Source organism: Salvelinus namaycush, chromosome 4, assembly GCF_016432855.1.
Source record: "Salvelinus namaycush isolate Seneca chromosome 4, SaNama_1.0, whole genome shotgun sequence".
Taxonomy (NCBI): domain Eukaryota; kingdom Metazoa; phylum Chordata; class Actinopteri; order Salmoniformes; family Salmonidae; genus Salvelinus; species Salvelinus namaycush.
In genome coordinates, this window is record NC_052310.1 from 49,791,259 (window position 1) to 49,935,437 (window position 144,179).

Sequence of the window (144,179 nt, forward strand, 5' to 3'; positions counted from 1 at the left end):
AACCTGCCTAAATGACTACCGACCCGTGGCACTCACGTCTGTAGCCATTAAATGCTTTGAAAGGCTGGTCATGGCTCACATCAACACCATTATCCCAGAAACCCTAGACCCACTCCAATTTGCATACCGCACCAACAGATCCACACTGCCCTTTCCCACATGGACAAAAGGAACACTTATGTGAGAATGCTATTCAGTGACTACAGCTCAGCGTTCAACACCAAAGTGCCATCAAAGCTCATCACTAAGCTAAGGACCCTGGGACTAAACACCTCCCTCTGCAACTGGATACTGGACTTCCTGAAGGGCCACCCCCAGGTGGTAAAGGTAGGTAACAACACATCCGCCACGCTGATCCTCAACACGGGGGCTCCTCAGGGGTGCGTGCTCAGTCCCCTCCTGTACTCCCTGTTCACTCATGACTGCACAGCCAGGCACGACTCCAACACCATCATTAAGTTTGCTGATGACACAACAGTGGTAGGCCTGATCACCGACAATGATGAGACAGCCTAGAGGGAGGAGGTCAGAGACCTGACCATGTGGTGCAAGGACAACTACCTCTCCCTCATTGTGATCAAGACAAAGGAGATGATTGTGGACTACAGGAGAAGGAGGACCGAGCACGCCCCCATTCTCATCGATGGGGCTGTAGTGGAGCAGGTTGAGGCTTCAAGTTCCTTGGCGTCCACATCACCAACAAACTAACATGGTCCAAGCACACCAAGACAGTCGTGAAGAGAGCACGACAAAACCTATTCCCCCTCAGGAGAGTGAAAAGATTTGGCATGGGTCCTCAGATCCTCAAAGGGTTCTACAGCTGCACCATCGACAGCATCCTGACGGGTTGCATCACTGCCTGGTATGGCAACTGCTCGGCCTCTGACCACAAGGTACTACAGAGGGTAGTGTGTACGGCCCAATATATCACCGGGGCCAAGCTTCCAGAACCTCTATACCAGGCAGAGTCAGAGGAAGGACCTAAAAATTGTCAAAGACTCCAGACACCCTAGTCATAGACTGTTCTCTCTGCTACCGCACAGCAAGCGGTACCGGAGCACAAAGTCTAGGTCCAAGAGGCTTCTAAACAGCTTCTACCCCCAAGCCATAAGACTCCTGAACAGCTAATCAAATGGCTACCCAGACTATTTGCATTGACCCCCCCCCCCCAACACTGCTGCTGCTGCTCTGTTATTTATGCATAGCCACTTTAATAACTCTAACTACATGTACATAATTACCTCAATTACCTCGAAACCAGTGGCCCCCCGCACATTGAAACTGTACCGGTACCCCCTGTATATAGCCCCGCTATTGTTATTTACTGCTGCTCTTTAATTATTTGTTGTTCTTATCTCTCAATTTTGGTATGTATTTTCTTAAGACTGCATTGTTGGTTAAGGGCTTGTAAGTAAGCATTTCACTGTAAGGTCTAAACGTTGTGTTCGGCGCATGTGACAAATAAAATTTGATTTGGTAATATTAGGTACATTTCCTATTCACAAATGCAAATGGTCTAAATCAAAACCTAAACTTGTTGTATTATTAATATGATTTGTTTGTTTAGTATTCCTTGCAATGTAAATAGTTTGTATATATTCTTGTTTGCATGTGATTATTTCTCTTTTGTTTGTTATTAATTAAAAAAAATATCTAAAATGCTACGCTATCAGCCTCATGCCAAGAATATGCATAGCCATCTCGAGACAACTCCAATATAAAGGCTGCATTTCAAACTCATAAAAGACACACCCTATATTAATAATGATATAGTTATGTAAGTATACATGCAATCATAATTGACTGTAGCGCATATAAAGCACCCACAAGCTACCCGTGGCTGAAAACACAATGATGTCTGATAAGTACTGTATACACTTGTAGGGCAACGGAGGAAGGAAGGAATGATTTTTAAATGGACCATCTTGCCCGGCATTTCGTCACTGTTCATCCCGGGATGATTGTGTTTTCAGCCACCATTAGCTTGTGGGTGCTTTATATATACTCTACAGTCAATTATGATTGCATGTCTACTTATATTAACTATATAATTATTCATATACTCCTACTGTATGATAGCTATTCATTAGCTATCTAACGTTAACCTGCCTAGCTGGAACTTCTGAAGGAAAATGTTTTATTTCTACAATTTCCAAAAGTTAACCAAACAAAAACTTCATTACTTTTACGAGGCGTGTTTGTGCGTCATGGTTATTAGTAGCACAATTTCTAACTAATTTACATTCGTTTTTACTTACACTTGTATGTTGAGGTTTTACATTTTGGCGGTCTTTTCTTAGCGGGTGTACAATAATCTAGAATTTAATTATGGGGTGTTTCTGGCCCGAAGTGAATATAATTGCAAACTCAATCAAAACCAAGGGCTGAAGGACTTACATTGCGAACTTCCCTTGTTTGGTTTATCGTTAGGACCAACGTCCAAGTTGGTGACGGGGATTGCCCCAAGGGCATAAATCGAGGGTGTGTCTTTTATGAGTTTGAAACGCAGCCAGTGTGTGTGTTTGGAATGCAGCCAAAGTGTTTGTTCTCAAAGTTGCCGGGAAGTCACGTGTCCTACTCATATCAGTACACTTGTAACAACCTAAAGCGTTACGAAACTTCTATCCTTCCTTGGGGGGTAAAAAAAACGCCACCTGCTGGAGGGAGCCAGATTTTCTGTCGAGTTGGGCCACTTCCTTTGCCTCTTCCGCACTGTCTGAATCCAGAAAATTAAGGGTCGCTTCCGGACACGGTAGACTCCTCCTCACCACTCTCTGAGATGCACATTGTGGAGTTCAATTAAAAAAATACGATTTTAACGGCCTGACAGTTAATAACATATAATTTCTTATTAATTTAGTTGGAAATGATGACTATTTTAAATTCCATTCAAAAATGTATTTGACGGCGAAGAATATTTATGCCATCATGTGCAACGCTTATTACAATGACCAATGAAGGCACTGTTCTGGTTCTAATTGGTAGTCAGTAAACGCGATATTGTAGCTATTTTACTGAATTAGCAACATTCCATTGATATTTGGTTGCTCATCGTCACTAGCTTATACATAACCAGTCCCAGGTAGGCCTACAGTAGGGGAGGCTGTGTTCATTGCTCTCAGCTGACTAACATTTTCACAACCCTACGCAGGAAATCTGTGTGGGGAATTCTTGCTCTTTTGCATGACATCATCATGCAAATACAGGTAAACTATATATTTATGCGAGATTACCTGCATCAGTAAATCGAAATAGATCATGGTGTAATATAAAACACCATGGAGCTGTGTATTGGCAGCAGCAGCCTGGCTAACTAGCTAGCTAACGTTAGTAGTGATGAGCCATGCATGGGGTAGGAAGAAATTCTACCAGCGTTAGCTAATAGTTAAGCCTTTTAAAAATGACCTGTTACATTTACGACAAGCTGTTAATATCGAGAGCCCTTATGTGCCATCGCTTAGCTAAATACTTTAATTGTATTTACATGATTCTGCCGTCAACCATATTGCCATATTCATCTATTGTTGGCTGGTTGTTGATAAGGATCTGCAGGCCACTTCGTTTTACGAAGGTAGGCTTTTGCAACCTTAGTTGTCAGTTAGGTGACAGATTGAATAAATTAAACAGCCAATTGGATTTGATTTAAACAAATGTAGGCTTGATTTAATAGCCTATTGTTGAATATTACTCAATTGCAGTAATATAGCTGAGTGATGTATGCATGAGATATCAGTCTTGTCATTTTATTATTTTTATTTTACCTTTATTTAACTAGGCAAGTCAGTTAAGAACAAATTCTTATTTTCAATGACAGCCTAGGAACAGTGGGTTAACTGCCTTGTTCAGATTTTTACCTTGTCAGCTTGGGGATTTGATCTTGCAACCTTTCGGTTACTAGTCCAATGCTCTAACAACTAGGCTACCTGCTGTCGTAAGTTTACTGTATTTGGATTACGTACATCAGTCATATATCAGCTGACTGTAACCATTGTGTGTTTAGCTTCCAGGTTGTAGGTGAAATGCAGGCGAAGGTATGCGCCAGGAGGACCTCTCTCATCACTGAGAATGGGCAGGCTTGTGGGGCATCTGCGGACTCCCAGCTCCCATTTAGGTGCCCTCGGTGTGGGGAGCGTGAGAGGTTCCATAGCCTGGCCTCCTTGAGAGACCACCTGGAATACAGCCACAGCTACTACCACACCATGCACGAGCTGAGCCTCCCGACCCGCAGGGGGCACTCTCACCCAGAGAGAGTCCTGCATGTGCGCTCCCTGAGTGACACACGAGAGGTCACTAGCTGCATAGAGAGGTGTCGTACGCATAGTGTGGGGACGCAGGCAGCGGAGGAGATACAGACTGAGGAAGAGGAAGAAGAGGCCCGTAAAGATGATTTAAAATTTCACAAGTCCAGCCCTGGGAGAGATCATATCCCATTTCCATTTGACAACCCTCCAGACCCAGGCAGCGAGCCTGAGGCGGTGTCCCCAGAGTGGAGTGTCTGTGCTGGGGAGGTGTCGGTCCGGCGCAGGCTTGCCAAGGTCCTGCTGGCAGCGGACAGCACCATGCAGAGGAGGCTGCACAGAGTCAGCACGGAGCTGGCCCAGACGGACACAGAGCTGCTGTGTGAGCGTGCCCACTCCCAGCACCTGGCCCAGGAGAGGCAGGAGGTACAGGAGAGGGAGAGAGCGCTGAGCCACCAGGTGGACATGGCCGTGATGGTGATCGCCACACTAAAGGAGCAGCTGAACGAGTCAGAGTACGAGCTGGAGAGGAGAGAACAGTGAGTAGTGTCTGAGTCAGTAACTCAGTCTTAACATTTCCTTACGGTATTGTTAGTTAAAATCATAATCATGAGCTCAAGTGGCAGACAGTACACTAATCTGGTAACTCCTTAGATTGTTGCTGTTGCTAATGGAGTTTCTGTAATTTTTGCAGTAGCAATATTCTTTAGCATGTTACTAGATACTCCCCCCATTGTTCCCCCCTCAAGTCTTGAATTTGTATCTCTGTTTTGTTTCTTTTTTTTTCTTCTTTTTTTTCAGAGAAGTCATCACCATTCAGAATTTTCTGGAGGCTGCAGCCCAGCATGAGATATGTGGTAAAGTTCGGATCCAACGTTTCATTGAGAACCTGCTCAAACGCATCGCCCTGGCTGAGAGGCTACTGGAGTACTACCAGAGCTCACCCAGTCCACCAACCTACACCGATTACATGGTACTGTACAATATCAAGCCTGTTTCCTACTACTGACAGCAATGTGTTTACAATGACAGATTCCTTTTCAAAGTATTTTGTGGCAGCTGCTCTTACTTTTTTTTTTAGATGTCAACGGAAAGACGGTTAGGGAGAGAGTAGAGAATATCATAATTGTTACACATTTGAACCCTCGTGAGAACTGTTGATCTTAACTGGCCTCCCAGATTCAGTTGTGGAGTTGAGAAGAAGCCTATTCAGATATGTTTTCTTCCTCCGTATTTATCTAGAAAAGGGAAACATGATAACATTCCAGAACTGGATAATATCAGCGTTTGAGCTTTGGTGTAAACAGTATAAATACCTGACATCTTTTCATCTCCCCTGCAGCACCAGACAGCTGAAAATGGACCTCATAGAATAACCAAAAGCAGGCGAGTTTGTGAACTTCATTTTTTACTGTTGATATACATGATCTACGTTTTCCATAGTTGGGCCCATGAGCTTTGGGCTGTGCCTTAGTGTCTCACTTTGATTACAATGCTGAGTTTCCAGTTTCAAAGGTTAGGACATGGTTACATATAAATTATACATAGGGATCCCTTGTCGCAAATGAGATTCTGTGTCCTCATTCATTAGTAATGATTCTGAGTTTTATCTTCTCTACTAATCCTGAGTCTGTCATCGTTACGTGCTGCCTGTTGAAGCATTGGTTTTGTGCCTGAGGTTTGTTGCACTGTCCCCTGATTCTAGGTCAGCAGGTTATCAGCTGTCACAGTCCTGTCCCCAGGAGGGTAGAATGCACCCCTCCCAGTTAGGACGGGCGTTCCCCAAAGGCCCTAGTGAGAGAGTGGGTAACTCTGGCTACTTCAGACCTGATCGCAGGGATGAAGCCTGGACCCAGCGCCGCAGATCAGCTGGATTTGAGGACTAGGTAACCTGACCAGGGCCCGACAAATGAATGTATATATGATATGTATTTACTGAATGTATAGATAATACTGAGCAGGGGATGCTTTATGGCCATGTGTACGCTAGTTTTTGCTCCATTCTGTCCTAGAAGTTGCTACTGTCCTAGTTTCAATTTTGGAAGTACTGTAGTAACTTGATGGAAATGTATTTCTGATCGTCATTGATGTTTTAATTAGTATTAAATCATACTATTTATGGGTGTAGATCAAATTTTTTTTAAACTAGATAATGGAATTGTTAACTTCCCACACCAGTAGAAATCCACTTTTGAGGTGAAAGATGGCCAGAGCTTACCCAAGATGTTGCACAACAATTTAAGTCAATAAGTCATCATATTAGTCAAAGTACTATATATTTGGGCTTTAAGTGACAAATCCAAACTTCCCACTTCTTGCAAATCTGTGTGAATGTGGTATTTCTTCCTGTGATATGACATACAAATTATTTTCAGCCTATGTTTCAGGGCTGGGTTTTATTTGAATGTTACCACCCACCAGCATGGCATTGTTTAGAGCGTTGGCCAGAACCAAAATGTCGCTGGTTAGAATACCCGAGCCGGCCAGGTGAAAAACCTGTCTGTGCCCTTGAACAAGGCACTTTACCCTAATTTGCTCCAGGGGCACCGCACTACTTTGACTGACCCTGTAAAACAACACATTTCACTGCACCTATCTGGTGTATGTGACAATAAAAGCATATATTTTATTTTTATTAATCAGAAACAGCTGGAAAGTTATTCCTCTTTGTGACTGAGATGAGCCGAACAGTATTGTGTCCAATTGGCTGGCTGAGCCATTGAGCAAATTTAAATAGGGGGTTCAAACGTTTTTACACCTCCACTTTTTTTTATACCAGAAAACTATCATAATCCGTTGGATAATTCGTACATTTTCACTTTATTTAAATATTTTTTTTAGCTAGTCTGTATTTAAAATGGGACCATTTTATAAATGGTATAATTGCGTGAGATAATAGCATAGAAAACCACAATTGTCTATCCAGATAATGAAAAGGCACCCGCAAAATAAAATTAAAGGAATTTATAGTTTCATGTCATTTGCGGTGTGCATGATCATGGGCAAAGTCATTGTAGCCAATCACTTCACTTTATGAGCATGGGCTGACATGGCTTTGCTGTACTGAAGCCTGCTAGCAGCCTAAAGTACCTACTAAAGGTTACACCGTGTCTATTACAATGAAGAAAAACGCATATCAGCTATCTTTCCATATTTATATATATTAGCAGAGCTTCGTCTTTGTCTTTCTAACTATTTCTATCGTGGATTCGCGGACGCAATTTATGGAAGATGACAAAACTTTGGAGATAACAATAGATGATGAAGTCAAAAATAGGCCAGTGGTTTCCGTCTGTGGCGAAGTTTTCCATAAATCATTGCTTATGACAAATCCAGGTCCAGAACCAGCCATAGAGCCAGCTGGCTAATCTTTTGAATAGTTAAAAAATAGTTCATAGTAAAAAAATATATATATTTTGTCATTCTTCGGAGGAACCTAACGTGTATTTCCTTTCTAGGACAGGAGATTACATCGATATAGTGGCGGCAACTACCTTTGGGGGGGGGGGTCCTTTAAACTCAAGGTCAAATGCAGCTGTTTTTTTATCTCTATCAAATCATCTATCAGTAACAATTAAGTACGTCAATGTGATTGTTTTCAATTTAAAATGGTAAAAAACAAACAAATTGCTTCTGAGCAAAAAGCCATTTTATAAGTAAGACTTTTGCTTAAACTGTCTGGTCTGAGTGAAGGACCTAATGAGAGAAGCCGAATGGAGGGGATATGTAACCTGAAAACTAGATGTTATTGGCAGAGAGGTTTGAAACTCTTTGTTATTGGTCTATTAACTTATACCGCCTGGTAGGCCAAACTCCACCCATGCAAAACGAGCTGAAAGTTCATGCGACCTTTTCAAACAGCTCTTTCATAATTTTCACAGTATTATTCCAACCTTGTAGTGTGTGTGAGAGAGATATACTACCTTCCTCTGGGGGGGGGGGGAAACTGGCTCAAACCAGAATAGAAAGAGGAGTGGAAGGCCCCGGTGCACAACTGAGCAAGAGGACAAGTACATTAGAGTGTCTACTTTGAGAAACAGACGCCTCACAAGTCCTCAACTGGCAGCTTCATTAGATAGTACCCGCAAAACACCAGTCTCAACGTCGGAGAGGCAACTCCGGGATGCTGGCCTTCTAGGCAGAGTTGCAAAGAAAAAGCCATATCTCAGACTGGCCAATAAAAATAAAAGATTAAGATGGGCAAAAGAACACAGACACTGGACAGAGGAACTCTGCCTAGAAGGCCAGCATCCCGGAGTCGCCTTTTCACTGTTGACGTTGAGACTGGTGTTTAGCGGGTACTATTTAATGAAGCTGCCAGTTGAGGACTTGTGAGGCGTCTGTTTCTCAAGCTAGACACTCTAATGTACTTGTCCTCTTGCTCAGTTGTGCACCGGGGCCTCCCACTTCTTTCTATTCTGGTTATAGCCAGTTTGCGCTGTCCTGTGCAGGGAGTAGTACACAGCGTTGTACCAGATCTTCAGTTTCTTGGCAATTTCTCGCATGGAATAGAACAAGAATAGACTGACGAGTTTCCCAAAAAAAAGTTTTTTGTTTCTGGCCATTTTGAGCATGTAATCGAACCCATAAATGCTGATGCTCCAGATACTCAACTAGTCTAAAGAAGGCCAGTCTTATTGCTTCTTTAATATGGACAACAGTTTTCAGCTGTGTTAACATAATTGCAAATGGGTTTTCTAATGATCAATTAGCCTTTTTAAAATTATAAACTTGGATTAGCTAACACAATGTGCCATTGGAAATGTGCCATTGGAACACAGGAGTGATGGTTGCTGATAATGGGCCTCTGTACGCCTATGTAAATATTCCATTAAAAATCTGCCGTTTCCAGCTACAATAGTCATTTACAACATTAACAATGTCTACACTGTATTTCTGATCAATTTGATGTTATTTTAATGGACAAAAAATTTGCTTTTCTTTAAAAAGTAAGGACATTTCTAAGTGACCCCAAACTTATGTGTATATATATATATATTTGACTGCACTGCCTCTAGGAGCGCAAAACAGCTAATACAAAGTTAAGTGTTTTATTCCAGCCCTAGTATACAGGTCTATATTGCGCTTCTGCACATAATCATAATACTAGTGTAATCTAATTATTAACAATTCATATACAGTAGGCCTAGCTTTGCAAAAACTGAGGAACAGTAGTGATTTGCAATAGAAATCTATGAAATAAAAACATTCTGGTATCCTGAGCATGCAGCTGTATCTGTCAAGCACATAGCCTGAAGCTGTGGTCATCAAGAACAGGCTGATCATGCTTGCTATGTCATATTTCATAACGGGCTTTAAGGTTCCATGTCACATTCCTCTTTTTTAATGTACAGAGATGCATACTTTGAATCAAAGGCCCGTGATTTTTAACCAAAACACGTAATTTTTTTCTAGGCCTACAAGCACAGATAACAGATATGTCCTTTCATTTAAATGTATGTGTGACGGGTCATCCTTTCTCTGGTAAAAAGAAATGGAAACTAGGTGAATGTAGCGAAACGTGGGGGTAAATTTGAATGAAATCGTGCATCCTTATTTGCTGTGATGTTGTATCTATGTTTACAAGTCAATGCACTCCATCAAACCATGAGAATGTATTCGAATGGAAATCAATATAAAACAAATGTCTCTTTTGGTATTTGTTGTAATTGTATGTTTTGTTATTGGTGTTGATTGATATTTTGTATAGAGCTACTGTATGTCTCAAAGTGAAATGTAGTTTTATGAAATTAAGGCAATGTAGCAAACACATGAATATACCCAATCTTTTTATAGTTATTTATTTACATGGTGCTGCTGTATAGACCAGGGTTGAAGTCAATTACAAGTTAAAATTCAGGAAAATAATTGGATTTCTAAAGCAGAACTCCTGAATTGACTGAAGTTTAAATAGAATTGTCACCAACCCTTATGTAGACCAAGTCCTCTTCTGGCATTGATATTGAATGTTGAACAATACTGTGCTTTGTGGCGAAGTATAACTTTTTATTTGGTTATTTTTCTGACATTTCATGATTTCATAAACTGTGACACGACAGCCTTTCTCACGGGAAGTTTTCATGGATCATGGGGATGTCGATGGGACAAGATCAAAGCCTAATATGTTAATTGTCTACAGTTGTGGCCAAAAGTTTTGAGAATGACACAAATATTAATTTTCAAAGCCTGCTGCCTCAGTTTGTATGATGGCAATTTGCATATACTCCAGAATTTTATGAAGTGATCAGATGAATTGCAATGAATTGCAATTTGCCATGCAAATGAACTGAATCCCCCAAAAATATTTCCACTGCATTTCAGCCCTGCCACAAAAGGACCAGCTGACATCATGTCAGTGATTCTCTCGTTAACACAGGTGTGAGTGTTGACGAGGACAAGGCTGGAGATCACTCTGTCATGCTGATTGAGTTCGAATAATAGACTGGAAACTTCAAAAGGAGGGTGGTGCTTGGAATCATTGTTCTTCCTCTGTCAACCATGCTTACCTGCAAGGAAACACGTGCCGTCATCATTGCTTTGCACAAAAAGGGTTTCACAGGCAAGAATATTGCTGCCAGTAAGATTGCACCTAAATCAACCATTTATCGGATCATCAAGAACTTCAAGGAGAGCGGTTCAATTGTTGTGAAGAAGGCTTCAGGGCGCCCAAGATAGTCCAGCAAGCGCCAGGACCATCTCCTAAAGTTGATTCAGCTGCGGCATCGGGGCACCACCAGTACAGAGCTTGCTCAGGAATGGCAGCAGGCAGGTGTGAGTGCATCTGCACGCACAGTGAGGCGAAGACTTTTGGAGGATGGCCTGGTGTCAAGAAGGGCAGCAAAAGAAGTCACTTCTCTCCAGGAAAAACATCAGGGACAGACTGATATTCTGCAAAAGGTACAGGGATTGGACTGCTGAGAACTGGGGTAAAGTCATTTTCTCTGATGAATCCCCTTTCCGATTGTTTGGTGCACCCGGAAAAAAAGCTTGTCCGGAGAAGACAAGGTGAGTGCTACCATCAGTCCTGTGTCATGCCAACAGTAAAGCATCCTGAAACCATGTGTGGGGTTGCTTCTCAGCCAAGGGAGTGGGCTCACTCACAATTTTGCCTAAGAACACAGCCATGAATAAAGAATGGTACCAACACATCCTCCGAGATCAACTTCTCCCAACCATCCAGGAACAGTTTGGTGACGAATTATGCATTTTCCAGCATGATGGAGCACCTTGCCATAAGGCAAAAGTGATAACAAAGTGGCTCGGGGAACAAAACATCGATATTTTGGGTCCATGGCCAGGAAATTCCCCAGACCTTAATCCCATTGAGAACTTTGGTGAATCCTCAAGAGGCGGGTGGACAAACAAAAACCCACAAACTCCAAGCATTGATTATGCAAGAATGGGCTGCCATCAGTCAGGATGTGGCCCAGAAGTTAATTGACAGCATGCCAGGGCGGATTGCAGAGGTCTTAAAAAAGAAGGGTCAACACTGCAAATATTCACTCTTTGCATCAACTTTGTGTAATTGTCAATAAAAGCCTTTGACACTTATGAAATGCTTGTAGTTATACTTCAGTATTCCATAGTAACATCTGACAAAAATATCTAAAGACACTGAAGCAGCAAACTTGGTGGAAATTAATATTTGGGTCATTCTCAACTTTTGGCCACGACTGTACAATGCATAGAGGGCCCTGTTACCAAAAGTGGTTAACGGAATGCTTATACAGTACTTTGAATCAGATTTTAATGATTTTATGTGTGTGCTTCAAGTACGTTTTTGTCGCAGGTATTCAGTTCACTACCTTTGTCTGTCTTTGCATTGTGAAAGTAATTGGACTTAGATGCATGAGGTGCATAGCTTTTGTGAGAGCATGCTCCTTTTATATAGCAAATACGTGTTAAAATGATGTAACTTGTAGTTTTGTAGCGGAGCGAGGTATATTTTAATGGTATCAGAGTTGCATAATTGAGCAAAAGAGCACTTTGGGGCTTATGGGTTTCATCAGGACGTTGTTAACACTGGACAATCAGAAAGAGAGAGGAGGATTAAGGTGTTGATGTGACCAGAGATAAAGTTAGTTTAATTATGTGTTACTCTTATATCTACAAGTTTAGTCTCCCTGGTTTATGTTTGTAGGTGGGGTTTATTTGCAAGAATAACCTCTTGTTTTGTGCCTTCACTTGAAACACTGTAGTCTGTATAACACTGTGCAAAATGCAATACTGTGAACAATTATACTACTTTTGTTTAAACTTGCTGGCCTGTGTGACATGAAGAGTAAAGAACAAAATACAAAAAATCTAATTTTTTGTTTTATTATTGATATTCCTGATGTGAAAATAATAACCTATGTGCATGGAGAGAACAACAGTATTTTGTTGTTTTTGTAGTGTGTATTTATTGCTGTCTTTTCAGTCATCTTTTGTGACATTTAGAGACTCGAGCATTATTGATGGTTGTATATTAAGCTACTTCCTACTGTACTTCAAACACCATATTACTCTACATCAGTGAAGTACTTAACTTAAAGTTTGATTATTCACAGATGTGTATAGTGGACATTAAAATCCTTAATCTGTCATGCATATTTGTGAGTAGGGTTGACAATGGAGAGGACAGGCTTGTCTTTTTGAGAATGAATGGGTTGCTCTCATCTCACTAACAGTGCGTCACAGTTCTGTTCATTTGACGTCAGCCCTTTATCTAGTGCCCTTTCATATCCTGTGAGTAGTTGGAGCTTTGGTCAACCACTACTTGACCAAAGGTAGTGAGTGGTCACTAACTTATTTAATAATTAATTAAAAACATGAAATTAATGTGTTAGACCTTGATGTCAATTTATCAGAACTTATTTGGGAATATATAATACTGTAGCCTATAACACACACGTGCCACAGAAAAGTGCAATACTCACTGATGGCCACTCAGTGTCTCCCCTGCTACAGTTATAATAATGTGTCACTATTTGGATAGACCGGATTTTCCATCTGTAGATGCTCTATATAGTTTGTTGATAGTATGACCATCTGTTGATAAGCAACTGCTTGCTAGGAGTAGGTTTATAATAATAGTTAGGGTAAGGGTTAGGTTTAGGGTTAGAGATAGTTACACTGAACAAAAAATATAAACAACATGCAACAATTTCAAAGATTTTACTGAGTTACAGTTCATGTAAGGAAATCAGTCTGAAATTATTTCATTAGGCCTTAATATATGGATTTTACATGACTGGGAGTACAGATATGCATCTTTCTTTGTGAAGGTATGGGTGTGGATCAGAAAATCTGTCTATCTGGTGTGACCACCAGCGCGCCTCATGCAGCGCGCCACATCTCTTTCGCTATAGAGTTAATCAGGCTGTTGATTGTGGCCTATGGAATGTTATCCCACTCCTTTTCGATGGCTGTGCGAAGTTGCTGGATATTGTCGGGAAGTGGAACACGCTGTTGTACACGTCAATCCAGAGCATCCCAAACGTGCTCAATGGGTAGCATGTCTGAGTATGCAGGCCATGGAAGAACTGGGATTTTTTCAGCTTCCAGGAATTGTGTACAGATCTTTAAGACATGGGGCTGTGCATTATCATGTTGAAACATGAGGTGATAGCGGTGAATAAAAGGCATGACAATGGGCCTCAAGATCTCGTTACCGTATCTATGTGCATTCAAATTGCTATCGATAAAATGCAATTGTGTTCATTGTCCGTAGCTTATGCCTGTCCATACCTTAACCCCACCTCCACCATGGGGCACTCTGTTCACAACGTTGACATCAGCAAACCGCTCGCCACACGACGCCATACACCTACTTGTTGTGTGTATGTACTGACATGTATGTGTAACTGATAGAAGCACACACACACACTACATGTTAATGTTTTTAAATGTATGTAAATTGCCTTTTGACTAATGTCTTTTTTGTTATGCGTCAGACACCAGAAAGACTAGCTGTCGCCATTGGCGTCAGCTAATGGGGATCCTAATGAATCAAATCATACCATCATCTGCCAGGTATAATTGAAACCGGGATTCATCTTTGAAGAGCACACTTCTCCAGTGCCCATTGAAGGTGAGCATTTGCCCACTGAAGTCAGTTACGACGCCGAACTGCAATCAGGTCAAGACCCTGATGAGGATGACTAGCATGCAGATAAGCTTCCCTGAGATAGTTACTGGCAGTTTGTGTAGAAATTCTTAGGTTGTGTAAACCCACAGTTTCATCAGCTGTACGGGTGGCTGGTCTCAGACGATCACGCAGGTGAAGAAGCTGGATGTGGAGGTCCTGGGATGGTGGAGGTTCTGGGATGGTGTGGTTACACGCGGTCTGCAGTCGTGAGGCCGGTTGGATGTACTGCCAAATTAACATTAAATTCTCTGGCAATATCTCTGGTGGACATTCCTGCAGTCAGCATGCCAATTGCACGCTCCCTCAAAACTTTAGACATCTGTGGCATTGTGTTGTGTGACAAAACTGCACATTTTAGATGGGCCTTTAATTGTCCCCAGCACAAGATGCACCTGTGTAATGATCATGCTGTTTAATCAGTTTCTTGATATGCCACAACTGTCAGGTGGATTCATTATCTTGGCAAAGAAGAAATGCTCACGAACAGGGATGTAAACAGAAATAAGTTTTTTGTGTGTATAGGAACATTTCTGGGATCTTTTATTTCAGCTCATGAAACATGGGACCAACACTTTACATGTTGCATTTATATTTTTGTTAAGTGTAGTTGAAATGTTACCGATAGTCCATCTAGATGCTCTACAGACTATCCAAATAAAGTGTTGCTGACTGTAAAAATATATATATATATATATGAAAAATATACATCCATCCCCCATAAAATAATACAACATGCACTGTAGTTGTTGCACTGTTATTGCAATACTGCCAACATTGCCAGAACATAGTCAGACAGGATGCATGGTAGACAAGTCCTTTGTAAACTTTTGCTATTTGATTCATCTCTGTCGACACTGTCTCCAAATGTACCCTTGAATTCTGTATAATTGTTGATCCATTCACAAAACTGCATTTTGAATGAGACTCTTATGAGGGGCTGCCTTGTACCTCTGGGGAGCAAAGGTTGCCAAGTTCAAACATCTCATAATTAACAAAAGTGTTGTGGATGGATTAGGGCTGTCCCGACTAAAAAAAAATCTTGGTCGACCAAGAGTCCGACCAATTCGATTTTAAAAAGTTTATTTTTCCATATATAGAAACACCCTATGTGTTTTAATAAAATCAACTATATGTAGGCTACTGAGCTTGTCTGATGCTTTAAGCACACCGTGATTCAATAATTAAAACACACAATTGACTCAAGAGGGAGCTAGAAATCAAGATAGCCTAACTGGAAGACAATAACCTGTTCCTGATCCTCCTCTCGCTGCCACCTGCTGCTGGCCTTCACAGATTCTGCCATTATGCTCCCGAAGTTGCCGGTAATGGGCTACATCAGGGGTTGGCAAACATTTTCCATTTGGAGTGCCAATTTATCTTACAATTTCTACCGATCTGTGTGCCAGTTATGATTTTCATATGCACATTTTTATTTTATAATCAAGTCTTCATATCTCAAAATCATTGTCATGCGATTAATAAAAATGATATCTAAATGAAAATTATACAAATCTAAAAGTAACTTCTATTGCCATCGCCAACTAGTCAATATAGCCTACATAAAGCCAACAAATAAAAACATTGCAGCCTGCAGGTAGAAAATATCCAGATAAAAATTAATCACATTGGTTACTCATGGCCTATCTGCAAGAAACTTGAAACATTGTATCAACTATCAACTTGGTGCAGCCCAAAGCTTGTGCTAACAAACTTACAACATTGTATAAAATATTCTGGACCAGCAGGAAACAGCAGTTTTCTGCTGCAGGTGAGCTCTGGACAGACACAGCTGTATTTGCGCAAGGGATAAGAAGTAATCAGGTAGGCCTATTTTATGATGTTTCCACCGGATCAGAGCATTACATTTTATTTCCTTTCATGCCAAGTGGTTATTTTCAAATAGGCTACATTGAGGAACGATTGTCGTTCTCAATGGATGTAAAAACAGACTTTGTTTACTTGCTGTTTGATTTGATTTGTTTGAGGTGAAGGAAAAAATGACTTTGAGAAGCTCCACAGCTCATTAGTGGTGTTGAGTTAAGACAATCAGAAATACTATCAGATCCCCAAATGGGCACATTTATAAGCCTACAATTGCGCGCAGGCCAGGAAGCCTAGACCTACTTCTATGCATAATCAGGTGTGCCTCCTTACTCAACATTGACATGACCGCTCCAAATAAAACACAATTAATAAATTGACAACTCGTAAATGGAATGACATAAACCCAAACTTGTTTCGCACAAGTGTAGCCTAGGTTGTGAGCTCTGCAAACAACGTGTCCACTCCGACAATAAGAACTGTAAAACATTGTAATAATAACATATTGAATTCATTAATAACAGAAATTATGGCAGCCAAACAAACATTGTAGATGAGAAATTATGTGAATTAACAGTAAATATACTACTGGTGATAATGGTGTGCCATCCCCGTGGCCTCCGCAATGGATTAGTCCACTGAGACAGACGTCAATCAAGATGTGCCATAAAACTTTTATTTTTTTGCAACTGCTCAATTAAAAAATGATCGGTCGACCAACAGCCTATTGACCAAACAATCGACCAGTCGACTAAATGGGGTCAGCCCTAGGATGGATCATGTTAAAGATAAAGAAAGTTTGCAATTGTCCAGGCAGGAAGTTTAGAGTGAGATCTTTCAAATCTGTGTGGATTGCTGTAGGCTTGCTGTAGAATAAATTAATGATATTATCATCCTAGACTTCCACACTGCATTTCTCATTAAAATCTACTGTTTGGAAAATGACATCTCAAAACAGGTTGATTCTCAACAAAATACACAACACTGATCTTGTAGAGACGAGCAATAATGGCACTGTGTTATCATTAAAAGGATGTGGACATTTGTTAATTGTTGCATCATGGATGCAGTTGCTTCTTGGCTGATGTCAATATTTCCCTATGCATCGGGTGGCTGATTATTTACCAAACACCAGTGATGCCACAATGCAAATTTTTGTATAATGCCCCCCCCCCCCCCCCCTCTCCCACACACACATACACACACACACCACACACACAAATGATGTACCAACACATTGGCTAACTGTAACTAACATTCCCAATGATAAATAATGTTGATTGACAGGAATAAGATATAAATAGGTTATGTTTCTGCAGATTGCTTGACAAAAGTAAGTTGATTGTGTGGTGCCATATTATATGACCATTTATCACTGGACCTTTACAGTCTTGTATACCATATGCCTGCTGTTGACATCAACTCTACTCTGCTTTATACATTCTACAGGGACTTGAATTGTGTACATGTCCCGTCTCCCCTGCGACTCTTGTAGTCCATTTGGAAGTGATAATCCAAACATCCTCCACTCTGCTTTAGAATCCTCATCTTTGATATAGACAACACCTCATCATACATTATGATTCACAAAGCTTCATTACAATGTAATAATACGGCATGTAGCATGTTTTATCTTTCCTTGAGAAGATAAACAATTCTCAACAGGTTGACCTGAATTTGGGTGCCCAGCCACATAACTATTTAAATCAGTATCTCTTTGGCTCTGTATTGATCATTTTATCTATACTGTATGGCTCCTTGAATATAGCATTCATAAAGCCACCTTGGTTAAGATATTAAATATCTGTTAAATCATAACTTTTCACCCAGCACCACAAACTCAAACTGACAATATGAAATCTAGCATATGAAGTCTGTGGGCCCAGGCCTGGCCAGAGAGAATGTTTGAAGATTCCTCTGCCAGAGATAATAAACTACTCAAAGGAGAAACAGGGCCCATTATCAACAGATCCCAAGTCCTCTGAGTCCCCTGTTCACAGTGCAGGGACCCTATGTCGATAGGAAACAAGCAGAGAGGATGGGCTGTTAGTGGATGGGGGCCATGAGGCCCTGCACTTGCAAGCCAATGCCTAAGCTCACTCTTCTCCCCGCCACCCTCTCTCTATCCCTCTTCCTCTTTTTATCCCTGAAAGGCCAGCTTGACTCAAAGGCTCCAGCCAGAACCTTTGTTTTCCTTGGAAGCTGTGTAAATACATTAAGTGGCTTTATGAAACCAGTGGGCTAGATTCTTAGACTTGAAACGACATCAGTGATGCCAAATATGACTTTTTTTTTATGTTTCTCTGTTGACAGAATGATATGCATGCAACATTTTGGCACCCTTTACCCTAGAATATTTTGTTATCAATTAGTTGTTTTTAATTTGGTATATCTACAATTGATACACTCCGTATAAAGTGTGGTGACAGGAGACAGAAAACCGATGTTACTCTAGTTGGGAGGACCAATTGTTTAGTAATAAAGATTGTGGCTATAAGCAGAAGTTTATAAAAAAAGAGACTGTGTTAGCTAGCCGTTAGCCACTCCTTATGGATCCCTAGGGATAAGATAGCATGTGGGGGGACTGTACAACAGCCTTGCTTCCTGCAAATACCCAGCGGAGTGTCGGGAGAGCACACAATGACTCTGGGTTGAGAGACCCGACAACTCTAAGCACATTATATCCATCATGACCTTGAGAGTGATTCTGGAAAACATAAATCCTGTTTACTGGCCATGCGTAGCATTTGATGTGAAGAATTTGGGGGGAGAAATAGGCTTGTCTTGCCTAACTCCAAAGCACAGTGGATATCCGTTTAAGATCAAACCCAAAATATTTCTATGTAATTTAACTGCAACAATGCCCTATTACCATACTGCTGTTTCACAAGAAATCAAGCTGACTCCCTGAGTAATGGAGGAGTGCTCTACAGCTCATTGCAGGCCCAGCAGCATACAAACTCAATGATGTTTTGAAAGATACTTGTCACGACTTCTGCCGAAGTCGTTGCCTCTCCTTGTCCGGGCGGTGTTCGGCGGTCGACGTCACCGGCCTTCTAGCCATCATCGATCCATTTTTCATTTTCCATTGGTTTTGTCTTGTCTTCCCACACACCTGTTGTCAATCCCATTCATTACCTGTTGTGTATTTAACCCTCTGTTTCCCCTCATGTGTTTGTCAGAGATTGTTTTATGTCAAGTGTTGATTCTTGGTGTATAGGTGCGCGACGGGTCCTCGTACCCATGTTTATTTTATGTATGTATATTTTCGTGTTTGGAGCATGTTATGTGGACATTTATTAAAAGTCTCCATTTACACTTCGTTTAACTCTCCTGTGCCTGACTTCCCTGCCACCTATACACACGACGTTGACAATACTACTGCTGCTCTCGAGGAATTTCTAAGACACAGTGATAAATATACAAGTGGTTTGTGGGGTTTGCTGGTGAAACAAGGCCACAAATAAACAGCTTCTTGCAGATAAAAATCTTGTTTGTTTTGTTTCGACAGAAGCACCACAATAGAATTAAGGAGGCAGGACAGAGTCCTCTTGCTTTAGCTATGCTTCTTGCTAAGCTTTACTTTCAATTCAGCTCCAGAGTTTCCACCTGCTTCCATCCAGTTGTATCTCACATGAACCCACCTAATTAATCAAGTTTGCAAAACACATTTATAAATGTGGTTAGGCTATGCCTCAAATGATCTGTAGCAGAAATACACTTTACCGGGAGCCAAGAATAAGAGGAACAAAGGAATGGACGGGGGAGTTAGTGTCATTTCCTGCACGAGTGTATCCTTTGTGTGTGTGTGTGTGTGTGTTTTTGTGTGTGTGTGTGATGATGGAGAATTGTGGGGAAAAAATAACAGAAAAACAACCTGATGAGGAATGATTACCAAATGTGGAACCATCCGTCACTCTTTTTAGATAACATGCTAAATAGCTTCCATATGACAGGTCACACATGATTCATTAATTATTTTTTGGTGGCCAAATTGTTAAAGGAAATTAGGCTGCCGTAACACATTGAGATGGCAGGTAGCCTAGTGGTTAAGTGCGTTTAGAGCGTAACCAAAAGGTTGCTGGTTCCAATCATTGAGCTGACTCAGTGAAAAATCTGTAGTTGTGCCCATGAGCAAGGCACTTAACTCTTGTTGCTCTGGATAACAGTGTCTGCTAAATTACTCAAATTAAAATGTGCATTGGGCTTGCTGCTCGGTGAGATTGATAGACCCTCTTATGTTTCAGAGAAAATTCTACCATTCTTTCAAAGTCCTGCCATTATTTCAAACCTAATGCTGCTCTGCTTTTTCAATTGATAGAATAATAAACGAGTTTAGTCTTATATTGGTAGGCCTACTCATACTACACTGCAGCGCTCTGTATTGTCCAGAATCAGTAGACTCAAGTATGAAAAGGTCAACAACCTCACTGCTGTTCCCCTTTAAGGAGGTGAGGAATGGTATTTTGGTTATTGTAGTACATAAGTAAATACGTTTATCATCTCTCACAATGATATGAAATGTAAGACTTGTATTTGAACATAGTATCATAACAAATATCATACACATTTCATATGCATTATATTTTTATCTAATAACGATGTGTTTGGGTGAAGATAAATACCAATAGTACATTATTAAACCACATTTCCCACAATGCCCCGCGTCACGAACTGAAGCGTTATCCTTTGCGGACGTGTGTGAAAGATATCCGTAAATGGGGAGTTGGAGAGAAATTTGCTGTTCTGTCATACAGAGTATCCCTCATTTAAAATTGTATTCGACTTTCTATTTTTATGTGAAGTTGGAATATATATTTCACCGGGTGTAATCAATCATTCTCACCGAGAGAGGGACAGGCAGGATCAACGGCAGCTGTGCTTGGAGCCCAGCCTGCTAAACGCCAGCTAGCAAGCGCGAGACTAGTGTGGAATTACAGGACAGTACTTCACGGGCTTTATGATGCCTCGCGACAACATGACCTCCCTCGTTCAGAAAATTGGTAGACAGGCGCTTGTAACTTTTAGAAACCCATCTTTAGTAGGTGATAAAGCGTTTTTGGATAATCAAGGTAAACTCCAAACCCTCATGACCGAAATCAGAGCTGCGGATCTGAAGATTGCTCCAAGGAAAGTTGACTGCGCGTCTACACCACTGCCACACAACCCCCCGGTCACATACATGCACATATGCGAGACAGACCAATTCAGCATGGGGGTGTTTCTGCTGAAGAGCGGTGCTTCCATCCCCTTGCACGACCACCCGGGAATGTACGGCATGTTAAAAGTTATGTATGGCAAGGTCAGGATCACCTGTTTTGACAGGTTGGACAAATCAACTAACGTGGCCAGTGACACGCAATTCAAGCCTCCCCTGCTACCTTTCCAGAGAGATGCGCTGAGGATGTCAATACTCCGGTCGGTCGGGGAGTTTACAGAAGAGAGTGGCCCGTGTATTTTGACCCCTGACCGAGACAACCTTCATCAAATCGACGCAGTCGATGGACCCACTGCTTTCCTCGATATTCTGGCACCACCATATGATCCAAATGACGGTAGAGACTGTCATTATTACAAAGTTCTGGAGTCTGACTCGGAGGACAAAAAGGCTGAGGCTCAGGGGCAAAAAGAAGTTTGGCTCATGGAAGTACCGCAACCTTCTGATTTTTGGTGTGGTGGTGAACCTTACCCCGGCCCTGAAGTCAACATCTGAAGCGCACTATGAACGCTGAATTGATGTGAACCATTGATTCTCAGGGCTGTGTCACAACATGGTATAAATGTATGATGGTCATAATTCCTACAATGATGGATTATTATGGAATGGATATCACTGTCACTGTGGTGTGTAATGGGAGAACATGTTGTGTGAACTAAAAGCACTTATACTAAAGTTGGACAAATGCTCACAATCGTCTCTTCAGTTTGGGGGTTGGCCAGTCACTATGCATTTAGCCTGTAATGAAAGTAGTTACTCAGTTGATAAATTGTGATCTTTGTACATCATCTCTAATGTATTTGAAATGACACCAAGCTTATCATGTCTTGAAATTAACTGAAACTATACATAAAACATAACATTTCTAAGAAGAAAATCGTGAGGGATTCAAGAATTCACTAAATGGGGTTGGCTGTAATACACAATTAATTGGTATATACAGCCTGAAACTAATGCCTGAAGAATCGTGTAAGTGTTCCTTACAAGCCAGAATGTTGAATCAAATAACATTTAAAATTACTCTACCAGTTGTCTGTGCGGTTTATTATTCGGCTGCTCTAAATTTGAGACAAAATATCCAATGTTTACCCAACTTGTTAAAGAGCTGGAAGGTATATTGTTCAGTTCCAGGCACTGATATAAAAATAGTTTATATTGGATTTTCCATTTTATTTAGTCAATAGCTGTTGAACCAAGCATGCCATGATAATGAAAATTATATTCTGAATCGGGAGGATGGAGAATTTCCACACCTTTGTGAGATTTGTATTTATTTATATTCAGATTTCAAGCCTTCAACAACAACAAAAATATAGTGTGCAATGTCCTCCATCCTCCCCTGATTCATAATATACAATTTTCATTGCCTAACTTTACCTCTATGCCAAACCGAACCATATACCAACTGGCTCTCTAAAAAGATTGGTTAAGCAACTGAAAGACAAACCTAACAGACAAGCGGTAGAGTAAGTTTAAATGTAATTTTATTAAACATTCTGGCTTGTATGAAACATTTACATGATTTTGAAGGCATTACTTTCAGGTTGTATATACCAATTGTGTATTACAGCCTGATTAATCAGACTTTACAAATGACAAAAGTCATCATTTACTATAGGTATGTTTTGATTGGATCAAACTACATTCTTTGAGATAGTCCCATGGGTCATGGGTTACTGAATAATTATCTTAAACATTGCTTAGTTAATCGAGCTTCACAAATTAAACTTAATCTCCATAATAACTTTGCTTGCTTCATCAATTTGGGAATTTAGCTCATATTTGGCAGAGCGCTATTGAGTTCATTGCTTGCGGCTTAGGGGCCTCTTGTGGACATACTGAGTATTACCTGAGAAGGACAATGTGACTAGTAGAATACTGTATACAGCATAGGCCTCCCTTGACCTAAACTCCCTTGACCTAAACAAAAAAAGAAACGTCCCTATTTCAGGACCCTGTCTTTCAAAGATAATTCTTAAAATCGAAATAACTTCACAGATCTTCATTGTAAAGGGTTTAAACCCTGTTTCCCATGCTTGTTCAATGAACCATAAACAATTAATGAACATGCACCTGTGGAATGGTCATTAAGACACTAACAGCTTACATACGGTAGGCCATTAAGGTCACATTTATGAAAACATAGGACACTAAAAAGGCCTTTCTACTGACTGAAAAACACCAAAAGAAAGATGCCCAGGATCCCTGCTCATCTGTGTGAACGTGCCTTAGGCATGCTGCACGAAGGCATGAGGACTGCAGATGTGGCCAGGGCAATAAATTGCAATGTCCGTACTGTGAGACGCCTAAGATAGCGCTACAGGGAGACAGGACGGACAGCTGATCGTCCTCGCAGTGGCAGACCACGTGTAACAACACCTGCACAGGATCGGTACATCCGAACATCACACCTGCGGGACAGGTACAGGATGGCAACAACAACTGCCCGAGTTACACCAGTAACGCACAATCCCTCCATCAGTGCTCAGACTGTCCGCAATAGGCTGAGAGAGGCTGGACTGAGGGCTTGTAGGCCTGTTGTAAGGCAGGTCCTCACCAGACATCACCGGCAACAACGTCACCTATGGGAACAAACCCACCGTCGCTGGACCAGACAGGACTGGCAAAAAGTGCTATTTGACGAGTCGCGGTTTTGTCTCACCAGGGGTGATGGTCAGATTCGCGTTTATCGTTGAAGGAATGAGCGTAGTCTGGAGCGGGATCGATTTGGAGGTGGAGGGTCCGTCATGGTCTGGGGCAGTGTGTCACAGCATCATCGGACTGCCTGCAATGACAACGAGCTATCTCAACGCTGCAATGACATCCTCCTCCCTCATGTGGTACCCTTCCTGCAGGCTCATCCTGACATGACCCTCCAGCATGACAATGCCACCAGCCATACTACTCATTCTGTGCGTGATTTCCTGCAAGACAGGAATGTCAGTGTTCTGCCATGGCCAGCGAAGAGCCCGGATCTCAATCTCATTGAGCACGTCTTGGACCTGTTGGATCGAAGGGTGAGGGCTAGGGCCATTCCCCCCAGAAATGTCCGGGAACTTGCAGGCGCCTTGGTGGAGGAGCGGGGTAACATCTCACAGCAACAACTGGCAAATCTGGTGCAGTCCATGAGGAGATGCCCTGCAGTACTTAATGCAGCTTTGGGCCACACCAGATACTGACTGTTATCCCCCCTTTGTGACCCCCCCTTTGTTCAGGGACACATTTTTCCATTTCTGTTAGTCACATGTCTGTGGAACTTGTTCAGTTTATGTCTCAGTTTTTGAATCTTGTTTATATTCATACAAATATTTACACATGTTAAGTTTGCTGAAAATAAACGCATTTGACAGTGAAAGGATGTTGTTGTTTTTTGCTGAGTTTATATTCAATAGCCTATAGCCTACTTTCAAAGGACCAAAATAAGACAAAAATACATATTCTACAACACATTATTGTAAGAAGCATCAAGTCAGTTAAATATCAATACTCAGTGTGTAAAAAACACATACAATAAAAGTATCAACATTTTTCTACTTTGTTACCTTCTGTAATGATCTTACAGCTGAGAGGCTAAGTGGCATCAATTGTTTGTTACTCTGTCATCTTTATCCAACAAGTAACAGGAGATTTAAAAAAGTTATCAAACAGCAGGTTAATCAATTCAGTTAATTGTCTCTCTTGACAGACACTGTACAAAGCTTCCAGTTTTTGCACACATGGGAGTCAAGCCCCCACTCTCAGAACGGGGATGATATTCAGCAGAACAGAACAGACCTCTAGGCTCTATGATATTGGTCATTGCACTCCTTTCCAGCTAAAATGCAGGGATGCCCATGTAACGGATGTGAAATGGCTAGCTAGTTAGCGGGTACGCGCTACTAGCATTTCAATCAGTTACGTCACTTGCTCTGAAACCTAGAAGTAGTGTTGCCCCTTGCTCTGCAGGGGCCGCGGCTTTTGTGGAGCGATGGGTAACGACGCTTCGTGGGTGTCAGTTGTTGTGTGCAGAGGGTCCCTGGTTCGCGCCCGAGGTCGGGGCGAGGGGACGTACTAAAGTTATACTGTTACACCCATCACAGTCTCATCTATTGTGGTATCATCTTTTTTTCAGTTGTTCTTTAAACACTGGCAAAAGAGAAGCTACTTGCCGGCTGATACCCTTTAGTATTGGCGTTGAATTTTACTCCTTGCCTGCTATTCAGCATGTCTGTGACTGTTTCCTAACCTGCTCTATTGAAACACTTTATATCTAGAGCACTAGTGTTTGTGCACATTTACAGTTATGACTAACTGGCTCTATGCCTAACTTCAATAATATACATGTGATAGCCCTGTCCATTTATGATGTTATTCATTCAGCACCTTATATCCACATTCAGTAGTCGCCCTAGTTAACTATGTCTGCTAAATTCAGTGTGAATGTGATTTGGATGTTATACAATTATTTTTGGACTGCATGGAAACATTGTGGCTGAATGTTCAAACCAATTCTGCCAGGGTGATTATGATTACTTTTTCTCTTTCTGTCTTAAGTGGATTTTCGTGTGTCTCCTTCTTTCATCACTCCTGGCGAACTTTCTTCCACAGTGGTCACAAGAAAATGGTTTTTCTCCAGTGTGTGTGCGGACGTGCGTAGTGAGGTGGTCGCTGCGACTGAAACTGCGCATGCAGACCCGACATGGGAAGGGTTTGTGCCCTGTGTGGATTCTGATGTGTCTGCTCAGCTCGTCCGAACGAGAGAACCTCCTGTCGCAGCTCTCTGCCGGGCAAGGGTATGGTCGCTCATGGACAGGCGTTTTGCTCGAGCGGTTTGGATACTTTCTCGGCCTCGGTATTGGCCTCAGGGGTACATTTGGAGTGTTGTAGGGATTTGGTTGACAAGGGCCCTCTGTCGCAGGTCCCACAAGTGTAAAATTCCTTATTGTGTTCAGAGGTGTCAGAGGTGGTGGAAGCCTCAGCGAGTCCAGTGAATATGGTAACCCTTTCCTGTCAGGAAAAGCCTGGATGTCTCGTTGGCAATTTGGCTGGTAGAACCCGCTGTAGTCAGGCATGATGGTTAAGAGCGCACTGTCCACTGTCGACTTTGGTGACGTGTAGGAGTGGGACGGCTGTGGGTAGGACATGGGGCAGGTCGAGGTTGACAGGTAGGTTGATTGGTCCTGGTACATCTCCCTGCTACAAGAGTAAGATGATGGAGCATACATGTGGTTTATATCGTGTTGACTCTGCGCCATGGTGCAGCTCACGGTTCATGCGTAAAGGTTCTGTGGTTCAGGCGAGGCAGACACCGGGGAGGAAGCTGCTGTCGTTAAATCACTAACTACTTAATGAAGCCCCTGGGATTCCGGTGTCCTTGTATGGAACAAGCTGAGTGCGCGGGGGCTGCGTAAAGTTGCTCTGGAAAGACAACTCGAAATTGTCCCTTTCTTCACTCGAACGATCACCTGCGGAGCAAAGAAAAAGTACTGTTAGATATGTGGCCAAAAAAACGTTTATTATGACTTTTACGCACAGGTTTTTCATTTTATGCATGGGTTTTGCGTGCGGTTGAGCACCAATTTGTGGTTTTGTAATGGGTACGAATTAGGTTTCATGTCACATAGTGCTTTCTAAAGAATACATTGGCTTACTATAGCAGACAATGAATCTATTGAATTAATATTGACCAATAATTTGGATTATTCTCCTCAATTTACGATCATCTCAAATGACTAATAATGCATTTGAATACTGACATTTCAGTAAGGTTGATGAGAACACCTGGCTTCCCTTCTATTGGCTATAGCAGCGAAATAGAAATTAATATTTTCTAAATAAGCTTTATCTAATTGGCTGTGCTGTTTCTACAATGACTCAACTTTTAACCCAGTTCCGTTTCTGGCAGTGATACGGATATATCCTCTTCCTTTGAGTAGATTCCCTCGTGAATGTCGTGTAAAAAAAACACAGATTGGTACCCAACCTTTATCCATAGTTTTAGCTGTAATTTATTTGACCAAGAGTATGCGCTTCAAGCCTTTACGTGCCTTTACGCACTCAATATATAACCTTCAAATCCAGTGATGTATTCTCTGCCATAGCCTATAGTGTCGCCTACGCATGACAAATATAATATCGTTGTATTATGGGGATTCAATATTGTAGTGTGAATTTGAAGGGAGTCTCTTAATGTCCCTTAACGTCACTGGCCATACAAGGACTTGGTGATTAAAACGGGGGAAAAGCCGGGCTAGGATTAGGCCTCAAGCTTGATTACGACATCAAAGAACACTTGTCAATTAATTTAAAAAATACATGACAAATTACTTTTCTTTTTGCATGGTGTTTGTTATCCTGGTTCAGTTGAGTAAACATTACCATGTAAAGTTTATTTCCCATTTTATTGTCTATATAATAATCGGCATGCTGACAAAAGCTTACAGGAACTCTGGTAACACTTCACCAAAAATGGATTCAACTGGTGTAATAGATGACACCCACTTTCTATTGATATCAAATACATCCGGTAAATTGCATACATGAAATATCGAGTCGTGGGAAGGAAGAAGCACACACAGAGGCATATGAGAAGAGCGATTTCATGTGCAACAATTGAAACTTGAATTGGTCAAAGTTCTATAGCTACCTAAAACATTTTTGGCGGAAAAATCAGTGTAGGATAAACAAAAAATGTATGAAGGTATATGCTTTAGAATGCTTTATAAGGCATATGCTTCATATCACCCCATAAAGTTAGAACATTTGTACCCAGTGAACAGGATGGTCATTAGATAGACTATTAATCGTTCTTGAGTTAAGGGTTGCCAACCTGTATGGACTGAAAGTATGAATGACATAGCTGCACCTACTCTACATCCCACACTATTGAAGGGATCATCTTGGGACCCCTTCCTCTCTTCTCATCAAGCTGCCCTCATTCAGTGTAAATGACATATGGCTGATGCCTGTAGGCATACTGTGCATGTGACAAGGTTGTTGATCCAAGGGCTGTGGCAGTTAGTAATAAAGCAAGGGAGGCCCTTTAAACACTGTCTCAATGCCTGCACGTCCATTATGACACACAGATAATGAGACTTCTCCTTACACAAGTAGAGATAAACCTGAGGCCGCATTTATTGTAACTGGGGATTTTAACAAAGAAAATTTGAGGAAAACGCTACCAAAGATCTACCAACATATTGACTGTAGTACTTGTGCTGGAAAAACATTGGACCACGGCTACTCAACTTTTCGAAATGCCTACAAGGCCCTCCCCCGCCCTCCCTTCGGCAAATCTGATCATGACTCCATTTTTCTTCTCCTTCCTATAGGCAGAAACCTAAACAGGAAGGACCCGTGCTAAAGTCTATTCAACGCTGGTCTGACCAATCAGAATCCATACTTCAAGATTGTTTTGATCACGCGGACTGGGATATGTTCCGGGTAGCCTCTGAGAATAACATTGACGAATACACGGATACGGTGACTGAGTTCATCAGGAAGTGTATAGGAGATGTTGTATCCACTGTGACTATCAAAACCTACCCAAACCAGAAACCGTGGATAAATGGCAGCATCCTCGCAAAACTGAAAGCACGAACCACCGATTTTAACCATGGCAAGGTGACTGGGAATATGGCCGAATACAAACAGTGTAGTTATTCCCTCCGTAAGGCAATCAAACAGGAAAAACATCAGTACAGAGAAAGTGGAGTCGCAACTCAACGGCTCAGACACAAGACATATGTGGCAGGGTCTATAGACAATCACAGACTACAAAGGGAAAACCAACCATGTCGCAGACACCGATGTCTTGCTCCCTGACAAGCTAAACACCTTCTTCGCCCGCTTTGAGGATAACACAGTGCCACCGACGCAGCCCGCTACCTAGGACTGTGGGCTCTCGTTCGTGGCCGGCGTGAGTAAGACATTGAAACGTGTTAACCCTCGCAAGGCTGCTGGCCCAGACGACATCCATAGCCACGTCCTCAGAGCATGTGCAGACCAGCTGGCTGGAGTGTTTACAGACATATTCAATCTCTCCCTATCCCAGTCTGCTGTCCCCTCTTGCTTCAAGATGTCCACCGTTCCTGTACCCAAGAAAGCAAAGGTAACTGAACTAAATGACTATCGCCCCATAGCACTCACTTCTGTCATCATGAAGTGCTTTGAGAGTCTAGTTAAGGATCATATCACCACTACTTTACCTGACATCCTAGACCCACTTCAATTTGCTTAATTGCCCCAAATAGATCCACAGACGATGCAATCTCCATCACACTGCACACTGCCCTATCCCATCTGGACAAGAGGAATACCTATGTAAGAATGCTGTTCATTCACTATAGCTCAGCATTCAACAACATAGTACCCTCCAAGCTCATCATTAAACTCGGGGCCCTGGGTCTCAACCCCACCCTGTGCAACTGGGTCCTGGACTTCCTGACGGGCTGCCCCCAGGTGGTGAAGGTAGGAAACAACACCTCCACTTCGCTGATCCTCAACACAGGGGCCCCACAAGAGTGCGTGCTCAGCCCCCTCCTGTACTCCCTGTTCACCCATGACTACGTGGCCACGCACGCCTCCAACTCAATCATCTAGTTTGCAGACGACACAACAGTAGTAGGCCTGATTACCAACAATGACGAGACAGCCTACAAGGAGGAGTTGAGGACCCTGGGAGAGTGGTGCCAGGAAAATATCCTCTCACTCAATGTCAACAAAACAAAGGACCATGCCCCTATCGACATTGACGGGACTGAAGTGGAGAAGGTGGAAAGCTTCAAGTTCCTCAGTACACATCACTGACAATCTGAAATGGTCCACCTACACAGACAGTGTGGTGAAGAAGGCGCAACAGCGTCTTTTCAACCTCAGGAGGCTGAAGAAATTTGCCTTGGCCCCTAAAACCCTCAAACTTTTACAGATGCACAATTGAGAGCATCCTGTCAGGCTGTATCACCACCTGTTACTGCAACTGCACCGCCCACAACCGCAGAGCTCTCCAGAGGGTGGTGAGGTCTACCCAACGCATTACCGGGGGCAAAATACCTGCCCTCCAGGACACCTACAGTACCAGATGTCACAGGAAGGCCAAAAATACCATCAAGGACATCAACCACCCGAGCCACGGCCTGTTCACCCCGATATCATCCAGAAGGCAAGGTCAGTACAGGTGCATCAAGCTGGGACCGAGAGACTGAAAAACAGATTCTATCTCAAGACAATCAGATAGCCATCACTAGCCGGTTTCCACCTGGTTACGCAACCCTGCACCTTAGAGGCTGCTGCCCTATATACATAGACTTGGAATCACTGGCCACTTTAATGTTTAAATAATGTTTACATACTGCTTTACTCATCTCATATGTATATACTGTATTCTATTCTACGGTATTTTAGTCAATGCCACTCCGACATTGCTCGATCTAATATTTATTTCTTAATTCCATTCTTTTACTTTTAGATTTGTGTGTATTGTTTTGAATTGTTAGAAACTACTGCACTGTTGGAGCTAGGAACACAAGAATTTCGCTACACCCGCAATAGCATCTGCTAAATGTGAATGTGACCAATAAAATTTGATTTGATTTGCTATTCTGTCACAGGGGACACCGTCTCCTTATAATGGTGATGATCTTTAGTCTTTCTTATACAAAATGTGTCTGACATGTTCCTAATGACATCATACTCTCTAGGTGTATTCCTATTTGTGAAACCTTCAACATATGCCACAATAGGCTAGTGTATGTAATTTGTTATACCACATATGACTATGTAGGAAACACAAAAACAATTGTCCATAGACTTTTTCATATTGCCTATAACACTTGAACACTTGTCCACCTAAAAATGATAGACCTACTTAAATAAGACATCCCAATGACTAGTGAATAGTTTAGGAACTGTCTTCCCTACCTAACTCCCCTTTCCCCTTGCAGTGGGGGAAATGAATCCAAAAGTTCCCTTTTTAACGCCCACAGTTACAAAAATGTTAGTGTATTGGGTGAATGCCTCTTCCCTCAGGCAGATGGGAGTTTTTCCAGGTCCAGTGTCCGGCCGTTAGGCTGCACAGCGTGCCTCCGTGGGGAATGGTGCCCTCCCTGCACCCCACGCCCACGCCCCGCCACAGTGAGTGGGATTTAGAGGGGGGCGTTTTGTGTTGCCTATGCCTGTGTCACCTAGGGGTCTGGAGACCCCTGCATGACGATTAATCAAATGTCATGTGTGGTTTTTGTTATTATGAATCTTTGTTTTATAACACTAGGCTGATATAGGAGGCTTTGCTTTGTTATTGTGTTGTGTTTTTGTAAAATAGGTATTACATGCGTGACAAATTTGATTTGAAGATATGTTTGAGGTTTGCAAGCTTTCTTATATATTAAAAACAGACCAGAGAATATCCATTCATAAATGCATGTATTGCAAATGGGAGGAATGTATGTCTTGATGTGTTTGAATCACCCATGACTTGAATATTTTATAGTACAGTATTGTTATTGTACATCACTGACATTTACTTTCAGAACCCTCTATTGTGAAATTGAGGCCTGATTGTTTGTCAAGTATTTTGAGCATCAATAAACTACAACATCCAAATGATAGTCTATTACCATGCAGCCTACCAATACATAGTGGCACTTGTGATAAGTAGTATGTGTACAGTGACATAATGTGCTTCGTCAAGAGTAAGTTGTATTTGTAATAGATCCTGATGATACTACCTTAATTTCATACCTAACAGTTTACATATAGAGTATATATTGTAAAGGTGTTGATTACATGTGTATTTTAAAAGTTATCTATTCTAAAAAAAAAAATACAAGCCTAAAACAACGATACTGTTACTATGGTCCAGTTTCCTGGACACAGATTGAGAATCTCCATAGCATTTTAGTCCAGGACTACATTTCATCTATGTCTCCCTAAGATTTCTGCATGTTCAAGAAAACAGGAGACAAAAAAAACAAAAAACAGCTGAAACAGCCCCTCAATTGCTTACCTGTAATAGCCCCCGAGACAGTGATAGCAGGGCCTCAGATAGATGGAGAGAGAGATGCTTCTGCTGTGGCAGTCCCCTAACGTCTGATCAACCAAAGTTACCGACTAGATTCTTACTCTTCTGACTGATGGAAAAAGAAACAATAGGATTGTTCCCACTTCACTTTGCTTCCACCCTCGCAGTTAAAATTGTTATGATAATGAAGTGGATTTGTTAGACCCAGCAGATTGTAAAAGAAAAGGTCTCTTTGATTCGGAGGAACCGGAGGTGTTTGGGTCACTCAAACCCCATGCCTGGGGCGTGGCCTGGGGGACAGCTGCTCTCATGACGATGAAACTCCAGGAGAGGCTCATCTCAGAGACCCAGCAACCATCTATGCAGGATTCATAACCAAACAACACAGTTTTAGATTCCTCCATCTTGGATGAGCTACATTATAATTGGGGTATGTGTTCATGTGTTCATGATATACCCTCATTCTCTTCATATCCTCCACCAGCTGCCCATATGATTTTGGATAGGAAAAACAGAAGATGCATGCAATGTGCTTTTATTAGTTTTCCCCCTTTTGATTACCTAGATAATGTGTTTATTATTGTACTAAAAGTGAATAAATCAGTGGACTGTGTGACCATTGAGGACTGAGATGAGTTGCCCTTTTCTGCCACCGTTTATAAACACAGGCTCAGATTATTTAAGAAAGTGCTTAATTGCTGAATAATCACACCGGGATAGGACAATTGTGTGTGTGTGTGTGTGTGTGAGAGAGAGAAGCAAATGAGGGAATCCCCCCCCCCCCCCCCCCCCTACTAGGATGAGTGGGTGGATGCCCCCCAGGAGATGGATGACTGCTCTGCAAGGTTGATGGTTGGTGTTATGTCATAAAATATGAGACAAAGATTACAGGGAGAGGTTTCACTTGGCAAGTAAAAAAAAGAATCTGTTGATAGATGTGTAGGGCAGAACTGAATTGACTCACAGCTAGTTACTTTAACTTATTGTTGGGAAACATGATCAAATACTAGAACAATTAATTATTGAAAACAATTCTATCAAACATTGTCCTATACATCTTGTCCCTTGTTCTTTAATTTGGAATATCCAATCTATTTTCTCTATTATTCATAATCATGTTGTATTTCAACAGTCAGACATAACAAACAAGAAAAAAACTCAGTTGAAAGCAAATTATTGAGCAAGCACAGAAGGACGGGTTATTTTCTTGCTGAGGTTTATCACATGAATTAAGCACAGACTAGGCTCTTGTATTCACCAGTACACTTCACCAGTCCAGTGCACTTGCCTATAACAGATTTAATCTCAAACAGTTGTTCATCTATCTCAATATTATAGCTGTATGACGACCTACTAAATGTCTATTCAAGGATATTGGCACTGGATGGAAGTTTGCTCCTCAAATGGCTCATATTGTGTTTCTATAGCTAGGTTTCCATCAAATTGGGGACAAATTTCCATGCGAATATTCTAAATTCTGCATAAATAAAATATGCCCATTTTTTCACCAGTGGTGTTTCCACCAAACCTACTTGTTGCAGATAGAAAAAACAGTGTGTGATGACGTAGTGCACACAAAATGTACTTTATCACTTTAGATATTTATTTGGTACATGAAATAATGTGTTTCTATCACATTTTTCAACTCTACCAATAGTTTTGTCACAAAAACTGTTGGGTTAAATAGTGAATTCCAAATGGTCTTGGCACATGCGCTCTACCCAACAGCTAACAGATAGTGCGTGTAGGCTAGTCTACATGATGAGATTATGGCTAAGAGCCAGAATATTTGTCAATTTAATCGACACAAAAAGATCCACCTTGGGGTCAACTTTCCAAGGTGGATCTTTTTGTGTCGATTAAATTAATTATGTGAGAAATGGCAGTGCACAAATATCGATTTAGTAACCATCATATTAAAGTAAAACTTGTACTCACACTATGATATGGTGTGTGGTCCTCCCACTGCGATTATGGAAACCATGCAGTTTATTTGGCTACAAATGAAATAGCTGGCTGTTGGGCTGCAATCTGGTCTCAGAGCATTTCATATTATTCTGCTCCTAAATATGACACAATCCATTTAGTATTATATGGTATTACATATGGTATGTATTAATGTGTGGATGTCATTCACCCGTTTCCATCAGGCCTGTAATGAAACCTGGTTTATAAGGGCAAAAAAAGAATGTGATAATGAGTTGAGTGTCAAAATGGCATGATAGTTTTACACAGATTCCCTCCACCAGTCAGTCAAGTAGCTTAGTGGCCACTGAGATAACAGAAATTATGTTCTGAGCTATTTGGTCAGCTTCAAGTCTGTAGGGTGACATAACTGATGAATAGATAATGTAAACATCAAACAAACAAAAACAGAAACGCATACAGGGTTTTTACATTCAAATAAATGTAAAAAGGTTAAGAGTACTGATTTCATTACCTTCTTATTCTTATAGCGCATAGTATGTGGCAAAGTAATTATTTAAATCTACCTGAATAGGATTATTTTTTAAAATAATTTTATGGATGTAAAATTAAGCAAGAATAATGATCAAATCACTCACATACTTTTCCTTAGTGGAGAATCTTGGACTATCAAAAATAAAAAGAACATCAAGCTTGCAGATCGATGTCCCTAACAAATCTTTTTTAACGCAAGTCTAGCCGAAGATCCACCCAGAACATAGTCACATAAACAGATCAACAAAATGTACATTTCTCATGAACATTTCGAATATACACTACATGACCAAAAGTATGCGGACACCTGTTCGTATAACATCTCATTCCAAAATCATGGGCATTAATATGGAGTTGTTCCCCCTTTTGCTGTTATACCAGCATCCACCCTTCTGGGAAGGCGTTCCACTAGATGTTGGATCATTGCTGCGGGGACTTGCTTCCATTCAGCCACAAGAACATTGGTGAGGTCGGGCACTGATGTTGGGTGATTAGGCCTGGCTCGCAGTCAGCATTCCAATTCATCCCAAAGGTGTTCGATGGGGTTGAGGTGAGGGCTCTGTGCAGGCCACTCAAGTTCTTCCACACCGATCTCGACAAACCATTTCTGTATGCACCCCATACAGTTGGCAATATGAATTTACGCAGGTAGCGTTCTCCTGGCATCCACCAAACCCAGATTTCCCTACGAACTGCCAGGTGGTGAAACGTTCACCACTCCAAAAAATGTGCTTCCACTGATCCAGAGTCCAATGGCAGTGAGCTTTACACCACTCCAGCTTATGCTTGGCATTGTACATGGTGATCTTAGGCTTGTGTGCCATGGAAACCCATTTCATGAAACTACGGACTAACAGTTATTGTGCTGATGTTGCTTCTAGAGGCAGTTTGGAACTCGGTAGTGAGTGTTGCAACCGGGGACAGCACTCGGTGGTCCCATTCTGTGAGCTCGTGTGGCTTTCCACTTTGCGGCTAAGCCGTTGTTGCTCCTAGATATTTCCACTTCACAATAACAGCACTTACAGTTGACTGGGGCAGCTCTAGCAGGACAGAAATTTGACAAATTGACTTGTTGGAAAGGTGATATCCTATGGCGGTATATATAGTGTATTAACAAATAATTTCGTTGAACGGGTAATATCTATGAGTTATTTTAAAGTGTGTCTCTCACTTTCTATGATAAGGTCCATACCTTTTTTTACAACACATTGCAACTTCCACCTACATTTTTAAAATCAATAATTGAGACACTTACTATGGTTGAATTGACAACTGATGGATCTGTACTGACCACAGTTTGTTTCAAACAACTGTTTTTTAAACAAATAGGCGACTTACGTTGTGAATGGCAAATTTTACAAAATGTGGGGAGAAAAAAAATGACATTAACTTCCCGTGCAATGTTTGTCATGTAAATGTTATTTGCCTTGAATCAAAGACAGTACAGTATAAAGATAGGCAGAAACTGCTTCTCCAAAATAAATCCCTGATCACACTTGTAGGCGATGTCATGGCGAAGTTGGCTAGCTAAGTTCATGCGTAGAAATACATCATTGGGTCTAATGATAAGTCTCAAGCCAACTGCTTTTCATCAGCAGGTTTTCTTGTCATGGTCCTTAATTTATAAACACAATTTTTCTCCACACAGATATTATATATGGAATAATCGGGATATATTGTATAAAAATACTTCTTTGTTTTTAGAATATAAATAATATCCTATTGGTGAACCAACTGGTAAATGCAGAGGGTCTTTTACGCAGTTATAAGGAATTCTTATCACTTTACAAGGTCCCTGTAACACCTAAAGATTTTGCAATTGTTTTAGACGCCATTCCCTCAGGTGTTGCTCTGTTATTCAGGAACGTGTCAAGACCTGCCCCTCAGAGCCTACCTTCTATTGACCCTGTTGACTCATCAGTAGGAAAGATTTGTTTCTCTTCTGGTCCATTCAAAAACAGACCGATACAGACCTTGTTTCAGCAGGATGTTGTATCTATACCTTATGTCATGCCTTAATGGAATGGATTTATTGATAATATCTGTTGGAAAAAAGTTTGGATGTTGCCACACACATACCTACTTGTTAACAAAATTAAGGAAGTTTCCTTTAAAATTATTCATAAATATTATCCTGCCAACCACTATATGAAGAAGTTTAAGGAAAACATCAACTCAAATGCTACTTTTGTAATGACCACCCAGAAACAGTGTTGCATCTTTTTTGGCATTGTATACATGTAAGAAAACTGTGGCAAGACATCAGTAGATTTATAATTGAACACATTTATGAAGATTTTACACTATTGTGGAGAGATGTACTGCTTGGATTCTTTACATACGATAAAAATAAGCTGAAACATTTTTATGTAATTAATTTCATTATTCTTTTGGCCAAATCTCATATACACAAATGTAAATTTACTAACAAAAAAACACATTTTCTTACCCTACAAAAATAAATTTAACTGTATTTTAAGACAGTTAAATACTCTACTAACAGAAAAGCTGTTAGAATTGTAAGTGTATGTATGTCCCTTAAGGTCCTTGTGTAATTGTAATGTGATATTGTACCCCCTAGCTCGATTGTCCATTATATATAATCTATATATACTTGTGTTCCCTTATGTACTTTCTGTATTGATTTGTTGTTAATAAAAAATAACTAAAACAAATAATAGTCTCAAGCCAAACTGCGCATGTTCCGGCCGTCAAATCAAAGTTACTCCTTCGATATAGTTGTTTTTGACGTCAATTAAAACGTGTCAGTTTGTCACTTTCAAGAGGTTCGAGTAATAACATGTTCAGTACTTAAGACATTGGCTCGAATCTACGTTGTGCCTTCAGATTTCGAGAAAATGAACTAAGGAATAAAGTTTTTTTTCTCGCTGATTTTGTAAACCCAAAATCCCAGCCTGGTCTGCTTGGTCTGTTCAGCAAGCGTTCCCGCGATGTTGCATCTCTGAGTTTAGAAACTCTGTGCCTGAGTCACAATGCCAACCAAAATAGGATAATTCCTCCCACCAAAAAATGGCATGGCTAGAAGGGATACAGATTTTGTAAGGTACGTCATATTCCCGTTCACTACAAAGATATTTTGCGTTTTACACAGCAACGAGTTTTACAGCAGACGACTTGATTTTCACAATCACTTGCTAGCTAGAGGGAAAATTGGGGAAAACCTAGTTACAATTTAACAATAAATATACTTTCTACTAAGCACTACATTATGATGTAAATACATACATGAATTGTTATCAGCTAGTAATTTTGTTCTCGTGGAACTTAGAGGACAGCAGAGGTCCGTGTATGGAGATTGTGATAACTGTCGATTCTCTGTTCTACTTGATCATTATTGCACCCTCCTGGTGTCCCAACTCTACCAGTCCGCGATGAGAAGAATGGAAATCTTTATCTTCTTTTCATATACTAACTGGCCAACAGACTACAGAAACTATAGAAATTGAACTGAAGTAATGGAATAGCAATAACTATAACGTTAAATAGGAATATGGCATGAGAGTGGCCTGCACAGAGCCCTCACCTCTACCCCATCGAACACCGACTGCGAGCAAGCCCTAATCGCCCAACAGTGCCCGACTTCACTATTGTTTGTGGCTGAATGGAAGCAAGTCCCCGAAGCAATGTTCCAACATCTAGTGGAACGCCTTCCCAGAAGAGTGGAGGGTTATAAAGCAGCAAAGGGGGGGACCAACTCCATATTAATGCCCATGATTTTTGGAATAAGCTGTTAGCAAATGTAGTGTATTTTAGCATGTCCCAATTTATAGCTTAGTTCCCGTGATGCATCACTCCTCCATTTTTCATGTGACCACAGACTGCCAATAAAATCGCGTTTGAGACATTCCGATTTAGCGATTGGCTGAACTCGGATGAAAATATTTAAAGTTTGAAATACTACACAGTCCGCACGAAAGAGCGCCAGCAATCAAATTGTTTTTGTTAAAATTAGCTAGCCATCTACAAGATAATTGTTCGAGAGAAATTCGAGAGCAAAGATTTGGTAATGACAATTTTGGATTGGTTGCCTATGTAACATAGCTAGCTAACGTTAGCAAATATATTCAAGTGATAATCGCTAGTTATCAACAGTAGATAGCTAGCTAATTAACGGTAGCTAGCTGCCTAGTTAGAATAACAGTAATTTATGTTATGCTTATGTTAACTAACTAATACAACATTTGCGTTTTTCAATTGAAAAACGGTAACGATATTTGTTACAGTTGACGTTGGCAGGATTTTGAGTGTTCTGCCAACATGGCTTCGAACAACTTGTTCAATGTTGCCAAAAAGGATGAGAAGGGGAGAAATATTCAAGTCGTTGTGAGATGCAGGTAAGCTAAACGTGACTTGTATGAAACCAGTTGGGACTTAAATACAAACATTTGGTATTCAAGTATTCACACCCCTTGCGCGTTATTCTAAAATTGCTTAAATAAAAATAGAATTCTACACACAATACCCCATAATGACAAAGCAAAAACATGTTTTTATACATTTTTGCAAATGTATAAAAATTAAAAAAACATATCTTATTTACGGAAGTATTCAGACCCTTTGAGACTCGAAATTGAGCTCAGGTGCTTCCTGTTTCCATTGATCATCCTTGAGATTTTTCTACAACTGGATTTGAGTCCACCTGTGGTAAATTGATTGGACATGATTTGAAAAGGCACACACCAGTCTATGTAAGGTGCCACAGTTGACAGTACATGTCAGAGGAAAACCAAGCTATGAGGTCAAAGGAATTGTCCTTAGAGCTCCAAGACAGGATTATGTCGAGGCACTTTCAATGTCTGCAGCATTGAAGGTCCCCAAGAAGTGGCATCCATGATTCTTAATTGGAAGAAGTTTGGAACCACCAAGAACTCATCCTAGAGCTGGCTGCACGTCCAAATGGCGCAATCGGGGGAGAACAGCCTTTGTCAGCGTGACCATCGGGTTATGGTCTGGGTTCGTCTGTGGAGATGGAAGAACCTTCCAGAAGGACAACAATCTCAGCAGCACTCCACCAATCAGGCCTTTTATGGTAGAGTGGCCAGATGGAAACCACTCCTCAGTAAAAGGCACATGACAGCCCGCTTGGAGTTTGCCAAAAGGAACCTAATGGAATCTTAGACCATGAGAAACCAGATTCTCTGGTCTGATGAAACCATTATTGAACTCTGGCCTGAATGCCAAGCGTCATGTCTGGAGGAAACCTGGCACCATTCCTAAGGTGAAATATGGTGGTGGCAACATCATTTTGTGGGGATATTTTTCAGCGGCAGGGAGAATAGTCAGGATTGAGGGAAAGATGAATGGAGAAAAGTACAGAGATCGTTGATTAAAACTTGCTCCAGTGCTCTCCAGGCCTCAGACTGGGTTTAAGGTTCACCTTCCAACAGGACATCGACCCTAAGCACACAGCCAAGACAACTCAGGATTGGCTTCAGGACAAGTCTCAATGTCCTTGAGTGGCCCAGCCAGAGCCGGACTTGAAGCCGATCGAACATCTCTGGAGAGACCTGAAATAGCTGTGCAGCGACGCTCCCCATCCAACCTGACAGAGCTAGAGAGGATCTGCAGAGAAGAATGGGAGAAACTACCCAAATACAGATGTGCCAAGCTTGTAAGTGTCATACCCAAGAAGACTCGAGGCTGTAAACGCTGCCAAAGGTCCTTCAACAAAATACTGAGTAAAGGGTCTGAATACTTATGTAAGTGATATTTCAGTAAAAAAATATATAAACATTTGCAAAAATGTCTGAACTTTTTTGCTTTGTCATTATGGGGTGTTTGAGGGGGGGGGGGGGGGGGGGGGGCTGTAACGTAATAAAATGTAGGAAAAGTCAAGGGGTCTGAATACTTTAAGAATGCACTGTATCTAGGCTTAACTAATGTCTCGCTAACTTCTCTGCCCTTGCTTTTTCAGACCCTTCAACAACGCGGAACGCAAGTCTGCCTCCCATGGGGTCATTGATACGGTTGAAAACAGAAAAGAGATCAATGTGCGAACGGGAGGGATTGGCGACAAGGCAGCTAGGAAAATGTACACTTTTGATATGGTAACTAATGTAGCTAATGTTGTCTAAAATGGACTAACACTAATATCTACTTGGGTTGGAAGGCCATCTGTTCTTAAGGTTGCACATTTAAGTTACATGTTATCAAACCCTCAGGTTTTCGGTCCAGCTGCAAAGCAAATCGACGTCTACAAGAGTGTTGTCTGTCCCATTTTGGATGAAGTGATAAGTGGATACAACTGTACAGTTTTTGCGTAAGTACTAGGTAATAACTGACATCAAAATCGCCTTTATTTGACAAGTACATTTACTCATATTCTGAATTTTACTTGCTGATCTGGTGCTGCAAGCCATAGAACTGGGAATGGCCACGGACCTCATGATACTATCTGATGTTGTCTAACAACAAGTAACTCTTTATCCACACTATAGCAGAGGGTGTTCTTTAATGGAAGCCTTTCCAACGTAATCCAGGTAGAATCAGGAATTCCCCAGGGCAGCTGTCTAGGCCCTTTACTTTTTTCTTTCTTTACTAATGACATGCCACTGGCTTTCAGTAAAGCCAGTGTGTCTATGTATGCAGATGACTCAAAACTGTGCACTTCAGCTACTTCAGCAAGTGAAATTACTTCAACACTTATCAAAGAGCTGCAGTCTGTTTCAGAATGTTTGGAAATAAGTTAGTCCTAAATCTTTCAAACTAAAAGCATTGTGTTAGGTACAAATCATTCACTAAACCTCAAGCAAATCTTGTAATGTATATGGAAATTGAGCAATTTGAGATGACTAAACTGCTTGGAGTAAACCTGGATTGTGAACTGTCATGGTCAAAACATGTTGATGCAACAGTAGCTAAGATGGCGAGAAGTCTGTTTTTATAATAAAACGCTGCTCTGCCTCAACACTATCAAGGCAGGTCCTACAGGCCCTAGTTTTGTCGCACCTGGACTACTGTCCAGTCGTGTGGTCAGGTGCCACAAATTACAGTTTGCCCGGAACAAGGCAGTACAACAGAGCCATGGCTACATGGAACCCTTCTCCAGATCTGTGCCTCGACACAATCCTGTCTCTGAGCTCTATGGACAATTCCTTTGACCTTATGGCTTGGTTTTTGTATATAGACAGGTGTGTGCCTTTCCAAATCATGTCCAATTGAGTTTACCACAGGTGGACTCCCAAGTTGTATAAACATCTCAAGGATGATCAATGGAAATAGGGTCTGAATACTTACAGTTGAATTCAGAAGTTTACATACACCTATGCCAACTACATTTAAACTCAGTTTTTCACGATTCCTGACATTTAATCCTAGTAAAAATTCCCTGACTCGGGTCAGTTAGGATCACCACTTTATTTTAAGAATGTGAAATGTCAGAATGATAGTAGAGAATTATTTTATTTCAGCTTTTATTTCTTTCATCACATTCCCAGTGGGTCAGAAGTTTACATGCACTCAATTAGTATTTGGTAGCATTGCCTTTAAATTGTGTAACTTGGGTCAAACGTTTCAGGTAGCCTTCCACAAGCTTCCCACAATAAGTTGGGTGAATTTTGTCCCATTCCTCCTGACAGAGCTGGTGTAACTGAGTCAGGTTTGTAGGCCTCCTTGCTCACACATGGTTTTTCAGTTCTGCCCACAAATTTTCTATAGGATTGAGGTGAGGGCTTTGATGGCCACTCCAATACCTTGACTTTGTTGTCCGTAAGCCATTTTGCCACAACTTTGGAAGTATGCTTGGGGTCATTGTCCATTTGGAAGACCCATTTGAGACCAAGCTTTCACTTCCTGACTGACGTCTTGAGATGTTGCTTCAATATATCCACATAATTTTCCTCCCTTATGATGCCATCTATTTTGTGAAGTGCATCAGTCCCTCCTGCAGCAAATCACCCCCACAACATGATGCTGCCACCCCCGCGCTTCACAGTTGGGATGGTGTTCTTCGGCTTGCAAGCCTCCCCCTTTTTCCTCCAAACATAACAATGGTCATTATGGCCAAACAGTTCTATTCTTGTTTCATCAGACCAGAGGACATTTCTCCAAAAAGTACAATCTTTGTCCCCATGTGCAGTTGCAAACCAGTAGTCTGGCTTTTTTATGGTGGTTTTGGAGCAGTGGCTTCCTCCTTGATGAGCTGCCTTTCAGGTTATGTCGATATAGGACTAATTTTACTCTGGATATAGATACTTTTGTACCTGTTTCCTCCAGCATCTTCACAAGGTCCTTTGCTGTTGTTCTGGGGTTGATTTGCACTTTTCGCACCAAAGTACGTTCATCTCTAGGAGACAGAACACGTCTCCTTCCTGAGTGGTATGACGGCTGCGTGGTCCCATGGTGTTTCTACTTGCGTACTATTGTTTGTACAGATGAACGTGGTACCTTCAGGCGTTTGGAAATTGCTCCTAAGGATAAACCAGACTTGTGGAGGTCCACAATTTTTTTCTGATGTCTTGGCTGATTTTTGAAAGATTTCCCCCCCCCCCTGGTGTCAAGCAGAGGCACTGAGTTTGACGGTAGTCCTTGAAATATGTCCACAGGTACACCTCCAATTGACTCAGGCTAATTGACACCATTTATCAGAAGCTTCTAAAGCCATGACATTTTCTGGAATATTCCAAGCTGTTTAAAGGCACAGTCAATTTAGTGTATGTAAACTTCTTACCCATTGGAATTGTTATACAGTGAATTATAAGTGAAATAATCTGTCTTTACACAGTTGTTGAAAAATTGACTTGTCATGCACAAAGTAGATCTCCTAACCGACTTGCCAAAACTATAGTTTGTTAACATGAAATTTGTGGAGTGGTTGAAAATCGAGTTTTAATGACTCCAACCTAAGTATGTTAACTTCTGACTTCGACTGTATGTAAATAAGGTTTTTCAGTTTTATTTTTAATACATTTGCAAAAATTTCTAAACCTGATTTTGCTTTGTCATTCTGGGGTATTGTTTGTAGATTGAGAAAAATAATATTGAATCCATTTTAGAGTGGCTGTAACGTAACAAAATGTGGGGATTCGAGGTGTCTGTATACTTTCCGAATGCACCATAACTGCCTTAATGTTGCTGGACTCTGCGAAGAGCCTTAATAATAATAAATATAAACATATTGCTCACCATGTCTGCTGCAGAGGAACAAGAGCCATGAGTAAACAAGTTTTGATGAGTCATGGAAATAAAAGTACTGAGAACTGGTGCAAGAATAACATTTCGTCAGTGTCCAAACGGCAACTTGTTTTCTCATGGCTCTTGTCCCTCTGCAGCAGACATGGTGAGCAATATGTTTATATTTATTAAGGCTCTTCGCAGAGTCCAGCAACATTAAGGCAGTTACAGTGCATTCGGAAAGTATACAGACACCGACTCTACACATTTTGTTATGTTACAGCCTTATTCTAAAATATATATATTCCCCTTCACTAGCAAGCAATAGACAACATTTAGTGGCAGAGTACAGCGCAATCCACAAATTAACAAACAAAAACATGATCAGCGACCAAACACCGAGTGCCACCCCCCCCCCCAAAAAAGAAGCTGACATTGGCCACTGAAGACTTGTCTGTCTGTTTTTATAAAATATTTTTGATTGAACGGTTTTTGTCATGTAGATATGGCCAAACTGGAACAGGAAAGACCTTCACAATGGAAGGAGAAAGATCTCCAAATGAAGAATTTACATGGGAAGAGGTATAACATAATTGTGTCAGATTTGTCAGTTGACTGTTTTTGTTATTGTCCTCTGTGTACTAATGTGTGATTTGAATCTACACTCTCAGGACCCTCTTGCTGGTATCATTCCCCGGACACTTCATCAGATATTTGAGAAGCTGTCTGAGAATGGGACAGAGTTTTCTGTCAAGGTTTCCTTGCTGGAGATTTACAATGAAGAGCTGTTTGACCTGCTGAGTCCTTGTCCCGATGTCACTGAACGCCTTCAATTGTTTGATGATCCACGTAATAAGGTAGTACTCACACTCACATTTATGTACGTTCCTAATTAGTTGAATTCCACAAGTGTCAACACGTCACTGCTGTTTCCATAGACAACCTGCTATTCCACCAATAGGGTGGTGTTCTTAACCTAGTTATGAGATTTAAATGTACTTTATGTCCATCAGAGGGGTGTCATCATCAAGGGCCTGGAGGAAATCACGGTACACAACAAAAATGAGGTTTACCAGATTCTGGAGCGTGGATCTGCCAAGAGAAAAACTGCCTCCACTCTTATGAATGCCTACTCCAGGTAAACCTGCATGTCTAACCAGCTAAACTTCTCATAGCAAGGCGTTGTAGTGTTTGAATAGTTTAATATTGATCTAGCCCTTTTTGTTTTTCAGCCGCTCTCACTCGGTGTTCTCTGTCACGATTCATATGAAGGAGATCACCATTGAAGGAGAGGAACTGGTCAAGATTGGAAAACTGAATTTGGTACGGTTAACTGGTATTACCTACAAATATCATTGTCACGTATCCTCTACCAGTGACTTACAAAGAAAGATCACATATTTGTCCTGTATGTGCACCTGCTTGTGATGCCCATCAGGAATTCTCGCTAACGTGACCTCACCTTGTAGGTGGACCTTGCTGGCAGTGAGAACATCGGCCGATCGGGGGCTGTGGACAAGCGGGCGCGCGAGGCTGGCAACATCAACCAGTCTCTGCTGACACTGGGCAGGGTGATCACTGCACTGGTGGAGAAGAGGCCCCACGTGCCCTACAGGGAGTCCAAACTCACCCGTATCCTCCAGGACTCACTGGGAGGCCGCACCAAGACCTCCATCATCGCCACCGTTTCCCCAGCCTCTATCAACCTGGAGGTGTGTCTGGCTGTCTTATTGTCTCTTGGCACGTGTGTCCAGATTGATGCCTAGTTTTTATCAATGCCTCAATACTCTTAACTTTTCATTTCATGAAATCCCAAGGAAACTCTGAGCACGCTGGAATATGCCAACAGGGCCAAGAACATCATGAACAAGCCTGAGGTGAACCAGAAGTTGACAAAGAGAACTCTTATCAAGGTAAATATAAGAACTGAAACTCTAAATTGAAATTTGGAGAATTCTCTGTTTACTTTATGTATGTTTTTAAGAATATCTTATTTGGTAAAATGTCTGGACTAAAATATTGTGTTTTATCAGGAATACACAGAAGAAATTGAGCGTCTAAAACGGGATTTGGTTGCCACTCGTGACAAGAATGGAGTGTATTTGTCGTCTGAGAACTATGAGTAATTGCCCATTGTACAACACACATATTTTGTTCATGAACCAAATGTTTTTACTAAAATCTGTATTGCAATGTAATCACTTCAAAAGGAGAAAGTACAGGAGTTTAACATTTTAATTTATCACCCCACAGGAGCATGGCAGGCGCGATATCTTCCCAAGAGGAGCATATAACAGAATACACCGAGAAGATTGCATCAGTGGAGGAGGAGCTGAAGAGAGTAAGCATATTTAAAAATGTCATTTTACTTCCTGTTTTTGGATGAGCTGAGCAATGGCTACCGGCTCCACATGACTAATCCAAAAATATTGTAACCGTCCCTCCTTCCCAGGTCTTTGAGCTGTTTGAGGATAGCAAGGATAAGCTGGACCAGTGCATCAATGATCTGGAGGAGAAGAACCATAAGCTGGAGGTGACTCACAAGGACCTGCAGGAGACCAAGCAGAAGCTCACTGAGGAGGCGTTTATAGTGTCTGAGCTGGCCACCACCGAGGAGAAACTGTATACCGCTGCAGACAAGGTTAGGGTGACGACGTTACGGCCAGTACGAAAATGTATACACTCACTGCTGTAATTCGCTCTGGTTAACAGTTTAGTCTAAATGACTAATGTCATTTGAGAATGTACTGTATATTAAAATGACTGTCTGTTTTCACGATTTAACCTCTTTTTCTTTTTTTCTCCAGTTGCTGACAACTGTTGATGTGAGCACCAAAGACGTATCTGACCTGCATGCTAAGCTAGAGAGGAAGAAGAAAGTTGAGGAGCAGAACTCTGAAATCCAGATTAGTTTTACCGACCACATGGATGCTATGTTCAGCCAGATGCAGAACTCTGTGGAAGACCAGCGCAACAAGCACCAGAGCATGCTGGACTCTTACAAAACCTCAGTTGGTGAGCAGCTTGAAATGGACCGGTAGTTTACAAGAGTGATATGAGCGCATCATAGGAATTAATATCTGATTGAATGTCTTTTGCTCCCTCAGAGGGTCTTCTTACAGTCAACGACAAAGCGTTCAAAGGTGCCATGGCTACTGTAGCCACGTCCTTCTGCGGCATCAATAACCTGTTTACTGATGGCATGACCAAGTGTCAGGCTAAGTTGATGGAGCAGGAGACTCTGTGTGTGGAGGCCAAAAACACTCTGCACCAGGTTTTGGTAAGGATAGAAATTAAGCCATGTCTGTTCTCGTCCGGTGTTTTTCTCTTTTTTCTGTCTCTTCTGTTTTTGTACACATCTGTATAAAGAGATGTGTGAGATATTTCTTGATAAATATGATCCTGTTTTAACAGGAGGAGCATAAGCTGGAGCTTGAGGAGGTCCTGGTGGCCCAGATGTTGCCTGGTTTCAGTGCCATCATGGCCATGAATGACAGCCTGAAGAAGACACTGGGGAGCCACCATGCCCTGGCAGCTAAGGTAAGGGAAGCTGGCTGAAATAATGCATTGAATATACTCTAAATACTTTGCGTATGCATGTGTTAGACAATTTAATGAATGCTTTCCTTTTTCCCAGATGGCGTCCATGAAGGTGGAGATGACGTCGTTCTTCAGTGGCCATGCCCAGGACCTGGCTGCCCTGAGGGAGACTGCCACAGCAGGTCTCGGCTCCCTAAAGACTGAGCACAACAACCTGAAGGAACAGATCAGCAGAGCAGACAAGGAGCATCGAACGGTACGGCCTGGGATCGACTTGGAGTGGTCTATAAAGTGTCTTCTCTTATCACCCTCTGCAATCATCTGAAAAAACAAGATGTCAAAGTAATACACCTTGATGCACAATAGGGTTGCTCGGCAATGTCTACTCTGCTTTTATTCCGTTGGTCCAGTCCCTGTTAGACATCTGGATGTTGACAACAAAAAAAAGAACTCTTCTCACTATCGAGGATGTTTGGTCAACACGTGTGCTTTTTGATCTGACCTTGTGACATCACCTCCCCTACAGGGCATGACCCAAGTGATCCAGTGTCTGCAGAACCAGCTCAACCTCCTGGCCATGGAGACCCAGAATAACTACGCCGGCCTGATGAGTGCCTCCGACGCCTTGCAGGTCCCTGTCCAGTCCCTTCAGCAGACCCTGCAAACGTAAGTGCAACTGGGCTGTCTTAACTGGGCCATTGGCCTAATTTGACGTGATATATCTGTCCATGGCGTAGGGCTTTCCCGACTCATTTTTTTTTTTTTTGTGTGTGTGGTTGACCAAAAGTCGTCTAACTATTGTAATTCTCAATGGATGTATAAACAGCTGCTGTTTGAGGTGAAAACATTACTTTTTACAGGTCATTAGTGATGGTGTGTTAAGCCAGTCAGAAATACTATCATACCCCCCCCCCCCCCCAAAAAAAATAATTTGTGCCTACATTTTCACGGTAGCTTATAGGCCTACTTCTATGTGTGCGTGTCCTTAATCAACATCGACCGCAGAGCTCCAAACAAAAGACTACAAAATTGACAATTTGTAAAATGGAATGAAATAAACCAAAACTGTAGCATAGGTTGTGCACTCAGCGAACAATGTGTCCGTGATATATGGCCATTATACCACGGCTAAGGGCTGTGTCCAGGCACTCCGTGTTGCGCATACGAACAGCCCTTAGCCGTGGTATATTGGCCATATACCACACCTCCTCGGGCCTTATTGCTTAAATATACTACTGGTGATATATGTAATGGGGTATTGATATATGCAAACAATTCACACAATGAAGTTATGAATGTGCAAAAATCTGCGGGAGAGCGCGCATTCTGGAGAGAGAAGTGCATTGTGCGTGCTCAATCCGACGTCTGCATTGGCCATGCAGGATTTACAGTGATATGGTCTCATCAGATGTCAGGGCATTCATACTTCTTGCGCTTAACGGCACAATGCACAGCTGTTCTCAAAGAAGTGAGTTTGTGTGTATACAGGATGTACCGCCCCCACCTACCGTCAACCAATCATGTCAATGCAGAGCTGTACAGATCCCTTCTCATTGTTACAACATTTGGGAGGCGCATGGCGATGCAGAGCTTGATTTCGCCTCTATGCCTCTGGAGGCTCCGCAATTGCGTCAATCTCTCTATATGGAGCCTCAAACCACATTTTCGGATCAAACATAAATTGGCTTTTAGTCTTGGCCTCCAATGGATTAGTTCTCGGAGTTGGGCGTGTGTTTTAGTCGAGCAGTAACACACAATCTTGGTCGACCAACAGCCTAACGACCAAACAATCGACCGGTTGACTAATTGGAGTCCGCCCTACCATGTCGTTGACTTTGTCCATTGAATCTGCATATTACTCTTTTCACTTGTTTGCCAGTGCATAGCCTCTAATTCATTTGATTCCGTCTTCCAGGAGATGCAGTGCAGCTGAGAACCAGACCGCAACCCAAAAGGAGTGTCTAGAGTCCACCACCGCCTGCCTTATCTCTGAGGTCCAGCAGACTGCCCAGGAGGCCCAGCATACGGTGGAGGAGTGCTCCGTCTACTGCAACCACCTGCACAGCTCTCTGACCCAACTGTGTGAGAGGAGTCTGCAATGGTGTGCCTCCACCAAGGACAGCACTGACTCCCAGGCTCAGCTCACCCTGATGAGAGAGAACACCGCCTCTGCTCAGACCCTGCTCCAGGTAAACTATACACAGACAGAATATTGTGCAGTTTTACCTCAAACAGGTACTTGGTGGTACTTTATGAAATGGAGTACTAAAATGTATTTTTGCTATTTTGCCAATTTTTCTTGGCCTGGAAGTTTCAGTTGTAAGAAATGATAAAAGATAAGAATACAAACAAAGTAAATCGCTTATTAGAATATAATAAATGTTTTAGTATAATACAGGAAGGCACAATTTATAGTCCAATATTTTCATGGGTTTTGGGGAAGGCAGGGATTGGGGGGGTGGGAGTGTTTTATATTGTGCAGTATTTAGCAATCATTAGTAATATATATGTGTGTGTCATGAATGTACTGTATGTGTGCTCTAAGGTTTGTAGAGTCTGCAGTCCAGTTCAAGTGTTTAGCAGTCTGATGGCATGTTGGATACCAACAGGATCAGACCGTTTTATCAGACCTCATTAAGGGCTGACCCCATTTAGTTGACTGGTCGATAGGCTGTTGGTCGATCAAGATTTTCTTAGTCGAGCAATCGCAAATCGTTTATTCATGGTGCACGAGCTGTCTGATTCACCCCTGTTTCGGTAGACAAAACAATTGCGGAGGCCACGGGGATGGCACAGTCTTCACTCTAAAACATGTGAAACCTGAAATTGTATATGGTTATATTATGTGAAAATAATTATGCACCACTAATAAATAATATTTTGTAACATGCGCATTCTCCCGTGTTGGATAGCGGTCGCTGTCCGCGGTTCTGAAACAATCTTCAGTGTGCCGTTGAATTGGCGCCTTTCCCTATGTTCCTAAATACATAATAGCAAAGTTAACCAGCGTATTGGTGTTGAGAACAATGTGGCGGAGGCAGCAGCGGAGTGAGGAAACAGTTCTTGCCTTTTAATTGTCTAAGAAAATGTAGGCGATTGGTACTAATATAAAATTCAGTCAGAAGTTTGGACACCTACTCATTAAAAGGGCTTTTCTTTATTTTTACTATTTTCTACATTGTAGAATAATAGTGAAGACATCAACTATGAAATAACACATGGAATCATGTAGTAACAAAAGTGTTAAACAAATCTAAATATATTTTAGATTCTTCAAAGTAGCCACCCTTTGCCTTGACAGCTTTGCGCACTCTTGGCATTCTCTCAAGCAGCTCCACCTGGAATGCTTTTCCAACGGTCTTGAAGGAGTTCCCACATATGCTGAGAGCTTGTTGGCTGCTTTTCTTTCACTTTGCGGTCCAACTCATCCCAAACCATCTCAATTGGGTAGAGCTTGGTGATTGTGGAGGCCAGGTCATCTGAAATAGCACTCATCACTCTTTATTGGTCAAATAGCCCTTACACAGCCTGGAGGTGTGTTGGGTCATTGTCCTGTTGAAAAACAAATGGTAGTGCCACTAAGCGCAAACCAGATGGGATGGCGTATCGCTGCAGAATGCTGTTAGCTATCCTGCTCAAGTGTGACTTGAATTCGAAATAAATCACTGACCATGTCACCAGAAAAGCACCATCACACCTCTTCCTCCATGCTTCACGGTGGGAACCATGCATGCAGAGATCATCCGTTCACCTACTCTGCGTCTCACAAAGACACGGCGGTTGGAACCAAAAATTTGGGCTCATCAGACAAAAGGACACATTTCCACCGGTCTAATGTCCATTGCGCGTGTTTCTTGGCCCAAATAAGTCTCTTTTCTTATTGGTGTCCTTTAGTAGTAGTTTCTTTGCAGCAATTTGACCATGAAGGCCTGATTTACACAGTCTCCTCTGAACAGTTGATGTTGAGATGTGTCTGTTACTTAAACTCTGTAGCATTTATTTGGGCTGCAATCTGAGGTGCAGTTAACTCTAATGAACTGATCCTCTGCAGCAGAGGTAACTCTGGGTCTTCCTTTCCTGTGGCGGTCCTCATGAGAGCCAGTTTCATCATAGCGCTTGATGGTTTTTGCGACTGCACTTGAAGCAACTTTCAAATTACTTGAAATGTCCTGGATTGACTGACCTTCATGTCTTAAAGTAATGATGGCCTGTCGTTTCTCTTTGCTTATTTGAGCTGTTCTTCACATAATATGAACTTGGTCTTTTACCAAATAGGGCTTCCTTCTGCATACCACCTCTACCTTGTCACAACTGATTGGCTCAAACGCATTAAGATGTTAAGAAATTCCACATATTAACTTTTAGCAAGGCACACCTGTTAATTGAAATGCATTCCAGGTGACTACCTCATGAAACTGGTTGAAAGAATGCCAAGAGTGAGCAACGGGTGGCTACTTTGAAGAATCAGTTACTTTGATTTAATACTTTTGGTTACTACATGATTCTGTATGTTTCTTAGATTTAATGTCTTCACTATTCTACAATATAGGAAAAAATAAACCCTGGAATGAGTAGGTGTCTACTTTTGACCTGTACTGTGTGTGCATGTATCATTACGTGCTTGTATACATGCATACAGTGCATTCGGAAAGTATTCACACCCCTTGACTTTTTCCATGTTTTGATACGTAACAGCCTTATTCTAAAATTGATTTAAATTGTTTTATTACTCATCAATCTACACAATACTCCATAATGACAAAGCAAAAAAAAAAACTGAAATATTACATTTACATAAGTGTTCAGACCCTTTACTCAGTACTTTGAAGCACCTTCGGCAGCGATTACAGCCTCGCATCTTCTTGGGTATGACGCTACAAGCTTGGCACACCTGTATTTGGGGAGTTTATCCCATTCTTCTCTGTAGATCCTCTGAAGCTCTCCGGTTGGATGGGAAGTGTTGCTTCACAGCTATTTTCAGGTCTCTCCAGAGCTGTTCATGTCCGGTCTCTGGCTGGGCCACTCAAGGACATTCATAGACTTGTCCCAAAGCCACTCCTGCGTTCTTGGCTATGTGTCTAGGGTCATTGTCCTGTTGGAAGGTGAACCTTCGCCCCAGTCTGAGAACCTGCTCCAGAGCGCTCAGGACTTCATCAACGATCTCTCTGTACTTTGCTCCGTTCATCTTTGCCTCGATTCTGACTAGTCTCTCAGACCAGACCCTACAGCTGAAAAACATCCACACAGCATGATGCTGCCACCACCATGCTTCACTGTATAGATAGTGCCAGGTTTTCTACAGATATGAAGCTTGGCATTCGATCTTGGTTTCATCAGACCAGAGAATCTTGTTTTTATGGTCTGAGTGTTTGACTTTTGGCAAATTCCAAGCGGGCTGTCGTGTGCCTTTTACTGAGGAGTGGCTTCTGTCTGGTCACTCTACCATAAAGGCCTGATTGGTGGAGTGTTGCAGAGATGGTTGTCCTTCTGGAAGTTTCTCCCATTTCCACAGAGGACCTATAGAGCTCTGTCAGTGACCATTGGGTTCTTGGCCACCTCTCTGACCAAGGCCTTTCTCCCCCGATTGCCCAGTTTGGCTGTGCGGCCAGCTCTAGGAAGAGTCTTGTTGGTTCCAAACTAATTCCATTTAAGAATGATGGAGGCCACTGTGTTCTTGGACCTTCAATGCTGCAGAATATTTTTGGTACCCTTCCCCAGATCTGTGCCTCGACACAATCCTGTCTTGGAGCTCTACGGACAATTCCTTCGACCTCATTGCTTGGTTTTTGCTATGATATGCAGTGTCAACTGTGGGACCTTTATATAGACAGGTGTGTGTGTGCCTTTCCAAATCATGGCCAATCAATTGCATTTACCACAGGGGGAGTCCAATCAAGTTGTAGAAACATCTCAAGGATGATCAATGAAACAGGATGCACCTTAGCTCAATTTCGAGTCTCATCGCAAAGGGTCTGAATACTTATGTAAATGTATTTTTTTATTTTTAATACATTTGCTCAAATTTCTAAACTGGTTTTTGCTTTGTCATTATGGGGTATTGTGTGTAGATTGCTGAGGATTCTTTAAAAAATATATATTTTAGAATAAGGCTAACAAAATGTGGAAAGTCAAGGGGTCTAAACTTTCCAAAGGCACTGTAGGCTACTGTATGTATCAGTCCTTCATGTCATGACACAGCATACGAGTCATTCATGCTTTGAAATGCAATCAAACATTCTTAGTTCAAAAATGGAATAAGAAAGGGAGCTTTGAATAATTTCCCTAAGCGATAAATAAACTGCAAATCACAAATGCATGCAACGGTCTTTGTCTTTGCTGTTTTAAGGGCTTATTTTTTTCCTTGACACTCTGGTACACTTAATTAGTGTTTGCACTTTTCCAAATGGTAAGAAAAAATAATATTGTATTCTAACCGCACCTGTTTGGTGCACAATACTCACGCATCGCTTGCTCCTATACCCTCTTTAGGTCCAGTAGATGTCTTCCACAGATCTGACTTTCCCTCCTGAGCAACCAGTAAACATTCGCCCGTTAAGAGTTATTTTATCTAAGAGTGCACTTAAAGCATCAGACCAGCTCGGCGCGTAGGGTATCTATATATGGAAAAGTACCTTTTTTTTCAGATTGGAAGAACGAACGGATGATTCTCGGTCAACCAACATTTGAGCGCATCAGAGTAGGATTCTATTGTATTCCTTTACACAGACCAGTGCGGCATAACCAATCAGAACTGCAGTAGACCTATGTGCAAATAGACATTGCCATATATGAATTTGTGCCATTCACTTTGAACTGGACTGTTTTACAGCATGAGCGGTTGTGATTTATTGTGCAGCTGATGCTTTGATCTCAAAACAATCGCATGTAGCGACGTGTGCACATTTTGTTCATATTATTTGCTAGTTAGTGAATTATTAGCCCAGTTATAGCAAATTCTTGCTTCCTACAAGATCACAAAACGCGTACATTTTCTAGCCATCTTTGAAAAGCGTGCCAGGTAGGGAGCTTTTCTTTGTCTTAAGGGGCAGTGTTGTATTTTGAGACGAGTCTGAATAAGCTAAGTAGCCAATAGGTACAGAGTAGCAAAACTTGTGTGATTCTCTTTAATAATGATATGGGAATAACTATGCCTTTTATTTTGGTTTCTTGTATCAAACACAACAATGTTCAGTCACCACCTTGTCTGAAGGAAAAGTCTCATGGAATGTAGGCCTACATTAAACATCACACATTGGCTGCTACTGTAGGCTGAATGATATAACCAATTTCCATGTTAATTTCGCATGGTGAATTTTCAAACAAACATTTTTTTTTTAATGGTAAGCCACTCTGGTAGGTGTACATTTATTATCAAATAATCAGTAGGCTATTTGGCCACTGAAACAGTAAAGTGGGTACAGCCTCTGTGTTCACAGTAAACACGTGCTGGAAGTTGCACAGAAATTTCACACGGTTCAAGTTTGCACTCAGCAGACCTGAAATTTGCTCAGTGCCGGAAAATATTAGTAGTCTGGTACTACACTGTTCAGTTTTACAAACATGGTTAGCTTTGAAATCCCTGAGCAGCTCATTACATGTCGGTATTCATCATAACTGAAATCCTGACCGGTGTTTCTCTGTGGTGGGAATCAGAGGGTGGAGGAGAGCTGTGAGGAGAGGGTCCAGGAGGTGAGTGGTCAACTAAAGCAGCAGCAAGGGCTGGTGGAGGAGGGTCTGGGGGCCTTGAAAGAGCAGACGTCACTGGACCAGAACACTCTGGAACACCACCACGTAGAACTCAAGGCCCACATGGAGGATGGCGTGGTCAGTGTCCACAGTTTTCTCAGCGAGCAGCTCAAACAGGATGTTCCAACTGGTGAGCCTGACGTGGATGTAATGCCATCTAAAATGTTAAATTGGCTTTTTTCTTCTACGTGTATAGTCTGAGTCACTGACCTCTTGTTTCGTTCTATTTGTTCTGGCAGGTACAACTCCTCAGAGGAGAGAGTTTGTGTACCCATGTCTCCTGGCCAAGTCGAAGAGCAGAGCTGAACTGCTGTACAGCTTCCGCCACCAGCAGGAGGAGCTGCAGGCAGCCCTGTTCCAGTGTGACACAGTAGAGGAGGAGAAGCAGGTAGATCAGGTACACATTAGATCCCAATTTTACCCGGTTGGGTCATGTCGGTTTGGGGCAGATTAGTGTCATGATTACATTAAGGGAACTGTATACTAGAGGTCGACCGATTTATGATTTTTCAACACCAATACGAATTTTATTCGAGTACCAAAAAAAGTATTTTTTATATATATATATATATAATGACAATTACAACAATACTCAATGAACACTTTTTTTTTTATTTGAACTTAATATAATACATAAATAAATAATGAAACATGTTCAATTTGGTTTAATGCAAAAACACAGTGTTGGAAAAGAAAGTAAAATTGCAATATGTGCCATGTAAAAAAGCTAACGTTTAAGTTCCTTGCTCTGAACATGAGAACATATGAAAGCTGGTGGTTCCTTTTTAACATGAGTCTTCAATTTTCCCAGTTAAGAAGTTTTAGGTTGTAGTTATTATAGGACTATTTCTCTCTATACCATTTGTATTTCATAGACCTTTGACTATTGGATGTTCTTATAGGCACTATAGTTTTGCCAGCCTAATCTCGGGAGTTGATGGGCTTGAAGTCAATAACATCGCTGTGCTTCAAGTATTGCGAAGAGCTGCTGGCAAACGCAGGAAAGTGCTGTTTGAATGAATGCTTTACGAGCCTGCTGCTGCCTACCACCACTCAGACTGCCTTATCAAATCATAGACTTAATTATAATATAATAAACACACATACACATACACACATACACATACACACATAATGTTAGGTCATTAATATGGTCAAATCCGGAAACTATAATTTCGAAAACAAAATTGATTCTTTCAGTGAAATACGGAACCGTTCCCTATTTTATCGAACGGGTGGCAACCCTAAGTCTAAATTTTGCTGTTACATTGCACAACCTTCAATGTTATGTCATAATTATGTAAAATTAATTACGGTCTTTGTTAGGAAGAAATGGTCTTCACACAGTTCGCAACGAGCCAGACAACCCAAACTGCTACATATACCCTGACTCTGCTTACACTGAACGCAAGAGAAGTGACACAATTACAGGCACCGCGTTGATTATATGCAACGCAGGACAAGCTAGTTAAACTGGTAATATCATCAACCATGTGTAGTTAACTAGTGATTATGTTAAGCTTTATTTTTTTAATGTAAGATTAAGTTTAATGCTAGCAAGCAACTTACCATGGCTCCTTGCTGCCTGCACTCACGTAACAGGTGGTCAGCCTGCCACGCAGTCTCCTCGTGGATTGCAATATAATCTGAGTCCAAAAATGCAGATTACCGATTGCTATGAAAACTTGAAATCGACCCTAATTAAATCGGTCATTCCGATTAATTGGTCAACCTCTACTGTATACACCGACTATGAATGCTGACTGATCTTGACTATTCAGCATGTAACAGGCAATAATGACATTGGAAAGGGTGAAGTTCAGTGTACAGAATAGATGTTATGACATCTGTTACCATAGGACTCTCTGGAGGACGAGTTGAGCGGCTACAACGACAGCTATGTCACTGAGCCATCTTACATCGACGAAAACCTCATGTGCTATGAGAATGGAAGAGTGCCGTTCTTCAAGGTAAGATTACCCCAGTGTTTCTTTGTTAATGTACTGTTTCATCTCTCGCTCCTAGCCCCAGCTATGGCTTTGTTTGAATGTACTGTTTTCTCCTTTCAGCAAAAGAAGGCAGGCAAGAAGGAAAACAAACCCCTCAATCGATCCAAGATGGCAGAAAATGAAACTCACGATACCCCACTCAGGTCCAAATTACCACTCAGGTGTCAGAACTAGTAGAATGTGACTTTTACATTTCTTAACTATTTAATATTTTACCTGTCTTGAGTCTGTTTTTACTATTCTCTTAATCTGTTCTATTTTGGTAATGTTTTTTTTTCCCTATTATGCAGTCTTAAAAGGATTGACTGACATGAATGAGCTAGAACATTTTTTAACTAATGTTCTTTTGTCTGTATTAAACATATTTTTAAAGATGTCAGCGTCCTCTGATTGAAATATACACCACTTTCTTAACTTCACTTAGTGAACTGCACCACAAGCCCATAATTGGAAGAATAAATGTAACATTTCTATAATTAAGCAATAAGGCCCGAGGAGGTGTGGTATATGGCCAATATACCACGGCTAAGGACTGTTCATAAGTACGACGCAACACGGAGTGCCTGGACACACCCCTTAGCCGTGGTATATTGACATTATACCACAAACCCCCGAGGTGCCTTATTGCTATTATAAACTGGTTACAAATGTAATTAGGGCAATAAAAATACATGTTTTGTCATACCCGTGGTATACGGTCTCATATACAACAGCTATCAGCCAATCAGCATTCATGGCTCGAACCACCCAGTTTTCTAATGTAATTTGTCATACTGTCAGGTGTAGTGCTATTTTTTTTTTTTTACATATTTAGGTGAGGGAGTGCGAGAAATGTAATGAATTACATTTATCTGTTTTGAATATCATTATAAACTGGGTGGTTCGAGCCCTGAATGCTGATTGGCTGACAGCCTTGGTATATCAAAGTATACCACTGGTATGACAACACATTTATTTTTACTGCTCTAAGTTGGTAACCAGTTTATAATAGCAATAAGGCACATCAGGGGTTTGTGGTATAATTGCCAATATACCACGGCTAAGGGCTGTATCCAGGCACACCGTGTTGGGTCGTGCTTTAGAACAGCCCTTAGCTGTGGTATATTAGCCATATACCACACCCCCCTTGTGCCTAATTGCTTAATTCTAGACTAGGTGCTTAAAATGCATCCTCCAATTGCAACGTCTACCTATATGCCCACACCATGTCTCGATAATTCTTCACGTTTTACTGTTGAAATGTCAAACTGCATGCCAATAATTTGAATGGGAATATGCATTTAAATCTTGAGTAACTGTTACGCTTGCGACTTAAAGCAGGTGGTGTTAACAAACTAGCATTTCTTTGTAGGCATATTTTGTTTCCACATCATTGACATGATAGACCTTAGCTGAATCTTTTTTAAACCCACACACATGACTGAAATGAGTGGTAACTTTGACACTGACAAATTGAGATCAATCTGGTCTTGAATTCAAACAATATCCCAGGCCAGTGAAGCGACACACCGATTGTACAATATTAGGAGGCAATATCTACAGTAATATTATTGACTACTAATACAATTGTGCGTATTGAACATTTCTGGAGTTTTTTATTTCGGATCATGAAACATGGGACCAAAACTTTACTTGTGTTTATATTTTTGTTCAAAATATTTCTGGCCAGACTGCATCAGATAAATGGGCTATAGTGGGGCTCTGTTTCTCTTTCTTGGGTGACGCACTACAGTGCATTGGGAAAGTATTCCGACCACTTGACTTTTTCCACATTTTGTTACGTTAGCCTTATTCTAAAATTGGTGAAATTGTTTTTTCCCCTCAATCTACACACAAGACCCCATAATGACAAAGCAAAAACTTTTTTGTTAATTTTTGCAAAGTATCACATATTTAGCTGATGTTATTGCGGGTGTAGTGAAATGCTTGTGTTCCTAGCTCCAACAGTGCAGTAATATCTAACAATTCACTACAATACACACAAATCTAAAAGTAAAAGAATGGAATTAAGAAATATGAATATTAGGACAAGCAATGTCGGAGAGGCATTGACCAAAATACAGTAGAATAGAATACAGTATATACCTATGAAATGAGTAAAGCTGTACGTAAACATTATTAAAGTGACTAGTTCCGTTATTAAAGTGACCAGTGATTCCATATCAATGTATATAGGGCAGCAGCCTCAAAGGTGCAGGGTTGAGTAACCGGGTGGTGGCCGGCTAGTGATGGCTATTTAACAGTCTGATGGCCTTGAGATAAAAGCAGTTTTTTAGTCTCGCAGTCCCAGCTTTGATGCACCTGTACTGACCTCACCTTCTGGATGGTAGCGGTGTGAACAGGCTGTGGCTCGGGTGGTTGATGTCCTTGATCTTTTTGGTCTCCCTGTGACATCTGGTGCTGTAGGTGTCCTGGAGTGCAGGCAGTGTGCCCCCGGTGATGCGTTGGGCAGACCGCACCACCCTCTGGAGAACCCTGCGGTTGCGGGCAGTGCAGTTGCCGTACCAGGCGGTGATAGAGCCCGACAGGATGCTCTCAATTGTGCATCTGTAAACGTTTGTGAGCAACCTGAGGTTGAAGAGATGCTGTTGCGCCTTCTTCACCACACTATCTGTGTGGGTGGACCATTTCAGATCGTCGGTGACGTGTACGCCGAGGAACTTAAAAGCTTTTCACCTTCTCAACTGTGGTCCTGTCGATGTGGATAGGCGTGTACTCTGCTGTTTCCTGTTTTTCAGGTCTCTCCAGAGATGTACAATCGGGTTCAAGTCCGGTCTCTGGCTGTGCCACTCAAGGACATTCAGAGACTTGTCCCAAAGCCACTGCTGCCTTGTCTTGGCTGTGTGCTTAGGGTTGTTGTCTTGTTGGAAGGTGAACCTTTGCCTCAGTCTGAGGTCCTGAACGCTCTGGAGCAGGTTTTCATCAAGGATTTCTCTGTACTTTGCTCCGTTCATCTTTCCCTCAATCCTGACTAGTCTCCCAGTCCCTGCCGCTGAAAAACATCCCCACAGCATGATTATGTTGCCACCACCATTTTTCACCGTAGGGATGGTGCCAGGTTTCCTCCAGACAGTTCAATCTTGGTTTCATCAGACCAGAGAATCTTGTTTCTCATGGTCTGAGAATCTTTTAGGTGCCTTTTGGCAAACTCCAAGCGGGCTGCCATGTGCCTTTTACTGAGGAGTGGCTTCCATCTGGCCACTCTACCATAAAGGCCTGATTGGTGGAGTGCTGCAGAGATCGTTGTCCTTCTGGAAGGTTCTCCCATCTCCACAGAAGAACTCTGGAGCTCTGTCAGAGTAACCATCGGGTTCTTGGTCACCTCCCTGACCAAGGCCGTTCTCCCCTGATTGCTCAGTTTGGCCAGTTCTAGAAGGAGTCTTGGTGGTTCCAAACCTCTTCCATTTAAGAATGATGGAGGCGACTGTTCTTAGGGACCTTCAATGCTGCAGAAATATTTTGGTACCCTTCCCCAGATCTGTGCCTCAACACAATCCTGTCTCGGAGCTCTACGGATTATTCCTTCAACCTCATAGCTTGGTTTTTACTCTGACATGCACTGTCAACTGTGGGACCTTATATAGACAGGTGTGTGCCTTTCCAAATCATGTCCAATCAATTGAATTTACCACAGGTGGATTCTTATCACGTTATAGAAACATATCAAGGATAATCAATGGAAACAGGATGCACCTTAGCTCAATTTTGAGTTTCATAGCAAAGGGTCTGAATACTTGTTTAAATGATGTATTTCTGTTTTTCATTTTTAATAAATTAGCCCTAAAAATTGTCATTTTTGTCATTATGGGCTATTGTGAATAGATTGCTGAGGAAAACAATTTCAATTTTAGAGAGACTGTAACGTAACAAAATGTGGAAAAAGGCAATCAGTCTGAATAATTTCCGATAGCACTGCATATACAAAATTATTGGGACACCCCTTCCAATTAGTGGATTAGACTATTTCAGCCACACCCGTTAGTGACAGGTGTATTAAATCGAGCACACAGCCATGTGATCTCCATAGACAAACATTGGCAGTAGAATGGCCTTACTTAAGAGCTAAGTGACTTACAACGTGGCACCGTCATAGGATGGCACCTTTCCAACAAGTCAGTTTCCTGCCTCTGGTCTGATTAAACAAAAATAGAACTGTTTGGCCATAATGACCATTATGTTTGGAGGAAAAAGGGGGATGCTTGCAAGCCAAAGAACACCATCCCAACCGTGAAGCACGGGGGTGGCAGCATCATGTTGTGGGGGTGCTTTGCTGCAGGAGGGACTGGTGCACGTCACAAAATAGATGGCATCATGAGGGAGGAAAATTATGTGGATATATTGAAGCAACATCTCAAGACATCCGTCAGGAAGTTAAAGCTTGGTCACAAATGGGTCTTCCAAATGGACAATGACCCCAAGCATACTTCCAAAGTTGTGGCAAAATGGCTTAAGGACAACAAAGTCAAGGTATTGGAGTGGCCATCACAAAGCCCAGACCTCAATCCCATAGAAAATGTGTGGGCAGAACTGAAAAAGCTTGTGCGACCAAGGAGGCCTACAAACCTGACTCAGTTACACCAGCTCTGTCAGGAGAAATGGGCCAAAATTCACCCAACTTCTTGTGGGAAGCTTGTGGAAGGCTACCTGAAACATTTTACCCAAGTTAAACAATTTAAAGGCAATGCTACCAAATACTAATTGAGTGTATGTAAACTTCTGACCCACTGGGAATGTAATGAAATAAATAAAAGCTGAAATAAATCATTCTCTCTATTATTATTCTGACATTCACATTCTTAAAATAAAGTGGTGATCCTAACTGACCTAAAATGAGGAATTTTTACTCGGATTAAATGTCAGGAATTGTGGAAAAACTGAGTTTAAATGTATTTGGCTGAGGTGTATGTAAACTTCCGACTTCAACTGTATAATGGTCCTTTCCTGTTTCAGCATGATAATGCCCCCGTGCACAAAGCGAGGTCCATACAGAAATGGTTTGTAGAGATCGGTGTGGAACAATTTGACTGACCTGCACAGAGCCCTGACCTCAACCCCATAAAACACCTTTGGGAGGAATTGGAACGCCGACAGCGAGCCAGGCCTAATCGCCCAACATCAGTGCCGACCTCACTAATTATCTTGTGGCTGAATGGAAGCAAGTCCCCACAGCAATGTTACAACATCTAGTGGAAAGCCTTCCCAGAAGAGTGGAGGCTGTTATAGCAGCAAAAGAGGGACCAACTCCATATTAATGCCCTTGATTTTGGAATAAGTTGTTCGACGAGCAGGTGTCCACATACTTTTGGTAATATAGTGTCGTTTCGGCAGATAGGAAGAGGCGAAACGAGAGAACTCACTCGCCAAAATGTGTCCAGAATAAGCCCAACGCTTTTCCATGTGCATAATATGCAGACCTAAGCTTGTCGCCTGCCTTCCAGTGTTGCCAACTCCTCAGTAAGGAAAGTAGCTATTGGCTGTCCTAAAAGTCGCTAGAAGTCGCTATATGATGTCATCGCCTAATTTGCATAATTGACCATGTGCATGTATTTGTGATGGACGCTGTAGGAGAAAGGAATAACGTCGTGGGAGAGACAAAAAGTGAGTAAAAAACACCCTAAATATGTTTAGAACTACAAATGAACTTTATTCTGTCGATTCTTGTTTTTTTTATGTCACAATTCCAACCCTCCTCCTTTATCCTAGCTTGGGACCGGCAAAAGTGACCCAAAAGAGACACTGGCGGAGTTACTTAGTTTTTTATTTTATTTAATTTTGGGGGGTTTTGTATTTTAGTTTAGTTTTCTTAATTTAGTTTGGTTTTTAACCTTATGGTCCACTTAGGAGTCCACAACAAGTCACAGTCAAACATGAACATTTTTAACCATAACATTTTTTTTTTTTTTGTACAGTCTAAATGGACCAAAACGAGACAATAGAAAAAACTGTCAATGGCAATGTGAGAAAATTATGGTAACTAGTCTGGCACTAATTCAGGTAAAAAAAAACGTTTTTTATGTAAGCCAGGGCGGGATCAGCCAGAGGCCGCTTCCCGCTGCACGATTCATTTGCAGTCTGGACGCGGAGGGGTGAACATCTCCTGCTCTGACTGGACCCGGGAGGGACTGGGCCGCCTGTGAGTGCTTTGGGACGGGGCTGCTTGTTGAGAAGAGGAAGAACGATACGTGCTTTCACGTCAGAGTCTCCAAAAGTCTCCAATAACACCAGAAAAAGTCGCTAGATTTGTCGCTAGTCGATTTTTTGAAAATGTGTCGCTAGAGGAGTCTGAATCCTCGCCAAATATAGCGACAAAGTCGCTAAATTGGCAACACTGCTGCCTTCCCGCTTTTGGAACAAAGACTCCCATTGCGGATATATGAGCATTTCGTCATTATATACAGATCTCTGGTTTCAGCCTCTTGCGAATTGGAAAGGAAAATTGGCGGGTGCACAGTGCACTGTTAGTAGCTGGATTCCCCTAAAGAGAATTGGTATTTCGCCAAAAGTATAGGCTATAATTACTCCTGTTTAAATAAAATCATTCAAGATACTTCACCAGGAAGTATTACTTAGCTACAGATGATCATTAGCTTCTTTAAAAATGTTTTGCTGTGAATTGATTCAAATCACAAACGTGTTGGCCTATGCCTACTTGGGAAGACCGCAATTTGGGTAGTGAGTGTGGCAATAGGTCTAACTGATTGAGTTGTGACTGTCAGGGGTGTGTGGCTAAGATATGGTGAGTCTCTCCAGAATGCACTCAGCTGTCTCCCGCCAATTCTTGTGCATTCATGTTTCATTGTGTGAAATGTTTACCCTTTGATTGTTTTGTTTTTGATCAATTCCCCATTACATATGCCACTAATAGGCCTAGGAAATGTACTGTTAATCCCCCGTTATTTGGTTACATTGATTTCTGTTAATGCATGTATTAATTAATTCGTCATTTACCATTCTCGGACTGGAAACGTTGTTTGCGGAGTTAACAACCTGCTACACTTGTAAGAAACACGTTTTGGTTTATTACATTACCATTACGAGTTTTGTAACATTTCAAAAAATATATATAGTTTTGAGTGCTCAATGTGAACAATGAGCATGTGCCTGGATCCAGCGCTGATTTTAGCATGTAAATCTTGGTGGGGCAAACTACCCCCCAAAAATGGGTGGATGCATGCCAGCAAAGCCACTACACAACAGTAAACAAGACATTAATTGCATTCAAACGGTGCCCACAAACTGTTTGGGTCTAAATAAAACTGTCCCAACAGCAGTCCCAACACCTTACCACTGCTACACCTGGTTATCAGCTGAGGCTTGTCTGACAGTAAAACAGTTCATTCAGCCTCCGTTACTGCCTTTTAAAAAAACAGCTGATATGGCTGACTTGCTTAAACAAATGTGGTTTCTATGAATAATTTAGATGTACAAACTATGGCATAAGGTCACGACGAGCGGATAAGAGGTCATTTGTAATTTCAATTAAGACATTAATGAGCGAGCTAGGACGGACATAGTCAATATAACTATTTGCTCAGCACTTTTGAAATGTACAGCGACATAATTCAGAACATGGGCCGTTCTTACAGTATTCTCCCTGTACAGCAAGTCAGAACCGTTGGATAAATAAATGGGGCATATAAGCAGACAATGAAAGCTCTTACAATAATCGAAGATTACATTTCTCTAAAACAGGCTATAGGCTACATGTGCACCACCAAGTCAGAACAGTAGGCTAAATTATGAGGGGAAAAGTGACCAAATTATTAGGGTGAGGCACATGGGTTAATAACAGCTTACTACACAACATACACTTAGTATTATTTTCTTAGCTACAGATAGTATACCCCTGGGATATTACATCATTTATGCAGCAGCATACAAGACATTTTTGGACTCACCTTGTTGTGCTGTGCTCACTTGAACAGCGCAGCGGTCCTTCGTGGGGAAATCTTGTGTTGACACTTTGTCATCAAAGTCTGGCATTCTCTGGATTTATAGTGCTTTCAAGACAACTGGGAACTCGGAAAAAACAAGGTTGAATCATGATGACATCAGTGATCTTCAGGTCAGAGCTCTAGAAAGAGGCCAGAGTTCCCGACTTGCAATTCCGAGTTGGATGACCGTTCAAAACGTATTTTCCTAGTTGGAGCTCGTTTTTTCCCGAGTCCTCAGTTGTCTTGAACTCACTGAAGTCAGATTTCCTAGTTCCGACTTTCCAGTTGTTTTGACTTGTATAAAGCTGGAAAGACTTATAAAAGTATCTCCAAAAGCCTTGATGTTTATCAGTCCACTGTAAGACAAATTGTATATAAATAGAGAAAGTTCAGCACTGTTGCTACTCTCCCTATGAGGGGCTGTCCTGCAAAGATGACTGCCAGAGCACAGCGCAGAATGCTCAATGAGGTTAAGAAGAATCCTAGAGTGTCAGCTAAAGACTTACAGAAATCTCTGGAACACGATACGTGAAACACTAAACAAGAATGGTGTTCATGGGAGAACACTACGGAAGAAGCCACTGCTGTCCAAAAGAAAACATTTCTGCACGTCTGAAGTTCGCAAAAGAGCACCTGGATGTTCAGCAGTGCTACTGGCAAAAAATGAAACTAAAGTTCAGTTATTTGGAAGGAACACACAACACTATGTGTAGAGAAAAAAAGGCACAGCACTCCAACATCAAAACCTCATCCCAACTGTACAGTATGGTGGAGGGAGCATCATGGCTTGGGGCTGCTTTGCTGTCTCAGGGCCTGGAAATGTTTGCTATCATCGACAGAAAAATGAATTTCCAAGTTTATCAAGACATTTTGCAGGAGAATGTAAGGATATCTGTCCGCTAATTGAAGCTCAACATAAGTTGGGTGATGCAACAGGACAACAACCCAAAACACAGAATTAAATCAACAACAGAATGGCTTCAACAGAAGAAAATATGCCTTCTGCAGTGGCCCAGTCAGAGTCTTGACCTCAACTCAATTGAGATGCTGTGGTATGACCTCGAGAGAGGTTCACACCAGACATCCCAAGAATATTGATGATGTGAAACAGTTTTGTAAAGAGGAATGGTCCAAAATTCCTCCTGACTGTTGTGCAGGTCTGATCCACAACTACAGAAAACGTTTGGTTGAGGTTATTGCTGCCAAAGGAGGGTCAACCAGTTAATAAATCTAAGGGATCACGTACTTTTCCCACCCTGCACTGTGAATGTTTACACAGTGTTCAATAGAGACATGAAAACGTATAATTGTTTGTGTGTTATTAGTTTAAGCAAACTGTGTTTGTCTGTTGTTGTGGGGCCCCACAAGGGTGCATTCTCAGCCCTCTCCTGTACTCCCTGTTCACCCATGACTGCGTGGCCATGCACGCTTCCAACTCAATCATAAAGTTTGCAGACGACACTACAGTGGTAGGCTTGATTACCAACAACGACGAGACGGCCTACAGGGAGGAAGTGAGGGCCCTCGGAGTGTGATGTCAGGAAAATAACCTCACACTCAACATCAACAAAACAAAGGAGATGATCGTGGACTTCAGGAAACAGCAGAGAGAGCACCCCCCTATCCACATCGACGGGACAGTAGTGGAGAAGGTGGAAGGTTTTAAGTTCCTCAGCGTACACATCACGGACAAACTGAAATGGTCCACCCACACAGACAGCGTAGTGAAGAAGGCGCAGTAGCGCCTCTTCAACCTCAAGAGGCTGAAGAAATTTGGCTTGTCACCAAAAACATTCACAAACCTTTACAGATGCACAACCGAGAGCATTCTGTCGGGCTGTATCACAGCCTGGTACGGCAACTGCTCCGCCCACAACCGTAAGGCTCTCCAGAGGGTAGTGCGGTCTGCACAACGCATCACCAGGGGCAAACTACCTGCCCTCCAGGACACCTACACCAGCCGATGTCACAGGAAGGCCAAAAAGATCATCAAGGACAACAACCACCCTAGCCACTGCCTGTTCACCCCGCTATCATCCAGAAGGCGAGGTCAGTACAGGTGCATCAAAGCTGGGACCGAGAGACTGAAAAACAGCTTCTGTCTCAAGGCCATCAGACTGTTAAACAGCCATCACTAACATTGAGTGGCTGCTGCCAATGTAACAGTATAACTTTAAACCGCCCCCTCGCCCCGACACGGGCGCGAACCAGGGACCCTCTGCACACATCAACAACTGACACCCACGAAGCGTCGTTACCCATCGCTCCACAAAAGCCGCGGCCCTTGCAGAGCAAGGGGAAACCCTACTTAAGTCTCAGAGCAAGCGACGTAACTGATTGAAATGCTAGTAGCGCGTACCCGCTAACTAGCTAGCCATTTCACATCCGTTACACTCACCCCCCTTTCAACCTCCTCCTTTTCCGCAGCAACCAGTGATCCGGGTCAACAGCATCAATGTAACAGTATAACTTTAAACCGCCCCCTCGCCCCGACACGGGCGCGAACCAGGGACCCTCTGCACACATCAACAACGGTCGCCCACGAAGCATCGTTACCCATCGCTCCACAAAAGCCACGGCCCTTGCAGAGCAAGGGGAAACCCTACTTAAGTCTCAGAGCAAGCGACGTAACTGATTGAAATGCTAGTAGCGCGTACCCGCTAACTAGTTAGCCATTTCACATCCGTTACACCAACATACAGACTCAAATCTCAAGCCACTTTAATAATTAGATGTAATAAATGTATCACTAGTCACTTTAAAGAATGCCAGTTTATATAATGTTTACATACCCTACATTACTCATCTCATATGTATATACTGTACTCTATACCATCTACTGCATCTTGCATATGCCGTTTGGCCATCACTCATCCATATATTTATGTACATATTCTTATTCATCCCTTTACACTTGTGTGTATAAGGTAGTTGTTGTGAAATTGTTAGATTACTTGTTCGATATTACTGCACTGTCGGAACTAGAAATACAAGCATTTCACTACACTCGCATTAACATTTGCTAACCATGTGTATGTGACCAATACTATTTGATTTGATTTGACTCAGATCAAATTTTATGACCAATTTATGCAGAATTCCAGGTAATTCCAAAGGGTTCACATAATTTTGCTTGCCACTGTATAATGTGATTTGACGTAATTTTATCTGTGGCCATTGACCTTGAGCCTTCTTTGATGGGCACTTCTAATGTAATTCTATGGCAGCACCGAAGGGGCATGAATTTTTTAGCTCTACCCTTAGATTTTGCGGTGTCGTAGTGTCCCCATGAGTGACAGAACACTGAGCCAATCACGGCGCAACTAGAGAACATTACCAACCCCTACGCTCCATATTTTCCGCTGGCTGCCCCATCACCACAGAACTCGGAAAAAGCATTACAAGCATTTTGCTACACCCGCAATAACATCTGCTAAACATGTGTATGTGGACAATAAAATTTGATTTGATTTGAAAGCACAGAGCTAGGCTAAAACACCAGCATTTTGAGGTGGCTTACTCAAGGAATAAAAAAGGGACCAAGTTTGTATGCAGCTTTATTAACTTAATGTTTTTTTTTTTTTTTTTTTACATTTATTGCAAACTGATATGTGACACGTATAAATGCCAAAATAACATGCTAAAAATGTGGGGCTCAAAACCTGCCCTGAATGATGGGTCGCCACTGCCTGGAGGCTATCTCAGAGTTCTATACGCTCATTTCTTTAGCCTCCAATTGATCACAGTTTATCCATTCCATCCGCCGGATACGTTCAGAACGAATTCGCCCAATTGGTTACTGCTGCGCATGCGCCGTATTCTGTTGACCAATCCGCTTCCCTATATGATAACATGTGATAGTAATCCACGTCTGCGAAATGATGTTTGCGTAGTCTGTCAAATTGGTGTGATGTGCTTGAATATTGTTTCCTCTTGGAATGGATTTAGAAGAGGCATTTCAACTAGTCGGAGAATTCGGATCATATCAGAAGCAGATGGTGTTGGTTCTTGTGTTGCTACAGGTTTGTTTTTATTAACTTTCCTTTTTTTCCGTGGAAAACGTATGCCACCCACAGCTAGTTAGCTGTATTAGCTAGCAATCTAATACATTTACTATATTTTCTGAATGCATTATAGTATGTCGTCAAACTTAGTGTGGGGCAAGCCAGCTAGTAGTCTCGCTGTTATTGTTATCGAGCCATAGCTAAACTACTTAGCTAACGTTATTTGGCTAGATAATGAAATCACAGAAGCTTTGAAGTAGCTTGCTGAATCCTAGCTAGCTATCTCTACCGTCATTTGCATACCCATTAAAGCCACAGTCTGCAATATTTCCTGCTGTTTAATGGCCATTAATTAATTTTACTCAGTTCTTGAAGAATATAACTTATAAATGAAATATGACAAATGGTTTATCCTATAACCCAATATCTAAGAGCCAATTTATGCTTGATCCGAAAATGTTTTCGGAGGCGCTGTATGGGTGTGTGACGCAATTGCCAAGTCTCTGGAGGCACGCAGAGGACAAATTGAGCACCGCATCGCCATGCGCATCTCAAATTTTGTAAAAATGAGGTCTCATGTAGCTCTGCATTGACATGATTGGTGGACGGTAGGTGAGAGCGGAAGGACTTGTATAAACACAAATTCACTTACCATGACAACTTCCTTCACAACCGGTAACTTAGCGGTTAAGACCGTTGGGCCAATAACCGAAAGGTTGCTGGTTCGAATCTCTGAGCCGGCTAGTTGGAAAATGTCTCTGCCCTTGAGCAAGGCACTTAACCCTAATTGCTCCTGTAAGTCGCTTTGGATAAGAGCATTTGCTAAATGACTGCCGGAACAGGATCTGACACCTGTGGCTGTCGTTCCGGAACCTATTTGGTTGAATACTTTACCTCTAGTGGCATAAACGATAATTGTAACTTTTTGCAATGTAAAAATTCTAATAAACGCGATCACTAATATGCCATCACCAGCGAGTGAGCTGCATATCATTGGGTGAAACTAAAGCATTTTTTGAAATATAATTTCCTCATTGTCTCCATAAATCTAGGCCTAGGAAATTGATGGATTCAAGACAAGGTCGTTTTCACTGATCTCAGTTTCGGTGTCAAAGTAGCTTGTCATTTCGATCATTTGTGCGGTATAATGGTTCTTTCAAGAAAACTGGTAACTCGGGGAGGAAACGAGGTCGAATCATGACGTCAGTGATCCATCTTCAGGTAGTTCCCCACTTGGAATTCCGAGTTTAGATAAAAGTCCCAAACAAATTTTCCCAGTCGGAGCTTGTTTTTCCCTATTTCCCAGTTGACTTAAACGTACTGAAGTCGGAGATTTTCCAGCTCCGTGTTCCCCGTTTTGAACGCGGCATTAAAAAAAGATTGTCATGTAAAATGACGAAGAATTGCATGAAATGCGCCTATAAAGGCCCCAAAAATAATGTCCCCCATGTGTGTAACATCTGTAAGTGGCTCTACTCTTCTGCCCTATGTCACTCGGCAAATGTGTTGATATACATTCAATGCTTTATTATAAAGGTGGGTTATTTTTTATGCGTTCCGGTACCTCCGAGCTCCCCAGCTCTGCCATGCCAATCTCCGGAATTTCAGAGGATTTGAGCAGGTCAGGCTGTTCAATTGCAGAATGTGTGAAAGGCGATAGCTAATTAAATACCATTGATGGATAGATCACTTGGGTAGCTAGGTCTTTATTACTTGCTTGGCACTCAGCTTGGTTTTGTTTTCCAGGTGTATATGGCATGCCAGTCCATGCTCATTGTGCTCATTGGCGCTATACCAGAATACCACATTGAACAAGGTGACCACTCCAACTATGAGGAGCTCATCAAACACGTTACATTTACAGAGGATGTCAACTCCATCGTGACGGAGGTGAGCGGTCACCGTTCATGATTCAATAGGAGCAAAAATGTGCCGTGCTTGAGAATGTAGCGTCATTCACACCTGTGTAAGGAATTTAACACATTTAAAAAATAATCTACACAATGATAATATATGAATGCCATCTTCCTGTCTCTTTCCTTCCTTTTCTCTTAGTGGTTCCTTCTAAAGCAACAGGCTTACAAGGTCAGCTTGGCAGGCTCTTTGTTCTTTGCTGGGGTCTTGATTGGAAATGTGTTTTTTGGACCCCTCTCTGACAAGATTGGAAGGAAACCAGTCTTCCTAACAGGTGACAAATGAGGTTCACAACTTTTCATATTTTGATCTTAATCCATATCCTCTAAAATATTTGACTGGCTGATATGATATAGCAGCCATTAGGAAATGTTGTTCTGACCTGCTTCCTTGCAGGCTACTTTTCAGCCCAGCTAATAGTGTCACTGGTAAACATCTGAGAGCTATGGTTAGGCCTCATCATTCATAATTTAAAAAAAAACATTTTGCTTGTGGACTGCTACATCATTGATAACATGCTCTTTTAGCAACTTTCTCTTTGACAAACCAACTTTTTTGCTCTCTGTTTCTCTCTCTCTCAGCTCTGTTCTTTGAGGTGGTGTTTGGCTATGCCACAGCCTTTGCTCCCAGCTATGAGGTGTTTGCGTTGTCGCGCCTGCTGGTGGGTCTGATGAATGGGGGTATGTCCCTCGTCTGTTTTGTGCTCACCCAGGAGTATGTGGGCAAGGCCTACTGGGCCATGACAGGTACAAATAATCATTATGACAAATGTTTACCAGCTACAGTAACTAAGGAAGGTGGGACTAGGATTGGACAAAGGGTCAATTGTAGTCAGTCTGTCGACATAAGAAAGTGGTCTGACACTATTGGAAAGTATTTTAAAAGTTGTCTCTGGTGTTTGTTTTTCAGGGACCTTGACTAATATGACCTTTGCTGTGGGTATTGCCCTGTTTGGTGCCCTTGGCTACTATATCAGACCATGGCGTACCCTGGCAACAGCAGCTAATTCTCCTGGCGTCCTGTTTTTTCTACTTTGTGTGTAAGTAACTTTTTTTAGGATGATTATTCCAAGAAAGCAATTGCATTAGAACCTTTACTGACACCTTTCCCAATACATTTTACCGCATGTGTGAGACTGTAGTTTGCTGATGAAACAAATAGCAAGTTGACCTTTTCGTCTCCTGTTTTTTTTAATTTCTTGTTCTTGTTTTTCTGGCTGAGGCAGGACTCTCCCGGAGTCTCCACGCTGGCTGTATTCCCGTGGTTACACGGAGAAGGCGGAGGAGGTTTTGCAGTACATAGCTGTGCGGAATGGGAACAGCAATGCTGCAGCCAAAGTAAAGCTCCGTATGTGTCCTGGCTCTGTCAAGACTGGTAACCAGGGCAACAATGGCCCTGGCTTCCTCGACCTGTTCACCCACACAGTGCTCCGCTGGAGAACCGTGGTGCTCATGTATGTCTGGTGAGTTAGCACATCATGAGCTGAACCACTGGGAAACCAGAGGGACTCGCTTTTTGCAAGGTCATTAATAGTGCACAGATAGTATCAACAGCTCACAACGATGCTTACGTTCAGTATATGTTGTTTTAAAGACCTTTCACACTGAAGACTTTAAACATAACCAACCTTAGATTGACACTGTCTGTGGATGTGCTTTAGGTATTCCTGCAGCCTGGTGTACTATGGGCTGACCATGAATGCCAGTGAGGAAAGTGGGAACCGCTACTTCAGTGTTGCCATGTATGGACTAGTGGAGCTCCCAGCCTACCCTCTCTGTATCTATTTCATAAACAAGCAGTGGTAAGATTCTCACCACCTGTGATGATATTCTATGAATTAAAGTGTCAGTGGTGCACTGAATAAATGTCTTGATTTATGGTTAAAAATTCAGAAGTTGAATCGTAATAGTTTCACAAGACCATATATTCTCCTCAGCTGTGATAAACAGTTGGAATTTGTGCCTGTTTGTTAGGGCTGGGAGAAGGAAAACCATGGCCAGCTTTCTGGGTTTAGCTGGCTTGTCATGTCTATGCACTATGTTGGTCCCAGTAACTGCTGGTAAGAGCATTCCATCTACAGTATATTAGATAGATTTGATTCATTATTTTGCTTATTAATCTATTTGTTTATTATTTAGGGCCGGTGTTCAATGCTACTTCTTTAGCTTTGTTAGGAAAGCTGTTGGTCAGTGCGGCTTTCAACATAGTGTATGTCTACACTACTGAACTGTACCCCACTGTTGTAAGGTGAGTGCAGTGCAAACAGATCCCACTAAATTACTTCTATAAAGTACAGTAGAGGGTGCCATTCTCCCATTTTTGAGTGTCAATTCTCACAATGCAATATGGTTTTGTACGGTATGTTGGAGAGGTGTTTAATGTTAAGTGCTTTGTCTTGATGTCAGGAACGCTGGTCTTGGGGTCTGCTCAATGTCTTGCAGAGTCGGAGGGATCCTGGCCCCTTTTGTGCCCTCTATGGTACGTCAGCAGAATATCATTAATATGACGAGGGACAAAAATCATCAGTCTTTTTTTGTCACAATTGTAATCAAATCAAATGTATTTATATAGCCCTTCTTACATCAGCTGATATCTCAGTGCTGTACAGAAACCCAGCCTAAAACCACAAACAGCAAGCAATGCAGGTGTAGAAGCACAGTGGCTAGGAAAGGCCAAAACCTAGGAAGAAACCTAGAGGAACCAGGCTATGAGGGGTGGCCAGTCCTCTTCTGGCTGTGCCAGGTGGAGATTATAACAGAACATGGCCAAGATGTTCAAATGTTCATAAATGACAAGCATGGTCAAATAATAATAATCACAGTATTTGTCGAGGGTGCAGCAAGTTAGCACCTCAGGAGTAAATGTCAGTTGGCTTTTCATAGCCAATCATTAAGAGTATCTCTACTGCTCCTGCTGTCTCTAGAGAGTTGAAAACAGCAGGTCTGGGACAGGTAGCACGTCCGGTGAACAGGTCAGGGTTCCATAGCCGCAGGCAGAACAGTTGAACGGTATTTATTTGAACCCCTCAAGCTTAAGCTGTGTTTTGTTTGCTATGTGTTTCAGAGAGACTTACACACCTCTATGCCCTTCCTGGTGTTCTGTCTCAGTGGGATCTCTGCTGGCTGCCTGGGTCTCCTTCTCCCTGAGACACTTAACAAACCCATCTCAGAGACACTGGAGGAGCTCAGCAACCCTGCTTACCACCGCATTGTAGAGACCAAGGTAGGATCATAACTCTGTTCATTATATTGGGTAAGTTACCCCCTAGCTTCGGACGTCGAGCTTCTCACATACAGTACCAGTCAAAAGTTTGGACACAGCTACTCATTCAAGGGTTTTTCTTTGACTATTTTCTACATTGTAGACTAATAGTGAAGACATCAAAACTATGGCAGAACACATGGAATCATGTAGTAACCAAACAAAATTGTTAAACATATCTAAATATATTTGAGATTCTTCCAGGGATCCACCCGTTGCTTTGACAGCTTTGCACACTCTTGGCATTCTCTCAATCAGCTTCACCTGGAATGCTTTTCCAACAGTCTTGAAGGAGTTCCCACATATGCTGAGGGATTGTTGGCTGCTTTTCCTCCACTCTGGTGGGAACTATCCATGCAGAGATCATCCGTTCACCTACTCTGCGTCTCACAAAGATACAGCGGTTGGAACCAAAAATCTCAAATTTGGACTCATCAGACCAAAGGAAAGATTTCCACCGGTCTAATGTCCATTGCTCGTGTTTCTTGGCCCAAGCAAGTCTCTTATTGGTGTCCTTTTAGTAGTGGTTTCTTTGCAGCAATTTGACCATGAAGGCCTGATTTCATGCAGTCTCCTCTGAACAGTTGCTGTTACTTCAACTCTGTGAAGCATTTATTTGGGCAGCAATTTCTGAGGCTGGTAACTAATGAACTTATCCTCTGCAACAGAGGTAACTCGGGGTCTTCCTTTCCTGTGGCGGTCCTTATGAGAGCCAGTTTCATCATAGCGCTTGACGGTTTTTACGACTGCACTTGAAGAAACGTTTAAAAGTTCTTGACATTTGGGTGGCGACTTTGAAGAATCTCAAATATAAAATGTATTTCGATTTAATACTTTTTTTTGGTTACTACATGATTCCATATGTTTCATAGTTTTGATGTCTTCACTATTATTCTACAATGTAGAAAATGGTAAAAATAAAAACCCTTGAATGAGTGGGTGTGTCAAATTTTACTTGTACTGTAGTTCGAAAGCCTGGTGACGTTCTCCTCAGGAAGAAAATATAAAGGGGTGGAGTATAACTAGTGAATGGTTTGATTGTGGCAACCCATCACATGTTTTGCATCGGTGGTGCTCCAAACGGAGTTTGTGACTATGATTTTTAAAACAAGCTAGCAAGCCTATGTCTGACACTAGGAAAATATAAAAAAATTAAAATAAACGAAAAACAAGGAAATGTCTCTCCTGAGGGCAAATTCAAGTTCTGAATGCCAGCGCTCCCATTCAAATGAAAATCCAGTATTGATGTTCTCCAGACTTCCAATAGTTGAGATGGGATTGAGAAGGATGGTCAGGTGAGACTAGTTACGCCCCCTATCCAAATGCAAGTTTACAATGATCTTAAATGTAATTCCTGCTTAACATTCTGTATCTTGGGGGATTGGTTTGTTCCGTTATACAGACACACTTGTTTGAAGAGGACCAATCGAAAACCAACCACAATCAGTGACTCACTCTTTGAACAAGAGAAGTCAGAGGCAATCCGACAGGAGAGACTCTCGAAGCCTGTCCACACACAAGTGCTTTCACAAGGGACCCGATGTGCTCTGTTTCCATGGTGAAGCAAGGACGGGTCATGCCGTGATGGATGGTGGTCCATTTCTACAGGGAACGGCATATGTTTACAATGTTTTCGTGTTATTTTGTTTCTCTCTTTGTATGTGTCTGATACTTTTTGTACTTTACAGTGAAAATCGCAGTTTAGCCGCAGTGAATTGATCAAGTAATCATGTGGTATCAAATGGAAGAGAACTACAATTACTGCCAAAGCTTTCAGTTTCTACTTTGCCAAGTAGTCATTGGGGCCTAATTTATAATTGTTGCGTACATTTAACACTAAATAGCCGCGTGCGCCATTTCTGAAAACTGCACGCACAAAAATATTGAGGTTTAACTTGGCACACGCCATTCATATGCAGGTTTCCCATTGTAAATCAGACCTGTCATAAAACTGAACGAGCATTTACTCCACCTGAAAAACGCCCATCATTCACCTTTTGTGAGGACAATAACGGCCTTATTTTCTGTATAGTTTGGAAGTATTGGAATTAGGCCAAGACGATATCTAAAGGAAATAGCAATGGTGACCTTGATCACATGTCTTTGGAGGGATTGGCCAAATGTTTGTGTTGCTATTTCTTTTAGATACCGTCTTGGCCTAATTCCAATACTTCCAAACTATACAGACAACAAGGCCGTTAAAAGGTTAATGATGGGTGTTTTTCGGGTGGAGTAAATTTGGGGTATTTGACATTTTCTGAAAGACAAAAACAATTGCATGTTTTTGTGGACCTGTAAACGGATCGTTTAGTTATCCTTTTCCCGAACCTAAATATGCTGCACTGCCCGCGAATGCTGATACATTGTCTACTCTGTCAAATGTAAACAGTGACCTTAGTGGTAGCTTACACACGTCAACGCAAAATATCAACTGTCTGTTCACCTGTCAAATTCTACTGTATGTTATAAACCGCGCACCCTGTCGGATACATAGGCTATTAAAATGTTGCTCTACCTAATAATCCCAGTTAAATGAGATGCCCGTGGTAATTTGTTGTATGTCTACTACAAGAATATAAACTCATCATGGCCAGAGAAGGTGAAGAATTTATTCTGCAATGGTTGATATGTATTATGTTTTATAAATTAAATATCTACACTACACATTTCACATTACAGTACTCGGACGTAGCCTGTGAACCGTCTGTTATACTGTTCAACTGCGCTTCAGATCGCATAGAGCAAAATAGGCTGCTTGAAATAGCTTATCTATTTACTACTGGGAAGTGGGTACAATTTTAAATGAGTGATAGACTACCATTCGTCCCATCTTAACTTGTTGTCGGCCTGTAGGCTATTTCGAAACCATCAAAGGTGAAATGATTGTGGAAATTAAATAAATAATAGAAAATATATATGCCTTATTTCAAATTATTTTAGAATGTGATGATGCATTGATATATATTTTTTTCTTTTATCACCTATGGAAAATGATAGAATCTTATTTAGCTAGGCCTACCTGTTTTTTGTTATGAATAGGTGTCGTCATATTTTCACATAGGCTACTACTAGGCTACTTTTGCTTTCTTGCAATGCAGGACTTCAACCACTAGAAACTATGCATGGTCTAAAGTTTGCGGGAGGATAGCACTTTCTCATGTTAAGTTCAGTTTGTATAAATACCAACTTTTGTGTGAAAACGGGCATGCATATTTTGTGTGTACGCAACGTTTATAAATCAAGTCCCTGAAGTTTAAATGGTTTGTTTCAGTTTCCATATAAATATAATTTCTATGTGTTCTGCTGGACAGATCATACGCTAGTTACAATGTGAATACAGATTATGTATAAATATCTATATTGGACAGTGTTGACGATTTGTACAGTATTCAAGGTAATTGGTTTACATTGTGTTGATTCTGGAGTTATAAATAGTTAATGACGGCAAGTAACACCAATTGTGAATGGTAGCTTGCATAATTATATTGTGATGTATAATATGAGAATGACAGTGGAACATGGAATTACTGCACGTGTCATGTTTGGTAATAGTGGTGTCTGGTGTCGTCCGTCCCCCCCCCCCCCCCCCCCCAGAACAGGGTGCATTGTAAATTTCATCGACATTTTAATGTTTTATATCTTAATACTGTTATAAGTAATTATAGTGGTCACTGCCTTAACTCAGGTCACGTTTGGCCTTTTACCCTAGTGAGGTGATTGTCACCATTGACGCAGACAGGAGAGGCCCAGATCAACCATATCGTCCAGAAGCTCTCATCAAAGACTGAGAAGTAACCGCATAATGTTTTTTTCCCCCCATCACTTTTAATTATGGCAGTTGGCCTGTACCACCGGTTCAACAAACAGTTGGAGTGAGTTAACCGTAATCATTGTTTTGATTTATATTCCTCTGACACTATGCTTGCCAGAACAGAAATCCCCTGTTGAAGTAAATAAACAATCTCCAACAAAAGTTTGTGGAAATGAGGTGTTGAATTGAAATTAAAATGTCTTGAAGTAATGTATGTATAATTATACAGTATGTGGGTTAGCTTAATATCAAGCTCAAAACATAGCTTGGATGCACTTCAATTTTATAACTCTACGTCCTAATGCGAGCTGAAGTGCTTATGCTACTTAATTATCGGCAGGTAGCCTAGTGGTTAGAGCGATCGAACCCCCAAGCTGACGAGGTAAACATGACGTGCTGCCCCTGAACAAGGCAGTTAACTCACTGTTCCCCGGTAGGCCGTCATTGTTAGTAAGAATTTGGTCTTAACTTACTTGCCTAGTTTAAATCAAATTTTGTGGTCTGCTACCATCAGTATTGTATGTTTGAGCTGTAGGTTTTCACCCACCATTGATTTGAGGTCCTGGAATTGCTAATTCTTCACTCTGAACAGCAAGCTTGCCAGATGATATTTCAGCATGCAGTAGATTTGTCACACAAGCTCTTGCTGCAGAATATTTTGTGGATGGGTGATTGAAGGCAATGCACCTGAGGTAGATAAGATGTGTTACATGGGGCTGGGTGAGGTTACTTCCATTCTCTGTCTAATTAGAAGCCAATTGAAAGGCATGTCAGATGACTCAGTTGAATGGTTGTATAAACTAAATAACAAAAAGGAAAGTCTGAAGCCTCAAGGTGACCTCATTTGCTTATTAAAACTGGCACTGGAGACCGGGGAAACACAGAATATTGTTCACACACCCTCCAATACACACTCAAATCAAAAGTTCAGGATCTGGCCAGCTAACCCCACCCTCCAATTCCTCACTTAACACTCCCAAAAAAACATTTTCCAACGGCACTGATATCTTGATATTTATAGTTACCTCCAGTCAAGTTGATGAGGCATGAGGAGGGAAATGAGAGTGTGGTTATGTTTGAGTGGGTGTGTGAGCACTGAGCCTGTGAGTGTGTGGGGGAGGCCAGGAGAGTAATGTCCACACTGACCCACTGCTGAACTTTCAAGGAACAACTCTGTCACATCTCTAGAGGAGAGAGTGCGTGATTGGGGCAGTGTGCGTGAGTGAGAGTGTGTGCCAGGGAACGTGTGTGTATTTGTACTTGTGGTAGCCTATTGGGTGGATTGCTAGCAGTAAATGTGCTCTCAGTCCAGATTTATGTGTTTACTTAAGATTTTATCACAGTGTTAAAAGTTTGATTAATGTTAATAGATTAATAGTCTTATTCAGACAATTATTCAAGTAAAACGCTATTAGAAGCACACAGATTTTTTGTTTGCTTTATGGTCAACTGAACTATCTAGCACCCAGTATAATCCAGTATGGACTTTCTGCTGGTTCCTTGCTATCTTTTCTCAGGCAACAGGTTAAAGGGCAAATACATAATTACAGTAGATTCCCGGGTACACGTGTATAACAGTTCTGACTCATAACTGTTGTGACATCAGTGAGTAAGTGTCAGAAGTGGACATTTTAAGGATTTGTGGTGTCTAAACAAACAGTTCCCCTTCACAGTGATGGGCCATAAATCCAGCAGTCTGACAGGGAACAGTGCAGGGTCACTGCTCTCCATAGCCGTCGTTTCTCCCAACCTTTTTCAACCTCCAACCACCTAGGGGGACAGATGACAATTGGGGTTGAGCATTACCAGAGAGGACAAGTTTAAGTTATTTTGAATTTGTCCGAGTTCTGCAAATAGATACAGACCTACTATACTAGACAGTGTGGATGTGCGCGTGGTTGCGTATGTGTGCGTCCGGCTGTGTTCTTATCTTACAATGAACATAAATCTCTATCCCCAAATCCTTGAACATTTTCTTTGTCTATGTATGACATTGCAATCTGTGACTAACGTTTCTAACCCTACACCATGCTGCTCCCTGCTGCTGCATCACAGTGGGTGTGGGCAGTGAATGGGAATGTAGCGTAGGGCTGGACCAGGCTGGAGCAGTTAAAATACGGAGCCATAACTCAGCTGCTGCCACTCCACTGGGCTCTGTGTGAACTCCTGCACGCTGGGTGACCTGATGTTATCTGCTGCTTTCACACTCGCCGCTGCTTCTGGTTGTAATTACACTGTGTATAGAGCATCCTGCCGGTGAGTCTCTCAGAGGCCGAGGCCTTTCCGCTCTTGAGAGAGGGGGAGGAAAGGAAGGAGGGACATGTGCAGGTGGGGGTTGGAAAGAAGGGAATGGGGTTGGGGAACTTTCCACAGATGGAGAGAGCAATGATGAGAGTAAGTCAAGTCTGACCTGTGAGAAAAGGCTTCTTTCATATTCTTAAATACCATATTTTCAGTTTTGTTATGTGTTGGGAATGTATTGCCGAGATTCTTTTCTGTTATGCATCCCCTGCTTCTCATTTCGACCCTGAGAAACTTATTGGACTTTGCTCTGTTTTTGTGATTAATCAACTTCACCAGTTTCAGCTCACACCACCCTGCTTGCAAACATATTGTGCCATCATGACATTTCTGATAACATTTCTCATTAAATGTATAATTCATCTATCAGATTCAGTAAAGATAAGAAACACCTGTATGACACTGACTGTCGATTCACACCTAAATGAGATTTGTACCGACAAGGCCAAAGCCAAGTGCAATACCTGCTGTGACATGACCTGTTCAACATTGTGCATTCTCCTGATTTTTGGCAAGAGCCTCAAAAGGGTCTGGAATGTACTGCTACTCCTTTCTGACAGATGAAGATGGAAGGTAGCTCACTATTCACTGGGCTGCTGGTTTCTCTTTCTCTCTCAGCTTTACAGCATGCTAGATGTTTTCTGAGGGTGAAAAAGAGAGATGGGTGATAATGAAACAAGCACATGGCAATGATGGATGACTTGCTGCTTGGCCTTGGAACAAGTGAAATCAGATGATGAATGTGTGGCCAGAATCTGGAGGAGATGGGGGTTCCCTCTAATGGATTGTGGTGATGCGTATTAACCTGGATTTAGGTGCAATGAGAAACAGAAGAAGCTGGAAAACAGTGCAGTGGATGTACCAAACCACTGGAGTGAATGCTTTTAGTCTCCAGCTTTTTGGAATGTCAATGTATGAATAAAAAAGACACTGCACGTAGTGACCTATAAATCATTTAAATATTTAAGGTACGTTATATCTATCATAGCAGCCCACAACAAACCCTACAAAGCGTATGTGTGCATGGCTGTCCATGGTTTCCCCCTGTGCATTAACACGTGTATGTGTGCCAGAGACTGTCTGTCTGTATTTACAGTATGTGAATGAAGCGTCGCTGCAGTGTCCCAGGCGTATCCCCGTGCCCGCTGTGTGACCTGGTCATCCTCCCTCCCTTTGCAGCTCTGCTGCTGCGTGCTGCAGTTCAATTCCCACCATGGCAGCTGTCTGAGGGAAACAGACTGTTTAAAATACCCCTCTTGCTGTTATATCAGGCTGCCTACGCCTGCCAGGAAAAGCAAATGAACCTTTTCACAGAGAGGAGTTTTTGGAAGCACTCTTCATAGACACAGATTCACATACCACAACGGCTAAATATAACTGTCCATCATACTGTGTACCTGATGGATGAGGCAGGCTTCTTAAAGAGTCTACCTGCCAGTCAAATACACCACCTTTTCTTAAAAGCTCTGAGTAGAGATCTCTCCAGAAAGCAATGCAGCTTTCAAGGCACTTGTTCCTAATAGAGGGATATTTATCCTAACAGCGAACATGCAGGGGCAGTTTCAGGTCATTGCACTTAGACCATCAGTGGTATCTGCTAAATGCTTTCAAAGGCAAGCAGTCTGGGTTTTCTTTCAAAATATACAAAAACAATTGGTAGACTAAGACTTCTGGTAAAAAGTTGATCAAAGCTTAAGTAACCCCTGCCTGAACTAAGAATAGACAACTTCACTTATGTGGCCCCTCCTCTCTCTCTAGAGCTTATGTGAAAGGCAATAAACCATAAACCCTCTTAAAAACCATAACAATTTTAAGCAAATGAAAAGGCCTATTAAAACGTTATAGGACGAGGTCAGCAATGAACAACATGTTATGTGAAAACCTGTAGGGTACACTGATCGAGTTAAACACTCTGTATTCTTTGATAAGCCGGTATAAACATTAGCAAATTAGCTGTAACAACAGCAAAGGGTTTGTTTTCATTCCAGAACCAGTTATGCCTGCCGCTGGTTTGCACTGCTAGGCTGCGTTTTGGGCCCGGAGGTGACACAAATCTCATCTTTAAACAAATACATATGGGTCATAACCCCTCTGTTTTGATTCCCTGGCCCATCCTAGACAGACACACACCACACAGACGCACATATGAACACAACCTAGGAAAGAATGTGTGTCCCTCACCATAGCGTAGTCCTAGACCCTCTTCTCCTAAAGCACACACACGCCACACAACTGAATGGACTGATCAAACAGCCACGCTTGAGTTTCATTCACAGTGACTGTATTTGTGCTCCTAAAGGGGGCATGAGGGGCGTCAGAGGGTCATAAAGTGAACCAATGAGGGGGGATGGACAGGACAGGAGGGAGGAAGGAAGGGGGCAGGAGTTGTGACACCTCTCACCTGTCATTGCCCTTGAATGTGGCGTGCAGCACTTTCCGGGTTGTTTTATGCTGCTTCGAGCCTCTCTGTCTCTCTTTTATTTGACTCATGGGTGGAACTGCCTGCTGTGCCCTGACAGAGTTCATGGTTTAGATGAACTTTTGAACCTCTGCTGGTATGTGGCACACGGTAGTACAGTGTATATCAACCCTACACAGGATTTCATAGCATAAACAACCCCGTCCGAGACACAAGGTGTTTATTTGCTCTGATGGATATGAAAGTTCATGGGGGCTCTTGCAGTTCATCCTCCCACTCTGCTTCTGCTTTGTCAAAGAGGGTTCACAGCTCTTATTTTGTCCTCCATGTGCAAAACTTTAGGAAACAAAAACAGTAACCCTCAGATAGTTGATTTAGCTTGGATTGTTGGATTGGATTGTTTGGATTGTTTTACTTTTCAACGAACTCTGCCTGACCTTGAGGCACAGGCTGCCACGAAACAAGTTTTTGCAGTTATTTGGCGATGAAATGCATGCTTCCTATCTCATTTTACCATGCTTCAGGGCTGGGAGTTCACTCTGACTGTAAGCAACAAATCCCAAAAGTTTACAGGGTGAGTCTTTATGGGTAAACTGCTAACATGAAAATGTTGAAAACTGTAGCTCATTAACTTTCGCCATTTCACAAGTAAACAACATATACTCCTTCCAAATATGTACAAGAGCATAAGATATGCTAACACACACCACACCACAGGGGGCTGGGGAAGGGAGGACAACTAATAATAATGTCTGGAATGGAGTGAATGGAATGGTATCAAACACATGGAAACCATGCATTCGATGTGCTTGATACCATTCTATTGATGCTGTTCCAGCCTTTACTATGAGCCCGTCCTCCCTATACCAACCGCTATACCAGGGGTGTCGAACTCATTCCACGGAGGGCCGAGAGTCTCCAGGTTTTCTTTTCTCCTTTCAATTAAGACCTAGACAACCAGGTGAGGGGAGTTCCTTACTAATGAGTGACCTTAATTCATCAATCAAGTACAAGGGTGGAGCGAAAACCTGCAGACACTCAGCCCTCTGTGGAATGAGTTTGACACGTGCCCTATACGAACCCCTACACACCTGTCTGATACACCCTCACACACAAATACAAATGTGTGGAGTATCATCTCTTAATCTCTCCTCTCTTCCACTATCATGCCAGATGCTCTATATTATGATGGAAATGGAGGAGGGTGATCTCCAGTGGGAACAGCCAGAGGCCTTTGTCAGTCATGAACTCTGGAGGAGGTTTCAGCTTGTCCTCAGAGAAGCTGACTTCTGGAATGCTGCAATAACAGATGTTGTCTGACATAGCCAATAATTATCTCTCACCTTGGCAGATCCCTGTTTAATTTGCGCCTTATTCCTCCTGTGTGAACAGCTTGTGTCCTTTTCTGTTTAAGGTCACAGCAGGATGCTGTCTCTCTCTCTCTCTCTCTCTCTCTCTCTCTCTCTCTCTCTCTCTCTCTCTCTCTCTCTCTCTCTCTCTCTCTCTCTCTTTCTCTGTGTCTCTCTCTCTCTCTCTCTTACTGTCTCTCTCTGTTTATCTCTATCTCCCTTTTACTGGGTCACATGATTAGAGCATTGTTTGTGGCTTGGATCATGTAGTGTGTGTGTGTGGATATAACCTCATTGTTTGAGAACCTCATCGTTTTCATACATATGAAACAACATGGTCTTTATAACATTTTGAAATCTGAACAACATTTGCTTACGTCCTTAAGATGTTTGTCCTTCTGAAAGTTGTTCCTGGTAGAGCTTGTTATTCTGAAGGTATTTCCTGTCAGCTTCTTGTAAAGTTTAGTAAACTTTGTTACAGTAACGTTTCTATTTCCTCTGAATGATTGGTTTATTTTTTTGAGAACCTTTGACTCTTGAACGCTGTAAAAGAAAGTCTCAAACACAAAGTCAAATCCCAAGCCCTGACATCTCCAAAAGAGGCAACAAGCGAGTGGATTTGTGTAATCCGTCTGTGGGCGGGTAAATTTCTCTCTAAAGACTGCTCTCTTACCTCATTATTGTAATTAACTGTTAACTCTCAATGACCTGGAACGGCTATATAAAGAAATCATTATTGATGTCTATCTTTTGTACCATACTAGAATACAAGTGACATGATTTCAGAGGGAGGTTACAGGGTCAGTTATAATTTCCTTTGGGACTAAAAGGTGGCATTACCTAACTTTGGGCTTGATGTTTTAGGAGCCCTATCATATCCTCTGGCTACCTCCAGAGATGGCCTATTATATTGACAAAATAGTCAAGAGACAGCTCTAACAATGGAAAGACACGTCCTCAAAAATGGAAGGCAGGCAGGAGTAGGCGAAATCAGGTGGGACCATTCTAGACAATGAGAGGGCAAATACGCATGTGAACAACAGGCCATTGAGATAAATAGAGGACTCATCTTTGTATCTGTGCATTATAGCGTCTGTGACAGCATGGGCAGCGCCATTGAGGCTATCTCAATGTTCTTCTGCATTGGCTGATTGCACCCAACTCATAGGAATTCCCACCCAATTGACTACTTTAAAATGGTGGAAGCCCTCAATTGTAATATCCATGCTAAAATGGGTGATACAAACTCAGCAAAAAAAGAAACATCCTCTCACTGTCAACTGCAATTATTTTCAGCAAACTTAATGTGTAAATATTTGTATGAATATGAACATAACAAGATTCAACAACTGAGACATAAATTGAACAAATTACACAGACATGTGACTACCAGAGATGGAATAATGTGTCCCTGAACAAAGGGGGGGTCAAAACCAAAAGTAACAGTCAGTATCTGGTGTGGCCACCAGCTGCATTAAGTACTGCAGTGCATCTCCTCCTCATGGACTGCACCAGATTTGCCAGCTCTTGCTGTGAGATGTTACCCCGCTCTTCCACCAAGGCACTTGCAAGTTCCCGACATTTATGGGGTAAATGGCCCTAGCCCTCACCCTACGATCCAACAGGTCCCAGACGTGCTCAATGGGATTGAGATCTGGGCTCTTAGATGGCCATGGCAGAACACTGACATTCCTGTCTTGCAGAAAATCACGCACAGAACGAGCAGTATGGCTGGTGGCATTGTCATGCTGGAAGGTCATGTCAGGATGAGCCTGCAGGAAGGGTACCACATGAGGGAGGAGGATGTCTTCCCTGTAACGCACAGCGTTGAGATTGCCTGCAATGACGATAAACGCGAATCTGACCATCACCCCTGGTGAGACAAAACCGCGACTCGTCAGAGAAGAACACTTTTTGCCAGTTCTGTCTGGTCCATAGGCGACGTTGTTGCCGGTGATGTCTGGTGAGGACCTGCCTTACAACAGGCCTACAAGCCCTCAGTCCAGCCTCTCTCAGCCTATTGCGGACAGTCTGAGCACTGATGGAGGGATTGTGCGTTCCTGGTGTAACTCGGGCAGTTGTTGTTGCCATCCTGTACCTGTCCCGCAGGTGTGATGTTCGGATGTACCGATCCTGTGCAGGTGTTGTTACACGTGGTTTGCCATGTGCGAGGACGATCAGCTGTCCGTCCTGTCTCCCTGTTGTGCTGTCTTAGGCGTCTCACAGTACGGACATTGCAATATATTGCCCTGGCCACATCTGCAGTCCTCATGCCTCTTTGCAGCATGCCTTGCCTAAGGCACATTCATGCAGATGAGCAGGGACCCTGGGCATCTTTATTTTGGTGTTTTTCAGAGTCAGTAGAAAGGTCTCTTTAGTGTCCTAAGTTTTCATAACTGTGACCTTAATTGCCTACCGTCTGTAAGCTGTTAGTGTCTTAACGACCGTTCCACAGGTGCATGTTCATTAATTGTTTATGGTTCATTGAACAAGCATGGGAAACAGTGTTTAAACCCTTTACAATGAAGATCTGTGAAGTTATTTGGATTTTTACGAATTATCTTTGAAAGACAGGGTTCTGAAAAAGGGACGTTTCTTTTTTTGCTGAGTTTACATGATGAGTCCTCTATCTATCTCTGTGACAACAGGCACAACTCCGATATTTAATGTTCTATATAAATTTGACGAAATTACACATGCGTCCACTTATATCAGTGAATTTGTAAGAAGCTAACCACTAAGAAACTTCTATTCAATCAAATAAGCCTCATGTAGCAAATTAGCAATTACAATTTTTGTTAACCAAATTTAAACTCATTGACCATACAAAAATTCCTCACTTCGTGGGCTTATTTTAGTGGACAGATTTTAGGCAGAGTAAAACCTCTCGCCTTTTCCTCTCTGCTACCACTCATTTCACAAATCGTTGTCCCTTATTGCTTTCAAAGTGTCTTTGAACCGAAGCCCACACGAGTGGAGAGCAAGAGTTCTAAGAGAGCATGAACATACTTGTTTGCGGTGTGACTTTTATTGGCCAATAAAGCCTTTTACAGAAGATGAAATTCAAATGGGAAATGCATGAAATATCGCTATTAACCTTCTTGCTGACAATTGTTTTCTTTTTCTTTACTGATCAGCAAACTATTTGAACAGGCAGATGAAAGGCCACCCCCAACCTCATCACTATAACCTCGGGCCCTTTTCTTATCACTGAACTCTCCTTGACCCTGAGCCGTCCTCTGAAAAGCCTTTCCCTCTTGATTATAAATAATACCAATGGGCTGCTAATAGGTAATCTGATTGAGAGTTAGGTGGACTGATATGGTTCAACGAGGGGGCAAGAGTGCACCAGACATGCAAATTACATTATAAGTGTTTTCATCCACCCTGGTACAAAGTGAAAAGTCACATTTTTACCCAGACGAGGAGAAGCAAGCGGGGGAAGGTATCTGTTTAAGTGATATTTACCTTTTCCTTGTCTTTTCATTCCCACTATTTTGCCACACTTGCCCTATTTACAGCCTGGTTCAGCCTATTAGCTATGTGTGTGTGTGTGTGTGTGTGTGTGTGTGTGTGTGTGTGTGTGTGTGTGTGTGTGTGTGTGTGTGTGTGTGTGTGTGTGTGTGTGTGTGTGTGTGTGTGTGTGTGTGTGTGTGTGTGTGTGCGTGTGTGTGCGCGTGCTGGCTTGACTACAGTGCATTCGGCTTGACTGTGCAGCCTCGCAGGGTAGTTATGATGGTCTAATCATGGTCAGAGAGGAACAAATCAATAAATCAAGTATATGCAAACCATTTAAAGAACATCTTGAGATCACAAAAATACTTTAAATAAACGTTGAGGGATAAATATTTACTAGTATTTTAAGACTCACCATTCAGGCTTCCCATGAAGTCACATGCCTATCCTCTCCACACTCATCTGGAGGGTCTAACATCCTGTCCCTCTGTGTCGCCTTTGGATTCCAATTCATCACCGTTGACATTGTCTAACGTCATTTGGGGTCTTATTATGCGTAAGTGTAATAGTTATTGTACCATGGAGTGAATGTACACTGACGTGTGCTAGAAGAATGGGCATACAACTAGATCCATAGTGTGATACAATAACAGGAAGTGGTGCCAATAACTGCACATGTATATTTCTTCAAGCAATTGAACCAACAATGATTTATTTGGGGATGGAGGAACATTTGACATGAAAACATTGAGCTCTGACATTGCCATGTCAGAGAATGTGGAAAAATTGAAATGGTTTTGATTTAGACAGATTTAAAAGTGAAAAATCCACTATTCATAATAATAGTACATTTATTTTATTGAAAACATTCCAAATGCAACAACACAGTTAAGCTGCATGAAAATTATCAAGTACAGATGAAAAACAATTACATTTCAAAATATACATAAAATTATGTCTCAAAACTATCGAAGTGCATCAACCTGAAGTGCTTCTAAAAATGTTGCTTTTACAATGCTAGTGGGGTTTACATAAATATCTCTATTACAAAATATATGTAATATACATGATACGTCTATCTTAAATATTAACAAGTGTATTTACATAAATGTGAATTTTTCACTATCAGTTGTTCTGGATACATTTGTCACCATATCTGCTGAACTTTGTGGGCAGATTGTCCACTGGATAAACGGTTGGGCCTGTTTTCATTGTCGGGGGTCCGTTTAACAGAGTCCAGTCACATCTGGTGACCACCTCGACCAGGAACACCTTTAGTACAACTTTAGCAAACTCTTTACCCACACACGTCCTCGCACCACCCCCAAATGGGATGTAACCGAACCGGGAGGAGTCATCTGGTGACTTGTCCAAGAACCTCTCTGGCTGAAACTCCTCCTTGTTCATAAGTGTGTCCAGCACATCGTGTGTGTCACAGATGCTGTAGATGACTTTCCAACCCTTGGGAATCTGGTATCCCTGAGGAAACACACTTTAGGTTGTTAGGTGGGGTGGGTATGGCAATGACTTCCAACAATTTTCTTCCAATCATTATACATAGAGCTGCTACCATGTTGTGATGATATATTTGTAGAAAAACGCATATACTATAACAGTACATGGTTTCCATTTTGTGGCTCTCAAAACACAATCAATTATGCCTCCTTTAAACTTTTAGCCTAAAATCTTGTGTAAATGTAATTTCAGATGCTACAACATAGGTTTACTTACATTGAGCTCAAATGTCTTCAGTGCCACACGGAAGCCACCAGGGACAGGAGGGTTTATACGGAGAGTTTCTTTGATGACACAGCTGGTGTACTTCAACTGTTCCAACAACTCAATACTCAGCGGTTTGTCCTCAGATTGGGCTCCCAACAAATGCTGGAAAAATATGTATATATTATAAACACATAGATAGGGGGACATAAATCTCGCAAGTGAGATGTACAGCAAATTCAATCAATTAAATATAGCCCTAGATTTGGAAGAATATAATTTATAAATACTTTAATGAGAGTTGTGTCTAATCTTAATCTCATCATAACCAAAAAAAGATGGGCCTCCATTGACTATTCTTTTGTTGTCATGGAAGACTTTGTAAACAAATGATTTATGGTTTCAAATCATGTTAAATAAATGTTGTGCCATGTCATTGGCACAACAAGAATCAAGTGCCATATACAATGTTGTCGTGTTGTCTTCTGATGATAGAGTGATACCAACCTTCTCCTGAAGCTCATGGCGCATTTTACGCATGACATGTGCATGCAGCCCGAGAAACATCACCAGAGAGGTCGCAGTGCTCGCTGTCGTCTCGTGGCCACCGAATAGCAATTCTGTGGCAGACTCTTTTATCTCCTGAGGGAAACAAATAAAGAACGGTTCATGGAGTAATTGACAGTGTATAGAATCAAATTGCTAAATGAAAGGCATCTGGTTACCTCCATGCTTAGTCGCTCCTCGTTCCTCTCTCCATTCTCAATCAATAACTGCAGAGCATCTTTATAGTTATTGTTGTTATCAATATTGGACAGCTTATTTTTGATGTTTTGCTCTATCTTTGAGTGGATGATGTTGCGTGCTCTCAGACCCTAAATTGAATGGTGAAAAATATCGGTCAAAAATTTTGCGCGCACACTGGAGCCCCATGTGATGCAGGCCAGGGCTGTTTTAATCAATCAATCTTATCATTTGACAGACAACTTACCCGGTACAAGCCGCTGAAAGGAACATCGATTGGTAGGGAGAAAAGGTTATTTATCATTTCTTTGAACGCTTCCACTAATTCCAGCTCGTCGGTCTTTGTTTGCTCGGGCTCGAAGCCAAGCAGGATCCTCATTGCGATGCGGAACATGAGGCGCTTCATCTCTGGGTACACTAGCACACAAGAGTCGCTTTGCAGCCAGCTATGCACTGCGCATCTCACCTCCTCCCGGATCACAGGAATATACTCTTTCAGGGCTTCTCCAGAAAAGGCTTTCATGATCGCCTGTAGGCAAACAGGAGAGAGCGCTTTAAGGGCACGTTATAAGGACACCGCTGTGAAAAGGCAAGGTAAATTACAATTTTGTTTTTCATCGTAAGCATAAACCATGAGCTTCCTACACAGACATGTAGGTTACTCTACGTATTTCCTACCTTTTTCTTGCTCTTGTGGAGCGCGCCATGCGCATTGGAGAGGGCGTGCGACCCGAGAATGAGTCGCACTGATGCTGGCCACTGAGCCGCGACCAATTTGTGTTCCGACATCAGAATCTGTTTCACATGTTCTGAACCCATTACCCGCACCGTGGGACTCCCAAAGAGATGCGTCTTATAAATATATCCATATTTCTGCCGTTTTATTTTTAGGAATTTTCTTCTCTAGAAATATAAATAAGAAGAATAATGGATGAATTGATACTGTAAATGTCATTCATATAAATGGCTTGAATTAGGCTACATAACAATCTTTCAATTTATTCAATAGCATACTGTTTTCTGGTAGGACATTTGAGCCTGATGCATAACCCTAACAATAACTAATCAATAGCAGCCTGATGCACACTGCAAATATAGGGAGGAACTGCGTGTTCAGTTTGTTTCCATCATCAGTTACCTGTAGGACCATCTGAAGCGTCTCGCCAAGGAAGGGCAGTCCCATGGTACCCGGAGGAAGAGGACTCTGACAGGTTGGATCACTTCCACTAATGACGTACATTTCCCACAGTTTCATCGCAGTCACGATCAGGAGGAGTGGGAGCAGGAGAGTGCAAAGACATGTTACGAATAACGTGTAGAAACTCATCTCGAGGAGAAGTGTACGGATGGACTGCAGGAGTGGACTGGTATGTCTCACCCTCCATTCTGCGCTTTTATACGCCCGTTTCCCCCCAACTATTTGCCCCATCTTACCTTGGGTCAGACAAATTAGTTCACTCAGAGTTCATATTTAATTGTGCAGCTCTTGCTCGCGCGCCCCGTGCTCCGCCCACAGCGGACAGGCCCGAATGTTTAACCATTTCTTGGGTGCGCATAGGCTACCACCTATACAGTAGCCCCACAACAGAATGCAAGCCTTTGGCTTTGAAAATTACCTCTTCGGTTACCCAATATATCGTGTTCTTAATTTACAGCGTGCACGCATCACTGTAGTTGTGTTAGGGTCTACATAGTATGAGACTAATCGGGCTTGATTACTTTAGAAAATGTATTATACTTCCCATGAAGAGGACACCCAGGCTTGACGCATGCGTCAGTAGGCTATGAGAAGCGTTGCTTCTGTGTTCACTGTGTATGCATATCAATGCATTGTGTTATATTTTTCAAACGGCAATGAATTAATGTTTTGTATTTAGTTTAGGCTACACAATGGGCTTACAGTTAATTAATATATGACTTTGAAATGGTGATGCCATCTAACACTACAAATCACCATCCTCTTTGGACCCTCTGTTTAAAACCCATGACCGCAGCGCGATTCCAACAGAGGTGGGGGCAGTGACGCTCTATCCCATTCCCATGCGCTGACCTGCATGTGACCTACAACACGGACGGTGACATCCGTGTGAACTCCGGCGCCAAAATGTCGCCAAGTTCACTGTCCATCAAATAACGAGTTACAGGGCCCTATAGCACACATAATTAGAGAGGGGTTCACGTCATTACAGTCTTACAGTCATCTATTCTGTCTATCATGACAATCAAATTGAGGTCATAATTATACCATCTCTCAATCTAGGCCAAATGAGATCAGGATTTCATACAGGTTTTCCAATGTCTGAATTAACCCATAGGGAATATAGCCTACAATTTAGCATAATTTAAACCTTTTTGAAGATAATTTAAAAAGGGTAATTTTACTCTGTTGGTTCTAACTTGGTAAGATTGTGTTTGTGTGTGTGGGGGGGGGGGGTAAATAATTTCCGTAATCTATAGAGGAAATTCAGATAGTGAGCTATTGGTTTACCATTCTTTGCTGTGAAAATGATGCTGTGAAATAGCATTGGTGTTGTGATCACAGCCTGTGAAGTGCAGCTAACAAAGCCGTCAACTAAATTGAGGGTCAATAGGGCAAAGTTAACTGGTTCACTAAAGGGTCACACTGCCATCCGAGTTCACTCTGAAGGTGTAATCTCTTGCAGGTTCAGTTCAACTTCGGGGGCGGAGCCTGTCAGATGATATGCAAATCTTCCTTTTGGTTATGGAAGTTATTGTTATGAGTTGGTGAACGAAAACAGACCCAATTAAGAATAAGACTTTACACTTTACGCTAACAATTGACTATATTTCGGCATATCCAATTAAAAACATACAATATTTCATGAAAGATTGAATAGGTTATACTGTGGTAATACTGGCACACTTTCAAATGTCATATGATTAAAACCTTAACCATTTTATCTATGAACAAGTTCATATTTTTCTTTTAATAGAACGGGAATCTATTAATTGTGGTTAACATGATGGCAACAATTGCACATTTTGTCATGGTGGAATTTCCTATCCAATGGCAAAAATACACCTTTTTGCAATTTAATCTTTACATCGTTCTATAGATAATACGAGCAAAACACAAAACAATACACATATTGAATCAATAGGACAAATACTGTATATACACACTCCGTAAAGGAGAAAAAGTGCTATCTCCTTCCATGAATCCATCTTAATTAACTGAGTCATTTCACAGCGCCTCCATTATGCTTCAAAATCAACAAGCGATTATTTATAAAGATGACATATGTAATAATAATTGGTTATATTCTCTAGGTAACGTTATATAATTGCATTTTGATGTATAGCCTCTAAATAATCGAATAAAAGCTTCAGGCCTATATGGTTTGTTTTAACGGTCTATGCTTTACATTAGTTAATGTCTTATGATATCTAAATAACTAGGTCTATTCATAATTATTCCATCTTAACACAGACTTAGCCGAAATGTTCTATAAATAAAGCTTATTTGTACTACTTCATTTTATACACACATAACATAGCCTACTGTTGGCCTATATCTCATTTATATCTACTCACATAGGCCTACTGCACATAAACACATACATTTTGAAGGTATTTCTAAATGTTTTTCGTGGAGACCAAGTGCAAGATCTGTAAGACAGTTTCGCATTATAGACGGACATTATAGACGCACATCCTGAGCACAGATAATGTTTGTGCTGAGAAGAAAGCCCTACTCGTCCATTATATATTGCATTAGGGTGCTTAAAAATGATATATAATCTTTCGATTTGCTATGTTATAAAGTGAGCGCCCGGATGTCCGTGAACAATAGCAAAAGTTTCCCGTAACCTTTCCCAGTGGGTGAAAAAAGGCGATCTTGGCGATAAGCAGGTCATCGAAGGTCACTGGCACCATGCCTTGCTTCCACTCTTCAATGACCACCATGTTTCTACCATTTCCACGATATTCGGAACGAAGAGGAAAGGTTTCTTGACTATGTATTCTGATTTAATAACTTAATATTGCAATTGCGAAAAGTTCATGAGCTTAATGTCTTTAATAACACAATTACTTATCTAAACTCTATCGGAGTAGGCTATCGTAATTGAAATGCACATGCAGTCCATTGACGGGATGGACTATTGGCACCGTCTGCATCTTGGGGAATGTATCCGTGGCGAGGGTCCATTTGCACGTGCCAATCACTTCAACGGCCAGGGTTTTTAATATCATTTGGGCAAGTTCCTTTCCGACACAACTCCTTATTCCGCCACCAAATGGAACGTAATTAAAGCGCCCAGTCTTGCTCTCTTCACGCTCGGAACCGAAGCGGTCTGGGTCGAAGATCTCAGGGCTCTGGAACACTGCAGCTGTCTCATGTGTGTCTCGGATGCTGTACATCACACTCCATCCTTTAGGGATCTGGTAGCCCTTGGAAGAGAGCCAAAACAAAAATTCAAACTTCAACACAATCCTGACAAGATAAAAAGTCGCTATTGGCAAGTGAAACCTCTTTATGGTCAGATTTAATGCTCGTTGACGTTCTGAAATGTTAAGGCAGTATCATCTTTATCTCACAACATATCACATAGACGATAAACATAAATCAATTGTAAGTTAATCAGTATTAATCAAGTTTTAATAACCGACTAGAATACATCTCATTGTATCCATCCTTGGGCAAATGGCCTAATAGAGGATATCCAGACGGCTTCAAAGTTATTTCCGCTTTTAACCGAGTGATCTCAGTTCCAGTTCACTCTATCCCTCATCTCAAATCATAGCCTACGTGAATCTATTGGTAACTTTATGGAGCAATGATTGGGAGATGCACTTGAACGCACACGCATTGTGGTCAATTGAAAACTCACCCAATTAAAATACTGAAATAGCGTTGTATATGCTTTCGAATGATGGTTTATGTTCTAGCCAGTTGAGGGACTAATTTCCCGACATCACAGTAGATCGAATGTATTATAATGGTGTGTGGCCTGTTCATGGGGTTTATCTAAGGTCAGCTTCCATAGTGCGCTTCCGCCGTGCTCAAGAAGCTCGCGTATGATATACTTACGTCCAATTCGAATGTTTGCAGCACTGTCCTGTATCCTCCAGATACTGGCGGGAGAAACCGCAGCACCTCCTTGACGACACAGTCAATGTAACGGAGCTGGCTCAGTTTCTCCATAGTTAAGCAAGGAATATGAGACCGAGAACACGGTGCCTCTTCGTTTTCATCCGGTGCGCAATGAAAAGTCCCGCTCCCATTCATCAAGGGGGTGGTCTCTGCGTCCAGAGGCCGATGTTCCCCTTGTTCGACCGCAAGAGGACATTTCAGACCATTTTCTTTTCCGGAGCAGCCCTGGGCGCTGTGTGCGTCGTAGCCGAGACCCTCTGACTCCAGCTCTATCTGGGCTTTCTCCACCACAGCGGGGTGCCGCAGGAGCTGAAGAATAAGCGAAGTGGAAGCACTGGCCGTAGTTGAGTGAGCAGCAAATATTAACTCCACCGCGGTTTCCTAGACACCAGAGACAGAACACAATTAACCTTTTATTTAGGCTACAACATTGGGCATTTGCTTTGGTGATCCAAAGTAAATAATTGGTTATTTCAAAATACTAGGCTATAAACTTCCAAATAAGACTATACAATGGAAAATGTGGGATGTTGTGTATTACATTTATATAGCCAAAGCAGAATGGATAAACAGAAAAAGACTGGGCTGTTTTTTTAAACTATAATTTACCTTCAACTCCTGCATGCTCAGTTCATGTCCGTTTTCCTTGGCACTGCTCAACATGTAATCGAAAGCGTCATAGTACTCCTCAGACTGTTGTTTCTGCATTTTCTCCTCTATGATTTTCTGCATGCACGTATGAAGGATTTCCCTGGCTTTAATTCCCTGAGAAGAAAACATAAATCCGCATAGTCTTATCGATATTTAGCTGCCTTGATGGGATATTTCCATCCAGTGTTTGACATTCTATTATATGTATAATTGCCCATTCGGTTGTAATAATACATTTGGATGTGCAAGTTTTTTGTTTTCCATGCAAGTTATTAACTAAAGCAAAATAGTTCGTCATGCCACACCATACAATATGACTTAGGCTACAATTGTTTTTTGATAACATGTAAAGATATTGATAATACATAAGAGTTATCATTTCGGGGTTATCATTTCTCTGCATTATCCAAACCTTTGAACAAATATTAAAACATAAATAACATATGCGAATAATTTTACAGCATTATAACATTGTTGGCTATAGGCCTACTCACTTTGCGGAGGCCACTCATAGGTGCATCAATTGGTAATGAGAAGAGGTTGTTCATGAGTTGCTCAAAGATCTTAGACAGGTATACTATGCGTTTTTCCTCCATCTTCAGTCCCAACAAGACTCTGACTGCAATGCGAAATGTGAGAGATTTGGCTGCGACGTAAACATCCACTGGGCCAGGCTCCGAGCACCACTTTGCAATTTCAGACTTGACAATATCTTGCAAGCGGGGTAGGTAAGTCTCCAAGGCCCCGCGGCTAAACACTTTTGCTAAGATCTTAAAGGAAAGGAAAGCATAATAAAAAGTTAGCACCTGGTTGGTACAAGGTACTCCAGACAACAATTGAATAATACTTGAGACGAAATTAATTATGCCTATACTTATCTATTTATTACCTATGCTCTATGTAAAAACTCAATAACAACAGCAGGAAATTAAATGCATATTTTATTGCCTTGATTTCTCTCTCTGGCAAGTAAATAGGCCTATCTGGCATTTCCTTTGAAGATGCGTTCAGTTTGCAGGCCTAGAAGATGACCATGCCTCACCAAGTTGTCTCCGGTAGACTATACGCTTATGAGACATTTTGATGTAATCGATTTTACTAATCGTTTTTACTAATCTTCTTTTCATCCTTACTTTTCTCTTCTTCTTGTGCAGCTCTCCGATAGAGTTGACCAGGGTGTTTGGTCCCAGGATAATCCGGGTGCTCTGGGGCCACTGCGTACAGACCAAGTTGTGTTCTCCAAGCAAGATTTTACGGATGTTTTCTGCACCAGTTACCCGGATAACAGGCTTTCCTAAAAGGTGAGTTTTAAAAACGTTGCCATGCTTCTCTCTCCTGGAGATGTGGAAGTTGGATCCCTGTCATAAAACACAAACACACACAAAAGCTGTAAAGGGGGTGTTCATTTCACGTGTACTATAGAGGGCGCGTAGCCTTATGGCTATACCCGTGCCTCTTAGTTTACGCCCAGTCTGGAAGCAGAATGCATTCCTACAGGAAAGCGGTGTGGAAGTGAAGTGAAAACGTCTGTTTTCACCGCAAGAATGAATTACATGCGCTCATCAAGTCCACACATGTATAGTTCCATGGACACATTATCTAGGCCTACTGAACTGAGATCCAATGTTTTTTTAAATAAGTTGTGTACTGTTTTTTTGTTTACATAATCTTTTAATTACACTAATTGCATGAGATAAAGCAACCTTTTTGAACACAAACCAAATTCTTTAGCTCAACACATGCATGGTGACATACGTCGCGTAAAGGCCTACAGACTATCTTAGAACGCTAGTAAAAAACGCAACACTCCTCATACCTGAAACAGCCAGTGGAAAGTTTCTCCCACCAGCGGCCAGCCCATGGATCCATTGGGTAGCGGGAACTTGCACTCCTTGTCCCGCATAATGGTCCACCTGAAAGTCCACAGTTGCCTGGAGACGGCAAGCAAGATCAGGGCGGAGAGCACAGACATGAGCGCTGTGAGCAGCGCTGACAAGTGACTGAGCTCCAGAAGGAACATTTCCAAACATCCACGTGCTACTGTGCAAACTCTGACGCGTGCTTCTTTTCTCTGTCCAGGAGAGAGAAAACATTTCATTGGAAACAAACAAAAAAACGTTCATAGAGCTTTTAGGTTGAAATTGTTTCTAATGCAACTTATTTCACTTGTAAGATGTCAGACACATATTTATATGGCAAGCCTGGTTTCTGATAATTATGCAGAATAAATTGTTGAAATAAGCTTAACGAAATTAAATAGGCTAAACGATATTAAATCTACTGGAATTCTCCTTCATTCCGCCTCCATTTACTTCCCCTTGAATGAAGAGAAACGGACAAGTATTCCAAAAACTTTTACAGGTTACATGCGCCGGCTTGTCTATTTATGTGCGTTTATACAGTCCAGGGGGCTCAATAACCCCAAGGCGTCCCGCGTTTACAGTGCATGGTAGGTAATAAATCAGACAAAAGCGGGGGGATAAATTCACATTTATTGAAATACAGTACAGTTGGCCAAGGCGGATGCTGACTAAGAATAATAGTTTATACCTTTAAAAAAGTAGCCTAGATTAAAAGTGTTTGAAGCGTGAGAAAACACCAAAACACCACATAAAACAACTCGAATATTGAAGAAGGGGATGTACCTCGTCTTACCTCGTCTTAAATGTAGAACCAAGTCGCTGACAGCAGCGAGAAACTCCAAACGTTTTCCTCCACAATGTATGGTTTGCACTGCGCTTTATAAATATTTGAACACTACATGATCCACCTTCGCAGATGACGTATAACGTTGTTTTGAATATCTAAAGAGCTTGACACATCGCCAGGATTGGAGAAAAGTTTGTGATCATATAGCACTCGGAGATTGAGTGAGCGCGAGCGGGGCGTCTTTGAAAGAGCGTGTAGGGTATGTGGATCGAATGGCAGCGGATTGAGGAGACAGGTAACCAACCAATCGCTGAAATCCCTGAGTTTGACTGACTCTTCAGTTCACATAGACCAGTCCTCAATAGGTATGGACATGGTGCAATGCCTCTGTATTGCCTGCGTGAAAAATAATAGATTTAGGCCAACACATTAACAATAACCTGAACGAGTTGTCATACTTTCAAGATGAATTAAACCTGCAAAATCATAGAACTATTTATCCGAGAAAAAATATTGCCTATTAACATTTTCTATAACTTAATCTAACGGGAGTAAATTATCCCAAATCTAGGTTTCGGGATGATTTGTCCTGTAACTTTACGCAGTTGAATTTCTTCCTATTTAATGGTCAAATCACAGACCAAACGTGTTCATTTAAAGGCACAATTGACCATTTTAGATACTATATAAAAAAAAATCTAAATAAATGTCAATATAAAACATATTACATTTCCATAAAAACTTCGGAGAACGCTTTAGGCGCGGTTGAGTTAACATTCTTCTGATTATAAATGGGTTTCCTCTCATATTCACTGTTGATGAGTGATGGCTGGGTGGAAGCGTTCCCCAGAGATGCCGATCACCCGGTTACCTCAGTTCTTCCAGGTGTGTTCCTTTTCCATTCACGGAAAAGAAGGAACACCTGTTGCACAGTTTGGATTGGAGGCCAAATTCGCCACCTGAATGGTAAAACAAAGTATTTCAATACAAGAGGGTAGCCTAAAGTCTCATCATTTTAATTGCAAATATTTGTATCTAGTGAAAGAAATCGAAAAAAAAAAAAAGGATAAATGATGACATGATAAAATAGATATATGCGTTGCAAAAAATTCTGTCTTGTGTTTTTTATTGTGAGATGAAAATTGTGATTTTATCTTCAGGGGGATTTTAAGTATAATTTCAGACTTTGGCTTCACATTGTAAACAGTTAATTATCCAACGTTGTCACTCTCTACGGTAATTTGGTGTGTTATGACCCATTCTAGCTAAATCTATATGGCCGATGAACATGTTTGGACACTTTTTTGTATAGCCAACAAGGGTCACGTAATTTTCACCATTAGGACCTGTTAAGTACCAATAAACTATTAACAGTTAGCCTTAATAACGGATGTTGTAACAGTTATATTAACCATTTCCCAATTTTTCTCATAAGCCTGTTATACACCCTATGTGGAGGGCACCAGTAGAAGGATGCACTATTAACACATTTTCATTGAGCCTTCTATGGCGAAAGCTATGTCGTAGTGCGTATGTGCCACTTAAAGTGGCGCTGACAACGTTTTAACTACTTTGCAGATATTAAAAAAACAGACAATCATAATATCAGTAAAAAATATCAAATTCCCAGTTTATGCAAAACACGACTTTATTACTGGTTTTACAAATAGGTTCCCTTTGACTCAAAATTCCATGACATAGAGTAAGACTAATTAATTGAAATTGTGAAATTATGCCCTGGGGTGTCATTTAAATGTTTTTATTTCCATGGAAATTTCCTGCCATCCACTATAGGGCAACGCTAGCACCTTTTACCATCTATTTGTCTCAAGGTTGGGGTTGAGGGTGCTATGGCTCTGATGATCGCAGGTTTAATCCCAATGCCAGGCACTTGTTTTAACCCTATCCTAAACCTTAACCCTTACCTTAACAATTTTCAATTAGTACCCAACCTTAACCGTTAGTTAAATTCGGTTCTTTTTGTTTTAACTGTTGCACGGTTTGACTGACAGCTAACATATGGGAAAATAATGTATGGCGTAATTAAAACGGCAACACAGTCCATAATCTACACTGTAAAAAGGCAAATTTAACCAATTGCTTAATCAGCTTTGTTCTGTGAGTTGAGTGGCCTCATTATCATATTTCCCAGTATGCTCTATTGCTGGTTTATTTTTTAGAATTGTTTGTTTCAATACCTGTGTTTTTGCATGTACATTGATTGGTTGTATAATCTTATCCTACACAAACATAAATTACATTTTTCTAAACTAATCCAATTTGTTAGTAGTTGGACTTTTTACAGTTTATATGATTTGGGTGTTCTCAATAATCAATCTTCCCTACCCCAGCAGTCATCAAAGCAGGTTGTGAGTGATTAAAAGTTCAAATTGTTGGATATCCTTTCACATCACTTTGCAAGCCAGCACAATGTGATTTGCAGGCTTGATGTTGCCTGTAAACCAGGAGTTTCAGACCACTGCCTTAGGTGTAACTAAGCCCTCCAAGAAAGGCCTTATGATACATGTAATGTATTGTCATAAAGAGTTACATTTTACACTGGGAAATATGCAAATAAGGTAGAATCAATTCTCAAGTTGAATTGTATGTTCACTCAACCTAAAATTCTAAGTTTAGCGGACGTACATTTCAACTTAATAACATATGTTTGTTCAGTTATATACCCAAATGTTGAGCAAACTCACAATCCTATTGTAGCTGGTTGCTTTACAATTGTACATTGAATCAACATATATCTTTTTTACAGTGTACAGACAGCACCACAGACGGCTCCACCCGCCGTAATTAAAACGGCCAGCCATGTCATATCTCTGTTGCTGCAGTTACTGTGAGGGCAGACGATTCTTCGGAGCTTGTGATGGACTCGGCTTGGACTTCTCCTCCTTTCATCTCTCAGTGGAGATTTTACTACCACTGCTTCGTACCCTCTCTTCCCTCAGTGGGCGTTTGGTCATGGATCAGCTTGTGTTTGAAATGCTGCAGAGGATTCACACATATTATAGCCTTCCTCATCATGTTGGGTTGTAGTGATTACCTGCCCATAACCTAGCCCACACCCTCCTCCTGCTCTGATGTTGATGAAACTCCTGCAAGTCTGCACGCAATGTCACAACAGGGATGTCATTATGCTGTGTGTGATCATAGGTCTTCACAGAGAAGGGGGTCAGTGAAGTGACAACAGGCTTGTCATGGTAATAACAGCATGACGAGGTCATGGCTACTGTGTAATGTAATCAGCATGCTAAGCCACACAGTGCCGTTTGACATATGATTCATACTTCCAGCTTAATGCCGCTTCTACATGGAAAGTCCCAAAGTGATTGAGAGGCGAGTCCCATCCCTATGCTCCCTGGTGCCCTGTGCACTACAGTGGGCTACTGCTCTATCAGAGAGATATGTGGAGGAGCCCCCCCCCCCCCCCCCCCCCCCAGAGTGGGAGGCAGCAGGTAAACAGACAGGGCTTGCCAGTAGTTATTTGGATTTAGACTAATCTCTCCCATGGGGCAGAATACTTGCCTGAGACGCAGCAGCAGCTCCCCGCCCCTCCTCTCCTCTCACTGCCACTATAACCGAGCTGTCATACGACTCCACTACTAAAGCCAGGTCAGAGGTCTGTTCACTGATTGATTTGATAACTAAGTCAATCTTTACATAATGATGGCATCACATACCAACTTATTGGGATGGAAACCACTTCCCATGATTGACTTAGTTATCAAATCAATCAGTGAACAGACCTCGGCCCTGGCTTTAGTAGGAGTCAAAATGGTGAAACAAATAAAATAGTGAGGCAAGGTGGACCTGCTAGACAAGCAAATCTTTGCAGTGTCTTGGGAGAAAGCTATAACAGCGATCAGAGTGTAGTCACTGTGACCCAGTCTCACTTTGAAGTGTGAGAGACAACAACTCAGGCAACTCAGGGGAAGGGAGGGTAAGGGAGAGAGAGTGGGGGTAGAGACATTCCCTTGTCTAGATATTTACCAAATGCCATTATTAATTTTAACAGCCGAGACAGGGAATACCAAAGCAGAAGCTGTCAGCTATGGCTGTGGGAGACAAGTAGGAACTTGTTAGACATGTGGAGGGAGCTTTTCATCCAGACAAGAACACAACGCTCAATATTAGGATGACAAATGAATGTGTAAAATACATGTTTCACCACCAACATCATCTCAAAAGGGGATTTATAAAACAATATTTGATTCCTTACCGTAGTTTATAAGGCTATTACAATGATTGATAAACCTTATTGTTCTTTTTTTTCATCTAATGATGATTATGCCCCAACACAAAAGGATGTCAAGAATAAATTATACTTTATATTATTTCTACCAACATAACATCAGAGTATGGTTAATAAATGACATTTGTGTGTTTTTTGTTATGGAAAAGAGTTGAAGAAGCAGCTAAATGAAAAGTGATGCAAGGGCAATCCACAGAGAGGAAGACAGTGCAATGTAAACACGAGGGAAAGAAAGTGAACTATGCCACTATGCCACCTATTACCCTGGAGGTATTGTGGTATGGGTCTGCAACCTTCACTTTGACATGAGAACAGCTACAGTGCCTCTTACTGGAGTGCTGTGTACTTCACTGTCATGGATGCATAGTTAGAGATCATCAGATTTTTTTTTAACAACTGTAAAACACATTTGTGACCCAGAGGATGCCTGTGGTAGCAAAAGTACTTCTAAAACGCCTTGAATTAATTTGCTAAACACTGTGCTGAAAACTCTGGGTCAAGAGGGGGAGTATTTGATAGAAATATTATTTGGAAGAACTCCAATCTTTTGGTCAATTCGTCCAGAAATTGGAGTTGTAGGGGAGTTGAGGTAAATGTCCAATCCCCTTTGAGCATTGCAAAATTGGAGGTTATGATTCGTGGTGTAAACCTTAATAGACTATATGGTGAATAAAAAAGGCAGCTATTTCTGTCAAAAATATAATTAACAGTGCAAAAGAAAACAGTTGACCCCATCCTTTTGTTGTTTCTATATTCTTCTGTTGCTATATTAAACATGCTCTGGGACACATGTCAAGCTTATTCCACGGAGGTCCAAGTTTCTGTGGGTTTTGCTCCTCCCTTGTACTTGATTGATGAATTAAGATCACTGATTAGTTAGGAACTCCCCTCACCTGGTTGTTTAGGTCTTATTAATTGGACACAAATTGAAAGGAGAAACCAATAACCAGCAGACACTCAGCCCTCCATGGAATGAGTTTGACACCCCTGCCCTAGTACCGTCAAATTTTTATCTGGACCTTGAAGCCAGTTCCACTTTTTTTTTCATTCTTCCCCTCTAATTAGGGACTGATTTAGACCTGGGACACCTGGTGGGTGCAATTAGTTATCAGGTAGAACAGAAAACAAGCACTACTCTGGACCATGTAGGGTAAGATTTGAATACTCCTGCTCTAGGATATGTAATTCAAATTTCGATGCTTATTACCAAAACTTATTTGATTGTTAATTACACACCCCCCCCATGGACAAGTTCTCTCAAATGGAGCTTTTTAATTAAAATTTGTTCATCAAGTTAGACAGAGTGAGAATAAGTTCAAAGGGGGTGAGATGTCCCGTGATCGCACAGAGAGGTAGAATAAAGAGAATGTGCTTTCATTTGGAGGATTGTGTATGTCTGTCATGTCACATAAGTTCACATGATAAATGCCATTTCACAGATGCTTTTACCCTAATCAACTGACAGTCATTTGTTATATGGGTGGCCCCAGCAGGAACCGAACCGACACACTTGTCGTTGCAAGCATCCACTCTACCGACTGAGCCACTTAGGTTGGAGTCATTAAAACTAGTTTTTCAACCACTCCACAAATTTCTTGTTAACAAACTATAGTTTTGGAAAGTCGGTTAGGACATGTACTTTGTGCATGACACAAGTCATTTTTCCAACAATTGTTTAAAGACAGATTATTTCACTTATAATTCACTGTATCACAATTCCAGTGGGTCAGAAGTTAACATACACTAAGTTGACTGTGCCTTTAAACAGATTGGAAAATTCCAGAAAATTATGTCATGGCTTTAGAAGCTTCTGATAGGCTAATTGACATCATTTGAGTCAATTGGAGGTGTACCTGTGGATGTATTTCAAGGCCTACCTTCAAACTCAGTGCCTCTTTGCTTGACATCATGGGAAAATCAAAAGAAATCAGACCCCAGGAAAAAAATTGTAGACCTCCACAAGTCTGGTTCATCCTTGGGAGCAATTTCCAAATGCCTGAAGGTACCAAGTTCATCTGTACAAACAATAGTACGCAAGTATAAACACCATGGGACCACGCAGCCGTCATACTCCAAAACCGCCATAAAAAAGCCAGACTACGGTTTGCAACTGCACATGGGGACAAAGATCGTAGTTTTTGAAAAATGTCCTCTGGTCTGATGAAACAAAAAATAGAACTGTTTGGCCATAATGACCATCACTATGTTTGGAGGAAAAAGGGGACGGCTTGTAAGCCGAAGAACACCATCCCAACCGTGAAGCACGGGGGTGGTAGCATCATGTTGTGGGGGTGCTTTGCTGCAGGAGGGACTGGTGCATGTCACAAAATAGATGGCATCATGAGGCAGGAAAATTATGTGGATATATTGAAGCAACATCTCAAGACATCTGTCAGGAAGTTAAAGCTTGGTCGCAAATGGGTCTTCCAAATGGATAATGACCCCAAGCATTCTTCCAAAGTTGTGGCAAAATGGCCTAAGAACAACAAAGTCAAGGTATTGGAGTGGCCATCACAAAGAACTGACCTCAATCCTATAGAACATTTGTGGGCAGAACTGAAAAAGCGTGTGCGAGCAAGGAGGCCTACAAACCTGACTCAGTTACACCAGCTCTATCAGGAGGAATGGGCCAAAATTCACCCAACTTATTGTGGGAAGCTTGTGGAAAGCTACTCAAAACGTTTGACCCAAGTTAAACATTTTAAAGGCAATGCTGCCAAATACTAATTGAGTGTATGTAAACTTCTGACCCACGGGGAATGTGATGAGAGAAATAAAGGCTGAAATAAATCATTCTCTCTACTATTATTCTGACATTTCACATGCTTAAAATAAAGTGGTGATCCTAACTGACCTAAGACAGGGAGTTTTTACTAAGATTAAATGTTAGGAATTGTGAAAAACTGAGTTTAAATGTATTTGGCTAAGGTGTATGTAAGCTTTCGACTTCAACTGTATATATATATATATATATATATATATATGTATGTATGTATATGTGTGTATATATATATATATATATGTATATTGTTGGTTATGTATTTGTATATATATATATGTGTTGGTTATGTATTTGTATGTTGTATATATGTATATGTTGGTTATGTATTTGTGGTAACACTAAATGATGATAGACATTATGTTTGTGTTATGGGATGCTTGGCAACCATGGCAACTTTTGTGTTAGCGTATGGTTACGACATAGGGGCTTGAGTTGGCTATCTGCTGCCAATTGGTTTTCAGTCAATATGGCCTAAAAAGCAGGTACAATATGGCCTAAATATGAGGTACAATATAGCCAAAAAAACATATAGGTGGATATCTCCTGTAATCCAGTGTAAAAGGTCAGAACAGATTGTTTTGTAAATATAAGTTCTAAAGTAACATATGATAAGGAATTGCCTACTGCAGTTGTTAAACAGTAGCCTATGTGAGTATCAAATTCTCCCTTTTAAACAGTAGTCTGGTTTTCTGTGAGCTTTGCTTTCCACGTTTGTTCTTGTTCTTCTGCAAATGTAATGGGATTTGTTATCTAAATAATGAAGTGTCCATTGAATCCAATCCAATCCAAAGACATATTTTTGGTGTTACTATAAGATAATTTCGACCTAGTGAACTCGCAGTAAATTTAGTGGTCCTGCAGTCAGTTTGAAGAGGAAACAGTGGAGGTTATTCTATAGCACTCTGTCCTGAAATCTAACACTTCTCAATCAACATCCGCAAGCTGTCGATCAGGGAAACTTCTAGCTAGAGAAAAAGAAAGTTGTCGACATTCCAAAAACAACCACCCTGAGTGAGAAAAGAGCTGCAAGTCAGAGTTGACAGGATACAATACATATCCTAAAAAAGGTTAAAAGGCTTCCACATGTCAACATTGATTTAAATGTTAGTTCCAGAATTAAACATTTAAAGTTTATGAGGTGCAGATGAAGAAGATTGACAATATGTTCAGCTTGGTCAGATGGACTAAATGTAACATAGTAAACGTACATCCTAGACACTAAAATTAGTATGATACGTTACGTGTGGTATGGTTACATAAGACAGAAGGTTATTTAAGACAACCATGACAAGAGGTTGGATGGGTTGGTGTATAACGCGAACGCCTAGCAACCAAAGGTTGTGTTCGCATCACATCATGGACAAGTTTAGCATTTTAGCAACTACTTACTACTTTTTTTTATCTACATTGCAACTACTTAGCATGTTAGCAAACCCTAACCTTAACTCTTTAACCTAGCTCATAACCCTAACCTTAACCCCTAACCCTAACCCCTAGCCTAGCTAACATTAGCCACCTAGCTAATGTTAGCCACCTAGCCACCTAGCTAGCATTAGTGACAACAAATTGGAATTCGTAATATATCATACATTTTCCAAATTCGTAACATATTGTACAATTCGTAACGTGTTATACAAATTGCAATTCTTAAAATGTATTATATGAATTGTAATTCATAACATATCATATGAAATGGATGATGGGCATCCACAAATTAATAGCATACGAAATATAACATTGCATACTAATTGGAGTGTCCTAGATTTACATTTACTATGTTACATCTACCCCTGAGTCCAGGTTGACATGTTTCACAATAAGTTCTGTTAGTGGCTCAGATTCTCAAACATAAGTGATTGTCACAGGCTCAAAACAAACTGAAAGAGAATGTTCAGCATAACACGTTGGCCAAAACAGCAGGGAAATGCAACAATTTGAAACTTGAGACATTATTGACCAAATATCCTGGCCTCATTAGGTCAATTACAAATAATAAAGGAGACTCCATTTGACAGACACGTGTTAGGGATCATTGGGAGGGGAGCCATATTCTTGATAAGATAACGGTTGTAGAGATAAGCGGTCTCTGTTTTTAACCAGGCTTAGTCTCCATCTCACTGATCCTGTCTGTTAGGTACCGTCTCTCATCGCACACAGTGCTCCCCCTCCTTCCTCCCTGTGTCTCCCCACCACATCTCTTTGATTTGCAGACCCTTTCCCCTCGTCTGAGCAGCTACCTGTCATCAGCTCGTCCCTGGGGGAGTAGTGGAAAGGGATGGGTGTGTGGCTGACCCCCAGGGCAGAGCCAGGGTTAGGGGGTAACGCCTGACTACCGGACCCCATTTCCTTATCTTTCATGGACCCGCGTAGTGAGCAGACCAGGGTATCGAATTTGGGCCGAGGTGCAGTGTCATGACCTCAGCGGAGGTGCTCCTTGAACAAGGGCCACTGTTCCTCCTTTAGAAAGGGGGCCTGTTTCTGACAAACGGTGGTAAAAGTTCAAAATTAAAGACCTTTCCTCCACTTTCCTCCACTCGCACAATACTTTTTGTTCAGCCCTGATGAACATATTGCATCATTGAGGACAGATGTCTGACAACATTAGAAAATATCAACCTCCCATTGAAAAAATTAAGATCAATCTCCCACAAAAACAAATACCACATTGTCTAATAATCCATTCATAGTTAGCTATAGCTATTGAAGTTGAACAAACAGGTATCAGTTGAATTTAAGTCACATTCTCTCTTGACAACTGGAGGATTGACAATACACAGTTTCAACATTGTATGCACATACCATTAATAATCGGCACCTATGAGGGCAGTTCAGAGAGAGTTGATAGTCAGTTGTCTGGGCTGTTTGAGGAATGTTCCACAGACAGGTCTCTCTCACAGAGCAGGAAATGCAGATGACATCTGTCAGACAGGCCAGCTAACTATGTCGTTTGAGAAGCTGCAACCGGATCCCCTCCCTTGTTTTTGGCACTTTTAATCAAGAGTCTTGTATGACACATCAGACAGTGTCACAGAGTGTGGCTGTTTGAGCAGGATAATTCTCTATCAACGTTATTATATGCTTTTAGATCTTTATAGATCTTATAATGCTAGAATTACTGCCTGAATTATTATATTAGTAATGAATAACTCTTTGGCATTTATAATGTGTTTTAATGTTTGCAATTGTGCATATATTTTGTTGGAATTTCATTGCCTCGGATGACAATGGTGTCTGATAACGACTGAACACAAAGAAGAGGAGAAGGGTGGCGTGGCGTTTTAAGTGTGATGCAGCGGCAGGCTTTCTTTCCTGAGGGTTCAAACTCTCGGGAGGAAAGGTTGGTTCCCAACCCTGGTGACAATGAGTGTTGGAAGATGTGTAATGTTTACGTTTTAAGTGAATCAACAATAAGAAGGAAGTCCTTTTATTAAAAGGAAGAGTGGGCATTAGGCTCAGAAGCTGCTGTCTGTGAAACCCATTACCTGTGAAAAGTCCACCTGAGGCAGCGATTAAGAGGTCAGTCGTGGCTCAGCACAAAACAGACACACACATAGGAGAGGAAAGAGGAGGACAATGGCAGAAAAGGTATCTTCAATTGATGAGTCTCTTTCAAAAGGGGTCTTCCCTTTTGAAAAAAGTCTTCCCAAAGAGCCATAATCCATTAAGTCCCCTACCAGCATTCTCTCTCTCTCTCTCTCTCTCTCTCTCTCTCTCTCTCTCTCTCTCTCTCTCTCTCTCTCTCTCTCTCTCTCGCTCTCGCTCTCGCTCTCGCTCTCTCTCTGACAAAGGCAGATAAAGGACAGAGACTGGTGGGAGTGGCCTGCAGTGTGTCAAGTTGTGGTGTCATTGTTGGTGGGAATTGATCCTTGTCACAGGTCCTGTTCTGGCAGGTCAGTACAATCACTTCTACAAAGAAAGGGGAGAGAGATATGAAGGAATGAGATGGTGTTGTTGGCCATGAGATCTTTCATTTGGGTTTGAATCTTTAGTTTTGTCATGCCTGTTTGTAGTTTCCTTTTTGTATACATTTATTTTCATCACTGTCTGAACACATAACGATCCGCTTGGACTGGCCGACCAAGAGGTAATGATGGAGCTGGCCCTGGACTCGGTAAATTGCTGTCTCCTGGGCACATGTGCATTCAACATGGTCCTCAAACACTCAATTATCACATAAATGCCCACATTCATTCATTTTACAGACCATGTAACTAGGCTTAGGACCCTTAGACTAAGCGAGTGCAACAATATCCGTAGGCTAGTTAATGGTTTCGTAACACTAAGGTCTATTTGTAAGTTGTCCTAATAGGCCAAATTAACCTGCATTTCCTCTGAGCAGATAAGCTTTGATGTAGTTTACTGTGTTTTTATATGGCTTATGCTGTGTTTAAATAAATAAAAAACCTTGGAGGTTTGAGCCCCTTGGCACATGCCCTGCATGCCCGGTTGATAATCCAGCCATTATCATTACAAGGTTTAGATATCTGGTTAGCCTAAGTTACCTAGCTAGCTAGCTTAAAACATTATCTGACAATAGGAAAATTGCTGATGCACTGCCAAATTTTGAAATTGCAGCATGTGTATTCTACTATTCAAACCCCCAACAGAGTTTGGTCGGGGACCCCCTAACGGCCGCAGGGCCCCAAGCGGTGGATAGTGTTGCTTTGTGGGCTGGCCGGATCTGCCCATCATGGTGTCATTGCTAGTCTTCCAGCTGATACAGAGAGGCGGAGCTCCCACTCCAAAACAGTGCAATCAGAATGTCTACTCATTTCCCACCACACACCCTAAGCCATAAACATCTCAGACATCCCCAGATTAATTACGCACAATCTTCATTATACAAACTTGGTGGAGTTTACCTGTATAAAGTTTACAATTTGCGAGACATGACATTCATAGGGAGAATTAAGGGAGGGAGTTTTGACTGTGGTTTGTGTGTTTATGTATGTTTTTATGTGTGAGTGTGTGTTTACAGTGTGTGTGTGTGTGTGTGTGTGAGAGACAGAGAGACAGAGAGAGAGAGCGACAGAGAGGGAGAGATTGTGTGTGTGTTTACAGTGTCTTTGTTTGTGTGTTTTCATAACCTGGGGGTAGGATTATTACAGAAATATTCAGAGTGAAGGACACAGGTTCCATCTCTGTCAGCGTGCTTCAAACATCTGCTTTTGTCCCAGCATCTGCTCAATAAAACCCCCTTAACGTTACCTCTAGCCAAACAGCAATTACAGATGGGCCTCAGGGCAGAGGGGTAAGGGGGCGGGGGGTCGGGGATTCTGCAAACTCGCAGAAGAGGAGCGGAATGCCCACACACCCCCGACAATAACAAAAGTGAGGGCACAGGTATGGAAAAGGGCCTGGCCATTACTGTATGTGAGCTGATTTCTCCAAACTGAGGATCTTCTTTGCGAATCTGAGTGTACAGGTGCTTAAAATATCTGTCATCTTAAATTTACTTAATTCCTAAGCCCCTATCCGGCAGTTTCACCTCAATTGCTGAACAAGAAAATATGTTTCGCTTGACCACTGCTTCACCACTACATCCATCAAGTCAAGTCGTATTTTATTTAACAAGTCTCAATACACTTTACAAAAAATAAAACAGAGAAACAGCAGATATACAGTGTATATGTGTGATGTGTTAAGGCCTTTTGGTTCCTGTTAGGAATTGTGTGGCAGCAGCATTTTGTACGAGTTGGAGATTGTTTTCATTGGTAGCGGTACAGCCAATACACCTGCATTGCTTGCTGTTTGGGGTTTTAGGCTGGGTTTCTGTACAGCACTTTGAGATATCAGCTGATGTACGAAGGGCTATATAAATACATTTGATTTTAAATTTGATTTGATAGAAGGGTGTTGCAGTAGTCAAGAGGGATTTAATGAAGGTATGGATTCATTTTAATCAGTGTCTCTTTTGCAGCCAAGCCCAACATCCTCTCAAAACGACAACAACAACAACAACAAGTATGGGAGCACTGTGCGACAGTTATGCCAACCCAAAATTGCTCATTGAGTTCGGACCTGAAGAGCACACTTCCCTTCCTGCTCTTAGCGGCCTTTGAAACTCAAGAGGTGTCTGTGCATGTTAGAGAAAATATATGCATGAGTCTTCCCCCTGGGATTGCTTGCATATGCATACTGCACCAATAACACTGCATGAATTAAACACTAAAATACCCTCTCAAACCGTCCATCCTGCTCCTCCACTGACAGAGAAACAGGGAGAAAACTCCACACCTATCTCAGCAGTCAGAGCCCTCCCCTTTCCTCCTCATCCCTCCCTAATCCATTTATCATTTACAGTAGGAAGCTACCTGCCACTCCTGAGTTATCTACACCCCAGCCCCCAACCTCCACAAACCCATACTAATGGAAATGTCTCAGCAGAGAGCATCAATCCTGAGGTGGCGTGGAGGAAGGCCGGAGGAGGGACACTGGGCTGGGGAAATAAATCACAACTTACATCTTCCCCCTCTGAACTCAACTGAAAAAGGCCTGGTATCTAGAATGCATGTCTGATACAGGGTTTTTAAGTGAATGTATCACCCCCACCACCACCACCATAACCACTACCCCACCTCCCTCCACCCTTGCGTACCAGAGCCAATCTCAATGCACTGCCAGCTTAATTCATCACACAGGTTCTCTCTGCCCTTGGGCACTTTGTCGACACACTCGGCACCGGCTTGTGTGTCTGTAAGAGTGTGTGTGTGTGTGTCAACCCAATTATCTTTAATTTCAACCTAAGAGTCACCCAAAGTGCAATGTAGAAAAAATACCGGTCTCACATTGTTGCAGCTTTGTACCGTGTATGCTGTATGCCATTCGTCTATTGCGGGGGAAACAATATCAGAAGTCTCTTGTTGGCAGTCAGCAGACCAGAATGTATGCAAGATTCTTTCTGAGCAGAATGTCCAAAGAGCACCTCAAGGTCAGGCCTAAAGAAATTTCTCAGTTTCCCTCTGCGTCAAGGTCCAGCGCGACCTTCCCCAAATAAGAGAAGAAAGAATCCCACTTCTGAAGCTCCCCATGGATCTCACTGTATCACCTGCCTCAGATGTGCATCAGATCACTCTGTATTGTTGAAAGGTGTAATTACATTGTCTGGTGGAAACCCGCTAATAGTAAACCTGCTATTTGAAATTGTACACTGCATGGTGATGAATAAGGGGCCTCCACCTACTCAGTCTTTTGAACCTACTATGGGGTGGTAAACCACAACGGCACCTACAGTGTCTTCAGAAAGTATTCAAAATCCCTAGTCCTTGCCGATGACAAGCATACCCATAACATGATGCAGCCACCACCATGCTTGAAAATATAAAGAGTGGTACTCAGTGATGTGTTGAGTTGGATTTTCCCAAAACATAACTCTTTGTTTTCAGGACATAAAGTACATTTCTTTGCCACATTTTTAGCAGTTTTACTTTACTTTATTGCAAATGCATGATTTGGAATATTTTGGTGATGTCACAATGCAAGTCAGAGCTCTGGCAAACAGTTGTGGCAAACCTTTGGCCAATTTGCCGCAAATTTGCAGCAAGCTCACTTTTTCACATGCAAATTATACTGAACGAAAATATAAATGCAACATGTAAAGTGTTGGTCCCATGTTTCCTGAGCTGAAATAAAAAAATACCCAAAATGTTTCATACACACATAAAGCTTATTTCTCTAAAATGTTGTTCACAAATTTGTTTTCATCCCTTTTAGTGAGCATTTCTCCTTTGCCAAGATAATCCATCCACCTGACAGGTGTCATATCAAGAAGCTGTTGAAACAGCATGATCATTACACAGGTGCACCTTGCGCTGGGGACAATAAAAGGCCACTCTAAAATGTGCAGTTTTGTCACACAACACCACAGATGTCTAAAGTTTTGAGGGCGCGTGCAATTGGCATGCTGACTGAAGGAATGTCCAACAGAGCTGTTGCCAGAGAATTCAATGTTCATTTCTCTACCATAAGCCACCCCCAACATCGTTTTAGAGAATTTGACAGTATTCTGTTGCAAACTCAGTATGAATAATGCAAATTTCATCAGGTTTTTGGTTATTGTATATTGAAATGTATCTATATAAACCAAATCACATAACTTTAAATTAACTTACTACAGAGAAAAAACTAAGCATATAAAATGTAGTAAATATACTAAGCAACATGTATTCAATGTCTTTAACAGATACAAATAAATCCAGCATGGTAATGAAGAAAATAGCAAAGACTGGATATTTCCCAAATAAATTGTTTATTATTTTTATGTAGCCACAACATTTACATGAGAGAAATGTGAACACTATGGGGATTTTGACCTTAGGATGTTTAAAGGGATAAATACATGTAACGATTGTCATTGTGGAAGGAGAAGAGGACCAAAGTGTAGCGTGGTACGTATTCATAATAATTTAATAAAGAATGAATACTGAACAAAAACAACAAACCGACAAACGAACAGTTCTGTCAGGTGCAAACAAAAACACTAAACAGAAAATAACTACCCACAACCCATAGTGGGAAAACAGGCTACCTAAGTATGATTCTCAATCAGAGACAACGATCGACACCTGCCTCTGATTGAGAACCATACTAGGCCAAACACATAGAAATATAACGACTAGAACAAAACATAGAAAAACCACATAGAATGCCCACCCCAACTCACACCATGACCAAACTAAAATAAAGACATAAAAAAAGTAACTAAGGTCAGAACGTGACAATACAGAATTATTTACATGAGCTAAGTGATAACTGAGCAATATATGAACCAATGGAAGTTTAAAAGATAATTAACAAACATTTTATAATTAAAACAACAAAAACTAAATCAAACCCAGTTCAGAATTGTTGCCTTTTTGAGTGAATTCTGGAGATGGTGGCCCTGTGGAAGTCCTTCGTCCAAAGCTTGTTGAACGCATGCACTGAAACAATCAGAAAACAAAACAAAATTAGGATACTGAAAACAATTACTGAAAAGAATTAACATTTTGGCATCTTAAAAGGTAGGAATTGAGTTATGCCTAATTATATGGAAATTCATAGTACTGTTCCAAAATTAATTATTGTTACTCTACAAAATGCTGGGTTAAAAATAATCAAATTTGTGTATTTTCGACAACCCAGCACTTGGTCAATATTGGAAAAACACAGCATTGGGTTAATTCAACCCAGCGGGTTTGGGTTGTGCTTCTAACCCAGAGCCTTGCGTTTAGCGCTTGACCGAACTGCTGGGTAAATTAGACTAGATTGCTGGGTTAAAACAACCCGGTGTGTTGGGTTGTGACATAAACCCAGCACATTGGGTTGGGGGATTGACCCAGCAGCTGGGTAATTATTTATGTAATCCTTGGGTTATGTCAGTGTCATCCTAATTTCAATTTAACTTGCATATTTTTGCCTTCTCTACCATTCCACCCCCTCCCTTTCCTACACTCACAATCAAGGTACACTGTTGAATTTAAAATAATTAATTTCTATTGCCTGCATTTCAGAACATCAGAGAATGTACAAGAATATATATATTTTTAAATAGCACATTGAAACAAAGTCCTATTGTCTAAATATGTATTATTTCACAAGATAAGATTTCATAAAATAGAACTGATTATTAGAATTGATTTATATTATTTCATGAACCAAACAGTCCATACATCCGACTTAAGCCTAATTAAGAGGGGTTTGGTTAAATGCGGACACATTTCAGTTGAAGGCATTCATTTGTACAACTGACTAGGTATCCCCCTTTCCCTTTCAGTTGAACTTGATGTGCACACTCAGATTGCAATTGGAGAAAAACTAAACATGTGTGCGTTGGTGTGTCTGTATTAACACAGATCTGTCTACCAGACAGTGCCAGAGTTAATCATTAGATATTCACATTCACTGGCACACTTCAGCTATCTTAGGTGACAGCACACATACACATCATGCTGTTTTGCCATACAATAATGGTCTACATTTGGGCCGAGTTAAAACATTGTTACACAGAACAAGTGTAAAATATTACATTTGAAGGTCACTACTAAGGACATGGATTAATAACTCATTACTTAATAACTGTATTTCATTCATAAAGCACTTTTCACAATCCCCAAAATCTAACATTTGTAACAATGCTATTTCTAATGCTTGTGAGACTATGCCCCATATGACTTCAAATTGTGTTATGCTGTAGCCAGAGAAACAATTACTTTTCAATTGCAGTTAATCACTAGTCTACCTATCACCTAACTATTGATGTCCTCCTGACTTCAGAGTCTGAAATGTGTCAATAATTAAGGGGGCTGTGCTTTTACTGGTTGGTCCCCTTCTATAAAATGGTTAGGTTTTCAAATCCGAACAATGAGAGGTCTCAACCCAAGGGAAAAAAAAGATTTGAGAGAACCCCGTCGCACAATTTCTTTGCGAATATTGCATTAACAAAAAGCCTCCTTTCCAGACCAGTGTGGTCACAGCTCTCCCTGCGCTGTGAGTCACGTGGGCCGCGTCAGCCAGGCTAGTTAATCACAGCAAACAGAAATCAAGTCTAATGTTTTGGTTAAAAAAATTTACCCACCACGCCTGGAGTATCCAACAGATGTGGATACTCTTGGACTATCTCAACTGTCTTGGCCCCATTCTGTTTGGTCCACTGAACCCACTGGATCGCGGTCTCCTTCATGTACTCCGCAACCTGGTTTGCTGGCCAGATGTTGTTCAGCCACTTGGTCACCTGGGCTGCCCTCTTGACTCTGTTGTGAGCACAAAGTATTCAATGAATTATAAATTCCTTCTAACAATCAGTTTTCAAAATACACAACAAATCTTTAAACAGATTTGGACCTCCCCTCGTGTATAAAAGAATACAGAATGCTCCCCGTGTTAAGGCTTTTATGTTCTTCTTTAGATGAGTCGTTCAAAAGCAAGAGCGTTTCCTGGTCCATCTCTTCCGCTGCAAAAGAGAGGGTAAAACGGGTACCCAATCAGTTGCACAACTGAATGCATTAAAAACCTAAATGTGTCATATTTTTCCACCTGGCTCTGGGATTTGTACCAGCGACCTATCAGTTACTGGCCCAACACTCTTAACTGCTAGGCTTAACCGCTAGGGGTGAGATATTAAGGGATAGTTTCACCCACATTTCTAAGTTAAATACTTTGAGGGAAGGGTTGCTAAGCCAAGTCAAATGGTTGAACAAAGCCAAGGGAGTGAGAACAGAGCAAAATGAATAGGAGCGGCAGTAGCTTCGAGGTTAGAAAGGCAGGCCAATATTCGAACCCCCGAGCTGCCTTTGGGGAAATCTGCAGGGAGTGATCCGTCAGCCAGAGGATTACCAGCTACAATATCCCTGCATACTATCTACTGCTTTACCCCTAAGTGCCCATGAGATGCTCCCAGTCTGTGATGTTTGTGTTGTATGTCAGCTTGGTCACTGTGACAGAATATCTGTGCAAATGACCAATAAAGAAAGTATGGTAAATGAAGGCCAGACTACTATCTATGGTAGCTGTGCATATAATGTAGTGTATCTAGTCCAAATGTGGTTGCATGGTTGTAAGAGGCTCTGGTGAAGTTAAGTCTTTCAAGTTTCCATTAAGGTTGTACTATTGGTTATTGATGACAATGTGGAAGACCCAGGGGTGTGAAGGTGAACGGCAAGGTACTGGAATGACGAACCGCCCTTGCTGCCTCTGCCTGGCCGGCTCCCCTCTCTCGAATGGGATTCTCTGCCTCTGACCCTATTATGGGGTCACTGGCTTACTAGTGCTCTTCCATGCCATCCCTAGTAGGGGTGCGTCAAGTCGTGCCAGGATTTTTTGATCTATACTCGACCTGAGTCGGTTGAGTCCCTGACGTGATATTCCTGTCCGGTCTTGCGCCCCCTCAGGCTTGTGCGGTGGAGGAGATCTTCATTGCCCATTTACATTTTTTAATTTCACCTTTATTTAACCAGGTAGGCCATTTGAGAACAAGTTCTCATTTAGAACTACGACCTGGCCAAGATAAAGCAAAGCAGTGCGACAAAAACAACAACACAGAGTTACACATGGGATAAACAAACGTACAGTCAATAACACAATAGAACATCTGTATACAGTGTGTGCAGATGAAGTAAGGAGGTAAGGCAATAAATAGGCCATAGTGGCGAAGTTATTACAATTTAGCAATTAACACTGGAGTGATAGATGTGCAGATGAGGATGTGCAAGTAGTATGCTGGTATGCAAAAGAGCAGAAAAAAAACAAAAAACAAATATGGGGATGAGGTAGGTAGTTGGTTGGATGGGCTATTTACAGATGGGCTGTGTACAGCTGCAGCGATCGGTAAACTGCTCTGACAGCCGATGCTTGAAGTTAGTAAGGGAGATATAAGTCTCTAGCTTCAGTGATTTTTGCAATTCGTTCCAATCATTGGCAGCAGATAACTGGAAGGAAAGGTGGCCAAAGGAGGTGTTGGCTTTGGGGATGACCAGTGAGACTGAGAGGCTATACTCAGCTTTGTCTCAGGTTAGTAAGTTGGTGCTCTGTTGATATCCCTCTAGTGGGTTGGGGACTGTGCTTTCGCAAAGTGGGTGGGGTTATGTCCATCATGGTTGGCCTTGTCCGTGGGTATCGTCGGACGGGCCACAATGTCCCCCAAAACCCCCTGTCTCAGCCTTCAGTATCTATGCTGCAATAGTCTTTGTGCTGGGGGGCTAGGGTCAGTTTGTCCTATCTGGTGAAATTCTCTTGTCTTATCTGGTGTCCTGTGTGAACTTAAGTATACTCCCTCTAATTATCTCTCTCTCTCTCTCTCGCTCGCTCTCTCGCTCTCTCTCCTTCCCTCCCTCTCTCCCTCCCCTCCCGGAGTCCTAGGACTACCTAGCTTGATGACTCCTGGCTTTCCCCAGTCCACCTGGTCGTGCTGCTGCTCCAGTTTCAACTGTTCTACTTGCAGCTATGGAACCCTGACCTGTTCACCAGATGTGCTACCTCGTCCCGGACTTGCTGTCTTCGACTCCCCCTCTCACTCCCCCTTCCTCTCTGTACCGCACCTGCTGTCTCGACCTCTGAATGCTTGGCTATGAATAGCCAACTGACATTTACAGTACTCCTGAGGTGCTGACCTGTTGCACACTCTACAACCACTGTGATTATTATTTGACCCTGCTGGTCATCTAAGAATCTTTGAAAAGCTTGAAGAACGATCTGGCCTTAATGACCATGTACTCTTTTAATCTCCACCCGGCACAGCCAGAAGAGGACTGGCCACCCCTCAGAGCCTGGTTCCTCGTTAGGTTTCTTCCTAGGTTCCTGCCTTGCTAGAGAGGTATTCCTAGCCACCGTACTTCTATATCTGCATTGCTTGCTGTTTGGGGTTTTAGACTGGGTTTCTGTATAAGCACTTTGTGGCATCTGCTGATATAAAGGGCTTTATAAATACATTTGATTTGATTTGCATTGGGGTCTGACTTACATGGACCAGAGGCATCTATTTGTTAACAGATAGCTCTGACATGGACCATTGTGATACATTCTTGGAGCTCACCACAGCAGGCTACATTGGTAGACTCCATAGACACACCTGCTTATGAAAAGTCTGGGACCTCCCATTCATTACCAGGCATGTTCTCACACACTACCCCATTGCCCTGTCAATCATTCTAAGGCCATGCACATGAACCCTGGTCCCTCTCTAATTAACGAGCGAGGGATGTTTAACTTTATTCCTGAATGCCATTAGACTTAACAAGGTCTTAACGACCCTCCATTCATGACCATGTCGTATGGCGTCTAAGCCCATACAATTAAAATTGGTCCTCTGTAGCTCAGTTGTTAGCGCATGGCACTTGCAACACCAGGATAGTGGGTTTGATTTCTGGGACCACCCACACATAAAATGTGTGCATGCATGACTGTAAGTCGCTTTGGATAAAATCGTCTGCTAAATGGTAAATATTATATTATTATTATGTGATGTTGACTGACCATACACCCCAGTTCTCAACTTATTAAATCGTTTATATCTGGTGCTAACATGCATCCAACATCCAACATTTTGAGACCAGTGTACAGATTAAAATACACATTTTGATCTGATTGTGATCAAATCTTCCTGACCACATCCAGAAGCAGTCAGGCACACGGTGTGTCGGGATGTTTTGCAAGTGTAGACGGATCCAGAAAATTAACAATTTAATCGTCATTATTCAGCCTTCTAAAATCATTGATTGAGGGCATAAATATGTGTTTAAAAATAAATAAATAAATACATATTATTTTGAAAGAATGTGTCTCAAGTCATTCAAATACAGGGAGGGACCAGAAAATCTTGTCAATATGTGGACACATTGGACAGATAAGAGCCACATTTTTATACCATGTGTAGACGCATGTCTGGGCACGATCAGGACAAAGGACACATTATAGCACCAGGTATAAACAGCCATGGTGATTTTAAGACAACCTCCACTATTTATTCATTTGCAACTAGAGCGACCTACATTATCCACCACTTTAGATTTGTTCTTTGCCTGGCCATTCAGCACTTGCTCCTCAACAGAGCCCAGGCACAGTTGTATGTAAAATCCAGGTAACAGCAGTAAAGGCTAAGGAAGGCCAGTCGTAGTCCTAACCCTTCCCCACACACCAAGGGCCAGACAGAGACAGACACTGACAAGAGAGGGCAATAACCAGAGACACCTCTAATGGAGGTGAAGATAGACAGCAGGTGTGGGTTTAGGCTACTGTATGTATATGATGGAGGGTATGGAGTTACTACACCTACAGCAGTAGGCAAGTAATGTAAGCAACACGACCACCCGCTAAAAGGATGAGACTAAACATGTCATTGATCTCATGTTTGATTGTAAATAGGGAGAAGACAGTAAAAGTAGATTTCAGGGATGGGGTCAATTTTGAATTTCGCAACCCATAAACTTAAATTGGACACAAATGCAAAGAATACATCAAATAATCAAATATGACAAAGTGATCTCAGAATATTTCCAGAGTGCACTGTAATTATTTAAAACTTGTTTTAGGAGAACGAGTTTTAAAAATACTGTATTATACATGGTATTAGTATACATGATGTCAAAATAAACATGTGTATAGTGATGTGTAGAATTAATGAGCAAGGTAAAATTCAAAAGTAAAATAAATTAAGGGCTCTATTCAATCTGTAACGCCGAAGCGTTACAGATTCCGCAATAAACATTTTAAGGTCATTTCTGATTGAGCTGACATAAGCAGCGTTTACCTTGAATGCAGTCTCCACTAAAGTGGCAACATTGCCGTATTTTAAAAAACAATACAAATAATTTCGAACAATACAAAACATACACATGCAAAAGACAACATACAGACGCACACAAACATCAACGACATCACACCTGCCCAGACCCATCTGTTCTCACCCTTATCTACAGTGTCTGCGCTACTCTCTGCCACGTCCTCAAATTGCACAATTTTCTTCCTTTCCGCTGCACACGCTCTTTCAATATTTAGATAGTGAAGCATATGATTTTTCCATTGTCTTAACAATGGAGGATTGGTGTTGATTTCCAGTTTTTAAGCATTCTTTTTTTCAAGATAATTGATGAAAAGAGTATCGTTCAACCCATCGGCTATCTCACTGCACCCTCATATGACATGTCTTGAAATATGAAGACAGACTAAAAGGAAATTTACATTGCCTTTAAATTTCAATCACGCTATGAAACTTAACTTCCGCGATGCAGGTTGAATAGAGCTCTACATTTTATTGAGTTTCATTCAATTAAATTCCACTTCCTTCAATTCAAATACAATTCAAAATCTGCTTCCTGTGGGGTGTGACCAATTCAAATTCTATTCAAATTCAAGACTTTCATTGGAATTAAAGAGCAATACACAACTCAATTTAGAATTGACCCCAACCCTGGTAGAAGTAAAACAATTTCATTCAATAAGTATTTCATCTATATCGCAACACAATTAAGAGCTGCTCTAAAATAGAAATGTAGCTAGTAAATTATTGTTTGAAGAGAAATGTCAAAGCCTTCGGATTCTTGTGACTAAGATAATTTAAGAAAGAAACAAAGACTGAGCTCATTCAAATGTGTTATAAAATGAAGATTAAACAAAGAACACTAGGGTCTCCTTGGAAACGGCATATATGGCTTGTCAATACATTAAAGGGGCAATCAGCAGTTGAAACAGTAACAAAGCATTTCCCTGCCCCTGTTTCGGTAAAAGGTGAGGGATGTGGCTGGATAAATGTAACCACTCTCAAATGTATAGACAGAGCTATGGATGCAAGGACTAACCATCCATTATATCAAAATGATAGTTTTAACCATGTTTTGAAGCTATATAGTGTTTGTTTACATTTACTTTGTCTAAAGACAAAGGTGTAAAACAAACTTATATTTTGCTTTCTGATGGAGTACGACAGTTAAACTAAGGTCATGAGGCATTCAATTATTCAAGAATCAATGGGTACGTAACATTACTTCATAAGTCCAAAAATGGATGTAGCAACTGGTCATTTCCCTGTCAAAGGACCAATGAGCACCAACATGTGAAGTTTATAGGAGCATATACATTTTTTTGTGTCAAATGAAAGCTTAGAGTCTATATTTTTTGGAAATGAAGGCATATGCTTTTCAACCATTTTCCACCCCCAAAAAGTTGGAATAAGCAAAGGCTTTGATTTCCAGTTACACAGATGGAAAAGGGCATCTTAAAAAACAGCTACTACATCAAATTCTTAAAAGATGTTTGAAATGCATCAAAACACAATGATGTTGAAGTAAAGACCACTCCATATGTACAACCTCCCAGTCATTTATTGGGTAAAAAACACCAACGTTTCGGCATCACTGTGCCTTCTTTACCAAAGGCACTGTGATGCCGAAACATTGGTGGAGTGTGCGACTCTCTTTGTTTTTATAGCTTCCAGTTTATTCTCCATTAGTCAGCACCTCTACACTAAATCATTTTCTCTGGGTGTGCACCAGCTCATACTTTTCATTGAAGTAAAGACCACTGACAACTAATAATCAATATTTACTGTATATTTAGTTAAGCAGAAATTATTTGCCATCTTTAAGTCTAAGAAATATTGCCTGGTGTCTTGTCATTATATTACCAAAAACCCACATATCTTTAAGATATTTTCAAATTTCTCTCCCTCATGAAGAGGGAGGATTAGGAAAGTTCACAGAAGTAATAAGTAAAGGTAGACCTACCAATTAGTTACAGTGTTTTTACTGATAACAATTTTGTTTATGAATTATAAAATGTTTAAAACGCGTCACTCTGTTACCAAATCGGTAACAGAAAATCAGTAACAGAATGACTGCAATTGAATTCGCCACGATGGGAAATCATAGCAGTCACAAACCACAGTTTCAGTAGAGCACAGTACAGTACAGAAGAGCACAGTAGAGTACAATACAGTGAAGTAAAGAAAAGTAGACTAGAGTATAGTTCAGTACAGTAGAGTAGAGCACACATGAGTAGAGTACAGTATAATGTAATATAAATTGGGTGGTTCGAGCGCTGAATGCTGATTGGCTGACACCACGGGTATGACAAAACATTTATTTTTACTGCTCTAATTACATTGGTAACCAGTTTATAATAGCAACAAGGCACCTTAGGGTTTGTGGTATATGGCCAATATACCACGGCTAAGGGCTGTATCCAGGCACTTTGAGTTGCCTTGTGCGTAAGAACAGCCCTTAGCTGTGGTATATTGGCCATATACCACACCCCCTTGGGCCTTATTGCTTAAATATACTCTACACTACTCTACTGGACTGGACTCTACTGTATTGAACTATACTCTACATTTCTTTACTTTGCTGTACTCTACTGTGCTCTACTGTACTGTGCTGTGCTGCACTGTGCTATGCTGTACTGAACTATACTCTACTTTTCTTTATTTTACTGTACTGTACTGAACTCTACTTTACTGTGCTGTGCTGTGCTGTACAGTGCTGTATTGAACTATACACTACTATACTTTACTGTACTGTATTCTACTCTACTATACTGAACTGAACTCTACTCTACTGTGCTGTACTCTACTGTTCTCTACTGTGCTGTACTGTGATGTCCAAACTTGTGAAACATAGACGTCTATGATTGGTACAGATTTGATCTGGTCTGGACCAACCAAATTTGGTCTTGTTTGGGGGCGGAGCTCATTCTATTAATACCCATTGTGTTGAATAATAGCCAAACATGCAAAGGAGGATATTACATTTTTATACCTTTGTGCCTTTCAGGATACATCACCACGAAGAGAATGATTATGCATAATTATACATTTTTGTATAGTACAGATCAAGGACCCATGATGTCATTCTGTTACCATTATTATGTTTCCGGGTGTTGATCCACTTCACTTACTCCAATAACTAAAAGAGAGTTTTTCAAACTCAAGGTGTCTTGTCATTGCTGACACCCAGTTCTTTCTGCAGACATCTTTGAATCATAATTTGGTGTAGATATCTAACACAGTATTTGGAATTCGTGGTCACATAAAAAACAGAGGGAGATTTTACTGTCAATCTGTTACCAGACTTTGCATCTGCACTGTTCCTCAAGTAAATGTTTTTTAGTAAAATGTTCAGTGGCAATTGTTAAAAGTAGACTTTTGCATAATAGGTTTGTTAAACTTTGCAATCAATAGTTTTTGATTGGCATACATTTTAAAGTGAAAAAGTGAGTCTCAGCATCACTGTTCCCGTGGAATTGCCCAACTGCTGATTGCCCCTTAACTGAATACTGCGGAGTAAGGAAAGGGGTGGTCCAAACTAAATTGACAGGAACAGATGAGCTGCTAAAAAGAAATGCCTAGAACAATGCAGGGCCAGCATGCATGGAGGGCCCTGGTCCCCCTTGGCTCTCCTTAGAATCCCCTCCCATGGTAATTATATTGGGAGAGCCATGCCAGCCCGCCACCCAAGAGGGCCTCCATCAATATGAAAGGAGAGAGGAAGGAAGTTTGGCCAGAGAAATAATGGTTGATTAAATGAGGGAGTAATAGGTCGGAGATACTTAATTAGCCAATGTTGTCTTAATCTAATGGATGGCATAGGAGTGCTCTTCTCTCTCTGTTCGGATTCATTCTGCCTCTCTGTAATGCAATAAGAGCACAGCCAGATTAATCGTCTGTCAAGGAGAGTTCAAACAACCATTACATCTGGGTGCATACACGCATAGGGTGTGCTTTAAATGGATTGCTTGAAGTGGCCATGGGTGGTCAGTGTGTGTGTGTGTGTGTGTGTGTGTGTGTGTTTCTTTGTGTGTGTGTGTGTGTTTGTTTTTCTGTACCGAGTGGAAGACACAAATTCCATCTATCTGAATATATACGGTAAATAAGAAATGAATACCTAAAATGACTTGATATTCATGAGATTGGTCACAGAAAACTTAAAGAAAGAATCCCTACCTTTGAGGTGACCTTTGATTGAATGGATTCTGCAAGTCATAGGTATTAGATCTGGTGGGACTGGGACACTGACCACTAAGCATTTCCAGGGAATTCCAAGTCTTGACATACCAGGGTCTATACTCAAGACTTCACACTTTGCCATCATCCATGTGCACGTTAACCCTTCGACAGAGGCAGGCTAAGTGAAGAAGAGAACCTCTTAGCAAACAACTTATATTTCAAAAGGAGATCTGCTGACACAGTCAATCCTTTCTTGGGCCTCTTGAAAAGCTTTTTAAAATGGAAGGACAATTGCAACAAAGATACATTTTGCTCTTGGAGAACATTCCCGAAGGGGCCAATCATACACTTCCATTCAATGCATTCTTTCCCTTTTTTGGTTGCTTGAGAAAACAAAGACGAAAGAGCAGAAGAAAGAGAGAGGAGGGAGAGAGGGAGAAAAAGAATGCACAGATTTCTTAACTGCCACAAGTTGAGCCTGACAGGGAGCTTTCATCATTGAGGGCAACGTCAGTCAGTATGATTTATGTCTTGCATTGGGAGAAGTGGGAGCTCCCTGAATGAGAAATATGACTACTATCTGCTAATTTGTTTAGCATTGATCCACTTAGGGCGAAAAGAACGGCGGCTCTGGGGCCTTGAAGCAACGGCACCATTACCAAGCCCCTGTGACAGCTCCATCCATCCTCCCTGCTCCGGCCGTGCCAATCAAACTCAGCGTGAGGTGACATCAGCCTGGGCTGGCCACTGGGCCCATTCTCCCAGCCCCAGGCCCCTGATTGACATCCTTTCAATCTGGCTGGTGGGGGACAGGACAGGGGATAGTGGAGGGGGATGCTGTGTGTGTGAAGCTAGGGGTTATGGTGTGGGGAGACTCTCCTACCATGGCTACTTCAGTGCCAGCTGGGGTCCCGAACTGCCAATCACACCAACAATGAACAACAGGGTGCCTCCTGCCTTACCCCCCACACCTAACCCTCCAGCTGAGTAATGGTCACTCCTCCTCCTGCTTCACACACACACTCACACAGATGTGCGCACACACACGCATGCACACACGCACTCTTGCATGCATGCACACAGTTAAAGGGGCAATCACAAGTTGCTGCATACATTATAATTTACAAATGCCTCATGCGCTTAGTTCAACTGTGGTACCCCATCAGTACACAAAATATAAGCTTGTTTTATGCCAATGTTCGTAAACAAAGTCACTGTTAACAAACACTATAGCCTCAAAACATAGTTAAATCTGTAATTTTGATATCATGGATGGTCAGTCCTTGCATCCATACCCCTGTCTATGAATTTGAGAGTAGTTACATTTCTCCAGCCCCATCCCTCAGCTTTATACCAAAATAGGGACTGGGAAAACACTTTGTTATTGTTTCACCTGCTGATTGCCGCTTTACCTTTCCCCTACAATCAAGTCAAAACGACATAAAACATCTAAGAGAGAAATGCTTCTGCATCACTCTGAGAAGTGAGGAGTATGTGATAAGTGCGTAACATTTGTGAAGGATTCAATTTTGTTCACAGTATACTTTTAAATCAATTAAAATATCCTGCTGATTTCTGGAGACAGTTGACAAAACACATATTCAAGTACTCAGATCCCAAATAGTTGAATGTAAAAAAAATAACTATCAAGCCGGCAAACAAATGAAGTGTTGTGAAGACAGAGGAGTAGAATCATATGATGAGAAACCAAACCCCTTGAAGACAATTTGTGATTAGCTGTGTTTGGTTCTTTAAGCCCTGTCTCTATCCTGTTTGGGCACTTACATCTGCTGCAGAAGCAGACCTGAGAAGTGAACCAGTCTAAATAAGTGTAATTATCTCTTCCCCGAATTCAGTAATAGGATTAAATGCCACCTAGGAGGGTCATGCAACCGTTCAGTGAACCGTTATGGTACCTGCAGCAACTATAATCATATCAAACAGCAACGCTTCCTGTTCTGACAAAGGCTATTCAAATCAAACAGCAAACTGTCTTTCCGGGATAAGTCAAAAAGAATATTCTTATACATGTTTCATAACAAGCTCTTTGTGGAGTTTATTTTTGCCTGACTGTAAAAACATTGGATGGCACATAAACCGAAACGTGTACTCTTACAGTGCAAGAAGTCGTTTTTGACTCATCCCAGAAACATGGTTAGTGAGTATGATGGGACTGAGTGTGACAAAAGTATTTGGTTTCAGCCAATAGGCCTACATCTAATGGACATCTCTCATTACTTAAGTGGTAATGAGTTCAGCTCAGACACAATAATTCTGAACTTGATATGATAATAGCATACATCCATAATAACCCTATTGAATTATGTTGTAAGTTAAAGAGGTGATGAATGAGGCATGAATCATGATGACCTAGTAGGACAGGTAAACATACAGTTTTCTTCTGTAAGGGTATTAGATCTCCTCATGGTTCTTCGAGAACAGCCAGAGAATGCCTTAGGCAACATATTTCCACTGAAGACCACAGACATTCACAACTACTAGGAGTTCAAAAACACACCCTACGCACTCACTCCACCATACTGGAAAGTTCTTTCTACCTTTTTGTTCAACTTCCCGCTGCACCATTTAATTGCAGAAATTACAAGCAATTACATGACATATATTTACTCCCTGAGTCTTCAGCAGCAGTTGATTCAAAGATTCCTTGATGAGACATGGTCATGTCATTTAATGAACACTATCCCTAAAAACCCTGTCTTCTTCTTCTTCATCTTCACCAGCACATCACTTCCAATATGCACATTTCTTTGACGTAAGATCATGCTCATCATTATTCCTGTCTGTGTGGTTGTAATAACATTATCCATCGTAAATCTAATACAAACATTACCATTACCAAGTTCAGTTGTGTGAAAATCCAAGAGTACAGATTTGTCCGGTTCATTCGAAGGTTAAATCACAAACAGACACCCACCCTCTATTAACACATCTATCAATGATTCAAATGTGCTGCTAAATCACTTGAAATAAACTAAACCATTAAAAGTTGTCTACTGACTTAATCTAATTAGTTTGTTTGTACTAGCAGTGGTTTAAACAAACACCAATTACCTGGCTAATGACCTGACTGTTAGAGTGCTGCCAGTGTTTGCTCTCTCCAGCTCAGTTTGTTGACTCCTCTCACAGCCAGAGCCACTAAGCACCTTCTACTGAGCTGTGGGTGTGGGCAGACATTTGCGAATCAGCCTGGTCGTGATCAAATGTTAACACAACAAACTTTTCAATTAGCAACAGGCGACGAAAGGCTTATTTTCATTCATTGTCACTATGGGTGTTTAATGTGTTTGCGCAAGGATGTTCAGTTGATTAATAAAACAATTATGCTCAAACCAAATATTTGAGTGCTTGGTCAATATTTGTGCTTCTATAAAAGGGAAGTTATTTGTACTTTTTGTAAGCCAGTAATAGGAACATGAGGTGATGTAATGTACTGAGAATCCTTCTCATAACAAGATAACCAATTTCCTGGTCTCTCCCTGTATGCACATTATTTTACATATTCTTTCAAAATAATATGTATCTATTTAAAACACATCATGATGCCATAAGTTATTTGTTCTGATCTTGTCCATATTCTGATTGTGCCCAATTTATTTGACAGGTGTAAACGATTAAAATGTGCATTATGATCTGTTTGTGATCAGATCTTCCTGACTGACTGTGGAGGTAGTCAGGGACTCGTTGTATCTGGATATCAATCAACTGCAAACAGATCTGGATAGTCAAACCATTTACAGGGCCTTGCAAAAGTATTCATCCCATGTCACGGACGTTGAAAGATGAGGACCAAGGTGTAGCGTGGTGAGCGTACATTTTCCTTTATTAATAAAAATGACGCCGAACAAAACAATTAACACTACAAAAACAAACCGTGAAGCTAAAGGCTATGTGCCCAAAACAAAGTCAACTTCCCACCAAGACAGGTGGAAAAAAGGGCTACCTAAGTATGGTTCTCAATCAGAGACAACGATAGACAGCTGCCTCTGATTGAGAACCACACCCGGCCAAACACAAAGAAATAGAAAACATAGAAATGAAGAAACTAGAATGACTACCCTAGTCACACCCTGGCCTAACCAAAATAGAGAATAAAAGCCTCTCTATGGCCAGGGCATGACAGTACCGCCCCCCCCCCCCCCAAAGGTGCGGACTCCGGCCGCAAAACCTGACTCTAAAGGGGAGGGTCCGGGTGGGCTTCCTTTACAGCGGCGGCTCTGGTGCGGGACGTAGACCCCCTTCCGCCTCTGGCTCCCCCCACTTTGGTGGTGCCTCTGGTGCGGGAACCCTCACTGCCAACCCCGGACTGGGGACCCTCATAGCAGGCCCCGGACTGTGCACCCTCGTTGCGGGCCCCGGACTGGGCACCCTCGTTGCGGGCCCTGGACTGGGGACACTCGTAGCGGGCCCCGGACTGGGGACCCTCGTAGCGGGCTCCGGACTGGGCACCCTCGTTGCGGGCCCCGGACTGGGCACCCTCGTTGCGGGCCCCGGACTGGGCACCCTCGTAGCGGGCCCCGGACTGGGCACCCTCGTAGCGGGCCCCGGACTGGGCACCCTCGTTGCGTGCCCCGGACTGGGCACCCTCGTTGCGGGCCCCGGACTGGGCACCCTCGTTGCGGGCCCCGGATTGGACAACCTCGTTGCGGGCCCCGGACCGGGAACCCTCGTTGCGGGCACTGGACTGGGCACCCTCGCTGGAGGCTCCGGACTGTAGGCCGTCGCTGGAGACTCCGGACTGGGGGCCGTCGCTGGAGACTCCGGACTGGAGGCCGTCGCTGGAGACTCCGCACTGGAGGCCGTCGCTGGAGGCTCCGCACTGGAGGCCGTCGCTGGAGGCTCCGCACTGGAGAACGTCGGTGAGGCTCCGCACTGGAGGCCGTCGCTGGAGGCTCCGGACTGGAGGCCGTCGCTGGAGACTCCGGACTGGAGAACGTCGCTGGAGGCTCCGGACTGGAGAACGTCGCTGGAGGCTCCGGGCTGGAGAACGTCGCTGGAGGCTCCGGACTGGAGGCCGTCGCTGGAGACTCCGGACTGGAGGCCGTCGCTGGAGGCTCCGGACTGGAGAACGTCGCTGGAGGCTTCGGGCTGGAGAACGTCACTGGAGGCTCCGGACTGGAGGCCTTCGTTCCATGACTCCTCACTGGAGGCTTCTTGCCATGGATCATCACTGGAGGCTTTGTGCCATGGATCATCACTGGAGGCTTCTTGCCATGGATCATCCCTGGAGGCTTCTTGCCATGGATCATCACTGGAGGCTTCGTGCCATGGATCATCACTGGAGGCTTCTTGCCATGGATCATTACTGGAGGCTTCGTGCCATGGATCATCACTGGAGGGAGGAGACGTATGGGCAGTCTGGTACGTTGAGCTGCCACAGGGCTCACCAGGCTGGGGAGACATACGGGAGGATTAGTTCTAGGCGCAGGCACAGGACTCACCAGGCTGGAGAGACTTACAGGAGGCCCTGTCCTTCTGGGGCCAGGCACAGGATACACTGGGCCGTGGAGGCGCACTTGAGGTCTTGAGCGTAGAGCTTGCACAACCCGTCCTGGCTGGATGGTTATTTTCGCCCTGCAGATGCGGGGCGCAGGCACAGGACGCACTGGGCTGTGCAGACGCACCGGAGACACAGTGCGCAGAGCCGGCGCAGGATATCCCGGGCCGTAGAGACGTACTGGCGGCCAGATGCGTTGAGCCGGCATCCTCCGACCTGGTTGGATACCCACTCTAGCCCGGCTGATTTGGGGAGGTGGAAGGTAGCGCACCGGGCTGTGCACGCGCACTGGAGACACCGTGCGCTCCATCTTATTACACGGTGCCTGACCAGTACGACGCTCGCCACGGTAAGCACGGGGAGTTGGCTCAGGTCTCCAACCTGACTCAGCCACACTCCCCGTGTGCCCCCCCCCAATTATTTTTTTTGAGCTGCCTCTCTGGCTTCCTTGCTAGCCGAGTCCCTTCGTAACGCTGCCGCTGTGTTCTTGCTGCCTCCAGTTCCTCCCGTGGACGGCGAAACTCCCCAGCCTGCCTCCAGGGTCCCTTACCGTCCAGGATCTCCTCCCAAGTCCAGGAATCCTGGACACGCTGCTCCTCCTTACCACGCTGCTTGGACCGTTGTTGGTGGTGGGAAGTTCTGTCACCGCCGTTGAAAGATGAGGACCAAGGTGCAGCGTGGTGAGCGTACATTTTCCTTTATTAATAAAAATGACGCCGAACAAAACAATAAACACTACAAAAACAAACCGTGAAGCTAAAGGCTATGTGCCCTAAACAAAGTCAACTTCCCACCAAGACAGGTGGAAAAAAGGGCTACCTAAGTATGGTTCCCAATCAATGACAACGATAGACAGCTGCCTCTGATTGAGAACCACACCCGGCCAAACACAAAGAAATAGAAAACATAGAAATGAAGAAACTAGAATGCCCACCCTAGTCACACCCTGGCCTAACCAAAATAGAGAATAAAAGCCTCTCTATGGCCAGGGCGTGACATCCAACTTGCCGTTTTTCCTAGTTTGCTGCATTACAGCCTGTAACTTAAGTAGATTTTTATTTGGATTTCATGTAATGGACATACACAAAATAGTCCAAATTGGTGAAGTGAAAAAATAAAAAAAATAAAAAACTCAAAATTGGTGCGTGCATGTGTATTCACCCCTTTGCTATGAAGCCCCTAAATAAGATCTGGTGCAACCAATTACTTTTAGAAGTCACATAATTAGTTAAATAAAGTCAACCTGTGTGCAATCTAAGTGTCACATGATCTGTCACATGATCTTTTACACCTGTTCTGAAAGGCCCCAGAGTCTGCAACACCACTAAGCAAGGGGCACCACCAAGCAAGCGGCACCATGAAGACCAAGGACCTCTCCAAACATGCAAGGGACCAAGTTGTGGAGAAGTACAGATCAGGGTTGGGTTATAAAAAATATCCCAAACTTTGAACATCCCACGGAGTGCCATTAAATCCATTATTAAAAAATGGAAAGAATATGGCATCACAACAAACCTCCCAAGAGAGGGCCGCCCACCAAAACTCATGGACCAGGCAAGGAGGGTATTAATCAGAGAGGCAACAAAGAGACCAAAGATAACCCTGAAGGAGCTGCAAAGCTCTATAGCGGCAATTGGAGTATCTGTTTATAGGTCCACTTTAAGTCATACACTCCACAGAGCTGGGCTTTATGGAAGAGTGGCCAGAAAAAAAGCAATTTCTTAGAGAAAAAAATAAGCAAACACATTTGGTGTTCACCAAAAGGCATGTGGGAGACTCCCCAAACATATGGAAGAAAGTATTCTGGTCAGATGAGACTAAATTTGAGCTTTTTGGCCATCAAGGAAAACGCTATGTCAGGCGCAAACACAACACCTCTCATCACCTCGAGAACACCATCCCCACAGTGAAGCATGGTGGTGGCAGCATCATGCTGTGGGGATGTTTTTCATCGGCAGGGACTGGGAAACTGGTCAGAATTGAAGGAATGATGGATGGCGCTAAATACAGGGAAATTCTTGAGGGAAGGATGCATTTCTTTTTTCTTTTTATTTTATTTTATTAAAAAATATATGTTACCCCCTTTTCTCCCCAATTTTCGTGGTATCCAATCGCTAGTAATTACTATCTTGTCTCATCGCTACAACTCTCGTACGGGCTCGGGAGAGACGAAGGTCAAAAGCCATGCGTCCTCCGAAGCACAACCCAACCAAGCCGCACTGCTTCTTAACACAGCGCGCCTCCAACCCGGAAGCCAGCCGCACCAATGTGTCGGAGGAAACACCGTGCACCTGGCCCCCTTGGTTAGCGCGCACTGCGCCCGGCCCCCCACAGGAGTCGCTGGAGTGCGATGAGACAAGGATATCCCTACCGGCCAAACCCTCCCTAACCCGGACGACGCTAGGCCAATTGTGCGTCGCCCCACGGACCTCCCGGTCGCGGCCGGCTGCGACAGAGCCTGGGCGCAAACCCAGAGACTCTGGTGGCGCAGCTGGCGCAGCTGGCGCTGCGATGCAGTGCCCTAGACCACTGCGCCACCCGGGAGGCCCCTGGAAGGATGCATTTCTAACGTATTGGGACAGGAACCTAGACTCAGTCTGTCCCAAAACCCAACCTACCATGCACTCAGGGAATGGTAAGCTTGCTTAAACCTGTCCAATCCCTTTTAGATAACTAGGTGGAAATTAATTGAAGGATCCATGTCATGTGGTTATTGGTGAGAGTGGAGAAGGGCTCTATCTGAGGGATTGGGACGGGGTGGCAGGGAGGGTATCAGACACTTCTTTGAAGTGTGTCTGGGGCCTCCACTCATCTCACTCCAGTCTCTTGGTGGAAGCACTCTCCCCAAGTGGACCCCCACCAGCCACTATATTTTTATTTAATTTACAAGGTCATACAAATTGACCAAAATGCTTAATTGGCAGTTCTTCTCCAATGTATGTACAATGACATAATCCACAGAATTTTGTTACATTAGGAGAGTACTTTGCACTATGTTTTGGTGTGTTTTCTGTTAAAAGTCTGCTCAGCCCACATGCTCAAAAACACTCTGTACTACATGTAATGTAAACAATAACTACATATTCATACTATGACTCTCCAATTCCATGGAAAGCCCACCGCCCTCATATGACATGTCTGCTAAAATGTTTTATCTGGTTCTTCAATGACAGACAAGGTTAACTTTTATACAAGTAAAGTCCCAAAAAATCCATCTTATTACATGGAATGTGCACGGGCTCCATGATGGGGAAAAAAACATATTGTTCTTGAACATTTAAAGAGAGATGTGGTTTTCCAGCAAGAGTTACATTTAAAAAAGGATACATTTAATATTTAAAGAGGAGCTGGGTTGGAGAGGCCCATGCTGCCACTTACTGTAGTAACATCAGAGGTGTAGACATACTGATAAATAAGAATACACCCTTTCCCCTTATATCCCAGCACACAAACCCAGAAGGACATTTTCTAATGTTGAATTGTACCTTACATGATGAAAAATACACATCGATTTCACTGTATATCCCTCCAGGGGCAAATCTGGTGTGTTTAGATAGAATTCAAACTATATTACATCAAATCTAAGCAGGACCTATTATTTTAGCATGCAACCTAAATCATACATTCGATAAGATTGACAGACGTAGAAATAAAAAAGTCACATTCAATGAACCTCCAAAGAGGCTAAAAATTTAATCTCTACAAGTAATTTACAGGATACCTGGAGGTTACTATTCCCAACTAGAAAATACTACTCTTTTTTTTTCTTAAAGTAAGAAAAGCTATTGAAGAATTGACTACATTTTCATTTTACTGGGTTCACAAATCCATGACATGAAAATCTATATAAATCAGAATTATACAACAGTTGAACTGATCCTACAGCTTTCTTAAACTCAGCAACCCTGAAGCAATTATCAGCAGGCAAAAAGAATCACTAAAAACAAAGATCACCTAAAAATAAACATTAGACACTGTTAAAACATCTGAGCGGAGAAAATCACCAGGAATGGACGGCTTTCTCATATACTTTTTTACACAAATGACAACACACTTCACTCAATTCAGTACTTCCTAGTTCCATGTATGAAACTGTTATTTCAGTTATATTAAAACCAGGAACATTTGGAGAGTCCTTGCTGATTACAGATACATAAGTTTAATAAATTGTGACAGTAAAATATTAACAAAGCCCATAAGCAATATAATGGCAAAAGTCTTACCTGTCTTGATACATACAGTGCATTCAGAAAGTATTCAGACCCCTTGACTTTTTCCACATTTTGTTACATTACAGCCTTATTCTAAAATTGATAAAAAAGTTGTTTTCCCCTAATCAATCTACATACAGTACCCCATAATTGCAAAGCAAAAACAGGTTGAATAAATGTATAATAAAAAAAAAAGAAATATCGCATTTACGTAAGTATTCAGACCCTTTACTCAGTACTTTGTTGAAGCACCTTTGGCAGCGATTACAGCCTCAAGTCTTATTGGGTATGACGCTACAAGCTCGGCACACCTGTACTTGAGGAGTTTCTCCCATTCTTCTCTGCTGATCCTCTCAAGCTCTGTCAGGTTGGATGGGGAGCATTGCTGCAAAGCTATTTTCAGGTATCTCCAGAGATGTTTGATTAGGTTCAAGTCCGAGCTCTGGCTGGGCCACTGAAGGACATTCAGAGATTTGTCCCAAAGCCATTCCTGTGTTGTCTTGGCTGTGAGGTTAGGGTCGTGTTCTGTTGGAAGGTGAAATTTCGTTCCGGTCTGAGGTCCTGAGGGCTTTGGAGCAAGTTTTCATGAAGGATTGCGCAGCGGTCTAAGGCACTGCATCTCAGTGCAAGAGGCATCACTACAGTCCCTGATTCGAATCCAGGCTGAATCACATCCGGCCGTGATTGGGAGTCCCATAGTGCAGCGCACAATTGGCCCAGCGTCGTCTGGGTTTGGCCGGGGTAGGTCGTCATTGTAAATAAGAATTTGTTCTTATCTGACTTTCCTAGTTAAATAAAGGTTAAATATATATTTTTAAAGGATCTCTCTGTACTTTGCGTCGTTCATCTTTCCCTCAATCCTGACTAGTGTCCCAGTCCCTGCCGCTGAAAAACATCCCCACAGCATGATGCTGCCACCACCATGCTTTACCGTAGGGAAGGTGTCAGATTTCGTCCAGACGTGACGCTTTGCATTCAGGCCAAAGAGTTCAATCTTGGTTTCATCAGACCAGAGAATCTTATTTCTCATGGTCTGAGAGTCCTTTAGGTGCCTTTTGGCAAACTCTTTAGGTGCCTTTTGGCAAACTCCAAGCAGGAAGTCCTGTACCTTTTAATGAGGAGTGACTTCCGTCTGGCCACTCTACCACAAAGGCCTGATTGGTGGAGTGCTGCAGAGATGGTTGTCCTTCTGGAGTTCTGTAAGAGTGACCATCGAGTGACCATCCCCCGATTGCTCAGTTTGGCCGGGCGGCCAGCTCTAGGAAGAGTCTTGGTGGTTCCAAACTTCTTCCATTTAAGAATGATGGAGGCCACTATGTTATTGAGGACTTACAATGCTGCGTGCATTTTTTGGTACCCTTCCCCAGATCTGGGCCTCGACACAATCCTATCTCGGATCTCTACATACAATTTCTTCGACCTCATGGCTTGGTGTGTGCCTTTCCAAATCATTTCAATTAATTTAATTTACCAAAAGTGGACTCCAAACAAGTTGTAAAAACAGCTCAAGGATGATCAACGAAAACACGATGCACCTGAGCTCAATATCGAGTCTCATAGCAAAGGGTCTGAATACTTATGTAAATAAGGTACATTTCTAAAAACCTGTTTTCACTTTGTCATTATGGGGTATTGTGTGTAGATTGATGAGGAAACAAATAACATAATCCATTTTAGAATAAGGATGTAACGCAACAAAATGTGGAAAAAGTCAAGTGGTCTGAATACTTTCTGAATGCACTGTATCAATCAAATAGGTTTTATTAAAATTAGACACATTAAAAAAACAAATACAAGAACCTGTTTCAGTTTAATACAATGCACTAAAATACTAGATATAGATTTATCAATAATGGGTGTTGATGCCAAAAAGGCTTTGGATAGTCTTGAATGGCCTTTGCTATTCAAAACTTTGGAAGCTTTCCAGCTGAAATAATACATGTAATACAAATATTATATAAATGTCCTAAAGCAAAAATATACACAAATAGTACATTATCTGATGAAATTGCTTTACAAATCTCCTTTCTCCCCCCTCCTGTTTGCACTGACAATTGAATTGATTGCAGAAAGAATTAGACAGGACCCAAACGTAACAGGTACCAGTATTGGTAAACCTGAATATAAGCTAAACTTATTTGCAGATGATCTCCTGGTATACTTGACCAATATTGAAAACTCAATGCCCCACTTGCTAAAAATGGATATGATCGTGGAAAAAAACTAAATAATGGCAATAGGAAAAATAAAAAGAATAACTGTCACATATACTCCCTCTCCGGCCTCTAGGTCATCAGGCTGCTGATTACCCCGCACACCTGTCACCATCGTCTCACGCACCTGCGCCTCATGAAACTCACCTGGACTCCATCACCTCCTTGATTATCTTCCCTATATCTGTCACTCCCCTTGGTTCTTTCCTCAGGTGTTATTGACTCTGTTTTCATGTCGGTGTGTTTGTGTTTCGTGTTTATGTTATTTATTCAAACACTCACTCCCTGAACTTCCCTTAGGTGAGGTGTTATTCTGTAATGAGTGCGCTGAGAGTCAGGAAGCAAGTTCAGGGAGTGAGTGTTTTAATAAATAAAATAAACACGAAACACAAACGCACTTAAATTGTCACACGTGACATTGTGCCCCCTCAGTCCATCTGTCACATCAAGCACAACCCGCATGCCCTGGTTCTTCTCCGGGCCTCCACTGTTTGGCTTCCCTGAAGACTTGCATCTTCCAAGCGTAGCTGGATTGTGCGTCACAGGCCACCCATATCTTGATGCCATACTTTGCTGCCTTGCTGGGCATATACTGCTGGAAAGGACAGCAACCTTTTGACAAAAGAGATTACTATCAGTAATTAGTATCAGTGTCACAGAAAACAATCACATAAATCAATGATATTACAATACATAATACAATTAACAGTGAAAATCACTTACATGACAGATATGAAAATACAAATGTACCTCTGAATGGAACCAGTTGCTCATCCACTGTTACTTCAGGCCCAGGGTTGTAGAGGTATGGCAGACGCTCCACCCACTTCTCCCAGACCTCTCTAATGGCCACCAGTTTGTCTCTCATACGTCTTGCAGGTCTTGACTCACGGTTATCAAGTCGTAGCGTCCTTGAGAAAGTGTGAAAGACTTTCAGTGGCACGGAAAATCGCCCTTCCACTCTCTGCATCCCAGAGACTACATGTAGCCTCACCTCGGGACCTATACACACCTGCTAAGATTAGCAGCCCTATGTAGGCACGCAGGTCAATCTCATCCATCCTTTTCCAGGTGTCTCCGTATTTACGGAAACCCTCCAAATTTGTCATCTCCAGGATGATTTTTTCGATGGCTGGTGTGATGAACATGTAGAATGCTGAGGCGATGTCCTGGACATGGGCAACTGCATGTCTTGTGGGCCCTGGGGTCATCCTTATGACATTTTGTGCTGCCATCCTGCCCTGGTTGTCATATGGTGACAAGGACCATGTTATTTTGTTGTTCTTTGACAAAAATGTTTATTTTTCAGCTTGGGGGATTTCTTCTTCATCTGAAGATAATTCATCGTGCTCTGGGTTGTATTCTTCACCATCTTCTTCTTCAGATACCTCCTCCTCTTCTAAATCATTGTTCTCTTGTTCCTCCTGGACATCTGAAAAAAATCTGATTTATGACCTGTTGGGCACTGAAACGTGCACTCATGGCTTCAGCAAAGAGAGAACTGGGGGGACTGTCATCTGCAGCACCTTTATAGCCTCTGACTGCATTCCCCATTAGTAAACAATGCTTTCATGAAATGTTTATTTTGTCTGTGAACTTGAGTCATGTGTGGGGTCGTGGAGGAGAGATGCTACACATGCACAAGAACGTTTTAGTTTTGTCTGAGTTCAATCAGTAGCACACAATCTCAAATTCTCATTGTGTGTGTGTGTCTTTGTGGTTTTTGTGGTTTGTAAATTATTTTATAACTGCCGGGTCAAAAATTACCCTAAAACAATCTTTGCACCTTGGTGGTGTACAGGTTTCATGGAAATATGAACGAAGGCGATGTTTCACTTTTTCAAATGTTGAGGTCACTCTAGGAAAAGTCAGCAAATTTCAAATAGAAAAAATATCATTTAGGGGTCATTTTCTGCTGTTACACATAGTGGTGCGTCATTTCTGACACTTAAGACAACACAAGGGTTAAGTGTAACAATCTTCCCATAAATCTCACAGGTAGAATAAATCTCTTCAGAATGGCATGGCTCCCAAAGTTCTCATATTTATTCTCAGTAATGCCAATTATCCCATCAAGACATTCTTTAAAAAAGTCTACTTGTTCATAACAGACTTTATATGGGCAAATAAAACTCATAGAATAAAAAGGAAGTTTTTACATCTTCCTAAATCTGAGGGTGGTTTTAACCTTAAAGACTTGGAAATATTTTAACTTGCCACCCAGGGCTTTTACTTGCGACATATAGTCAAATGCACTAAAGAGGACCATGTGTACATATTGAAGATGCGCATGCTCATCCCCAGAATCTTTTCTCGTGTCTATTTTCAAAGAATTAAGCTTAGAACATTAACAACTTCATAGCTAAGAACATTATAACAATACGGAAGAAAATTAACCATATTTTACAAGAACCAATATCACTCCCTAAAAACACAACCCTATGGAACAATCCTTGGATAGTTTTTCAGAATTCGCAGCTAAATTGGTCCACATGGAAAACTAAAGGCATAGAAACTGTAAATTACTTGGTCATAGGAAATACATGTATTTCCATTACATAATTAAAAAGCAATTTTGGTCTAACTATATCAAGACATTAAGATTTGAAATCTTTTGGACATCAGAGAAATCTTGAGGGAATCCTATTTGAGTCAGACAAGGATATTCATCAGCTAAGATATACAAAACCTTGCAGAGAGCCTATCCAACTGACAATCTCTTAGAAAAAAAATATAAACTATTGGAACAAAGACTTTAAAAGATGGAGGGAATGTTAGAACATAACTAACGAAATGACAGTTAACTAAAATGTACTCTTAATCCAGTATAAGCTAATGTATAGAATGTATTACACAAGAGACAAACGGCACAACGGCAGAGTCATGTGTTAAGTGTAGAACTAACAATAACTCAATAATCAATGTCTTTTGGGAATGCTATAAAGTCCAAAAGTTCTGAGTGGAGCTAGAAGTGCAGAGTAGTTGGCTGTCAGAAGTATTACATGTAAATGTAAATGTACTTTTAATCCGTCTGTCTGCATATTTCAAGACATGGCATATGAGGGTGCCGTGAAATACCCGATGGGTGGGAGGATACTTTCCTCGTCAATCATCTTGAAAAAATGTATACTTAAAAATACAATGGAAAGGTCAAATGCTTTATTACCTAAATGTTGAAAGTGTTTGGGCGACAGAGAAAAACAAAATGGTGCAGGAGATGGAGGTGTGAGCAGATGGGTCTTGGCAGGGGTGCTCGTGTGGATGTTTGTGTGCGTCTGTATGTTGTCGTTTGTATGTGTATGTTTTGTGTTGTTTAAAAAAATACAAATAATAATCTTTCAAACAAAGGAATGTCATGTGCCGAGAGAGTGTTCGAGGGCTTGGCAACAGACATTCTTGCAATTTAAAGTAAATATCTGAGAATAGCCACTAGCCAGTAAGCATGCTTTCAACCAACTATTCAACTATGCAAGCAACTTTTCATCTTAACCATAGTATACTCTTGAATAATGCAACCAAACCACATTACACACAAAATTCATAAGCATGTGCAGACATTTAAAGGGTTTATTTTCTCAGCCGTACACTCATAAAATGTTTACTTAGGGACAACAAAAGCACAGTTACTGCTAGCTAGCTAACGTTAGCTAAAGCTAATAACATGCTTCTTCTAGTAATGTTAGCCTATCAAAAAATGAATGATTACTCCTCTCATACAAATATAAAACTACAATAGGCCTACCTTACAACATTAGAACAAACCAGGCTTAAGTTTTATCAATGTCATGAAAATCATTACATGTGGTAAAAGCTAGTTGCAAAGGAAACGTGGGTGAACAATTAATCAAATGGCCAATGGACTATTTACATTGACACCCCCCCCCCCCCCCCCATTTGTTTTGTACACTGCTGCTACTCGCTCTTTATTATCTATGCATAGTCACTTCACCCCTACCTACATTTACAAATTACCTCGACTAACCTGTACCCCCGCACATTGACTCTCTACCGGTACCCCCTGTATATAGCCTCGGCATTGTATTTTATTGTGTTACTTTTTATAATTTTTTACTTTAGTTTATTTGGTAAATATTTGATTAACTATTTCTTTAACTGCACTGTTGGTTAACTGCACTGTTGGTTAAGGGCTTGTAAGTAAGCATTTCATGGTAAGGTCTACACGTAGTATTCGGCACATGTGACAAATAAAGTTTGATTTTGATCATGACTCCCATATCCATTATTGTCATTGCGGTCGTTACATTCAAATTGACTCCAGGTCCTGAGTTATCAAGAGCAAGTGCCAACTCAAACAACATGCCTGTTCTCATAAAAGTAGCTAAACGGAAACGACAATAATGCTGACACGGGGATGAAACAGAGAACCTACCTGACACGCTAGACCCACTCCAATTTGCTTACCGCCCAAATAGGTCCACAGACAACGCAATCGCAATCACACTGCCCTACCCCATCTGGACAAGAGGAATACCTATGTAAGAAGGCTGTTCATCGATTACAGCTCAGCATTTAACACCATAGCACCCTCCAAACTCAACATTAAGCTGGAGACCCTCGGTCTCGACCCCTTCCTGTGCAACTGGGTCATGGACTTCCTGACGGGCCGCCCCCAGGTGGTGAGGGTAGGAAACAACATCTCCACCCCGCTAATCCTCAACACTGGGACCCCACAAGGGTGCATTCTCAGCCCTCTCTTGTACTCCCTGTTCACCCATGACTGTGTGGCCATGCACGCCTCCAACTCAATCATCAAGTTTGCAGACGACACTACAGTGGTAGGCTTGATTAGCAACAACGACGAGACGGCCTACATGGAGGAGGTGAGGGCCCTCGGAGTGTGGTGTCAGGAAGATAACCTCACACTCAATGTCAACAAAACAAAGGAGATGATCGTGGTCTAAGGAAACAGCAAAGAGAGCACCCCCCTATCCACATTGACGGGACAGTAGTGGAGAAGGTGGAAAGTTTTAAGTTCCTCGGCGTACACATCACGGACAAACTGAAATGGTCCACACAGACAGCGTGGTGAAGAAGGCGCAACAGCGCCTCTTCAACCTCAGGAGGCTGAAGAAATTTGGCTTGTCACCAAAAACACTCACAAACTTTTACAGATATCGAGATTTTACACAATCGAGAGCAATCTGTCGGGCTGTATCACCATCTGGTACGGCAACTGCTCTGCCCACAACCGTAAGGCTCTCCAGAGGGTAGTGAGGTCTGCACAACGCATCACCGAATGCAAACTACCTGCCCTCCAGGACACCTACATCACCCAATGTCACAGGAAGGCCAAAAAGATCATCAAGGACAACAACCACCCGAGCCACTGCCTGTTCACCCCGCTATCATCTAGAAGGCGAGGTCAGTACAGGTGCATCAAAGCTGGGACCGAGAGACTGAAAAACAGCTTCTATCTCAAGGCCATCAGACTGTTAAACAGCCATCACTAACATTGAGTGGCTGCTGCCAACATACTGACTCAAATCTCTAGCCACTTTAATAATAAAAAATTGGATGTAATAAATGTATCACTAGTCACTTTAAACAATGCCACTTTATATAATGTTTACATAGCCTACATTACCCATCTCATATGTATATACTGTACTCTATACCATCTACTGCATCTTGCCTATGCCGTTCGGCCATCGCTAATCCATTTATTTATATGTACATACTCTTATTCATTCCTTTACACTTGTGTGTATAAGGTAGTTGTTGTGAAATTGTTAGATTACTTGTTAGATATTACTGCATGGTCGGAACTAGAAGCACAAGCATTTCGCTACACTCACATTAACATCTACTATCCATGTGTATGTAACCAATACAATTTGATTTGATTTATAGGGAAGGCAATCAAAACGTGAAGGAGTCGAGGTGAGTCCAATGAGCGCTGATGCGTGTAATGATGGCGACAGGTGTGCATAATGAAAGGCAGAGGGAGAGCAGGAGCAGGCTTGTGTTGATTGTGTACTGTGGAATGTTGACGCACTCCTCTTCAATGACTTTGAGAAGGTGCTGGATATTGGCGGGAACTGCCTGCCCATAACATAAAAACCAGCGCCACCATGGGGCACTCTGTTTCACAATGTTGACATCAGCAATTTGTTCGCCCACACGATGCCATACATCTGCCATCTGCCCGGTACAGTTGAAACCGGGATTCATCTGTGAAGAGCACACTTCTCCAGAGTGCCAGTGGCCATCGAAGGTGAGTATTTGCCCACTGAACTCGGTTTGCAGTCAGGTCAAGACCCTGGTGAAGATGACAAGCGGATGAGCTTCCCTGAGACGGTTTCTGACAGTTTGGGCAGAAATTCTCCGGGTAAGCAAACCGACAGTTTGATCAGTTGTCTGGGTGGCTGGTCTCAGATGATCCCGCCTGATGTGGAGGTTCTGGGCTGGCATGGTTACACATGGTCTGCGGTTGTGAGGCTGGTTGGACGTACTGCCAAATTCTCTAAAACGATGTTGGAGGCTTATGGTAGAGAAATTAACATTAAATTCTCCGGAAACAGTTCTGGTGGACATTCCTGCAGTCAGAATTCCAATCGCATGCTCAATGAAAACTTGATACATCTGTGGTATTGTGTTGTGTGACAAAACTGCACATTTTAGAGTGTCCTTTTATTGTCCCCAGCACAGGGTGCACCTGTGTAATGATCATGTTTTTTAATCAGCTTCTTGATATGCCACAACTGTCAGGTGGATGAATTATCTTGGCAAAGGAGAAATGCTCATTAACAGGGATGTAAAGCTTTTTGTGCATAAGAAACATTTCTAGGATCTTTTATTTCAGCTCATGAAACATGGGACCAACACTTTACATTTTGCCATTATATTTTCGTTCAGTGTAGTTAAACGACCACAAAGCTACTGAAACATTTAGTTAAATGACTAGTTGAATAACATGTAGTGGAACTACTCCCCAACACTGGGTTAGGTTTAGGGTTATGGCTAGTGTAAGTGTTGAGCCTGGGTGTGCATATGAAGCTAGGGTTGGGGTTGAGAAAGGGTTTGCACATAAGGCTACGGTCAGCTTCAACACAGATCTAGGCAAAACCCTAATCTTAGCATGAGACTAACCCTAATCTTATGTTCAACCCTTGCTTGACCCTAATCCTAACCATCCCCAATAGGGGTAC

General features: G+C 41.8%; 6 protein-coding genes and 1 pseudogene across 7 annotated transcripts; 4 read left to right on the plus strand and 3 right to left on the minus strand.

Moving 5' to 3' along the window:
* Positions 1–2,736: 2,736 nt before the first annotated feature.
* Positions 2,737–8,154, plus strand: znf365 (zinc finger protein 365). The gene is made up of 5 exons (XM_038990563.1): positions 2,737–3,206; positions 4,001–4,777; positions 5,040–5,211; positions 5,581–5,624; positions 5,944–8,154. Exons 1-5 carry the CDS (start codon positions 3,184–3,186, stop codon positions 6,122–6,124), a joined length of 1,197 nt encoding a protein of 398 aa, XP_038846491.1. The 5' UTR covers positions 2,737–3,183; the 3' UTR covers positions 6,125–8,154.
* A 12,710-nt stretch (positions 8,155–20,864) lies between these two features.
* Positions 20,865–23,661, plus strand: LOC120046591 (2-aminoethanethiol dioxygenase-like). Its single transcript, XM_038991957.1, has one exon. The coding sequence runs from the start codon at positions 21,149–21,151 to the stop codon at positions 21,899–21,901; it is 753 nt and encodes a 250-aa protein (XP_038847885.1). The 5' UTR covers positions 20,865–21,148; the 3' UTR covers positions 21,902–23,661.
* A 2,253-nt stretch (positions 23,662–25,914) lies between these two features.
* LOC120045908 lies at positions 25,915–32,806 on the minus strand (annotated as a pseudogene).
* A 5,975-nt stretch (positions 32,807–38,781) lies between these two features.
* Positions 38,782–57,665, plus strand: LOC120046592 (kinesin-like protein KIF11). Of its 2 annotated transcripts, none has more exons than XM_038991958.1 (23): positions 38,782–38,886; positions 39,107–39,217; positions 40,798–40,930; positions 41,045–41,142; positions 44,498–44,576; positions 44,666–44,851; positions 45,008–45,132; positions 45,227–45,317; positions 45,464–45,706; positions 45,812–45,907; positions 46,028–46,116; positions 46,248–46,335; positions 46,447–46,635; positions 46,802–47,009; positions 47,102–47,274; positions 47,409–47,534; positions 47,632–47,790; positions 48,061–48,200; positions 49,450–49,723; positions 55,188–55,410; positions 55,520–55,677; positions 57,140–57,250; positions 57,350–57,665. In XM_038991958.1, exons 2-23 carry the CDS (start codon positions 39,141–39,143, stop codon positions 57,461–57,463), a joined length of 3,180 nt encoding a protein of 1,059 aa, XP_038847886.1. In that variant the 5' UTR covers positions 38,782–38,886; positions 39,107–39,140; the 3' UTR covers positions 57,464–57,665. The 2 variants fall into 2 exon arrangements, with proteins under 2 accessions (XP_038847886.1, XP_038847887.1); XM_038991959.1 differs by having other exon boundaries at positions 55,520–55,668.
* An 11,427-nt stretch (positions 57,666–69,092) lies between these two features.
* On the plus strand, positions 69,093–77,991 carry slc22a15 (solute carrier family 22 member 15). Its single transcript, XM_038991960.1, has 12 exons — positions 69,093–69,245; positions 70,974–71,117; positions 71,283–71,415; positions 71,723–71,887; positions 72,051–72,180; positions 72,367–72,603; positions 72,802–72,942; positions 73,115–73,200; positions 73,280–73,388; positions 73,547–73,619; positions 74,205–74,363; positions 75,805–77,991. Exons 1-12 carry the CDS (start codon positions 69,162–69,164, stop codon positions 75,850–75,852), a joined length of 1,509 nt encoding a protein of 502 aa, XP_038847888.1. The 5' UTR covers positions 69,093–69,161; the 3' UTR covers positions 75,853–77,991.
* A 10,872-nt stretch (positions 77,992–88,863) lies between these two features.
* Positions 88,864–91,528, minus strand: LOC120045909 (cytochrome P450 26A1-like). Its single transcript, XM_038990837.1, has 7 exons — positions 91,340–91,528; positions 90,880–91,104; positions 90,449–90,730; positions 90,183–90,332; positions 89,965–90,099; positions 89,470–89,622; positions 88,864–89,217 (listed from the first exon to the last, which is right to left on the minus strand). The coding sequence occupies exons 1-7, from the start codon at positions 91,526–91,528 to the stop codon at positions 88,864–88,866; spliced, it is 1,488 nt and encodes a 495-aa protein (XP_038846765.1).
* A 2,738-nt stretch (positions 91,529–94,266) lies between these two features.
* On the minus strand, positions 94,267–97,988 carry LOC120045910 (cytochrome P450 26C1). Its single transcript, XM_038990839.1, has 7 exons — positions 97,785–97,988; positions 97,102–97,326; positions 96,463–96,738; positions 95,927–96,082; positions 95,514–95,698; positions 95,255–95,369; positions 94,267–94,614 (listed from the first exon to the last, which is right to left on the minus strand). Exons 1-7 carry the CDS (start codon positions 97,986–97,988, stop codon positions 94,267–94,269), a joined length of 1,509 nt encoding a protein of 502 aa, XP_038846767.1.
* Between the last annotated feature and the right edge of the window lie 46,191 nt (positions 97,989–144,179).

Coding starts and splice junctions, on each gene's coding strand:
- znf365 (XM_038990563.1), top strand. CDS start 3,184: ATGACATCATCATGCAAATACAG. Junction 4,778..5,039: donor GAGCTGGAGAGGAGAGAACA/GTGAGTAGTGTC, acceptor CTTTTTTTTCAG/AGAAGTCATCACCATTCAGA. Junction 5,212..5,580: donor CAACCTACACCGATTACATG/GTACTGTACAAT, acceptor TCTCCCCTGCAG/CACCAGACAGCTGAAAATGG.
- LOC120046591 (XM_038991957.1), top strand. CDS start 21,149: ATGATGCCTCGCGACAACATGACCTCCCTCGTTCAGAAAATTGGTAGA.
- LOC120046592 (XM_038991958.1), top strand. CDS start 39,141: ATGGCTTCGAACAACTTGTTCAATGTTGCCAAAAAGGATGAGAAGGGG. Junction 47,535..47,631: donor ACCATGCCCTGGCAGCTAAG/GTAAGGGAAGCT, acceptor CCTTTTTCCCAG/ATGGCGTCCATGAAGGTGGA. Junction 55,411..55,519: donor CAAACAGGATGTTCCAACTG/GTGAGCCTGACG, acceptor TTGTTCTGGCAG/GTACAACTCCTCAGAGGAGA.
- slc22a15 (XM_038991960.1), top strand. CDS start 69,162: ATGGATTTAGAAGAGGCATTTCAACTAGTCGGAGAATTCGGATCATAT. Junction 72,943..73,114: donor TATTTCATAAACAAGCAGTG/GTAAGATTCTCA, acceptor CCTGTTTGTTAG/GGCTGGGAGAAGGAAAACCA. Junction 73,389..73,546: donor CTGTACCCCACTGTTGTAAG/GTGAGTGCAGTG, acceptor TCTTGATGTCAG/GAACGCTGGTCTTGGGGTCT.
- LOC120045909 (XM_038990837.1), bottom strand. CDS start 91,528: ATGAGTTTCTACACGTTATTCGTAACATGTCTTTGCACTCTCCTGCTC. Junction 90,333..90,448: donor CTTTCAGCGGCTTGTACCGG/GTAAGTTGTCTG, acceptor CATTCAATTTAG/GGTCTGAGAGCACGCAACAT. Junction 89,218..89,469: donor TGAAGACATTTGAGCTCAAT/GTAAGTAAACCT, acceptor GTGTTTCCTCAG/GGATACCAGATTCCCAAGGG.
- LOC120045910 (XM_038990839.1), bottom strand. CDS start 97,988: ATGTTCCTTCTGGAGCTCAGTCACTTGTCAGCGCTGCTCACAGCGCTC. Junction 96,739..97,101: donor TGCACAAGAAGAAGAGAAAA/GTAAGGATGAAA, acceptor CTTTCCTTTAAG/ATCTTAGCAAAAGTGTTTAG. Junction 94,615..95,254: donor TGCAAACATTCGAATTGGAC/GTAAGTATATCA, acceptor CTCTCTTCCAAG/GGCTACCAGATCCCTAAAGG.